The sequence below is a fragment of the Melozone crissalis genome, unplaced genomic scaffold (assembly GCF_028551555.1).
Source record: "Melozone crissalis strain CALT ecotype California unplaced genomic scaffold, PUWL_Pcris_2 ptg000033l_1, whole genome shotgun sequence".
Taxonomy (NCBI): Eukaryota; Metazoa; Chordata; class Aves; order Passeriformes; family Passerellidae; genus Melozone; species Melozone crissalis.
This window is the reverse complement of record NW_026535811.1, coordinates 86295-229106: the sequence shown is the minus strand read 5'-3', so window position 1 is coordinate 229106 and position 142812 is coordinate 86295. Positions and strand designations below refer to the sequence as shown.

Below are 142812 nucleotides of genomic sequence, written 5' to 3'. Positions count from 1 at the left end.
TGTGATCTCTGCATTCCTTGGCCTGGCACCCAGGCCATAGATGTGTTCCTGATACCTGTCTGAGCTCCCCAGTCAAAAGTTCTCTCTTTGGAAGCATCCAGTCATATATCTTGTCAGGTCTTGTTCTGAGCTGTATGGACAGCTCTGACCCACCTGGATCCATTATGGTGGATTAGGACTTGAAAGAATGTGAGGGCAGGGAGAGGATTCTGACCGTAGGATTCCTAGGCATCCATCTTTGCTGTTCTTGGAATCAATCATTCAGTTAGCATCTTCTTTCTCCAGGATTCTCTGAGCCTCATCAGCTCACCATCGGTCTCAGCTTGGTCATCTCCTTTTGCATTCTCTCAGTCCTTGCAGCCATTTTCCTTGCCAAGAGGTTTGTGTCTGTGTTGTGTCCTCATTGTCTGTCACGTCCTGTCCTGTGTCACAGGTGTCTGCACACATTTGTGCTGGAGCTGCTCTGCCCTGCTGCCATAGCCTGGTGCAATAGGAGAAGCCCCGGGGATTTGGAATTTGTAATGTGAGATGTAGTTGGACTCTAGATGGGATTTGTAGATGGACCCAGGATATCTGGAGCTCTTAACTTATCCTGCAACAGTGTGACTCTTGTCCTAACTTGATTCAGATGGATTAAATCTGTGCCTGAGGGCCCCATCCTTGGTGAGGGGATTGCCCCGGGCAGGTGAGGCCCCATTTGTGTCTGCAGCAGAAGTGTATATGGTGACTCTGTTACAGCTCTGTTCTTTGTCTTTCTTTTTAGGAAATAAATCTGGATACCAGCAGCCAAGGTGAGCAGTGGAGAGAAGTAGTTCTTATTACTCAGCTCTCAAGAAAAAAATTGTTCAGCAGATTGATCATGTCACAAGAGGCATGTGCCCAGTATGAAGGATGATGTTTGAGATTGAGGTTTCAGGTGAGTTGAGGATTGTGACTAGGAGAGGGAGGGTGAGCAGGTATCCAGTTAGGAGTTATTGTGGGCAGGGGGAGGTTTGCAGACAGCAGGGTGAAAGAGGGTGTTTATTTGTTTATTTGAGGGCCCCCCCACCACAAGGCTTCTCAGAAGCCTAGCAGAGGTTTTCACATGTCTTGCAGCACACAAGGTCATCCGCTGCGCTCACAGGAATGCCATTTAACTTTGCCTTTCTCTAACCCAGGTGCCACTCCTAATGAAGGCCACAGCCTTGGAATCAGGATGAAGCTGGAGCCTGAGGGAGCCAGGCACACTCAGGAGAGGGCAAGTAGCCGCCTTGGTGGGATTTGTCCCACATAACTCCGGACTCATACTTTGGTTTTGGTTTTCTTCATTGTAGCTGACTGAGAGGCTGACAGGCCATCACGAGGCCCTCCGAGGCAGACTCATTTCAGGTGCAACGTGGATTCCCATCACTGATCATGCAAAAGATAAGTCGGGGGCCATGGCCTGGAGATGGGATGATGGGGTAGGAGCAGGTTGGGAGTTTTTGGGGCAGATTAAAAAATTAGCAGAGGGAAAAGCGATCTTCTCCAAGGGCCTCTTAGGACGGCTAAAGGGAGAGGCTCTACTTTTGATGGCAGCTTTCAGGCGGGCAGTGCAGAACAGCTCTGGTCTGTGTCTTGTTGTCCGGTGTGCTGTGTTCCCTGGTGTGTCTTTGGGGTCCCTTTTGCCTTCTCCCCTCGAGGCCCTCACCACAAGCATGATGTGTCGTGTTTCGTGTCCCCCTGTTTGTCACGTTCTGTGTCACGGGTGTCTGCACTTTTTTGTGCCAGAGCTGTTTTGCCCTGCTGCAATAGGCCTGCTGCAATGGGACAGGCCTGGGGAGTTGAAATTTGTAATGTGGGGTGTACATGGGCTCTAGATGCTATTCCTAGATTGACATAAGGTGTTTGCAGCTTGTGAGTTATCCTGGTGGTGTTTGACATGTGTTCTTTCTTTCAGGTGCAGATGCATTCCATGTGTGGCAGAGGGTCAGGGTTAGGAGGTGTTGGGCCTTCCTAGGAGCGCGGTGAGTAGCAGAGTGGTGGGGTTTTGGCCGATGTGGTGCCAAGACCAGACACTGATGTTTGGTTTTCTTTAATACAGCTGTCTGGGAGACACCAGTGTGGTGCCAGCAGGACCTTCCCAGCTGACGAGGTGGCCTTTCTTTGCACCTGACAGGGAGCAGCATCCCCAGATGTCTGAGAGATAAGTAGAGGGCTACGAACCACAGAGGGGATGAAAGCGGGGTGCTGGTTTGGGAATTACTGGGAGGGGTTTTTGAATCCAATTTGGAGGTGGGGGGTGTTCATGAAGTGGCCCCTTAGGCCCCATAAAAGCAAAGTCTCACATTTGATCACAGTGCTGAGTTGCTCAGGGCAGAGCAGTCCCGGTGTGTCTCGTGTCACTTGTCTATTGTGTGTTGTCTGGATATCTCATGTCTCTTAGCTTAGCCCTTTGAGGGGCCTGTCAGAAACCTTGGCATCATTGTTAGCATCAGTGGTCTCTGCATTCCTTGGCCTGGCACCCAGGCCATAGAACTTTTGACTCAGGAGCGCAGACAGGAATCAGACTCTCTTCTCTCTTTGGAAGCATCCAGTCAGCTGTCTTGTCAGGTCTTGTTCTGAGCTGTATGGACAGCTATGACCCACCTGGATCCATTATGGTGGACTGGACTTGAAAGAATGTGAGGGCAGGGAGAGGATTCTGATGATTGGATTCCTGGGCATCCATCTTTGCTGTTCTTGGAATAAATCATCCAGTTGAGCATCTCCTTCCTCCAGGGTTCTCTGAGCCTCACAGCTCACCATCAGTCTCACCTCGGTCATCTTCTTTTGCCTTCTCTCAGTCCTTGCAGCCATTTTCCTTGCCAAGAGGTTTCTGTTCCTGTTGTGTCCCCGTTGTCTGTCACGTCCTGTCCTGTCTGTCCTGTGTCACGGGTGTCTGCACACATTTGTGCTGGAGCTGCTCTGCCCTGCTGCCATAGCCTGGTGCAATAGGAGAAGCCCCGGGGATTTGGAATTTGTAATGTGGGGCGTAGTTGGACTCTAGATGGGATTTGTAGATGGACACAGGATGTCTGGAGCTCTTAGCTTATCCTGCAACAGTGTGACTCTTGTCCTAACTTTTTTCAGATTCAGATGGATTAAATCTGTGCCTGAGGGCCCCATCCTTGGTGAGGGGATTGCCCCGAGCAGGTGAGGCCCCATTTGTGTCTGCAGCAGAAGTGTATATGGTGACTCTGTTACAGCTCTGTTCTTTGTCTTTCTTTTTAGGAAATAAATCTGGATACCAGCAGTCAAGGTGAGCAGTGGAGAGAAGTAGTTCTTATTACTCAGCTCTCAAGAAAAAAATTGTTCAGCAGATTGATCATGTCACAAGAGGCATGTGCCCAGTGTGAAGGATGATGTTTGAGATTGAGGTTTCAGGTGAGTTGAGGATTGTGACTAGGAGAGGGAGGGTGAGCAGGTATCCAGTTAGGAGTTATTGTGGGCAGGGGGAGGTTTGCAGACAGCAGGGTGAAAGAGGGTGTTTATTTGTTTATTTGAGGGCCCCCCTACACAAGGCTTCTCAGAAGCCTAGCAGAGGTTTTCACATGTCTTACAGCACACAAGGTCATCCACTGCACTCACAGGAGTGCCATTTAACTTTGCCTTTCTCTAACCCAGGTGCCACTCCTAATAAAGGCCACAGCCTTGGAATCAGGATGAAGCTGGAGCCTGAGGGAGCCAGGCACACTCAGGAGAGGGCAAGTAGCCGCCTTGGTGGGATTTGTCCCACATAACTCCGGACTCATACTTTGGTTTTGGTTTTCTTCATTGTAGCTGACTGAGAGGCTAACAGGCCATCACGGGGCCCTCCGAGGCAGACTCATTTCAGGTGCAACGTGGATTCCCATCACTGATCATGCAAAAGATAAGTCAGGGGCCATGGCCTGGAGATGGGATGATGGGAGAGTAGTGGATTGGGATTTCTTGGGGCAGATTTAAAGATTAGCAGAGGGAAAAGCGATCTTCTCCAAGGGCCTCTTAGGACAGCTAAATTGAGAGGCTCTACTTTTGATGGCAGCTTTCAGGCGGGCAGTGCAGAACAGCTCTGGTCTGTGTCTTGTTGTCCGGTGTGCCGTGTTCCCTGGTGTGTCTTTGGGGTCCCTTTTGCCTTCTCCCCTCGAGGCCCTCACCACAAGCATGATGTGTCGTGTTTCGTGTCCCCCTGTTTGTCACGTTCTGTGTCACGGGTGTCTGCACATATTTGTGCCAGAGCTGTTTTGCCCTGCTGCAATGGGACAGGCCTGGGGAGTTGAAATTTGTAATGTGGGGTGTACATGGGCTCTAGATGCTATTCCTAGATTGACATAAGGTGTTTGCAGCTTGTGAGTTATCCTGGTGGTGTTTGATGTACTTTGTAACTTTCTTTCAGGTGCAGATGCATTCCATGTGTGGCAGAGGGTCAGGTTTAGGAGGTGCTGGTCCTTCCTAGGAGCGCGGTGAGTAGCAGAGTGGTGAGGTTTTGGCTGATGTGGTGCCAAGACCAGACACTGATGTTTGGTTTTCTTTAATACAGCTGTCTGGGCGACACCAGCCCGGTGCAAGCAGGACTTTCCTAGGTGCCGATGTGGCCTTTCTTTGCACCTGAGACCAGCATCCCCTGATGTCTGAGAGATAAGTGGAGGGCTACGGCCCATAGAGGGGATGGAACCAGAGTGCTGTTTTGGGAATTACTGGGAGAGGTTCTGGTGTGTCGGGTTAATGAACTTCTATGGTTTAATATAGAGGTGAAAATAGAAATAAATATACATTTAAAAATAAATATGAAATTATAGTGGTAGACATAAATATAGATAACAGATACTTAGATAAAACGATAATATATGGTATATAATTGTAACATTTTCATGTAGAGAAATGATAGTCTCTTATATATATATACACAAAGATATATAAATATACATCGTAAATATAAAAATATTTAAATAGAGTTAAAATAAATTGGGGGGTTTTATTAGGTTATAGGCCGGGGTTTTTGAATAAATGATAGAAATAAAATATCAATTCAGATATACAAATATATATACAAATGCAAATCTCTGTAACAATTTATTTAAAGAAATATAAATAAATGAAATCTATAATACAGAAAATATATATCTATTATTATATTAGAAGGTATTCTCTCTAATATATATAATATCTATGAATAAAATAAATTAAAATATCCATATGAATATCATTTTAATTTTGAAAAATAAATTTACTTCCTGCATTTTTAAATCTGGTTCAAATCAAGGGGTGTCCTTGCTTTTCATTTGGTTAGAGGCAGGAGTTTTATTTGAAATAATATAAGTAATATAGAAATGTGGATCTTAAGATAGAAATATGTAATAAATATATAAGGAGAAATTGCTAAAATATGAATATAAATTTATATATAAATATATGTAAGTAATATGAAGAGTTGTAGTGTAGAATGTAAATAACATTATACGGCAATAAAAATTATAAATGGGAATATAAATATAAAAATATGTAAATATAGCTTAAAAGAAAGGGAATGTTTTGGCTTTTATTTAAGTAGAGGCAGGGGTTTTATTTTGAATATTATAAGTGTTCCAGAAGTAAAAATCTTGAGGCAGAAATATTTAATCAATATAAAAAATATGAATAAAAATATATAAAAATTCATAAATAACTACTCGCATCAGATGTAATATAGAATATAAATTTATTTTTAACTTGACATTGGTAAAGATAAATGTATAAGTAAGCAATAGACATTAATATACCTTATAAATACAAATATGAATATAAAAATTGAACATTAGGATAAAGTCTATTTAAATATTGTTTACAACAAAGGGTTGGGGTTTTTTTTATTCCTATTGTGTTAGAGGCAGGGTTTTTATTTTAAATAATATGAATGTAGATATTATTGTTATTTATTTCTAAATATGGAGATATACAATCGAGATATAAATATATATATAAAAACACAAAATATAAAGAAATACCAATAATAGGAAGAGATGTAATGAAGAATACAAATAACAGTATAGATAAGTGTACATTTTAAATGTAAATATGAATATGAACCTGAAAACTAGAATTTTAAAAAATATTTGAATACCGTTGAGAAGAAAGGGCTTCTTTTTGGCTTTAATGTGGATGGAGGCAAAGGTTTTATTTTAAATAATGCAAGTGTAACAGAAGTAAAAATCGTAACAGAAATATATACTTACTATGTAAAAATATGTATAAAAATATACAAATAAATTTAAGTTTTAGGGATATATGCAATATGGAATAGAAATGTATTTATAAAAAGAAATGTATAAATGGACAGTGTACATCAATATACATTGTAAATAGAAATGTGAATATTAATAGGAAAAAACTTTTTAAAAAATATTTAAATATTTTTTAAAAGACATTGTTGGGTTTTTGGGGTTTTTTTTTTGTGTGTTGTGTTTTGTTTTGTCTTTTATCCTATTAGATTAGAGGCAGAAGTTTATTTTTCCTCTTCCCCGTTGTTTTGGGGCATTTATTTCAGAGCAGTTTTCGGCGGGGGCCGCCCCTGTTCTTTTTCGCCGCCTTCCCTGCCCGCAGCCCCGAGGCGCGCTGCGCCCCCGGCTGGGGCGTGCGGCAGTGCTGCCGCCTTGTGGGCAGAGCGCGGTACTGCAGCCCTGCACCGAGAGGCCGCCACCTTGGGAGTGGCGCGTCACGGGTGTCGCGGACTTTTAATTGACCTTCTCAGCATGGCGGCGAAAAGGGCGGGGAAGTGGAGGACCGGGGTGGGTGTAAGTGGACTGCCTGCACAGAATACTGACGTCATGGCGGCTCCGACGGATTTTTCTGTGGCGTTTCATGTGTACCCGACACATGCTGTGGGGTCAGCGGCGCCGCGGGCGGGGTAGTTTGGCGGGTTTGTGCCAGGCATGTGGGTTAAACGCCTCGCTGTGCCGGGGTCCTCTGACGGCCGCTTTCGCGCCCTGAGGGAGCCGAGCCGGGCCGAATTGTTCCGAAGAGCCGAAGAGCCGAGTGTGGCCGGAAACAGCCGAGTTGACCCGAAGGGCCGAGGGAAGCCGGAAACAGCCGAGTTTACCCGAAGAGCCGAGGGTGGCCGGAAACAGCCGACTTGAACCGAAGAGCCCAGGGCGGCCCAAAATCGCCCAGTTTACACCAAGAGACCATGATAGCCGACTGGAACCGATAGCCGAGTGTAGCCGACACTGGCCGCATTTAGACAATGTGCCCAATATGACCGAGTTTAGTCGAACCGTGCCGAGTTCGGCCGAAGAGCCGTACTGAAACGAGTTTAGACCAAGAGCCGGACCAAGCCGAATTCAGCCGAGTTTCATTCAACAGAACCGAACAACGCCGCAGCGCTCTGCCTGCAGTGCGCCTGTGCAGACGGCAGGGATCGCTGTGCCTGCAGTGCTCCGAGGGAGACAGCAGGGGGCGCTGTGCCTGCCGTGCGCCTGTGCAGACGGCAGGGATCGCTGTGCCTGCAGTGCGCCTGTGCAGACGGCAGGGATCGCTGTGCCTGCAGTGCGCCTGTGCAGACGGCAGGGATCGCTGTGCCTGCAGTGCTCCGGGACAGACGGCAGGGGGCGCTGTATAAAGTAAGTAGAAAATATCAACTCTCTATAAGAAGGAATAAAAGCTCTATGTCACGTGCAGCAGTAGAAAATTTCAGGCTCCCAGGGAATAAATAGTTTTCTTTAAATCCTTTTCGTTTTGGAGTTTTTTTTTTTTTACTCCCAGGTAGCCTGATAGTTTCTACTGCTGTTTTTTTATTCTAAAGCTAGAAAGGTAAACCAAGATCAGAAATACAAGAAAGGGAAAGGGAAGGGAAAGGAAAGGCAAGGAAAGGAAGCGGGAGAGCAAGAGGGAAGGGAAGGGGTGAAAAACAGAGTGAAAAAAGAAAAAAGAGTTGGAGGGGGAAAGAGAAGGCATTCGGAAGGAGCGGTGCTGCCTCAGGTCCTTCCCCGCCTAGGGGTGAAGGTCCCGTTTGATGCCCGGGAGGTTCTGCAGCTCCCGGCGGCGGGGGACGGAGCCGTGGCTGTCAGCCCGAGACTACAACTCCCGGCAGGCCTTGCTGCCGGCGCGGCGCGTGACGCAACGGCTGACGCGGCACATGACTGGCTGGCGGGCCAGGCGGGCGCGCGGGGCTGTGCGCGGGCCGCTCCCGCCGCCTCTCCCGCGCGGGACGGCGACGCTGGACGGGCGAAGCCTCCGTCCGGCCGCCCGCACGGCGCCGAGCAGCGCGGAAGGAGCTTCCGCGGGGTTCCTCGGCCTCCCTCGGCGGTGCCGGGGGCGGGGGGCGGGGCGGTGCTTTGCTGCCGCGGGCCGGGAGCTGCAGGAGCCGCCCCGGGCGAGCACGGCGAGCACCTGTGAGTGTTTTTTTTTCCTCTAAATCGGGAGTAAATATAGCTGAGTAAAATTAGCTTGGTTTTCTTCCTCCTTTTTTAACTGAATTGTTTTTATTAAAAATCCTATTTGAATGTGTAGAAAAAGTGGGGATGTCCTGTAATATATTGTAGCTTTTCTTGTTTACAGGGTACTCAGAAAATACGTCTCCCTTAGAGTCCCACAGAAAGGTTCTCAGTGCGATCTCTGTCAAGGTATGTATTTCCAAAGAAGTGATCCCTTTAGATATTTGCCTGTGTACCTTTTCCTGTTATTCAGAGCTTGCCTTCTGTGGGTTTTATGATAAACCTGTAAAACCGGTTTTGCAAGTCTTAATCGTTGAAGGCAGCATAGAGCCTGTTCTTGACCAGACAAAGGGAAAAAGTGTGACTTTGAGGCTGAACTTGTCATTTTTCATTTGACTTGTCTTGAATTATTTAAGAATAGAGAGAACTAGAAAAAGAGAGAAATAGAATTGGTTATTGAGCACTCCCCAAATGCTCACCATGATTCAGTGTAGAGCCAAAGGGCAGGGTGATGGAACAGGGCTCTATGCTTTAGAAGGAAAGAAATTTAAACCTGACCTCCACAGAGTCTCACTAACTTCTGTTGTTTGAAAATACAAAATACGTTCAGGAAGTGTTGGAAGTTAGTATTTTGGGAAAGAAATGGCAGTTCCACAGAACATTGCATTTAACAGTAAATTGGAGGAGAGCCCAAGAGAAATTTTTCATCCCTTGATAGAAAAGGTAGGAAGTGACTTTTTTTGGTTTGGTTCTTTTTTCTTTATTATTTTCTGGAAATAAAAGTAATTAAGTATAGGTACTACTGGTCTCTTTCTTCCAGTAACAGGTGATAATAATAGTAGTAGTAATAATAAAAATAATAATAGAAATAATAATAACAGTAATGTAATACTAGTTAAACAGTCTTTATCCATTGAACTGGCCATTTCAAATCAAAACTTCTAAACACAAATCAAACCATCATCCTTGTAGAATCTTTCACAGCAGTGGGCTAAAGATCCTGGTTTTGTTGACAGGATTTCTTGGTTCTGGAAAAACAAGAGGGAAGTAGAAGCCTAACTACTTCTAGCTCACAGACCCGTCCAGTGAACAGAGCTTTGTATTTTGATGGGCTTGGGATGACTTTGAAATCAATTGGTCATTACAGTAGAAAAAATTAATGTTTTTTTGAACGTGACAGCAGAAATAACTTTAAGCACCAACTTAATAATAATAGATCACCAATTTAAGTTAAAAATTCATGCTATACTATCAAAATTTAAAGGTAAGTGATTATGTATTAGGTGATGGTATAAAGTGTATGTTCTAATGTGTAGGATGTATGCAAAGATACATACATACCTGAAAGTCCTTAGAGGAAACAAATTTTTATGTTTGCTGTCTGACTGTTTATCATACAATATTTGGTTTTATTTCGCAGGGATCGGTGAATTTTAACTTTGGAGTCCTCTATGCTAAGGATGCTCAGCCTGCAGATGATGAAATGTTCAGTAATGGTGAGTTTTTCACTTTCTCTTTAATTGCTATGCTGATCTGAATAAGAAAAAAAACAAAAGCAAGAGAAAAAAAAGGATGGTTTATTATTTTTTACACTGTTATGTTTGTTTCCTCAGTATTTGCTGCAGCTCTGCTTACCCAAGCTTTGGGTTCCTTCTGTCCCACAGGGAGTTGCCCAGTTTGGTTGCATCTGGTGAAATTCACCCCGAGACCTTACAGAAGTAGCTCAAACTACGTGAGAGCCATTTGCAGTTCTCTCCACACACCTGGAGAATGGGTGACGTTTCTGAGGATGTGGCAACTGTACTTCTATCAAAACTCAGTCTGTGAAATTTCTGGGGAAAACTCTTCGGTGACCTGAAGGGTTCAAACTCTGGTGAGAATCCAGTTATCAGGTGCTCACCTGGATGGTTCCAGCTCTTAAAGTGAACACTTGTACTCTTGCCCTGTAGTTTACATCCGTTGTATTTTTGTTATTTTGCAAGATTTTATGTCTTTGCAAAATATTGTGCATTTCGCTCTTTAGAACCTCTCAGATTGTTCTTTGGTGTAGCGCCACCTCATGGGACACTTGGCTGCTGTCCTAAAGGAGATGGTCGCTAGAATTGTAAATTCTGGAGAGTTTGTAAGTCTTCTGTCCCCAGGGAGCTGCCATGCTTTGTTTACTTTTGTTCTGTTGGTTAGGCGCTGCTTCTCATTGCAAGTATGAATTTCAAACTACCCTGTTCTCTTTTTAACTGTTTTCCTGGTTCTCTCCGTACGGCAGGGAAAGACTCTCGTATCCTTGTCTTCAGGCTCGGTGCTGTCCACGAAGATACGGAGACTAAAAAAATCATAAGAAGCAAAATATGACTGCAGGGAAAACAAGCTGGAGAGAACAAAAGGTGATATTGTTATCCTTACCCTGTGTTAGAAACATCCACTGTGCTTTGATGCTGGCAGCTGCCAGGGGCTTGTTAGCTCTTTTTAGGCAGGTGTAGGTGTTCGCTTGTAGGTTTTTTCTCTGGACAAGTCAATTCAAACTTTGCTAAGCTTATATTTGCAGATTACTCTCTAGCACAGTCCAGCATGACATTTTAGAATGCTGTAAAAAAAGCATGTTACTTGGAAATTGCTAATGATGAGAAGCTTTAGGGGAAAATAAGATTACAGGGTTGGGAGACGTGAGAAGAATTTTGTGGGGATGTTAGACTGAAGTAAAGCACACTTGAGGCTGGACTGGCACGCTGGCAGGTCCCCTATTAAACAGTAGTGCTGAGATTAGCCTGGGGGTTGCCCATTGTTTCTGTAGAAATCAGTGTTTCCTGGTCTTCAGAAGTAAGCTGCTTTGAAAAGCTGGAAGGTGCAGCATGGTGACAATCCGTGTGCTCTGGATTAAAAGTAGATTTCAGAAGGGTCCTAGGCTTTTGTCTTTTCCTAGAAGCCGATGTAATCCTATTGAGGAGTTTTTAATTCTGTGCTGCCACGTCATCGGTCAGGGCCCTGTCGTACTAATCGTCATACAGATACAAAACAAAAAATCGGACCCTGTCCCAACCACTTAGAGCCCAGAACACGATTTCCTCGGGCTGCCGTTTGTGTGCCATCGGCACTCACCACGGAAGCGAGCTGGGGATTGTTGCAGCTGCTGGGAACAAACCGCTCCTCGTCACACAGGAACGGAACTGGGACGACGCCTCGGCCAGCCCCTCTCTGCCATCGTCTCCTGAATCTGCAGCAGAGCAGTTCCGGTCCATCCGGGCACGTGTAATCCAGTTCCCGATGATCTGAGCGCACGGAGCAGCGCTCCGCTGCCGTGGGGGGCTCAGGGAAGGCAGAGTGTGCATTGTCATCTTCCTGAACCTGCAGACGAATCCAAGTGAGAAGCCACAGGGTGGAAATCAGTCGCATACATGCTAAACGAAACTTGCAGGTTTTTTTTAAGAATTGTTTCTGCTTGTTCTTTTTTGTGCTTCAGCGCTTAGAAAACCTCTCTTTAAAATCAGTTCAATTCATCAGTTGAACCTTTGTTTGCAGACCCTCAGTGAGCAGAATTTGTTGCAGACTCAGTGCACGCTGTGCCGGCCTCCCGGGAGTGTGAGGGGCTCACGTGTGCTACTTTTTGCTTTAGGACGCTCTGAGGTATTTATTCCTTTTGGGATACATGATGAGAATTGCCAAGAGAGGTAGTTACAAGGTATGACATGAGGAAAAAGCCTGTGTGGTTGGAACGTTGTTGCTGTCAAAAGTTAATTTTTCCTTCTTTCTTAGCCAGTAGTTAGCTTTTTGCTTAATTTTTGTGGTATCATTATTTTATTGTTTAAAAAATGGCTTCAAAATCACTTTGGTGGTTGGTGTTGGCCACCAGTACCTTGTTCAGATTTGCCTATTTGCTTGTAGCTAAAATGTTCGCATCCTGTTTATCATTCTATTTAAGAAACTGCTGCCCAGCCAACTAATAACTGAATATCCATCTGTCTGGGACTCGGGGACAGGATTAAGGTAGTGTCTTTGTTCCCAGGAAAAGGTTCCAGTGTAGTTTCTAAATAGAGGAGAAGGGGATGAAGACGCGGGGCTCTGATGCCATTGGGGCACCCCAAGGTCCCCAGGAGCGGGAGCCCCGCTGCAGTGCAGGAGCAGGTATGTTCTCATGTAATACTGAACAAATTATAAATATAAATATGACAATTTAAGCATGAAAATATTTTTTAATATAGTTAAACAAAGTGGGTTTTTTCATTTGTCAATAGGCAGTGTTTTGATTGTAAAAATTATAACTACAGATAATATAAAGGGAGAAATCTAAGTATAGAAATAGAAATATATACAGATATATATAAAATTTAAACCTATAAGAAAAAATTAGTTGTAGCAGTAGATGTGATACCTAATATAAATAATAACTTAGATACTTTCCTAGAATTTTGTATCTATTATATATAATTATGAATATAATGCATCAAAAGAAACTATAAATATAAATGTGAATATAATTATACAAAAGTATAAAAATATTTCAATATCGTTCAAAAGAAGGCTTTTTTTGTGTTTATTTGGTTAGAGACGGGGGTTTTATTTGGAATCATAGAAGTATAAATCTAAATATAGAAATATACAGTCAATAAAGAAAGGTATTTATAAGAACACGACTGAACGACGCCGCCTTGGGCCGAATGGAACGAGCTCAGCCGAACCAAGGCGAGACCGGCCGAACCTGACGGGCTCGAGCGAACCGAGGCCAGGCTTGCGAGGCTGCCTGAACGGAGCCGAGCTCGGCCGAACCGAGCCCGCCGCTCTCGTGCGCGCTAATTAGCGCGAGTGCTAATTAGCACAGCCCAATGAGCTCCTGTGCCACCCCGCGCTCCCGGTCGTGTCGGTACGAAGGCCGGGCCGCCCGCGGGACGCGGCAGCAGGAGCGCCCCGAGTCGGGCGAGTTTAACGTGAGGCGGCGCCGCTTGCCCGCCGTCGGGGGGGGGGGCGAGCCGAGCCGAGCTCAGCCGAACGCGCAGAGAGCGGCTCCGAGTTGGGCCGAAGCGCGCCGAAGGGACGAATGCAGCCGAATGCGGCCGACAATAGCCGAGTTTAGCCGACAGTAGCCGAGTTTAGCCGAAGAGCCGACTGGAGCCGAGTGACTCCGGAGCGAGCCCAGCTCCCCCGAGCGCAGCCTCCCGGGCAGGGCGAGGCGCCGGGCCGGGCTCGGGGTGCAGCCGGGGCTCTGTGAGGCTTCCCCGCCTGTCCCTCTCTCTCGCCCTCCTTCCTTCTCCCCGTATTCGCCTTCTCTCGCTCCCTTTCCCCCATTCCCTCTGCCCCCACAAGCCCGGCTCCTTCCTGTCCAGCCCCTTCCCCGCTACTCCCTTTCTCTTCCCCGTTTCTGCCTCCTCTGTCCACCCTCCCTCTACCCCCCCTCCCGGGCTTTCCCTTCCCGTGCCGCTTTCCTGCACAGCCCGCCCTCCCTCGCCGCCCTTTGTCATGCCCTGCTCTCGCTCCTCTCTTCCGGTGCCCGCTTTCCTTCTTTGCCGCGCAGCCGCGGGGCTCGGGGTGCCGGAGAATGAAGGCCCGAGGGTATGGGGATTCATCCGTGGTGCTGTTAACACAGTCAGAATGGCTCAGTGACTCTGTGCCAGGCTGGTGTGGCCTCAAAGGCTGCCCCTGCTGCTGGCAGAGTGTGTGAAGCGTCTGCTGAGCGGGCAGCGGCATCCCCCCGAACACCTTCTCGCAGCAGGGACGGAGACGGACCCAGCCCAGCGCGTGGAAATGGATCTCTCCAGCTGAACGCTCAGGTGAAGCGAGCAGGGAGCGTGCTCAGCATGAACCAGGTGAGCTGCACGTCTCCAGGGTAATGATTCTTGCACCTTCAGAGCCACAGTGTCGCTGAGCTTTTTTTTTCCCCAGGCTTTCCATCACCTCTCAAACAGACGAATGCTCCCCTTGGAAGCTGCTGTGCCCTGGGGAGCCTGGCAGGTGGCCCCGTTGGTGAGAGGAGGGCAGCTGCAGGCAGGCAGCCCCCAGGAAAACACGGGAGTTTCAGTGGTTTCTGATGCCTGAGGAACGGGGAGATGGCGTGAGCTGAGCAGGAGTTAAGCACGGTCGTACAGAGGCCTGGCTGTTATGATTTAAGATGGCTTATTGAATATCTGTAGTTTCTATAGATATTTGTATATCTGTCCAAGTAGGATATAGAGCCGTGTGCAGGAGAAAAAGAACTCTTGATGTAAGATATGACCTGGGGGGGCATCATGCCAGGCTATCCCTTCCAGATTTGGACGGCTTCAGTGTCTTGTGTGGCATGATGGGAAGTTCTGAAAATTAAGATTTCCTCTTTGGTGCGGGTCAGATGGGTGACGCCTGGCAGCTCGTGCACTGCCACTGTGCTAACGTGTGTGCCTCTCCTTCCCTCCCTGCTCCACAGGCAGCGCAACACGGGAGCAGCAGGGAGAGCTGGCTTTGTCCTGGAGGATCCAGGAGCTCGCGGTGGATATCTGAGCCTGCAGCTCCAGGCTGCCGCACGACGGAAGGGCTGCACACACCCAGAGCGTACAGGTACTGTCACAAACGTGGGCTGTGGTGGCTGAGCCCTCAGGAGCTGGCGGTGCCAGCTGGGAGAAGAACAGTAGCTTCCAGCCTTTTCTTTTGTCTGCGTTTCCCCGTGTTCAGTCAGTCTGATTACTTCTGGGCATTTGCCCAGCAGGGTGTGAAATGCTTCAAGGGCTAAAGGGGGAAAAAAAGGGAAACACAAACTATAATCCACACCTCAGGAGGGAGAAGACATCTGTCAGGACAAACTCTTAAGAGAAATGGGATGAAGAATACTTGTTTATTCAGTCTTTGGTATGTGTAGCTAGTTCAAAGAGGTCTCCCAGTCCTTCCCATTAGCAGAGCAAAGGAAGAGCAGCAAAGCCCTCAGGCTAAGCCATTAAAAGCAGCAGCAGCAGCAGCAGCTTCGTGTGCTGGAGTGTGGCAGGCATTCCTAGGTTTGCTTTTTGGTTTTGCATCTAGCACTGGTAGAGGAGAGTTCTTTGCAAGGTGATAGTTCCAGCCTTGTATTGAAATGTGAGCAAAGAGGAACTTTGTCAGTTGGATTGGGGTTTATTCACAGCACTTGTAAACAGAGTTAACGTTCAGATAACATGTGCAGGGAGTGTGTGCTGTGGGTTAGCACAAGTGACAAAGGAAGTGGGACAGGGACAGGGCACTTTTCCCTTCAAGGTACTGTCTTTCTCTGGAAGAATGATGTGAGAGCAGAAAAGTTGCAATGGCACTGCAGTTCCCTGCACAGAATATACCCAGGGAGGTGAAGCACAGCCCAGTGGTGCCATTCACCTGCGCCCCAACGGGGAGCATCGGTGAAGTGAGGAGGACTGAGGAGCTCTCCCCTTGAGCAATCACAACAGTCATGTCAACGAGTGTCACCCTTTTCCAGATCAGTGGCATGTGCTTGGGGACAATAACCTGTGTTTTTTACAGCCAGGTCTTCTGAGCCGCTGCTCACTGCTCGCAGTGAAAAGAAACTTGTGTACAGGCACTCTGCAAAATTGCCACCTCAGATGCCACTGAAGCACAGCTTTGGCTTTCAGGCATCTCCCCTGCAAGCTGTCCCTTGCGGCGTTTCCACACTGGATTCATTGTAAATTCATTCCTCCCATTTTTTATTTGTAATTTCCAAAGAATATCAGTCGACTTTGACAGCCTCTTCAGGGCTCCCCAAGCTTCATACCACACCTAAATGCTCGTTTTCACTGCCTGAAGGGCTTCTCTCACCCGAGTGATTCTATGAATTTGGCCTGTACTTCAGCTTAAGGGGAAAGCTGTACATTGATTGCATTTTGGAGAAAAAGATTTGACCGTCCAGCTGTAAATTTATCTTGTGTTTTGCCTTCCAGGTTCGCTCGTATTGTAATTTGCAAATGGCACGGCAAATGCCACGAGAGCAGCTGGTGAAGGTGGCTCAGAAGCAATGACAAGAATGTGCTGCAAAGTTGGGTCCAGCAGTCCAGCTTCCCGACACGGTAGGGCAGGCACACCTTTTGATAAAGCATCAAACGCTGTAGTTTTTATTCTTGGTGTTTGTCTGCGCTCCCATTCTGATCACCCCTTGAAGTATTATTTTTCAAAATGATATCTAGGAGAGAAATCATGTTTATTCAGGGGGAGCCATAATTTTCATCTGTTCCAAATGCACCAGGTGTGTTTTAAGGCCTGCACACACAGCAAGAGCTGCAGAGCTTGTTGTGCAGTTTCCTGCAGCACTGATTCATTCTGTATTCCAGTAACCATGCCCTGGGCTGCCAGCCAGGCTCAATGCCAGGAGCGGGAGGAGCAGACCCCGAGAGGTGCTTTGGGTGGAGCCCAGCCAGGTTTCAGGCAGCCCGCAGAGTCTGCCCTTGCAGTCCACGCCGGTCTGCTGTTGCCATCTGCTGGAAAAATCCCTAATGGATATTTCCAAAGGTGGGGAGGAGCATCCGCTCCTGTCACGGACCTGCTGGGGGCTCTTTGCCCTCTGGCTCCGTGCGCTCTGCCCAAGAACAGCGTGTGCAGCAGGCTGTCACCGCTCTCTGCAGGGTGAAGCACCTTCAGCCAAGGTCAGTGCAAGAGCAAAACAATCCTGCCAGCAAAGCCTGCTACTAGAGAGGCAAACAATGATCCTTCCCCAAAGGAATTCATCCTTCTTCTCCCTTACAACTCTCCTGTGTCATCACACGGCAGAATGGTTTGGGGTGGAAGAGATGTTGAAAACGACCTAGTTCCACCCCTGTCCTGGGCAGGCTCACCTTCCTCTGGGCCAGGGTGCTGTGCTGTCGCAGATCAGGTGGCAGATCTGTGGAAATTGTAATGATATTATTAAGGCGTGTCTCTTATTGCCTTGCCATTCGTGAATCCCGAGGCTGTCTTGTCCTAGTTTAGCTTTCTGATGTGGAGGAGCAGAACTGCCAACTGATATGGATTTTGGTGCTCTCTGTGGAGTGACGTCCTGTAAAATTTCTGTCCCAGGAATGCTGTCACGATGGCTCTGCTCCATAAAGAATGACACGGCCTGATTGTCAGCAATTTTTGCTGCTGCACTAGTGTAAAAATGCTAAAATTTGAACACCGCTTATTATTTCAAAAGAGAATATTTTAAAACTGGAAGAGATAGCTGAAATTACGCCTGAAAGGTAGCAAGAGCAAATACATAGAATATTTCTCCCTGTTTGTAGATATACTTTTCATTGAAAATTATGCTGATGGGGATATGCTTTTATGTATTTAGTGACTTTACAGATTTATTCCCCGAGTTTTTTGAGTTCACAGAGTCATGGAATAATTCAGGTTGGAAGGGGCTCTAAAGATCACCTCGTTCCGAGCCTGGTGCCGTGGGCAGGGACACGGTTCCATGGACCAGGTCGCTCTGAGCCTGATCCCAGAGCACCAATGGGCCTTGGAACACTTCCAGGGATGGGGCAGCCCCAGCATGTGTGAGCAACCTGTGCCAGCCAGTTGCCAGAGGAAGAAGAAAGCCCTTCCCAGCTGGAGCAGAGGCTGCTGCAGCTTGGCGCAGCCTCGTGTCACCGAGCGTGTGAGGCAGAAGGGCCCTTCCCGTGGAGGGAGAACGGCACTGAAAGATCTTTTTTGGGAGGAGCGGAGCAATGGAACGCCAAAGCAGCCTTCAGTTCTTGCAGCAGGGTTGGGAACAACTGGAAGCAGGAGCAGAGCTGGCCTGGTGCCTGGCAGCTCTGCAGGCAGTGGGGATGGAGAAGGTGCAGTTGTCTGTCTTCTTGGTTGAGTCTTGAAAAATGAGGCACTTTTCTGTAGGTCCTTTTCAAGCATTACGTGGCAGTTGCCCCTAGAAGTCCAAAGGCAGCTGTTTTCTTAGCAGGAGGAAGTCAGGAAGAGGCAAAGCAGGCAAAGACATCAGATAAGTCTGGATAAAAATCTTGGCTAAGCTGTTTTTTCCCCCTCCTCCAAACAGGCAATTGTGAAGCGCTGAGCAGAGATCTGCCCCCGGGAGGCAGAGCAGAGCCGATCTGTGAGAGCTGACACGGGAGCTGTGGTGAGGACAGCTGCTCCCCTGCCTCGGTGTGGGACCTGCTGAGCTGCCGTTCCTGTGCTGGGAGTGTTTCTCCTCTCATGCAGGCAAGCCAGAGAGCTCCTAGGGAAGGAGCAGGTAAGGTTGAAGTGCCGAGATCTCCCCGGTAAGAAGTGCCGTGACAAAAGGAAATGGCCTCAAGTTGCAGCAGGGAAGGCTCAGATTGGCTTTGAGGACCAATTTGTTCACTGAAAGGGTGGTCAGGCGTAGGAGCGGGCTGCCCAGGGCAGTCCCCATTGCTGGAGACATTTGAAGCATGGCAAGATGTGGTGTTTAGGGACCTGATTTGGGTGGGGGCTTGGCAGTGCTGGGGCAGCAGCTGGGCTCGATGGCCTTAGAAGGCTTTTGCAGCCTAAAGGACGCTATGGTTCTGGAAAGCCTCGACCCCTCTGGCTCCGACACAGCACCTGGATGCTGACGGAAGGAGGCTGGTCATGGAGCCTGGAGGTGCCTGTGCCACAGGGAGGGAGAGGGCAAGGCAGCGTCACCTGCAGGGAGGGTCTCGTCCCCAGAGAGCGGCCAGTGACTCCATCCGTGCCCGGGGCTCTGGGTGCACCCTCGGGGTGGACACCTGCCCTCAGGTTTCCCTCTGGGCACCCGGGGAGGGAACCGGGTCCATCCGTGCGGCAGCTCCAGGGCCTGCAGGCTCTGGGGCCCTGCAGCCGTGCGCCCTGTCACAGGGCGGCAGGGACGTGACACTGCCCGGCCGCGCCGCTGGCCTGGGATCCTTGCTGCTTTCCTCCCGATCCCACATGGCTGTAGCAGCAATCTTGTGTCTTTTCTTTAAAAGTGTCCTTGGGAGAGTTCAAAGAGAGGGTAATTAGTTATGTCAAAGCCTACAGATTTGACCTGTTGGCACTCAAGAGAAAAGACAAGAACCTGCTTGGCATCCTTGTGCCTGGAAGTCATTGTGACCCAGGGAAGCGAGGAAGGGGCTGGCCGAGGTCACTGAGGCTCTGAGATGGAGGTGAGTTTGCATTCCAGTTGATTGGAACGGAGGCTCATCAGAAGTTTCCTCGGCTATCCAAGGCACAGAGCCCTGGAGCCAGGTGAGCCTGAGCTGCTGCACGCTTGCTGTGAGCTTTGGGGTGAGGGTGCATCGTTGCAGGCCTGGGATGGATTGAAATGCGCTGAGGAAAGCAGAGGGAGGGAGGGAGGGAAATGCTCTGTTAACTTGTGCCAGTTCTTCTGTCAGACTCATCACGGCGGGACAGCGTGCAGACTGAAAGTGTGAGAAGATGCGGAGGGGAACAGAGAATCTGACGGGAGCAGCGAACGAGCACGAGTGCAGGAATTTTGCTTTTTGCTTGGATGTAAACTCAGGAGTTGAAAGGAATTTGGGAGTGAGAAGGGACATTTCAGAAGGAGAAGAAGAAAAAGAGGTTGTTGTTGTTGTTACAGTCCTGGCAAAATCTTTTGTTCTAGCTAATAAAAGAAGTTAGTTTAAGAAATAAAAAGAAAAAGGTGTAGTGTTTTGTTTTTTTACTTGACTGTTATATTCATTGGTGGTATATGGTGTGTTGTTTTATTTCTTGGTATTATTAACTCTGTGTAAATTGTTTTTTGAGTGAAGCTGACTTTCTGGATGGGTTGGTTTGTATTTGAGGCAGGATTAATTTCAATGGGATTCTTTGGGTTGGGTTTTACTGGGATTTTGGTTTTTGTTTGTGTTTGCTGTCTGTATAAACATAGAGCTTTGGTAGGGCCAGCTGGGCTGCTGGAGTTTTGGGTGTGAATTTATGAGATGGCTTTTGTTAAATGCAGTTTTTAATTTTGGAAAGGTTTTTCAATGTAGTGGTTTTAAGGTGGTTTTTAAGAATTCATTGTATTGTTTTCTGTTGTTTGTAGTTGGTGTATGATAAGGGATGTGGTGTGACTTCTTGAACGCTATGGTTTTAGTGTTCCTAAGTTCTGATTTCTTTCTGGTTTGATAGTTTTTTTTATTTTTTGGGACAGGGGCATTTATATGGTGGGTTTTTATAGGCAATACGTTTTTTAATTTAGGTAGTGATGTTTTTTAGTATTTTAATAGTTTAGGTTTTTGATTTTCATGGTTTTAATTATTTTTTTTTAATTTTTTCAAATAACTTTTCTAGATGATAGGTTATTATTTGTGCATTAGCATCAAGGTAGAGCTTTGGGGACTTTTTTTAGTAATGTTTAGGGTCAGTTGTACAGTTTTGAGTCTCGTCAGTTGGTTTGATTTAATTTTTACTGGGTGTTTGTTTTTATTAGCAGTTGTGTCATTTTCAAGGTGTATTTGAGTTTTTTGGGGTTTTTGAGATAGTGGTTTAGGAGGAAGTTTATGATGAGAATGTGCGGAGGTTTTGGGCTACTTTATAGTGGGATTTAAAATTTATTGACAGTTAGGTTTATTGGAGTTTTTATTAGGGTTCAATGACGTTGTGGGACGTTTGTTCCGTTAGTAATAGCAGTGGGTTTTGTTTTGATGCACTGGGATGGGACGAGCATGTGCTGCGTGCCGGTGCTGACAAAGGTATGGTATTGTTGTGGTTCTGGTGCGTGGCGTCAATGAACTTGTATGGTTTAATATAGAGATGAAAATAGAAATAAATATACATTTAAAAATAAATATAACATTAGAGTGGTAGACATGAATATAGATAACAGATACATACATAAAACTGTAATACATGGTATATAATTGTAACATCATATAGATAAATGATAGTCTATTATATATATATATATACACAAAGATACATAAATATAGATAGTTAATATGAAAATATTTAAATGGAGTTAAAATAAATGGGGGGGTGTTATTAGGTTATAGGCTGGGGTTTTTAAATAAGTGATAGAAATAAAATATCAATTCAGATATACAAATATATATACAAATACAAATCTCTATAAATATTTAATTTAAATAAATATAAGTAAAAGAAATCTATAATACAGAAAATACAGATCTATTATTATATTAGAAGGTATTCTCTCTAATATATATAATATCTATGAATAAAATAAATTAAAATATCCATATGAATATCATTTTAATTTTGAAAAATAAATTTACTTCCTACATTTTTAAATCGGGTTCAAATAAAGGGGCGTCCTTGCTTTTCATTTGGTTAGAGGCAGGAGTTTTATTTGAAATAATATAAGTAATATAGAAATGTGGATCTTAAGATAGAAATATGTAATAAATATATAAGGAGAAATTGCTAAAATATGAATATAAATTTATATATAAATATATGTAAGTAATATGAAGAGTTGTAGTGTAGAATGTAAATAACATTATACGGCAATATAAATTATAAATGGGAATATAAATATAAAAATATGTAAATATAGCTTAAAAGAAAGGGAATGTTTTGGCTTTTATTTAAGTAGAGGCAGGGGTTTTATTTTGAATATTATAAGTGTTCCAGAAGTAAAAATCTTGAGGCAGAAATATTTAATCAATATAAAAAATATGAATAAAAATATATAAAAATTCATAAATAACTACTCGCATCAGATGTAATATAGAATATAAATTTATTTTTAACTTGACATTGGTAAAGATAAATGTATAAGTAAGCAATAGACATTAATATACCTTATAAATACAAATACGAATATAAAAATTGAACATTAGGATAAAGTCTATTTAAATATTGTTTACAACAAAGGGTTGGGGTTTTTTTTATTCCTATTGTGTTAGAGGCAGGGTTTTTATTTTAAATAATATGAATGTAGATATTATTGTTATTTATTTCTAAATATGGAGATATACAATCGAGATATAAATATATATATAAAAACACAAAATATAAAGAAATACCAATAATAGGAAGAGATGTAATGAAGAATACAAATAACAGTATAGATAAGTGTACATTTTAAATGTAAATATGAATATGAACCTGAAAACTAGAATTTTAAAAAATATTTGAATACAGTTGAGAAGAAAGGGGTTCTTTTTGGCTTTAATGTGGATGGAGGCAAAGGTTTTATTTTAAATAATGCAAGTGTTACAGAAGTAAAAATCGTAACAGAAATATATACTATGTAAAAATATGTATAAAAATATACAAATAAATTTAAGTTTTAGGGATATATGCAATATGGAATAGAAATGTATTTATAAAAAGAAATGTATAAATGGACAGTGTACATCAATATACATTGTAAATAGAAATGTGAATATTAATAGGAAAAAACTTTTTAAAAAATATTTAAATATTTTTTAAAAGACATTGTTGGGTTTTTGGGGTTTTTTTTTGTGTGTTGTGTTTTGTTTTGTCTTTTATCCTATTAGATTAGAGGCAGAAGTTTATTTTTCCTCTTCCCCGTTGTTTTGGGGCATTTATTTCAGAGCAGTTTTCGGCGGGGGCCGCCCCTGTTCTTTTTCGCCGCCTTCCCTGCCCGCAGCCCCGAGGCGCGCTGCGCCCCCGGCTGGGGCGTGCGGCAGTGCTGCCGCCTTGTGGGCAGAGCGCGGTACTGCAGCCCTGCACCGAGAGGCCGCCACCTTGGGAGTGGCGCGTCACGGGTGTCGCGGACTTTTAATTGACCTTCTCAGCATGGCGGCGAAAAGGGCGGGGAAGTGGAGGACCGGGGTGGGTGTAAGTGGACTGCCTGCACAGAATACTGACGTCATGGCGGCTCCGACGGATTTTTCTGTGGCGTTTCATGTGTACCCGACACATGCTGTGGGGTCAGCGGCGCCGCGGGCGGGGTAGTTTGGCGGGTTTGTGCCAGGCATGTGGGTTAAACGCCTCGCTGTGCCGGGGTCCTCTGACGGCCGCTTTCGCGCCCTGAGGGAGCCGAGCCGGGCCGAATTGTTCCGAAGAGCCGAAGAGCCGAGGGTGGCCGAAAACAGCCGAGTTGACCCGAAGGGCCGAGGGAAGCCGGAAATAGCTGAGTTTACCCGAAGAGCCGAGGGTGGCCGAAAACAGCCGACTTGAACCGAAGAGCCCAGGGCGGCCCAAAATCGCCCAGTTTACACCAAGAGACCATGATAGCCGACTGGAACCGATAGCCGAGTGTAGCCGACACTGGCCGCATTTAGACAATGTGCCCAATATGACCGAGTTTAGTCGAACCGTGCCGAGTTCGGCCGAAGAGCCGAACTGAAACGACTTTAGACCAAGAGCCGAACCAAGCCGAATTCAGCCGAGTTTCATTCAACAGAACCGAACAACGCCGCAGCGCTGTGCCTGCAGTGCGCCTGTGCAGGCGGCAGGGATCGCTGTGCCTGCAGTGCTCCGAGGCAGACGGCAGGGGGCGCTGTGCCTGCAGTGCCCCTGTGCAGACGGCAGGGATCGCTGTGCCTGCAGTGCGCCTGTGCAGACGGCAGGGATCGCTGTGCCTGCAGTGCTCCGGGACAGACGGCAGGGGGCGCTGTATAAAGTAAGTAGAAAATATCAACTCTCTATAAGAAGGAATAAAAGCTCTATGTCACGTGCAGCAGTAGAAAATTTCAGGCTCCCAGGGAATAAATAGTTTTCTTTAAATCCTTTTCGTTTTGGAGTTTTTTTTTTTTTTTACTCCCAGGTAGCCTGATAGTTTCTACTGCTGTTTTTTTATTCTAAAGCTAGAAAGGTAAACCAAGATCAGAAATACAAGAAAGGGAAAGGGAAGGGAAAGGAAAGGAAAGGAAGCGGGAGAGCAAGAGGGAAGGGAAGGGGTGAAAAACAGAGTGAAAAAAGAAAAAAGGGTTGGAGGGAAAAAGAGAGGGCATTCGGGAGGAGCGGTGGTGCCTCAGGTCCTTCCCCGCCCAGGGGTGAAGGTCCCGTTTGATGCCCGGGAGGGACTGCAGGTCCCGGCGGCGGGGGACGGAGCCGTGGCTGTCAGCCCGAGACTACAACTCCCGGCAGGCCCTGCTGCCGGCGCGGCGCGTGACGCAACGGCTGACGCGGCACATGACTGGCTGGCGGGCCAGGCGGGCGCGCGGGGCTGTGCGGGAGCCGCCCCGGGCGTGCACGGCGAGCACCTGTGAGTTTTTTTTTTTTCCCTCTAAATCGGGAGTAAATATAGCTGAGTAAAATTAGCTTGGTTTTGTTCCTTCTTTTTTAACTGAATTGTTTTTATTAAAAATCCTATTTGAATGTGTAGAAAAAGTGGGGGTGTCCTGTAATATATTGTAGCTTTTCTTGTTTACAGGGTACTCAGAAAATACGTCTCCCTTAGAGTCCCACAGAAAGGTTCTCAGTGCGATCTCTATCAAGGTATGTATTTCCAAAGAATTGATCCCTTTAGATATTTGCCTGTGTACCTTTTCCTGTTATTCAGAGCTTGCCTTCTGTGGGTTTTATGATAAACCTGTAAAACCGGTTTTGCAAGTCTTAATCGTTGAAGGCAGCATAGAGCCTGTTCTTGACCAGACAAAGGGAAAAAGTGTGACTTTGAGGCTGAACTTTTTCATTTGACTTGTCTTGAATTATTTAAGAATAGAGAGAACTAGAAAAAGAGAGAAATAGAATTGGTTATTGAGCACTCCTCAAATGCTCACCATGATTCAGTGTAGAGCCAAAGGGCGGGGTGATGGAACAGAACTCTGTGCTTTAGAAGGAAAGAAATTTAAACCTGACCTCCACAGAGTCTCACTAACTTCTGTTGTTTTAAAATACAAAATACGTTCAGGAAGTGTTGGAAGTTAGTATTTTGGGAAAGAAATGGCAGTTCCACAGAACATTGCATTTAACAGTAAATTGGAGGAGAGCCCAAGAGAAATTTTTCATCCCTTGATAGAAAAGGTAGGAAGCGACTTTTTTTGGTTTGGTTCTTTTTTCTTTATTATTTTCTGGAAATAAAAGTAATTAAGTATAGGTACTACTGGTCTGTTTCTTCCAGTAACAGGTGATAATAATAGTAGTAGTAATAGTAAAAATAATAATAGAAATAATAATAACAGTAATGTAATACTACTTAAACTGTCTTTATCCATTGAACTGGCCATTTCAAATCAAAACTTCTAACAACAAATCAAACCATCATCCTTGTAGAATCTTTCACAGCAGTGGGCTAAAGATCCTGGTTTTGTTGACAGGATTTCTTGGCTCTGGAAGAACAAGAGGGAAGTAGAAGCCTAACTACTTCTAGCTCACAGACCCGTCCAGTGAACAGAGCTTTGTATTTTGATGGGCTTGTGATGACTTTGAAATCAATTGGTCATTACAGTAAAAAAAATTAATGTTTTTTTGAACGTGACAGCAGAAGTAACTTTAAGCACCAACTTAATAATAATAGATCACCAATTTAAGTTAAAAATTCATGCTATACTATCAAAATTTAAAGGTAAATGATTATGTATTAGGTGATGGTATAAAGTGTATGTTCTAATGTGTAGGATGTATGCAAAGATACATACATACCTGAAAGTCCTTAGAGGAAACAAATTTTTATGTTTGCTGTCTGACTGTTTATCATACAATATTTGGTTTTATTTCGCAGGGATCGGTGAATTTTAACTTTGGAGTCCTCTATGCTAAGGATGCTCAGCCTGCAGATGATGAAATGTTCAGTAATGGTGAGTTTTTCACTTTCTCTTTAATTGCTATGCTGATCTGAATAAGAAAAAAACAAAAGCAAGAGAAAAAAAAGGATGGTTTATTATTTTTTACACTGTTATGTTTGTTTCCTCAGTATTTGCTGCAGCTCTGCTTACCCAAGCTTTGGGTTCCTTCTGTCCCACAGGGAGTTGCCCTGTTTGGTTGCATCTGGTGAAATTCACCCTGAGACCTTACAGAAGTAGCTCAAACTACGTGAGAGCCATTTGCAGTTCTCTCCACACACCTGGAGAATGGGTGACGTTTCTGAGGATGTGGCAACTGTACTTCTATCAAAACTCAGTCTGTGAAATTTCTGGGGAAAACTCTTCGGTGACCTGAAGGGTTCAAACTCTGGTGAGAATCCAGTTATCAGGTGCTCACCTGGATGGTTCCAGCTCTTAAAGTGAACACTTGTACTCTTGCCCTGTAGTTTACATCCGTTGTATTTTTGTTATTTTGCAAGATTTTATGTCTTTGCAAAATATTGTGCATTTCGCTCTTTAGAACCTCTCAGATTGTTCTTTGGTGTAGCGCCACCTCATGGGACACTTGGCTGCTGTCCTAAAGGAGATGGTCGCTAGAATTGTAAATTCTGGAGAGTTTGTAAGTCTTCTGTCCCCAGGGAGCTGCCATGCTTTGTTTACTTTTGTTCTGTTGGTTAGGCGCTGCTTCTCATTGCAAGTATGAATTTCAAACTACCCTGTTCTCTTTTTAACTGTTTTCCTGGTTCTCTCCGTACGGCAGGGAAAGACTCTCGTATCCTTGTCTTCAGGCTCGGTGCTGTCCACGAAGATACGGAGACTAAAAAAATCATAAGAAGCGAAATATGACTGCAGGGAAAACAAGCTGGAGAGAACAAAAGGTGATATTGTTATCCTTACCCTGTGTTAGAAACATCCACTGTGCTTTGATGCTGGCAGCTGCCAGGGGCTTGTTAGCTCTTTTTAGGCAGGTGTAGGTGTTCGCTTGTAGGTTTTTTCTCTGGACAAGTCAATTCAAACTTTGCTAAGCTTATATTTGCAGATTACTCTCTAGCACAGTCCAGCATGACATTTTAGAATGCTGTAAAAAAAACATGTTACTTGGAAATTGCTAATGATGAGAAGCTTTAGGGGAAAATAAGATTTCAGGGTTGGGAGACGTGAGAAGAATTTTGTGGGGATGTTAGACTGAAGTAAAGCACACTTGAGGCTGGACTGGCACGCTGGCAGGTCCCCTATTAAACAGTAGTGCTGAGATTAGCCTGGGGGTTGCCCATTGTTTCTGTAGAAATCAGTGTTTCCTGGTCTTCAGAAGTAAGCTGCTTTGAAAAGCTGGAAGGTGCAGCATGGTGACAATCCGTGTGCTCGGGATTAAAAGTAGATTTCAGAATGGTCCTAGGCTTTTGTCTTTTCCTCGAAGCCGATGTAATCCTATTGAGGAGCTTTTAATTCTGTGCTGCCACGTCATCGGTCAGGGCCCTGTCGTACTAATCGTCATACAGATACAAAACAAAAAATCGGACCCTGTCCCAACCACTTAGAGCCCAGAACACGATTTCCTCGGGCTGCCGTTTGTGTGCCATCGGCACTCACCACGGAAGCGAGCTGGGGATTGTTGCAGCTGCTGGGAACAAACCGCTCCTCGTCACACAGGAACGGAACTGGGACGACGCCTCGGCCAGCCCCTCTCTGCCATCGTCTCCTGAATCTGCAGCAGAGCAGTTCCGGTCCATCCGGGCACGTGTAATCCAGTTCCCGATGATCTGAGCGCACGGAGCAGCGCTCCGCTGCCGTGGGGGGCTCAGGGAAGGCAGAGTGTGCATTGTCATCTTCCTGAACCTGCAGACGAATCCCAGTGAGAAGCCACAGGGTGGAAATCAGTCGCATACATGCTAAACGAAACTTGCAGGTTTTTTTTTAAGAATTGTTTCTGCTTGTTCTTTTTTGTGCTTCAGCGCTTAGAAAACCTCTCTTTAAAATCAGTTCAATTCATCAGTTGAACCTTTGTTTGCAGACCCTCAGTGAGCAGAATTTGTTGCAGACTCAGTGCACGCTGTGCCGGCCTCCCGGGAGTGTGAGGAGCTCACGTGTGCTGCTTTTTGCTTTAGGACGCTCTGAGGTATTTATTCCTTTTGGGATACATGATGAGAATTGCCAAGAGACGTAGTTACAAGGTATGACATGGGGAAAAAGCCTGTGTGGTTGGAACGTTGTTGCTGTCAAAAGTTAATTTTTCCTTCTTTCTTAGCCAGTAGTTAGCTTTTTGCTTAATTTTTGTGGTATCATTATTTTATTGTTTAAAAAATTCCTTCAAAATCACTTTGGTGGTTGGTGTTGGCCACCAGTACCTTGTTCAGATTTGCCTATTTGCTTGTAGCTAAAATGTTCACATCTTGTTTATCATTCTATTTAAGAAACTGCTGCCCAGCCAACTAATAACTGAATATGCATCTGTCTGGGACACGGAGAGAGGATTTAGGTAATGTCTTTGTTTCCAGAAAAAAGTTCCAGTGTAGTTTCTAAATAGAGGAGAAGGGGATGAAGACTCGGGGCTCTGATGCCATTGGGGCACCCCAAGGACCCCAGGAGAGGGAGCCCCGCTGCAGTGCAGGAGCAGGTATGTTCTCATGTAATACTGAACAAATTATAAATATAAATATGACAATTATAAGCATGAAAATATTTTTTAATATAGTTAAACAAAGTGGGTTTTTTCATTTGTCAATAGGCAGTGTTTTGATTGTAAAAATTATAGCTACAAATAATATAAAGGGAGAAATCTAAGTATAGAAATAGAAATATATACAGATATATATAAAATTTAAACCTATAAGAAAAAATTAGTAAATACTTTCCTAGAATTTTGTATCTATTATATATAATTATGAATATAATGCATCAAAAGAAACTATAAATATAAATGTGAATATAATTATACAAAAGTATAAAAATATTTCAATATCGTTCAAAAGAAGGCTTTTTTTGTGTTTATTTGGTTAGAGACGGGGGTTTTATTTGGAATAATCGAAGTATTATGGAAGTATAAATCTAAATATAGAAATATACAGTCGATAAAGAAAGGTATTTATAAGAACACGACTGAACGACGCCGCCTTGGGCCGAATGGAACGAGCTCAGCCGAACCAAGGCGAGACCGGCCGAACCTGACGGGCTCGAGCGAACCGAGGCCAGGCTTGCGAGGCTGCCTGAACGGAGCCGAGCTCGGCCGAACCGAGCCCGCCGCTCTCGTGCGCGCTAATTAGCGCGAGTGCGGTCACAGCCCAATGAGCTCCTGTGCCACCCCGCGCTCCCGGTCGTGTCGGTGCGATGGCCGGGCCGCCCGCGGGACGCGGCAGCAGGAGCGCCCCGAGTCGGGCGAGTTTAACGTGAGGCGGCGCCGCTTGCCCGCCGTCGGGGGGGGGGGCGAGCCGAGCCGAGCTCAGCCGAACGCGCAGAGAGCGGCTCCGAGTTGGGCCGAAGCGCGCCGAAGGGACGAATGCGGCCGACAATAGCCGAGTTTAGCCGACAATAGCCGAGTTTAGCCGAAGAGCCGACTGGAGCCGAGTGACTCCGGAGCGAGCCCAGCTCCCCCGAGCGCAGCCTCCCGGGCAGGGCGAGGCGCCGGGCCGGGCTCGGGGTGCAGCCGGGGCTCTGTGAGGCTTCCCCGCCTGTCCCTCTCTCTCGCCCTCCTTCCTTCTCCCCGTATTCGCCTTCTCTCGCTCCCTTTCCCCCATTCCCTCTGCCCCCACAAGCCCGGCTCCTTCCTGTCCAGCCCCTTCCCCGCTACTCCCTTTCTCTTCCCCGTTTCTGCCTCCTCTGTCCACCCTCCCTCTACCCCCCCTCCCGGGCTTTCCCTTCCCGTGCCGCTTTCCTGCACAGCCCGCCCTCCCTCGCCGCCCTTTGTCATGCCCTGCTCTCGCTCCTCTCTTCCGGTGCCCGCTTTCCTTCTTTGCCGCGCAGCCGCGGGGCTCGGGGTGCCGGAGAATGAAGGCCCGAGGGTATGGGGATTCATCCGTGGTGCTGTTAACACAGTCAGAATGGCTCAGTGACTCTGTGCCAGGCTGGTGTGGCCTCAAAGGCTGCCCCTGCTGCTGGCAGAGTGTGTGAAGCGTCTGCTGAGCGGGCAGCGGCACCCCCCCGAACACCTTCTCGCAGCAGGGACGGAGACGGACCCAGCCCAGCGCGTGGAAATGGATCTCTCCAGCTGAACGCTCAGGTGAAGCGAGCAGGGAGCGTGCCCAGCATGAACCAGGTGAGCTGCACGTCTCCAGGGTAATGATTCTTGCACCTTCAGAGCCACAGTGTCGCTGAGCTTTTTTTTTCCCCAGGCTTTCCATCACCTCTCAAACAGACGAATGCTCCCCTTGGAGGCTGCTGTGCCCTGGGGAGCCTGGCAGGTGGCCCCGTTGGTGAGAGGAGGGCAGCTGCAGGCAGGCAGCCCCCAGGAAAACACGGGAGTTTCAGTGGTTTCTGATGCCTGAGGAACGGGGAGATGGCGTGAGCTGAGCAGGAGTTAAGCACGGTCGTACAGAGGCCTGGCTGTTATGATTTAAGATGGCTTATTGAATATCTGTAGTTTCTATAGATATTTGTATATCTGTCCAAGTAGGATATAGAGCCTTGTGCAGGAGAAAAAGAACTCTTGATGTAAGATATGACCTGGGGGGGCATCATGCCAGGCTATCCCTTCCAGATTTGGACGGCTTCAGGGTCTTGTGTGGCATGATGGGAAGTTCTGAAAATTAAGATTTCCTCTTTGGTGCGGGTCAGATGGGTGACGCCTGGCAGCTCGTGCACTGCCACTGTGCTAACGTGTGTGCCTCTCCTTCCCTCCCTGCTCCACAGGCAGCGCAACACGGGAGCAGCAGGGAGAGCTGGCTTTGTCCTGGAGGATCCAGGAGCTCGCGGTGGATATCTGAGCCTGCAGCTCCAGGCTGCCGCACGACGGAAGGGCTGCACACACCCAGAGCGTACAGGTACTGTCACAAACGTGGGCTGTGGTGGCTGAGCCCTCAGGAGCTGGCGGTGCCAGCTGGGAGAAGAACAGTAGCTTCCAGCCTTTTCTTTTGTCTGCGTTTCCCCGTGTTCAGTCAGTCTGATTACTTCTGGGCATTTGCCCAGCAGGGTGTGAAATGCTTCAAGGGCTAAAGGGGGAAAAAAAGGGAAACACAAACTATAATCCACACCTCAGGAGGGAGAAGACATCTGTCAGGACAAACTCTTAAGAGAAATGGGATGAAGAATACTTGTTTATTCAGTCTTTGGTATGTGTAGCTAGTTCAAAGAGGTCTCCCAGTCCTTCCCATTAGCAGAGCAAAGGAAGAGCAGCAAAGCCCTCAGGCTAAGCCATTAAAAGCAGCAGCAGCAGCAGCAGCTTCGTGTGCTGGAGTGTGGCAGGCATTCCTAGGTTTGCTTTTTGGTTTTGCATCTAGCACTGGTAGAGGAGAGTTCTTTGCAAGGTGATAGTTCCAGCCTTGTATTGAAATGTGAGCAAAGAGGAACTTTGTCAGTTGGATTGGGGTTTATTCACAGCACTTGTAAACAGAGTTAACGTTCAGATAACATGTGCAGGGAGTGTGTGCTGTGGGTTAGCACAAGTGACAAAGGAAGTGGGACAGGGACAGGGCACTTTTCCCTTCAAGGTACTGTCTTTCTCTGGAAGAATGATGTGAGAGCAGAAAAGTTGCAATGGCACTGCAGTTCCCTGCACAGAATATACCCAGGGAGGTGAAGCACAGCCCAGTGGTGCCATTCACCTGCGCCCCAACGGGGAGCATCGGTGAAGTGAGGAGGACTGAGGAGCTCTCCCCTTGAGCAATCACAACAGTCATGTCAACGAGTGTCACCCTTTTCCAGATCAGTGGCATGTGCTTGGGGACAATAACCTGTGTTTTTTACAGCCAGGTCTTCTGAGCCGCTGCTCACTGCTCGCAGTGAAAAGAAACTTGTGTACAGGCACTCTGCAAAATTGCCACCTCAGATGCCACTGAAGCACAGCTTTGGCTTTCAGGCATCTCCCCTGCAAGCTGTCCCTTGCGGCGTTTCCGCACTGGATTCATTGTAAATTCATTCCTCCCATTTTTTATTTGTAATTTCCAAAGAATATCAGTCGACTTTGACAGCCTCTTCAGGGCTCCCCAAGCTTCATACCACACCTAAATGCTCGTTTTCACTGCCTGAAGGGCTTCTCTCACCCGAGTGATTCTATGAATTTGGCCTGTACTTCAGCTTAAGGGGAAAGCTGTACATTGATTGCATTTTGGAGAAAAAGATTTGACCGTCCAGCTGTAAATTTATCTTGTGTTTTGCCTTCCAGGTTCGCTCGTATTGTAATTTGCAAATGGCACGGCAAATGCCACGAGAGCAGCTGGTGAAGGTGGCTCAGAAGCAATGACAAGAATGTGCTGCAAAGTTGGGTCCAGCAGTCCAGCTTCCCGACACGGTAGGGCAGGCACACCTTTTGATAAAGCATCAAACGCTGTAGTTTTTATTCTTGGTGTTTGTCTGCGCTCCCATTCTGATCACCCCTTGAAGTATTATTTTTCAAAATGATATCTAGGAGAGAAATCATGTTTATTCAGGGGGAGCCATAATTTTCATCTGTTCCAAATGCACCAGGTGTGTTTTAAGGCCTGCACACACAGCAAGAGCCGCAGAGCTTGTTGTGCAGTTTCCTGCAGCACTGATTTATTCTGTACTCCAGTAACCATGCCCCGGGCTGCCAGCCAGGCTCAATGCCAGGAGCGGGAGGAGCAGACCCCGAGAGGTGCTTTGGGTGGAGCCCAGCCAGGTTTCAGGCAGCCCGCAGAGTCTGCCCTTGCAGTCCACGCCGGTCTGCTGTTGCCATCTGCTGGAAAAATCCCTAATGGATATTTCCAAAGGTGGGGAGGAGCATCCGCTCCTGTCACGGACCTGCTGGGGGCTCTTTGCCCTCTGGCTCCGTGCGCTCTGCCCAAGAACAGCGTGTGCAGCAGGCTGTCACCGCTCTCTGCAGGGTGAAGCACCTTCAGCCAAGGTCAGTGCAAGAGCAAAACAATCCTGCCAGCAAAGCCTGCTACTAGAGAGGCAAACAATGATCCTTCCCCAAAGGAATTCATCCTTCTTCTCCCTTACAACTCTCCTGTGTCATCACACGGCAGAATGGTTTGGGGTGGAAGAGATGTTGAAAACGACCTAGTTCCACCCCTGTCCTGGGCAGGCTCACCTTCCTCTGGGCCAGGGTGCTGTGCTGTCGCAGATCAGGTGGCAGATCTGTGGAAATTGTAATGATATTATTAAGGCGTGTCTCTTATTGCCTTGCCATTCGTGAATCCCGAGGCTGTCTTGTCCTAGTTTAGCTTTCTGATGTGGAGGAGCAGAACTGCCAACTGATATGGATTTTGGTGCTCTCTGTGGAGTGACGTCCTGTAAAATTTCTGTCCCAGGAATGCTGTCACGATGGCTCTGCTCCATAAAGAATGACACGGCCTGATTGTCAGCAATTTTTGCTGCTGCACTAGTGTAAAAATGCTAAAATTTGAACACCGCTTATTATTTCAAAAGAGAATATTTTAAAACTGGAAGAGATAGCTGAAATTACGCCTGAAAGGTAGCAAGAGCAAATACATAGAATATTTCTCCCTGTTTGTAGATATACTTTTCATTGAAAATTATGCTGATGGGGATATGCTTTTATGTATTTAGTGACTTTACAGATTTATTCCCCGAGTTTTTTGAGTTCACAGAGTCATGGAATAATTCAGGTTGGAAGGGGCTCTAAAGATCACCTCGTTCGGAGCCTGCTGCCGTGGGCAGGGACACGGTTCCATGGACCAGGTCGCTCTGAGCCTGATCCCAGAGCACCAATGGGCCTTGGAACACTTCCAGGGATGGGGCAGCCCCAGCATGTGTGAGCAACCTGTGCCAGCCAGTTGCCAGAGGAAGAAGAAAGCCCTTCCCAGCTGGAGCAGAGGCTGCTGCAGCTTGGCGCAGCCTCGTGTCACCGAGCGTGTGAGGCAGAAGGGCCCTTCCCGTGGAGGGAGAACGGCACTGAAAGATCTTTTTTGGGAGGAGCGGAGCAATGGAACGCCAAAGCAGCCTTCAGTTCTTGCAGCAGAGTTGGGAACAACTGGAAGCAGGAGCAGAGCTGGCCTGGTGCCTGGCAGCTCTGCAGGCAGTGGGGATGGAGAAGGTGCAGTTGTCTGTCTTCTTGGCTGAGTCTTGAAAAATGAGGCACTTTTCTGTAGTTCCTTTTCAAGCATTACGTGGCAGTTGCCCCTAGAAGTCCAAAGGCAGCTGTTTTCTTAGCAGGAGGAAGTCAGGAAGAGGCAAAGCAGGCAAAGACATCAGATAAGTCTGGATAAAAATCTTGGCTAAGCTGTTTTTTCCCCCTCCTCCAAACAGGCAATTGTGAAGCGCTGAGCAGAGATCTGCCCCCGGGAGGCAGAGCAGAGCCGATCTGTGAGAGCTGACACGGGAGCTGTGGTGAGGACAGCTGCTCCCCTGCCTCGGTGTGGGACCTGCTGAGCTGCCGTTCCTGTGCTGGGAGTGTTTCTCCTCTCATGCAGGCAAGCCAGAGAGCTCCTAGGGAAGGAGCAGGTAAGGTTGAAGTGCCGAGATCTCCCCGGTAAGAAGTGCCGTGACAAAAGGAAATGGCCTCAAGTTGCAGCAGGGAAGGCTCAGATTGGCTTTGAGGACCAATTTGTTCACTGAAAGGGTGGTCAGGCGTAGGAGCGGGCTGCCCAGGGCAGTCCCCATTGCTGGAGACATTTGAAGCATGGCAAGATGTGGTGTTTAGGGACCTGATTTGGGTGGGGGCTTGGCAGTGCTGGGGCAGCAGCTGGGCTCGATGGCCTTAGAAGGCTTTTGCAGCCTAAAGGACGCTATGGTTCTGGAAAGCCTCGACCCCTCTGGCTCCGACACAGCACCTGGATGCTGACGGAAGGAGGCTGGTCATGGAGCCTGGAGGTGCCTGTGCCACAGGGAGGGAGAGGGCAAGGCAGCGTCACCTGCAGGGAGGGTCTCGTCCCCAGAGAGCGGCCAGTGACTCCATCCGTGCCCGGGGCTCTGGGTGCACCCTCGGGGTGGACACCTGCCCTCAGGTTTCCCTCTGGGCACCCGGGGAGGGAACCGGGTCCATCCGTGCGGCAGCTCCAGGGCCTGCAGGCTCTGGGGCCCTGCAGCCGTGCGCCCTGTCACAGGGCGGCAGGGACGTGACACTGCCCGGCCGCGCCGCTGGCCTGGGATCCTTGCTGCTTTCCTCCCGATCCCACATGGCTGTAGCAGCAATCTTGTGTCTTTTCTTTAAAAGTGTCCTTGGGAGAGTTCAAAGAGAGGGTAATTAGTTATGTCAAAGCCTACAGATTTGACCTGTTGGCACTCAAGAGAAAAGACAAGAACCTGCTTGGCATCCTTGTGCCTGGAAGTCATTGTGACCCAGGGAAGCGAGGAAGGGGCTGGCCGAGGTCACTGAGGCTCTGAGATGGAGGTGAGTTTGCATTCCAGTTGATTGGAACGGAGGCTCATCAGAAGTTTCCTCGGCTATCCAAGGCACAGAGCCCTGGAGCCAGGTGAGCCTGAGCTGCTGCACGCTTGCTGTGAGCTTTGGGGTGAGGGTGCATCGTTGCAGGCCTGGGATGGATTGAAATGCGCTGAGGAAAGCAGAGGGAGGGAGGGAGGGAAATGCTCTGTTAACTTGTGCCAGTTCTTCTGTCAGACTCATCACGGCGGGACAGCATGGAGACTGAAAGTGTGAGAAGATGTGGAGGGGTACAGAGAATCTGACGGGAGCAGCGAACAAGCACGAGTGCAGGAATTTTGCTTTTTGCTTGGATGTAAACTCAGGAGTTGAAAGGAATTTGGGAGTGAGAAGGGACATTTCAGAAGGAGAAGAAGAAAAAGAGGTTGTTGTTGTTGTTACAGTCCTGGCAAAATCTTTTGTTCTAGCTAATAAAAGAAGTTAGTTTAAGAAATAAAAAGAAAAAGGTGTAGTGTTTTTTTTTTTTACTTGACTGTTATATTCATTGGTGGTATATGGTGTGTTGTTTTATTTCTTGGTATTATTAACTCTGTGTAAATTGTTTTTTGAGTGAAGCTGACTTTCTGGATGGGTTGGTTTGTATTTGAGGCAGGATTAATTTCAATGGGATTCTTTGGGTTGGGTTTTACTGGGATTTTGGTTTTTGTTTGTGTTTGCTGTCTGTATAAACATAGAGCTTTGGTAGGGCCAGCTGGGCTGCTGGAGTTTTGGGTGTGAATTTATGAGATGGCTTTTGTTAAATGCAGTTTTTAATTTTGGAAAGGTTTTTCAATGTAGTGGTTTTAAGGTGGTTTTTAAGAATTCATTGTATTGTTTTCTGTTGTTTGTAGTTGGTGTATGATAAGGGATGTGGTGTGAGGTCTTGAACGCTATGGTTTTAGTCTTCCTAAGTTCTGATTTCTTTCTGGTTCGATAGTTTTTTTTATTTTTTGGGACAGGGGCATTTATATGGTGGGTTTTTATAGGCAATACGTTTTTTAATTTAGGTAGTGATATTTTTTAGTATTTTAATAGTTCAGGTTTTTTATTTTCATGGTTTTATTTATTTTTTTTAATTTTTTTCAAATAACTTTTCTAGATGATAGGTTATTATTTGTGCATTAGCATCAAGGTAGAGCTTTGGGGACTTTTTTTAGTAATGTTTAGGGTCAGTTGTACAGTTTTGAGTCTCGTGAGTTGGTTTGATTTAATTTTTACTGGGTGTTTGTTTTTATTAGCAGTTGTGTCATTTTCAAGGTGTATTTGAGTTTTTTGGGGTTTTTGAGATAGTGGTTTAGGAGGAAGTTTATGATGAGAATGTGCGGAGGTTTTGGGCTACTTTATAGTGGGATTTAAAATTTATTGACAGTTAGGTTTATTGGAGTTTTTATTAGGGTTCAATGACGTTGTGGGACGTTTGTTCCGTTAGTAATAGCAGTGGGTTTTGTTTTGATGCGCTGCGATGGGACGAGCATGTGCTGCGTGCCGGTGCTGACAAAGGTACGGTATTGTTGTGGTTCTGGTGCGTGAGGTTAATGAACTTGTATGGTTTAATATAGAGATGAAAATAGAAATAAATATACATTTAAAAATAAATATAACATTAGAGTGGTAGACATGAATATAGATAAAAGATACATACATAAAACTGTAATACATGGTATATAATTGTAATATGTTATCAAATAGATTAATGATAGTCTGTTTTATATATATATACACAAAGATATATAAATATAGATTATAAATATAAAAACATTTAAATAGAGTTAAATAAATGGGGGGGGTGTTATTAGGTTATAGGCTGGGGTTTTTAAATAAATGATAGAAATAAAATATCAATTCAGATATGCAAATATATATACAAATACGAATCTCTATAAATATTTAATTTAAATAAATATAAGTAAAAAAATATAATACAGAAAATACATATCTATTATATTAGAAGGTATTCTCTCTAATATATATAATATCAATGAATATAATAAATAAAAATATCCATATAAATATGATTATAATTTTTTAAAATAAGTTTACCTCCTACATTTTAAATCTGGTTCACATAAAGGGGTGTCCTTGGTTTTCATTTGGTTAGAGGCAGGAGTTTTATTTGAAATAATGTAAGTAATATAGAAATGTGGATCTTAAGATAGAAACATATAATAAATATATAAAGAGAAATTGCTAAAGTATTAATACAAATTTATATATAACTATATGGAAGTAATATGAAGAGTTGTAGTATAGAATATAAATAATGTTATACAGCAATATAAATTATAAATGGGAATATAAATATAAAAATATGTAAATATAGCTTAAAAAAAAGGGAATGTTTTGGCTTTTATTTAAGTAGAGGCAGGGGGTTTTTTTTGAATATTGTAAGTGTTACAGAAGTAAAAATCTTGAGGCAGAAATATTTAATCAATGTATAAAAATATGTATAAAAATATATAAATAACTACTCGCATCAGATGTAATATAGAATATAAATTTGTTTATAACTTGACATTGATAAAGATAAATGTATAAGTAAGCAATAGACATTAATATACATTATAAATACAAATATGAATATAAAAATCATACATAAGGATAAAACCTATTTAAATATTGTTTAAAAGAAAGGGTTGGGGTCTTTTTTATTATTGGGTTAGAGGCAGGGTTTTTATTTTAAATAATATGAATGTAGATATTATTGTTATATATTTCTAAATATTGAGATATTCAATCAAGATCTAAATATATATATAAACACAAAATAGAAGTAAATAGAAATAATAGGAAGAGATGTAATGGAGAATACAAATAAGAGTATACATTAGTATACATTTTAAATGTAAATGTGAATATGAACCTGAAAAATGGAGTTTTAAAAAATATTTAAATACAGTTGAGAAGACTGGGGTTCTTTTTGGCTTTAATGTGGGTAGAGGCAGGGGTTTTATTTTAAATAATGTAAGTGTTGCAGATGTAAAAATCCTAATACAGAAAGATATAATAAATATATAAAGATATGAATAAAAGTATATAAAAAATATAAGTAATAGGAACACATGTAACATAGAATATAAATTTATAGCTAAATCGCTAAATATAAATGCAAAATCGATCATACATCAGTAAACATTTTTAATATAAATTCGGAAAATAATTTTTTTTAAATTTTAAATACAGTTGAAATGAAAGGGGGTTTTATTTGCCATGTTATGGGGTAGAGGCAGGGGTTTTGAGTACTGTAAGTGTTACAGAAGTAAAAATACTAACAGAAATATATACTTACTATGTAAAAATATGTGTAACAATATACAAATAAATTGAAGTTTTAGGGATATATGCAATATGGAATAGAAATTTATTCATAAAAACAAATGTATAAATGGACAGTATACATCAATATACATTATTGATAGAAATGTGAATATTAATATAAAAAAACCTTTTTTTAAATATTTAATTTTTTTTTTAAGAAATTGTTGGGGTTTTGTTTTGTTTTTTTTTATCCTATTAGATTAGAGGCAGAAGTTTATTTTTCCTTTTCCCCGTTGTTTTGGGGCATTTATTTCAGAGCAGTTTTCGGCGGGGGCCGCCCCTGTTCTTTTTCGCCGCCTTCCCTGCCCGCAGCCCCGAGGCGCGCTGCGCCCCCGGCTGGGGCGTGCGGCAGTGCTGCCGCCTTGTGGGCAGAGCGCGGTACTGCAGCCCTGCACCGAGAGGCCGCCACCTTGGGAGTGGCGCGTCGCGGGTGTCGCGGACTTTTAATTGACCTTCTCAGCATGGCGGCGAAAAGGGCGGGGAAGTGGAGGACCGGGGTGGGTGTAAGTGGACTGCCTGCACGAAATACCGACGTCATGGCGGCTCCGACGGATTTTCTGTGGCATTTCAAGTGTACCCGATACGGGCTGCGGGCTCAGGGGCGCCGCGGGCGGGCGTATTTTGGCGGGTTTGTGCCAGGCATGTGGGTTAAACGCCTCGCTGTGCCGGGGTCCTCTGACGGCCGCTTTCGCGCCCTGAGGGAGCCGAGCCGGGCCGAATTGTTCCGAAGAGCCGAAGAGCCGAGGGTGGCCGAAAACAGCCGAGTTTACCCGAAGAGCCGAGGGTGGCCGAAAACAGCCGACTTGAACCGAAGAGCCCAGGGCGGCCCAAAATCGCCCAGTTTACACCAAGAGACCATGATAGCCGACTGGAACCGATAGCCGAGTGTAGCCGACACTGGCCGCATTTAGACAATGTGCCCAATATGACCGAGTTTAGCCGAACCGTGCCGAGTTCGGCCGAAGAGCCGAACTGAAACGACTTTAGACCAAGAGCCGAACCAAGCCGAATTCAGCCGAGTTTCATTCAACAGAACCGAACAACGCCGCAGCGCTGTGCCTGCAGTGCGCCTGTGCAGACGGCAGGGATCGCTGTGCCTGCAGTGCTCCGAGGCAGACGGCAGGGATCGCTGTGCCTGCAGTGCGCCTGTGCAGACGGCAGGGATCGCTGTGCCAGCAGTGCGCCGGGGCAGACGGCAGGGATCGCTGTGCCTGCAGTGCGCCGGCGCAGACGGCAGGAGGCGCTGTGCCTGCAGTGCGCCCTTGCAGACGGCAGGGATCGCTGTGCCTGCAGTGCGCCGGGGCAGACGGCAGGGGGCGCTGTATAAAGTAAGTAGAAAATATCAACTCTCTATAAGAAGGAATAAAAGCTCTATGTCACGTGCAGCAGTAGAAAATTTCAGGCTCCCAGGGAATAAATAGTTTTCTTTAAATCCTTTTCGTTTTGGAGTGTTTTTTACTCCCAGGTAGCCTGAAAGCTACTACTGCTGCTTTTTTATTGTTAAGCTAGAAAGGAAAACCAAGATTAGACATACAGGGAAAGAAAGAAAGAAAAGAAAAAAAAGAAAATAAGGGAAGGAACTGAAAGGAAGAAAGAAAGGACAGGAAGGCAGGATGGAAGGAAGGCAGGCAGGCAAAAAAAAAAACAACCAAAGAGGGCAAGGAGAAACCCAGCGGAAAAAAAATTTAAAAACAACAGAAAAAAACCTGGAGTTGGGCAAGAAAAATTCAGAAACAAAACCCAGGATGGGCGAGAAAAATCCCAGGAAAAAAAAAAAAAAAACAGAAAAAAAAAGCCCAAGAAGGGCAAGGAAAAAAAAAAACCCAGAAAAAAACCATGATGGACAAGAAAAAGCCCAGGAAAAAAAAAAAAAAAAACAAAAAAAACAAAAAAACCAACCAAAAAAACCCCCACAAGATGGGAAAGAAAAATCCCTGAAAATAGACCAGACAAAAACCCTTAGATGGGTAGAAATAAAATAAGAAGAAGAAAAAAAAAAAAAAAGAAAAAAAGAAAAGGAAAAAAAAATGGGGAAGGAAAAAACGCCAAGATGGGCAAGAAAAAAAACAGAAAAAAAAAAAACCAAGATGGGCAAGAAGAAACAAAGAAAAAACCCAAGAAATGCCAGAAAAAAATCAAGGAAAGGGGGAGTAAAAGCCCCAAGAAACAAGGCAAGAAAGAGAGGCAATAAAGTCCACAAAAAATGCAAGAAAAAAACCCAAGAAATGCCAGAAAAAGGTACGAAAACGGTTCTGCCAGGTGCGATCAAGGTGAGCGGGTTCAGTTTCAGGTCCAGGAGATGAACAAGTGTCAGATTCGCTTGGGGCACTGCTGTGCAATGCAGCTGTGACAGGATTTATGTTTAAATATAGTTTAAGTAAATTGGGGATTGTTTGGGTTTTATTGGGGTATAGGCTGGAGATTTCATAAAAAGTATAAAAATAGAAATCCAATTCTATCCTATATATGTTGATATCCATAAACATTTTATATATGTAAATATAAGTAAAAGAAATATATTGTGTCAAAAGAATATATCTATTATTATATAAAAAGGTATTCTATCCAATCTAACATCTATAAATATAATACATGAAAAATTACAAATGTAAATGTGAATAGAATTATGACAAACAAAATTATTTTTAAAATTTTAAATGTGGTTTAAATAAAGGGGTGTCTGGTTTTTCTTTCGTTAGAGGCAGGCATTTTATTTTAAAAAATATAAGTACTATAGAAATGTAAATCGGCATACAGAAATATAACAAATATATAAGGATGTAATACTAAACTACAAATTTAAAAAGAAATAGGAATAGAAATCTATGTAAGTAACATGAAGAGATGTAATATACAATATAATTAATATTATACAGTAATATAAATTCTAAATATAAATGCAAATATAAATAGGAAAAATAGGGGGGCTCGGAGCAGCCCAGGTGTGAGCTGTGAGGATGATGGGGGCTCGGAGCAGCCCAGGTGTGAGTGTGAGGATGATGGGGGCTCGGAGCAGCCCAGGTGTGAGTGTGAGGATGGTGGGGGCTCGGAGCAGCCCAGGTGTGAGTGTGAGGATGGTGGGGGCTCGGAGCAGCCCAGGTGTGAGTGTGAGGATGGTGGGGGCTCGGAGCAGCCCAGGTGTGAGCTGTGAGGATGATGAGGGCCCGCTCCTGCCGGGGCGAGGCTGTTTTAGGGGGAGGCTTTGCCTCAGCTCCCTTTAGCGTGGAGCTGCTGAGTGGAGGGGTTTGTGGGGCGCTCATGGAAGGACTGCGGGAGCTTCTCACAGGGTCGGGGGGAACGCCTGGATCCGTGCTTGGATACGTGGAGCATCGCTTAAAGGAGGCGCCGAGGGACGAATCTTGGTGCCGGGGAGCAGCGGCTGAACAGGTGAGCCCGTGTGGGTTTGGAGCGGGGAATTTTCTCCTTCCCCTTTGCAATTTCATCTCGCCAGTCCCTCCCCGGATCCCCAGGAACAAAAATGGAGCTTATGAGCACAAAAGGGATTAAGGAGAAGGAAGCAGCTACTCTTCTTTTATTGTCTGCGTTTGAGCTGAGAGGATCCCTCTTCACTTGGGGTTTTAAGGGTGATGATTGCAGGAAAAGCTGCCTTTTCCAGGCTGTTAGGGGTGTCCCGGGGGTGACAGGGAATCCCTGCGTTCTATTTTAAGGGGAATGGGAAAAGTATTCCTGTGGTATTATGGGTTTGATTTGAAGGCAGCCACCCCATTTTCATCACCCTCGGGTTTAAATGGAGGGGGCAGCCCTGGTGTCCCTCCTTTTCAAGGGTTTCAATGGAGGTCGAAATCGCCCTTTCCCATCAGTCGAAGGCTTTCATTTGAGGAGCGCCCCTTCTTTTCTGCTCTCGTAGGGGACGAAACTGAAGGGGAGAAGGCATTTCTTTGCCCTTGTTGAAGTGAGGTGAGCCCCGCCGGCGGCGTCAGTTTCGGGGTTGGGCTGCGGGAAGCCGCAGCTCTGGCAGCGTTTGCAGGGCTGCAATGGGGCTGTGCCGCTGCATCGGAGGGCGCTGCTCGTGCCCGCGGCCCGGCCCGGAACGTTCCCGCTCGGGAGCGCCGCTGGCACGGCCCGGGCAGCTGCCGGGGCGCACGGGGGATTTGGCGCGGCCGGGCCGGCCGAGGGCGGCAGTGGCGGAGCCGCGCCGGTGCGAGCCGTGCGGAGCCGAGGGGAGCCGTGCCGGGCCGGCCGAGGGCGGCAGAGGCGGCGCGGGCGCTGCTGCGCCGGCCCGGGCGGTGCCGGCCGCTCCGTCCGCTCCGGGCGCGGGCTCGGGCGCCGCCGGTAGCCCCGGGCCCGGTGCCGGCCCCGGCGGGCAGAGGCAGCGGGCGGGGCTCCCCGGAACGGCGCCGGCGCCGCCGGAGGAGCCGCTTTCCTGCCGGGAGCCGCGCTCCGTCCGGGGCCCGCAGCGAGCGCGGCGTTCGGCCGCTCAAAGTTCGGCGGTGCCGTGGTTCGGAGGCCCTTTGAGGCATTGATTGCATCGTTGTGTTCGATTTGCAGCGGGTGTACGCTAAGGGATACGGTGTTCTTCCTGAGTGGTACGGTTCTCGGTGCCGGTAGGGATGATAAAGGTTTGGTTTGGATTCAGTTTTGTAGTCGGATTTTTTTTTTTTTTTTTTTTTTTTTTTTTTTTTTTTTTTTTTTTTTTTTTGCCGGGGTATTGTGTTTTTAAAGGCGCGCAATGGTTTTTACGGGTCGTAGCGTGAAGCAGCGGCTCGGATTTTAATTCTGTTGCGGCGGCTTTTATTAGCGTGAGTGTGTAGTGTTTGTTTTGTGGGGCTTGAGGTAGCGTCGTGTCGTTCATAGCGGCGGGTTTTTAATTTCGATAATTGCATGTGTGTTTATCGTCTTCCAGGGCTTTTATTTATTTGGTTTGTTTGATTGTAGTGTATGTTTTATGGTTACGGGTAATTTGGGAGACATTCTTTATGGTTACGTTTGTCTTTAGGCTTTGTGTTTGTTTCGAGGCGGTATTTTTATTTTGATAGCTTGAGGCACTATGGGTTTATTCAGTTGGGAATAATTTTTTTGTTGTAAATTTAAGTTTATTTGGTTTTGGGGCTTTTTTTTTTTTTCTGTCCTTTGATGTATTTGGTTGTTTGTCAGTTTTATTTTTGGGAATATGGGTATTTACATGGTGGATCTTTTTAAGTATTTATTTGGGTAGTTATTTTCTTAGTTTTTAGGGGTTGAGATTTTTTTTTTTCCCATTTCGTTAATTAGCTCGGTTTTTAAAGTTATTTTTACACAGGATTGGTTCTTCTTTGAGTTAGTGTAGAGGTAGAATTTTGTTTATTTTTTCAGTAACGTTCAGGATCAGTGGCACTGTTTGGAGTTTATTAGGCTGGTTTCATCTTTTTCAGTAGTTTTTGCAATTTGCTGTATGTGTTTCTATAGGGTTTCCTTTTATTTTGGTTCCATTTTTCTGACGTGATGAGAACTGTTATCGAAAAGAGTGTTGTGTGGCTTTTTCGCTGGCAGTTCTTTGGCTGTTGGAGGTATCTTGATGGTTTTGGAAGGTATTGGTGGGAATTCAATGCTGTTTGTTTTGTCATTTTATTTAGGAATCGCATTTTAAATATACAGTTATAACTGTAACTATATTTAAACAAAACAGATGTGTGGAAGTGGGAATAAACCACTTTTGTTTTTATATATTCAATCTCTTTTCAAAATGTAACATGTAACATAAGTCGTTATCTGTTACAATAAGATATTCTGTTTCTTAATAGAGTATTGTGTATGTTGATAGATATATAAATAGAGAATATAAATATAGACACAAGCAAAACTGAAATATAAAAATAGGAATGTGTTGCAAATATATGCATACCCATCAGGGGTATATTAACACAGCCTGGGCTGAGGGGCTTCATTCCTTCTCTGGGATGTGCTGGGGTGAGAGCTCCCCTCTCAATTCAGTGAAGAGGCTCTTTCAGCTTATTTCAGCTGGTTTTCAGCAGGTGTTTCTGGGCATCTAAAGCAACAGAGGCTTTGAAGAGACCGTGAAGAAAACAGCATGGAATACAGGGAGTATTGAAGTTGATGAATTTGCCTTTTGTGTTCAGGGGTGGTAAAGCACCTTTGTAAATTCTAGTTTTGTTCTTGTTTTAGTCCATTCATTTTAGGAGGAGTGCAGCTTCCAGAGGTTCCCGGTTGTGTCAATTACAACACTCTTTTCAGCAGATTCATCATGTCACAAGAGGCATGTGCCCAGTGTGAAGGATGATGTTTGAGATAGAGGCTTCAGGTGAGTTGAGGATTGTGACTAGGAGAGGGAGGGTGAGCAGGTATCCAGTTAGGAGTTATTGTGGGCAGGGGGAGGTTTGCAGACAGCAGGGTGAGAGAGGGTGTTTATTTGTTTATTTGAGGGCCCCCCTACACAAGGCTTCTCAGAAGCCTAGCAGAGGTTTTCACATGTCTTACAGCACACAAGGTCATCCACTGCACTCACAGGAATGCCATATAACTTTGCCTTTCCCTAACCCAGGTGCCACTCCTAATAAAGGCCACAGCCTTGGAATCAGGATGAAGCTGGAGGCTGAAGGAGCCCGGCACACTCAGGAGAGGGCAAGTAGCCGCCTTGGTGGGATTTGTCCCACATAACTCCGGACTCATACTTTGGTTTTGGTTTTCTTCATTGTAGCTGACCGAGAGGCTGACAGGCCATCACGAGGCCCTCGGAGGCAGACTCATTTCAGGTGCAACGTGGATTCCCATCACTGATCGTGCAAAAGATAAGTCAGGGGCCACGGCCTGGAGATGGGATGATGGGAGAGTAGTGGGTTGGGAGTTCTTGGGGCAGATTTAAAGATTAGCAGAGGGAAAAGCAATCTTCTCCAAGGGCCTCTTAGGACGGCTAAAGGGAGAGGCTCTACTTTTGATGGCAGCTTTCAGGCGGGCAGTGCAGAACAGCTCTGGTCTGTGTCTTGTTGTCCGGTGTGCTGTGTTCCCTGGTGTGTCTTTGGGGTCCCTTTTGCCTTCTCCCCTCGAGGCCCTCACCACAAGCATGATGTGTCGTGTTTCGTGTCCCCCTGTTTGTCACGTTCTGTGTCACGGGTGTCTGCACATATTTGTGCCAGAGCTGTTTTGCCCTGCTGCAATGGGACAGGCCTGGGGAGTTGAAATTTGTAATGTGGGGTGTACATGGGCTCTAGATGCTATTCCTAGATTGACATAAGGTGTTTGCAGCTTGTGAGTTATCCTGGTGGTGTTTGATGTACTTTGTAACTTTCTTTCAGGTGCAGATGCATTCCATGTGTGGCAGAGGGTCAGGGTTAGGAGGTGCTGGGCCTTCCTAGGAGCGCGGTGAGTAGCAGAGTGGTGAGGTTTTGGCTGATGTGGTGCCAAGACCAGACACTGATGTTTGGTTTTCTTTAATACAGCTGTCTGGGAGACACCAGCCCGGTGCAAGCAGGGCTTTCCTAGGTGCCGATGTGGCCTTTCTTTGCACCTGAGACCAGCATCCCCTGATGTCTGAGAGATAAGTGGAGGGCTACGGCCCACAGAGGGGATGGAAGCAGGGTGCTGGGTCAGGACTCCCTGGGGTGGGTGGGGGGTTTGAGTTGGCTCTGGAGACGAGGGTAGCCAAGACGTGGCACCTTAGGCCCCATAAAAGCCAAGTCTCGCTTTTGATCACTTTGCTGAGGTGTGCAGCAGGGCAGAGCAGTCCCGGTGTGTATTGTGTCACTTGTCTGTTGTGCATTATGTGTTGTTGGTGTATCTCATGTCTTTTACCTTAGCCCTTTGAGGGACCTGTCAGAAACCCTGGCATCATTCTTAGCATCTGTGATCTCTGCATTCCTTGGCCTGGCACCCAGGCCATAGATGTGTTCCTGATACCTGTCTGAGCTCCCCAGTCAAAAGTTCTCTCTTTGGAAGCATCCAGTCATATATCTTGTCAGGTCTTGTTCTGAGCTGTATGAACAGCTCTGACCCACCTGGATCCATTATGGTGGATTAGGACTTGAAAGAATGTGAGGGCAGGGAGAGGATTCTGACTGTAGGATTCCTAGGCATCCATCTTTGCTGTTCTTGGAATCAATCATTCAGTTAGCATCTTCTTTCTCCAGGATTCTCTGAGCCTCATCAGCTCACCATCGGTCTCAGCTTGCTCATCTCCTTTTGCATTCTCTCAGTCCTTGCAGCCATTTTCCTTGCCCTGAGATTTCTGTTCCTGTTGTGTCCCCGTTGTCTGTCCTGTCCTGTCCTGTGTCACAGGTGTCTGCACACATTTGTGCTGGAGCTGCTCTGCCCTGCTGCCATAGCCTGGTGCAATAGGAGAAGCCCCGGGGATTTGGAATTTGGCATGTGAGATGTAGTTGGACTCTAGATGGGATTTGTAGATGGACACAGGATGTCTGGAGCTCTTAGCTTATCCTGCAACAGTGTGACTCTTGTCCTAACTTTTTCCAGATTCAGATGGATTAAATCTGTGCCTGAGGGCCCCATCCTTGGTGAGGGGATTGCCCCGAGCAGGTGAGGCCCCATTTGTGTCTGCAGCAGAAGTGTATATGGTGACTCTGTTACAGCTCTGTTCTTTGTCTTTCTTTTTAGGAAATAAATCTGGATACCAGCAGTCAAGGTGAGCAGTGGAGAGAAGTAGTTCTTATTACTCAGCTCTCAAGAAAAAAATTGTTCAGCAGATTCATCATGTCACAAGAGGCATGTGCCCAGTATGAAGGATGATGTTTGAGATTGAGGTTTCAGGTGAGTTGAGGATTGTGACTAGGAGAGGGAGGGTGAGCAGGTATCCAGTTAGGAGTTATTGTGGGCAGGGGGAGGTTTGCAGGCAGCAGGGTGAGAGAGGGTGTTTATTTGTTTATTTGAGGGCCCCCCTACACAAGGCTTCTCAGAAGCCTAGCAGAGGTTTTCACATGTCTTACAGCACACAAGGTCATCCGCTGCACTCACAGGAATGCCATTTAACTGTGCCTTTCTCTAACCCAGGTGCCACTCCTAATGAAGGCCACAGCCTTGGAATCAGGATGAAGCTGGAGGCTGAAGGAGCCAGGCCCACTCAGGAGAGGGCAAGTAGCCGCCTTGGTGGGATTTGTCCCACATAACTCCGGACTCACACTTTGGTTTTGGTTTTCTTCATTGTAGCTGACTGAGAGGCTGACAGGCCATCACGAGGCCCTCCGAGGCAGACTCATTTCAGGTGCAACGTGGATTCCCATCACTGATCATGCAAAAGATAAGTCGGGGGCCACGGCCTGGAGATGGGATGATGGGGTAGGAGCAGGTTGGGAGTTTTTGGGGCAGATTAAAAAATTAGCAGAGGGAAAAGCAATCTTCTCCAAGGGCCTCTTAGGACGGCTAAAGGGAGAGGCTCTACTTTTGATGGCAGCTTTCAGGCGGGCAGTGCAGAACAGCTCTGGTCTGTGTCGTGTTGTCCGGTGTGCTGTGTTCCCTGGTGTGTCTTTGGGGTCCCTTTTGCCTTCTCCCCTCGAGGCCCTCACCACAAGCATGATGTGTCGTGTTTCGTGTCCCCCTGTTTGTCACGTTCTGTGTCACGGGTGTCTGCACTTTTTTGTGCCAGAGCTGTTTTGCCCTGCGGCAATAGGCCTGCTGCAATGGGACAGGCCTGGGGAGTTGAAATTTGTAATGTGGGGTGTACATGGGCTCTAGATGCTATTCCTAGATTGACATAAGGTGTTTGCAGCTTTTGAGTTATCCTGGTGGTGTTTGAAAAATGTTCTAACTTTCTTTCAGGTGCAGATGCATTCCATGTGTGGCAGAGGGTCAGGGTTAGGAGGTGTTGGGCCTTCCTAGGAGCGCGGTGAGTAGCAGAGTGGTGGGGTTTTGGCCGATGTGGTGCCAAGACCAGACACTGATGTTTGGTTTTCTTTAATACAGCTGTCTGGGAGACACCAGTGTGGTGCCAGCAGGACCTTCCCAGCTGACGAGGTGGCCTTTCTTTGCACCTGACAGGGAGCAGCATCCCCAGATGTCTGAGAGATAAGTAGAGGGCTACGAACCACAGAGGGGATGAAAGCGGGGTGCTGGTTTGGGAATTACTGGGAGGGGTTTTTGAATCCAATTTGGAGGTGGGGGGTGTTCATGAAGTGGCCCCTTAGGCCCCATAAAAGCAAAGTCTCACATTTGATCACAGTGCTGAGTTGCTCAGGGCAGAGCAGTCCCGGTGTGTCTCGTGTCACTTGTCTATTGCGTGTTGTCTGGATATCTCATGTCTCTTAGCTTAGCCCTTTGAGGGGCCTGTCAGAAACCTTGGCATCATTGTTAGCATCAGTGGTCTCTGCATTCCTTGGCCTGGCACCCAGGCCATAGAACTTTTGACTCAGGAGCGCAGACAGGAATCAGACTCTCTTCTCTCTTTGGAAGCATCCAGTCAGCTGTCTTGTCAGGTCTTGTTCTGAGCTGTATGGACAGCTATGACCCACCTGGATCCATTATGGTGGATTAGGACTTGAAAGAATGTGAGGGCACGGAGAGGATTCTGACTATTGGATTCCTGGGCATCCATCTTTGCTGTTCTTGGAATAAATCATCCAGTTGAGCATCTCCTTCCTCCAGGGTTCTCTGAGCCTCACAGCTCACCATCAGTCTCACCTCGGTCATCTTCTTTTGCCTTCTCTCAGTCCTTGCAGCCATTTTCCTTGCCAAGAGGTTTCTGTTCCTGTTGTGTCCCCGTTGTCTGTCCTGTCCTGTCTATCCTGTGTCACAGGTGTCTGCACACATTTGTGCTGGAGCTGCTCTGCCCTGCTGCCATAGCCTGGTGCAATAGGAGAAGCCCCGGGGATTTGGAATTTGTAATGTGGGGCGGTAGTTGGACTCTAGATGGGATTTGTAGATGGACACAGGATGTCTGGAGCTCTTAGCTTATCCTGCAACAGTGTGACTCTTGTCCTAACTTTTTCCAGATTCAGATGGATTAAATCTGTGCCTGAGGGCCCCATCCTTGGTGAGGAGATTGCCCCGGGCAGGTGAGGCCCCATTTATGTCTGCAGCAGAAGTGTATATGGTGGCAGTGTTACAGCTCTGTTCTTTGTCTTTCTTTTTAGGAAGTCAATCTGGATACCAGCAGCCAAGGTGAGCAGTGGAGAGAAGTGGTTGTTATTGCTCAGCTCTCAAGCACAACAATTTTTCAGCAGATTCATCATGTCACAAGATGCATGTGCCCAGTATGAAGGATGATGTTTGAGATTGAGGTTTCAGGTGAGTTGAGGATTGTGACTAGGAGAGGGAGGGTGAGCAGGTATCCAGTTAGGAGTTATTGTGGGCAGGGGGAGGTTTGCAGACAGCAGGGTGAGAGAGGGTGTTTATTTGTTTATTTGAGGGCCCCCCCACCACAAGGCTTCTCAGAAGCCTAGCAGAGGTTTTCACATGTCTTGCAGCACACAAGGTCATCCACTGCACTCACAGGAGTGCCATTTAACTTTGCCTTTCTCTAACCCAGGTGCCACTCCTAATAAAGGCCACAGCCTTGGAGTCAGGATGAAGCTGGAGGCTGAAGGAGCCAGGCCCACTCAGGAGAGGGCAAGTAGCCGCCTTGGTGGGATTTGTCCCACATAACTCCGGACTCATACTTTGGTTTTGGTTTTCTTCATTGTAGCTGACTGAGAGGCTGACAGGCCATCACGAGGCCCTCCGAGGCAGACTCATTTCAGGTGCAACGTGGATTCCCATCACTGATCATGCAAAAGATAAGTCGGGGGCCACGGCCTGGAGATGGGATGATGGGGTAGGAGCAGGTTGGGAGTTTTTGGGGCAGATTAAAAAATTAGCAGAGGGAAAAGCGATCATCTCCAAGGGCCTCTTAGGACGGCTGAAGGGAGAGGCTCTACTTTTGATGGCAGCTTTCAGGTGGGCAGTGCAGAACAGCTCTGGTCTGTGTCTTGTTGTCCGGTGTGCTGTGTTCCCTGGTGTGTCTTTGGGGTCCCTTTTGCCTTCTCCCCTCGAGGCCCTCACCACAAGCATGATGTGTCGTGTTTCGTGTCCCCCTGTTTGTCACGTTCTGTGTCACGGGTGTCTGCACTTTTTTGTGCCAGAGCTGTTTTGCCCTGCGGCAATAGGCCTGCTGCAATGGGACAGGCCTGGGGAGTTGAAATTTGTAATGTGGGGTGTACATGGGCTCTAGATGCTATTCCTAGATTGACATAAGGTGTTTGCAGCTTGTGAGTTATCCTGGTGGTGTTTGATGTACTTTGTAACTTTCTTTCAGGTGCAGATGCATTCCATGTGTGGCAGAGGGTCAGGGTTAGGAGGTGCTGGGCCTTCCTAGGAGCGCGGTGAGTAGCAGAGTGGTGAGGTTTTGGCTGATGTGGTGCCAAGACCAGACACTGATGTTTGGTTTTCTTTAATACAGCTGTCTGGGAGACACCAGCCCGGTGCAAGCAGGGCTTTCCTAGGTGCCGATGTGGCCTTTCTTTGCACCTGAGACCAGCATCCCCTGATGTCTGAGAGATAAGTGGAGGGCTACGGCCCACAGAGGGATGGAAGCAGGGTGCTGGGTCAGGACTCCCTGGGGTGGGTGGGGGGTTTGAGTTGGCTCTGGAGACGAGGGTAGCCAAGACGTGGCACCTTAGGCCCCATAAAAGCCAAGTCTCGCTTTTGATCACTTTGCTGAGGTGTGCAGCAGGGCAGAGCAGTCCCGGTGTGTATTGTGTCACTTGTCTGTTGTGCATTATGTGTTGTTGGTGTATCTCATGTCTTTTACCTTAGCCCTTTGAGGGACCTGTCAGAAACCCTGGCATCATTCTTAGCATCTGTGATCTCTGCATTCCTTGGCCTGGCACCCAGGCCATAGATGTGTTCCTGATACCTGTCTGAGCTCCCCAGTCAAAAGTTCTCTCTTTGGAAGCATCCAGTCATATATCTTGTCAGGTCTTGTTCTGAGCTGTATGGACAGCTCTGACCCACCTGGATCCATTATGGTGGATTAGGACTTGAAAGAATGTGAGGGCAGGGAGAGGATTCTGACCGTAGGATTCCTAGGCATCCATCTTTGCTGTTCTTGGAATCAATCATTCAGTTAGCATCTTCTTTCTCCAGGATTCTCTGAGCCTCATCAGCTCACCATCGGTCTCAGCTTGGTCATCTCCTTTTGCATTCTCTCAGTCCTTGCAGCCATTTTCCTTGCCAAGAGGTTTGTGTCTGTGTTGTGTCCTCATTGTCTGTCACGTCCTGTCCTGTGTCACGGGTGTCTGCACACATTTGTGCTGGAGCTGCTCTGCCCTGCTGCCATAGCCTGGTGCAATAGGAGAAGCCCCGGGGATTTGGAATTTGTAATGTGGGGTGTAGTTGGACTCTAGATGGGATTTGTAGATGGACACAGGATGTCTGGAGCTCTTAGCTTATCCTGCAACAGTGTGACTCTTGTCCTAACTTTTTTCAGATTCAGATGGATTAAATCTGTGCCTGAGGGCCCCATCCTTGGTGAGGGGATTGCCCCGAGCAGGTGAGGCCCCATTTGTCTCTGCAGCAGAAGTGTATATGGTGACTCTGTTACAGCTCTGTTCTTTGTCTTTCTTTTTAGGAAATAAATCTGGATATCAGCAGCCAAGGTGAGCAGTGGAGAGAAGTAGTTCTTATTACTCAGCTCTCAAGAAAAAAATTGTTCAGCAGATTGATCATGTCACAAGAGGCATGTGCCCAGTATGAAGGATGATGTTTGAGATTGAGGTTTCAGGTGAGTTGAGGATTGTGACTAGGAGAGGGAGGGTGAGCAGGTATCCAGTTAGGAGTTATTGTGGGCAGGGGGAGGTTTGCAGGCAACAGGGTGAGAGAGGGTGTTTATTTGTTTATTTGCGGGCCCCCCCACCACAAGGCTTCTCAGAAGCCTAGCAGAGGTTTTCACATGTCTTGCAGCACACAAGGTCATCCACTGCACTCACAGGAGTGCCATTTAACTTTGCCTTTCTCTAACCCAGGTGCCACTCCTAATAAAGGCCACAGCCTTGGAATCAGGATGAAGCTGGAGGCTGAAGGAGCCAGGCCCACTCAGGAGAGGGCAAGTAGCCGCCTTGGTGGGATTTGTCCCACATAACTCCGGACTCATACTTTGGTTTTGGTTTTCTTCATTGTAGCTGACTGAGAGGCTGACAGGCCATCACGAGGCCCTCCGAGGCAGACTCATTTCAGGTGCAACGTGGATTCCCATCACTGATCATGCAAAAGATAAGTCGGGGGCCACGGCCTGGAGATGGGATGATGGGGTAGGAGCAGGTTGGGAGTTTTTGGGGCAGATTAAAAAATTAGCAGAGGGAAAAGCAATCTTCTCCAAGGGCCTCTTAGGACGGCTAAAGGGAGAGGCTCTACTTTTGATGGCAGCTTTCAGGCGGGCAGTGCAGAACAGCTCTGGTCTGTGTCGTGTTGTCCGGTGTGCTGTGTTCCCTGGTGTGTCTTTGGGGTCCCTTTTGCCTTCTCCCCTCGAGGCCCTCACCACAAGCATGATGTGTCGTGTTTCGTGTCCCCCTGTTTGTCACGTTCTGTGTCACGGGTGTCTGCACACATTGGTGCCAGAGCTGTTTTGCCCTGCTGCATGGCCTGCTGCAATGGGACAGGCCTGGGGAGTTGAAATTTGTAATGTGGGGTGTACATGGGCTCTAGATGCTATTCCTAGATTGGCATAAGGTGTTTGCAGCTTTTGAGTTATCCTGGTGGTGTTTGAAAAATGTTCTAACTTTCTTTCAGGTGCAGATGCATTCCATGTGTGGCAGAGGGTCAGGGTTAGGAGGTGTTGGGCCTTCCTAGGAGCGCGGTGAGTAGCAGAGTGGTGGGGTTTTGGCCGATGTGGTGCCAAGACCAGACACTGATGTTTGGTTTTCTTTAATACAGCTGTCTGGGAGACACCAGTGTGGTGCCAGCAGGACCTTCCCAGCTGACGAGGTGGCCTTTCTTTGCACCTGACAGGGAGCAGCATCCCCAGATGTCTGAGAGATAAGTAGAGGGCTACGAACCACAGAGGGGATGAAAGCGGGGTGCTGGTTTGGGAATTACTGGGAGGGGTTTTTGAATCCAATTTGGAGGTGGGGGGTGTTCATGAAGTGGCCCCTTAGGCCCCATAAAAGCAAAGTCTCACATTTGATCACAGTGCTGAGTTGCTCAGGGCAGAGCAGTCCCGGTGTGTCTCGTGTCACTTGTCTATTGTGTGTTGTCTGGATATCTCATGTCTCTTAGCTTAGCCCTTTGAGGGGCCTGTCAGAAACCTTGGCATCATTGTTAGCATCAGTGGTCTCTGCATTCCTTGGCCTGGCACCCAGGCCATAGAACTTTTGACTCAGGAGCGCAGACAGGAATCAGACTCTCTTCTCTCTTTGGAAGCATCCAGTCAGCTGTCTTGTCAGGTCTTGTTCTGAGCTGTATGGACAGCTATGACCCACCTGGATCCATTATGGTGGACTGGACTTGAAAGAATGTGAGGGCAGGGAGAGGATTCTGATGATTGGATTCCTGGGCATCCATCTTTGCTGTTCTTGGAATAAATCATCCAGTTGAGCATCTCCTTCCTCCAGGGTTCTCTGAGCCTCACAGCTCACCATCAGTCTCATCTCGGTCATCTTCTTTTGCCTTCTCTCAGTTCTTGCAGCCATTTTCCTTGCCAAGAGGTTTCTGTTCCTGTTGTGTCCCCGTTGTCTGTCACGTCCTGTCCTGTCTGTCCTGTGTCACGGGTGTCTGCACACATTTGTGCTGGAGCTGCTCTGCCCTGCTGCCATAGCCTGGTGCAATAGGAGAAGCCCCGGGGATTTGGAATTTGTAATGTGGGGTGTAGTTGGACTCTAGATGGGATTTGTAGATGGACACAGGATGTCTGGAGCTCTTAGCTTATCCTGCAACAGTGTGACTCTTGTCCTAACTTTTTTCAGATTCAGATGGATTAAATCTGTGCCTGAGGGCCCCATCCTTGGTGAGGGGATTGCCCCGAGCAGGTGAGGCCCCATTTGTCTCTGCAGCAGAAGTGTGTATGGTGACTCTGTTACAGCTCTGTTCTTTGTCTTTCTTTTTAGGAAGTCAATCTGGATACCAGCAGCCAAGGTGAGCAGTGGAGAGAAGTAGTTCTTATTACTCAGCTCTCAAGAAAAAAAATTGTTCAGCAGATTCATCATGTCACAAGAGGCATGTGCCCAGTGTGAAGGATGATGTTTGAGATTGAGGCTTCAGGTGAGTTGAGGATTGTGACTAGGAGAGGGAGGGTGAGCAGGTATCCAGTTAGGAGTTATTGTGGGCAGGGGGAGGTTTGCAGGCAGCAGGGTGAGAGAGGGTGTTTATTTGTTTATTTGAGGGCCCCCCTACACAAGGCTTCTCAGAAGCCTAGCAGAGGTTTTCACATGTCTTGCAGCACACAAGGTCATCCGCTGCACTCACAGGAATGCCATTTAACTTTGCCTTTCTCTAACCCAGGTGCCACTCCTAATAAAGGCCACAGCCTTGGAATCAGGATGAAGCTGGAGGCTGAAGGAGCCCGGCCCACTCAGGAAAGGGCAAGTAGCTGCCTTGGTGGGATTTGTCCCACATAACTCCGGACTCATACTTTGGTTTTGGTTTTCTTCATTGTAGCTGACTGAGAGGCTAACAGGCCATCACGAGGCCCTCCGAGGCAGACTCATTTCAGGTGCAACGTGGATTCCCATCACTGATCATGCAAAAGATAAGTCAGGGGCCACGGCCTGGAGATGGGATGATGGGAGAGTAGTGGATTGGGAGTTCTTGGGGCAGATTTAAAGATTAGCAGAGGGAAAAGCAATCTTCTCCAAGGGCCTCTTAGGACGGCTAAAGGGAGAGGCTCTACTTTTGATGGCAGCTTTCAGGCGGGCAGTGCAGAACAGCTCTGGTCTGTGTCGTGTTGTCCGGTGTGCTGTGTTCCCTGGTGTGTCTTTGGGGTCCCTTTTGCCTTCTCCCCTCGAGGCCCTCACCACAAGCATGATGTGTCGTGTTTCGTGTCCCCCTGTTTGTCACGTTCTGTGTCACGGGTGTCTGCACTTTTTTGTGCCAGAGCTGTTTTGCCCTGCTGCAATGGGACAGGCCTGGGGAGTTGAAATTTGTAATGTGGGATGTACATGGGCTCTAGATGCTATTCCTAGATTGACATAAGGTGTTTGCAGCTTGTGAGTTATCCTGGTGGTGTTTGATGTACTTTGTAACTTTCTTTCAGGTGCAGATGCATTCCATGTGTGGCAGAGGGTCAGGTTTAGGAGGTGCTGGTCCTTCCTAGGAGCGCGGTGAGTAGCAGAGTGGTGGGGTTTTGGCTGATGTGGTGCCAAGACCAGACACTGATGTTTGGTTTTCTTTAATACAGCTGTCTGGGAGACACCAGCCCGGTGCAAGCAGGGCTTTCCTAGGTGCCGATGTGGCCTTTCTTTGCACCTGAGACCAGCATCCCCTGATGTCTGAGAGATAAGTGGAGGGCTACGGCCCACAGAGGGGATGGAACCAGAGTGCTGTTTTGGGAATTACTGGGAGAGGTTCTGGTGTGTCGGGTTAATGAACTTCTATGGTTTAATATAGAGGTGAAAATAGAAATAAATATACATTTAAAAATAAATATGAAATTATAGTGGTAGACATAAATATAGATAACAGATACTTAGATAAAACTATAATATATGGTATATAATTGTAACATTTTCATGTAGATATAATTGTAACATTTTCATGTAGAGAAATGATTGTCTCTTATATATATATACACAAAGATATATAAATATACATAGTAAATATAAAAATATTTAAATAGAGTTAAAATAAATTGGGGGGTTTTATTAGGTTATAGGCCGGGGTTTTTAAATAAATGATAGAAATAAAATATCAATTCAGATATACAAATATATATACAAATGCAAATCTCTGTAACAATTTATTTAAAGAAATATAAATAAATGAAATCTATAATACAGAAAATATATATCTATTATTATATTAGAAGGTATTCTCTCTAATATATATAATATCTATGAATAAAATAAATTAAAATATCCATATGAATATCATTTTAATTTTGAAAAATCAATTTACTTCCTACATTTTTAAATCTGGTTCAAATAAAGGGGCGTCCTTGCTTTTCATTTGGTTAGAGGCAGGAGTTTTATTTTAAATTATATAAGTAATATAGAAATGTGGATCTTAAGATAGAAATATGTAATACATATATAAGGAGAAATTGCTAAAATATGAATATAAATTTATATATAAATATATGTAAGTAATATGAAGAGTTGTAGTGTAGAATGTAAATAACATTATACGGCAATATAAATTATAAATGGGAATATAAATATAAAAATATGTAAATATAGCTTAAAAGAAAGGGAATGTTTTGGCTTTTATTTAAGTAGAGGCAGGGGTTTTATTTTGAATGTTCCAGAAGTAAAAATCTTGAGGCAGAAATATTTAATCAATATAAAAAATATGAATAAAAATATATAAAAATTCATAAATAACTACTCGCATCAGATGTCATATAGAATATAAATTTATTTTTAACTTGACATTGGTAAAGATAAATGTATAAGTAAGCAATAGACATTAATATACCTTATAAATACAAATATGAATATAAAAATTGAACTTTAGGATAAAGTCTATTTAAATATTGTTTACAACAAAGGGTTGGGGTTTTTTTTATTCCTATTGTGTTAGAGGCAGGGTTTTTATTTCAAATAATATGAATGTAGATATTATTGTTATTTATTTCTAAATATGGAGATATACAATCGAGATATAAATATATATATAAAAACACAAAATATAAAGAAATACCAATAATAGGAAGAGATGTAATGAAGAATACAAATAACAGTATACATAAGTGTACATTTTAAACGTAAATATGAATATGAACCTGAAAACTAGAATTTTAAAAAATATTTGAATACAGTTGAGAAGAAAGGGGTTCTTTTTGGCTTTAATGTGGATGGAGGCAAAGGTTTTATTTTAAATAATGCAAGTGTTACAGAAGTAAAAATCGTAACAGAAATATATACTTACTATGTAAAAATATGTATAAAAATATACAAATAAATTTAAGTTTTAGGGATATATGCAATATGGAATAGAAATGTATTTATAAAAAGAAATGTATAAATGGACAGTGTACATCAATATACATTGTAAATAGGAATGTGAATATTAATAGGAAAAAACTTTTTAAAAAACATTTAAATATTTTTTAAAAGAAATTGTTGGGTTTTTGGGGTTTTTTTTGTGTGTTGTATTTTGTTTTGTCTTTTATCCTATTAGATTAGAGGCAGAAGTTTATTTTTCCTCTTCCCCGTTGTTTTGGGGCATTTATTTCAGAGCAGTTTTCGGCGGGGGCCGCCCCTGTTCTTTTTCGCCGCCTTCCCTGCCCAGAGCCCCGAGGCGCGCTGCGCCCCCGGCTGGGGCGTGCGGCAGTGCTGCCGCCTTGTGGGCAGAGCGCGGTACTGCAGCCCTGCACCGAGAGGCCGCCACCTTGGGAGTGGCGCGTCACGGGTGTCGCGGACTTTTAATTGACCTTCTCAGCATGGCGGCGAAAAGGGCGGGGAAGTGGAGGACCGGGGTGGGTGTAAGTGGACTGCCTGCACAGAATACCGACGTCATGGCGGCTCCGACGGATTTTTCTGTGGCGTTTCATGTGTACCCGACACATGCTGTGGGCTCAGCGGCGCCGCGGGCGGGGTAGTTTGGCGGGTTTGTGCCAGGCATCTGGGTTAAACGCCTCGCTGTGCCGGGGTCCTCTGACGGCCGCTTTCGCGCCCTGAGGGAGCCGAGCCGGGCCGAATTGTTCCGAAGAGCCGAAGAGCCGAGGGTGGCCGAAAACAGCCGAGTTGACCCGAAGGGCCGAGGGAAGCCGGAAATAGCTGAGTTTACCCGAAGAGCCGAGGGTGGCCGAAAACAGCCGACTTGAACCGAAGAGCCCAGGGCGGCCCAAAATCGCCCAGTTTACACCAAGAGACCATGATAGCCGACTGGAACCGATAGCCGAGTGTAGCCGACACTGGCCGCATTTAGACAATGTGCCCAATATGACCGAGTTTAGTCGAACCGTGCCGAGTTCGGCCGAAGAGCCGAACTGAAACGACTTTAGACCAAGAGCCGAACCAAGCCGAATTCAGCCGAGTTTCATTCAACAGAACCGAACAACGCCGCAGCGCTGTGCCTGCAGTGCGCCTGTGCAGGGGGCAGGGATCGCTGTGCCTGCAGTGCTCCGAGGGAGACGGCAGGGATCGCTGTGCCTGCAGTGCGCCTGTGCAGACGGCAGGGATCGCTGTGCCTGCAGTGCGCCTGTGCAGACGGCAGGGATCGCTGTGCCTGCAGTGCTCCGGGACAGACGGCAGGGGGCGCTGTATAAAGTAAGTAGAAAATATCAACTCTCTATAAGAAGGAATAAAAGCTCTATGTCACGTGCAGCAGTAGAAAATTTCAGGCTCCCAGGGAATAAATAGTTTTCTTTAAATCCTTTTCGTTTTGGAGTTTTTTTTTTTTTACTCCCAGGTAGCCTGATAGTTTCTACTGCTGTTTTTTTATTCTAAAGCTAGAAAGGTAAACCAAGATCAGAAATACAAGAAAGGGAAAGGGAAGGGAAAGGAAAGGCAAGGAAAGGAAGCGGGAGAGCAAGAGGGAAGGGAAGGGGTGAAAAACAGAGTGAAAAAAGAAAAAAGAGTTGGAGGGGGAAAGAGAAGGCATTCGGAAGGAGCGGGGCTGCCTCAGGTCCTTCCCCGCCCAGGGGTGAAGGTCCCGTTTGATGCCGGGAGGTTCTGCAGCTCCCGGCGGCGGGGGACGGAGCCGTGGCTGTCAGCCCGAGACTACAACTCCCGGCAGGCCTTGCTGCCGGCGCGGCGCGTGACGCAACGGCTGACGCGGCACATGACTGGCTGGCGGGCCAGGCGGGCGCGCGGGGCTGTGCGCGGGCCGCTCCCGCCGCCTCTCCCGCGCGGGACGGCGACGCTGGACGGGCGAAGCCTCCGTCCGGCCGCCCGCACGGCGCCGAGCAGCGCGGAAGGAGCTTCCGCGGGGTTCCTCGGCCTCCCTCGGCGGTGCCGGGGGCGGGGGGCGGGGCGGTGCTTTGCTGCCGCGGGCCGGGAGCTGCAGGAGCCGCCCCGGGCGAGCACGGCGAGCACCTGTGAGTGTTTTTTTTCCTCTAAATCGGGAGTAAATATAGCTGAGTAAAATTAGCTTGGTTTTCTTCCTTCTTTTTTAACTGAATTGTTTTTATTAAAAATCCTATTTGAATGTGTAGAAAAAGTGGGGATGTCCTGTAATATATTGTAGCTTTTCTTGTTTACAGGGTACTCAGAAAATACGTCTCCCTTAGAGTCCCACAGAAAGGTTCTCAGTGCGATCTCTGTCAAGGTATGTATTTCCAAAGAAGTGATCCCTTTAGATATTTGCCTGTGTACCTTTTCCTGTTATTCAGAGCTTGCCTTCTGTGGGTTTTATGATAAACCTGTAAAACCGGTTTTGCAAGTCTTAATCGTTGAAGGCAGCATAGAGCCTGTTCTTGACCAGACAAAGGGAAAAAGTGTGACTTTGAGGCTGAACTTGTCATTTTTCATTTGACTTGTCTTGAATTATTTAAGAATAGAGAGAACTAGAAAAAGAGAGAAATAGAATTGGTTATTGAGCACTCCCCAAATGCTCACCATGATTCAGTGTAGAGCCAAAGGGCAGGGTGATGGAACAGGGCTCTATGCTTTAGAAGGAAAGAAATTTAAACCTGACCTCCACAGAGTCTCACTAACTTCTGTTGTTTGAAAATACAAAATACGTTCAGGAAGTGTTGGAAGTTAGTATTTTGGGAAAGAAATGGCAGTTCCACAGAACATTGCATTTAACAGTAAATTGGAGGAGAGCCCAAGAGAAATTTTTCATCCCTTGATAGAAAAGGTAGGGAGTGACTTTTTTTGGTTTGGTTCTTTTTTCTTTATTATTTTCTGGAAATAAAAGTAATTAAGTATAGGTACTACTGGTCTCTTTCTTCCAGTAACAGGTGATAATAATAGTAGTAGTAATAGTAAAAATAATAATAGAAATAATAATAACAGTAATGTAATACTAGTTAAACAGTCTTTATCCATTGAACTGGCCATTTCAAATCAAAACTTCTAAACACAAATCAAACCATCATCCTTGTAGAATCTTTCACAGCAGTGGGCTAAAGATCCTGGTTTTGTTGACAGGATTTCTTGGTTCTGGAAAAACAAGAGGGAAGTAGAAGCCTAACTACTTCTAGCTCACAGACCCGTCCAGTGAACAGAGCTTTGTATTTTGATGGGCTTGGGATGACTTTGAAATCAATTGGTCATTACAGTAGAAAAAATTAATGTTTTTTTGAACGTGACAGCAGAAATAACTTTAAGCACCAACTTAATAATAATAGATCACCAATTTAAGTTAAAAATTCATGCTATACTATCAAAATTTAAAGGTAAGTGATTATGTATTAGGTGATGGTATAAAGTGTATGTTCTAATGTGTAGGATGTATGCAAAGATACATACATACCTGAAAGTCCTTAGAGGAAACAAATTTTTATGTTTGCTGTCTGACTGTTTATCATACAATATTTGGTTTTATTTCGCAGGGATCGGTGAATTTTAACTTTGGAGTCCTCTATGCTAAGGATGCTCAGCCTGCAGATGATGAAATGTTCAGTAATGGTGAGTTTTTCACTTTCTCTTTAATTGCTATGCTGATCTGAATAAGAAAAAAACAAAAGCAAGAGAAAAAAAAAGGATGGTTTATTATTTTTTACACTGTTATGTTTGTTTCCTCAGTATTTGCTGCAGCTCTGCTTACCCAAGCTTTGGGTTCCTTCTGTCCCACTGGGAGTTGCCCAGTTTGGTTGCATCTGGTGAAATTCACCCCGAGACCTTACAGAACTAGCTCAAACTACGTGAGAGCCATTTGCAGTTCTCTCCACACACCTGGAGAATGGGTGACGTTTCTGAGGATGTGGCAACTGTACTTCTATCAAAACTCAGTCTGTGAAATTTCTGGGGAAAACCCTTCTGTGTCCTGAAGGGCTCAAACTCTGCTGAGGATCCAGTTATCAGGTGCTCACCTGGATGGTTCCAGCTCTTAAAGTGAACACTTGTACTCTTGCCCTGTAGTTTACATCCGTTGTATTTTTGTTGTTTTGCAAGATTTTATGTCTTTGCAAAATATTGTGCATTTCGCTCTTTAGAACCTCTCAGATTGTTCTTTGGTGTAGCGCCACCTCATGGGACACTTGGCTGCTGTCCTAAAGGGGATGGTCGCTAGAATTGTAAATTCTGGAGAGTTTGTAAGTCTTCTGTCCCCAGGGAGCTATCATGCTTTGTTTACTTTTGTTCTGTTGGTTAGGCGCTGCTTCTCATTGCAAGTATGAATTTCAAACTACCCTGTTCTCTTTTTAACTGTTTTCCTGGTTCTCTCCGTACGGCAGGGAAAGACTCTCGTATCCTTGTCTTCAGGCTCGGTGCTGTCCACGAAGATACGGAGACTAAAAAAATCATAAGAAGCAAAATATGACTGCAGGGAAAACAAGCTGGAGAGAACAAAAGGTGATATTGTTATCCTTACCCTGTGTTAGAAACATCCACTGTGCTTTGATGCTGGCAGCTGCCAGGGGCTTGTTAGCTCTTTGTAGGCAGGTGTAGGTGTTCGCTTGTAGGTTTTTTCTCTGGACAAGTCAATTCAAACTTTGCTAAGCTTATATTTGCAGATTACTCTCTAGCACAGTCCAGCATGACATTTTAGAATGCTGTAAAAAAAGCATGTTACTTGGAAATTGCTAATGATGAGAAGCTTTAGGGGAAAATAAGATTTCAGGGTTGGGAGACGTGAGAAGAATTTTGTGGGGATGTTAGACTGAAGTAAAGCACACTTGAGGCTGGACTGGCACGCTGGCAGGTCCCCTATTAAACAGTAGTGCTGAGATTAGCCTGGGGGTTGCCCATTGTTTCTGTAGAAATCAGTGTTTCCTGGTCTTCAGAAGTAAGCTGCTTTGAAAAGCTGGAAGGTGCAGCATGGTGACAATCCGTGTGCTCTGGATTAAAAGTAGATTTCAGAATGGTCCTAGGCTTTTGTCTTTTCCTCGAAGCCGATGTAATCCTATTGAGGAGCTTTTAATTCTGTGCTGCCACGTCATCGGTCAGGGCCCTGTCGTACTAATCGTCATACAGATACAAAACAAAAAATCGGACCCTGTCCCAACCACTTAGAGCCCAGAACACGATTTCCTCGGGCTGCCGTTTGTGTGCCATCGGCACTCACCACGGAAGCGAGCTGGGGATTGTTGCAGCTGCTGGGAACAAACCGCTCCTCGTCACACAGGAACGGAATTGGGACGACGCCTCGGCCAGCCCCTCTCTGCCATCGTCTCCTGAATCTGCAGCAGAGCAGTTCCGGTCCATCCGGGCACGTGTAATCCAGTTCCCGATGATCTGAGCGCACGGAGCAGCGCTCCGCTGCCGTGGGGGGCTCAGGGAAGGCAGAGTGTGCATTGTCATCTTCCTGAACCTGCAGACGAATCCAAGTGAGAAGCCACAGGGTGGAAATCAGTCGCATATATGCTAAACGAAACTTGCAGGTTTTTTTTAAGAATTGTTTCTGCTTGTTCTTTTTTGTGCTTCAGCGCTTAGAAAACCTCTCTTTAAAATCAGTTCAATTCATCAGTTGAACCTTTGTTTGCAGACCCTCAGTGAGCAGAATTTGTTGCAGACTCAGTGCACGCTGTGCCGGCCTCCCGGGAGTGTGAGGGGCTCACGTGTGCTACTTTTTGCTTTAGGACGCTCTGAGGTATTTATTCCTTTTGGGATACATGATGAGAATTGCCAAGAGAGGTAGTTACAAGGTATGACATGAGGAAAAAGCCTGTGTGGTTGGAACGTTGTTGCTGTCAAAAGTTAATTTTTCCTTCTTTCTTAGCCAGTAGTTAGCTTTTTGCTTAATTTTTGTGGTATCATTATTTTATTGTTTAAAAAATGGCTTCAAAATCACTTTGGTGGTTGGTGTTGGCCACCAGTACCTTGTTCAGATTTGCCTATTTGCTTGTAGCTAAAATGTTCGCATCCTGTTTATCATTCTATTTAAGAAACTGCTGCCCAGCCAACTAATAACTGAATATCCATCTGTCTGGGACTCGGGGACAGGATTAAGGTAGTGTCTTTGTTCCCAGGAAAAGGTTCCAGTGTAGTTTCTAAATAGAGGAGAAGGGGATGAAGACGCGGTGCTCTGATGCCATTGGGGCACCCCAAGGTCCCCAGGAGCGGGAGCCCCGCTGCAGTGCAGGAGCAGGTATGTTCTCATGTAATACTGAACAAATTATAAATATAAATATGACAATTTAAGCATGAAAATATTTTTTAATATAGTTAAACAAAGTGGGTTTTTTCATTTGTCAATAGGCAGTGTTTTGATTGTAAAAATTATAACTACAAATAATATAAAGGGAGAAATCTAAGTATAGAAATAGAAATATATACAGATATATATAAAATTTAAACCTATAAGAAAAAATTAGTTGTAGCAGTAGATGTGATACCTAATATAAATAATAACTTAGATACTTTCCTAGAATTTTGTATCTATTATATATAATTATGAATATAATGCATCAAAAGAAACTATAAATATAAATGTGAATATAATTATACAAAAGTATAAAAATATTTCAATATCGTTCAAAAGAAGGCTTTTTTTGTGTTTATTTGGTTAGAGACGGGGGTTTTATTTGGAATAATCGAAGTATTATGGAAGTATAAATCTAAATATAGAAATATACAGTCGATAAAGAAAGGTATTTATAAGAACACGACTGAACGACGCCGCCTTGGGCCGAATGGAACGAGCTCAGCCGAACCAAGGCGAGACCGGCCGAACCTGACGGGCTCGAGCGAACCGAGGCCAGGCTTGCGAGGCTGCCTGAACGGAGCCGAGCTCGGCCGAACCGAGCCCGCCGCTCTCGTGCGCGCTAATTAGCGCGAGTGCGGTCACAGCCCAATGAGCTCCTGTGCCACCCCGCGCTCCCGGTCGTGTCGGTGTGATGGCCGGGCCGCCCGCGGGACGCGGCAGCAGGAGCGCCCCGAGTCGGGCGAGTTTAACGTGAGGCGGCGCCGCTTGCCCGCCGTCGGGGGGGGGGCGAGCCGAGCCGAGCTCAGCCGAACGCGCAGAGAGCGGCTCCGAGTTGGGCCGAAGCGCGCCGAAGGGACGAATGCAGCCGAATGCGGCCGACAATAGCCGAGTTTAGCCGACAGTAGCCGAGTTTAGCCGAAGAGCCGACTGGAGCCGAGTGACTCCGGAGCGATCCCAGCTCCCCCGAGCGCAGCCTCCCGGGCAGGGCGAGGCGCCGGGCCGGGCTCGGGGTGCAGCCGGGGCTCTGTGAGGCTTCCCCGCCTGTCCCTCTCTCTCGCCCTCCTTCCTTCTCCCCGTATTCGCCTTCTCTCGCTCCCTTTCCCCCATTCCCTCTGCCCCCACAAGCCCGGCTCCTTCCTGTCCAGCCCCTTCCCCGCTACTCCCTTTCTCTTCCCCGTTTCTGCCTCCTCTGTCCACCCTCCCTCTACCCCCCCTCCCGGGCTTTCCCTTCCCGTGCCGCTTTCCTGCACAGCCCGCCCTCCCTCGCCGCCCTTTGTCATGCCCTGCTCTCGCTCCTCTCTTCCGGTGCCCGCTTTCCTTCTTTGCCGCGCAGCCGCGGGGCTCGGGGTGCCGGAGAATGAAGGCCCGAGGGTATGGGGATTCATCCGTGGTGCTGTTAACACAGTCAGAATGGCTCAGTGACTCTGTGCCAGGCTGGTGTGGCCTCAAAGGCTGCCCCTGCTGCTGGCAGAGTGTGTGAAGCGTCTGCTGAGCGGGCAGCGGCACCCCCCCGAACACCTTCTCGCAGCAGGTACGGAGACGGACCCAGCCCAGCGCGTGGAAATGGATCTCTCCAGCTGAACGCTCAGGTGAAGCGAGCAGAGAGCGTGCTCAGCATGAACCAGGTGAGCTGCACGTCTCCAGGGTAATGATTCTTGCACCTTCAGAGCCACAGTGTCGCTGAGCTTTTTTTTTCCCCAGGCTTTCCATCACCTCTCAAACAGACGAATGCTCCCCTTGGAGGCTGCTGTGCCCTGGGGAGCCTGGCAGGTGGCCCCGTTGGTGAGAGGAGGGCAGCTGCAGGCAGGCAGCCCCCAGGAAAACACGGGAGTTTCAGTGGTTTCTGATGCCTGAGGAACGGGGAGATGGCGTGAGCTGAGCAGGAGTTAAGCACGGTCGTACAGAGGCCTGGCTGTTATGATTTAAGATGGCTTATTGAATATCTGTAGTTTCTATAGATATTTGTATATCTGTCCAAGTAGGATATAGAGCCTTGTGCAGGAGAAAAAGAACTCTTGATGTAAGATATGACCTGGGGGGGCATCATGCCAGGCTATCCCTTCCAGATTTGGACGGCTTCAGGGTCTTGTGTGGCATGATGGGAAGTTCTGAAAATTAAGATTTCCTCTTTGGTGCGGGTCAGATGGGTGACGCCTGGCAGCTCGTGCACTGCCACTGTGCTAACGTGTGTGCCTCTCCTTCCCTCCCTGCTCCACAGGCAGCGCAACACGGGAGCAGCAGGGAGAGCTGGCTTTGTCCTGGAGGATCCAGGAGCTCGCGGTGGATATCTGAGCCTGCAGCTCCAGGCTGCCGCACGACGGAAGGGCTGCACACACCCAGAGCGTACAGGTACTGTCACAAACGTGGGCTGTGGTGGCTGAGCCCTCAGGAGCTGGCGGTGCCAGCTGGGAGAAGAACAGTAGCTTCCAGCCTTTTCTTTTGTCTGCGTTTCCCCGTGTTCAGTCAGTCTGATTACTTCTGGGCATTTGCCCAGCAGGGTGTGAAATGCTTCAAGGGCTAAAGGGGGAAAAAAAGGGAAACACAAACTATAATCCACACCTCAGGAGGGAGAAGACATCTGTCAGGACAAACTCTTAAGAGAAATGGGATGAAGAATACTTGTTTATTCAGTCTTTGGTATGTGTAGCTAGTTCAAAGAGGTCTCCCAGTCCTTCCCATTAGCAGAGCAAAGGAAGAGCAGCAAAGCCCTCAGGCTAAGCCATTAAAAGCAGCAGCAGCAGCAGCAGCAGCAGCTTCGTGTGCTGGAGTGTGGCAGGCATTCCTAGGTTTGCTTTTTGGTTTTGCATCTAGCACTGGTAGAGGAGAGTTCTTTGCAAGGTGATAGTTCCAGCCTTGTATTGAAATGTGAGCAAAGAGGAACTTTGTCAGTTGGATTGGGGTTTATTCACAGCACTTGTAAACAGAGTTAACGTTCAGATAACATGTGCAGGGAGTGTGTGCTGTGGGTTAGCACAAGTGACAAAGGAAGTGGGACAGGGACAGGGCACTTTTCCCTTCAAGGTACTGTCTTTCTCTGGAAGAATGATGTGAGAGCAGAAAAGTTGCAATGGCACTGCAGTTCCCTGCACAGAATATACCCAGGGAGGTGAAGCACAGCCCAGTGGTGCCATTCACCTGCGCCCCAACGGGGAGCATCGGTGAAGTGAGGAGGACTGAGGAGCTCTCCCCTTGAGCAATCACAACAGTCATGTCAACGAGTGTCACCCTTTTCCAGACCACTGGCATGTGCTTGGGGACAATAACCTGTGTTTTTTACAGCCAGGTCTTCTGAGCCGCTGCTCACTGCTCGCAGTGAAAAGAAACTTGTGTACAGGCACTCTGCAAAATTGTCACCTCAGATGCCACTGAAGCACAGCTTTGGCTTTCAGGCATCTCCCCTGCAAGCTGTCCCTTGCGGCGTTTCCGCACTGGATTCATTGTAAATTCATTCCTCCCATTTTTTATTTGTAATTTCCAATTGATATCGACTTTGACAGCCTCTTCAGGGCTCCCCAAGCTTCATACCACACCTAAATGCTCGTTTTCACTGCCTGAAGGGCTTCTCTCACCCGAGTGATTCTATGAATTTGGCCTGTACTTCAGCTTAAGGGGAAAGCTGTACATTGATTGCATTTTGGAGAAAAAGATTTGACCGTCCAGCTGTAAATTTATCTTGTGTTTTGCCTTCCAGGTTCGCTCGTATTGTAATTTGCAAATGGCACGGCAAATGCCACGAGAGCAGCTGGTGAAGGTGGCTCAGAAGCAATGACAAGAATGTGCTGCAAAGTTGGGTCCAGCAGTCCAGCTTCCCGACACGGTAGGGCAGGCACACCTTTTGATAAAGCATCAAACGCTGTAGTTTTTATTCTTGGTGTTTGTCTGCGCTCCCATTCTGATCACCCCTTGAAGTATTATTTTTCAAAATGATATCTAGGAGAGAAATCATGTTTATTCAGGGGGAGCCATAATTTTCATCTGTTCCAAATGCACCAGGTGTGTTTTAAGGCCTGCACACACAGCAAGAGCCGCAGAGCTTGTTGTGCAGTTTCCTGCAGCACTGATTTATTCTGTACTCCAGTAACCATGCCCCGGGCTGCCAGCCAGGCTCAATGCCAGGAGCGGGAGGAGCAGACCCCGAGAGGTGCTTTGGGTGGAGCCCAGCCAGGTTTCAGGCAGCCCGCAGAGTCTGCCCTTGCAGTCCACGCCGGTCTGCTGTTGCCATCTGCTGGAAAAATCCCTAATGGATATTTCCAAAGGTGGGGAGGAGCATCCGCTCCTGTCACGGACCTGCTGGGGGCTCTTTGCCCTCTGGCTCCGTGCGCTCTGCCCAAGAACAGCGTGTGCAGCAGGCTGTCACCGCTCTCTGCAGGGTGAAGCACCTTCAGCCAAGGTCAGTGCAAGAGCAAAACAATCCTGCCAGCAAAGCCTGCTACTAGAGAGGCAAACAATGATCCTTCCCCAAAGGAATTCATCCTTCTTCTCCCTTACAACTCTCCTGTGTCATCACACGGCAGAATGGTTTGGGGTGGAAGAGATGTTGAAAACGACCTAGTTCCACCCCTGTCCTGGGCAGGCTCACCTTCCTCTGGGCCAGGGTGCTGTGCTGTCGCAGATCAGGTGGCAGATCTGTGGAAATTGTAATGATATTATTAAGGCGTGTCTCTTATTGCCTTGCCATTCGTGAATCCCGAGGCTGTCTTGTCCTAGTTTAGCTTTCTGATGTGGAGGAGCAGAACTGCCAACTGATATGGATTTTGGTGCTCTCTGTGGAGTGACGTCCTGTAAAATTTCTGTCCCAGGAATGCTGTCACGATGGCTCTGCTCCATAAAGAATGACACGGCCTGATTGTCAGCAATTTTTGCTGCTGCACTAGTGTAAAAATGCTAAAATTTGAACACCGCTTATTATTTCAAAAGAGAATATTTTAAAACTGGAAGAGATAGCTGAAATTACGCCTGAAAGGTAGCAAGAGCAAATACATAGAATATTTCTCCCTGTTTGTAGATATACTTTTCATTGAAAATTATGCTGATGGGGATATGCTTTTATGTATTTAGTGACTTTACAGATTTATTCCCCGAGTTTTTTGAGTTCACAGAGTCATGGAATAATTCAGGTTGGAAGGGGCTCTAAAGATCACCTCGTTCCGAGCCTGCTGCTGTGGGCAGGGACACGGTTCCATGGACCAGGTCGCTCTGAGCCTGATCCCAGAGCACCAATGGGCCTTGGAACACTTCCAGGGATGGGGCAGCCCCAGCATGTGTGAGCAACCTGTGCCAGCCAGTTGCCAGAGGAGGAAGAAAGCCCTTCCCAGCTGGAGCAGAGGCTGCTGCAGCTTGGCGCAGCCTCGTGTCACCGAGCGTGTGAGACAGAAGGGCCCTTCCCGTGGAGGGAGAACGGCACTGAAAGATCTTTTTTGGGAGGAGCGGAGCAATGGAACGCCAAAGCAGCCTTCAGTTCTTGCAGCAGGGTTGGGAACAACTGGAAGCAGGAGCAGAGCTGGCCTGGTGCCTGGCAGCTCTGCAGGCAGTGGGGATGGAGAAGGTGCAGTTGTCTGTCTTCTTGGCTGAGTCTTGAAAAATGAGGCACTTTTCTGTAGTTCCTTTTCAAGCATTACGTGGCAGTTGCCCCTAGAAGTCCGAAGGCAGCTGTTTTCTTAGCAGGAGGAAGTCAGGAAGAGGCAAAGCAGGCAAAGACATCAGATAAGTCTGGATAAAAATCTTGGCTAAGCTGTTTTTTCCCCCTCCTCCAAACAGGCAATTCTGAAGCGCTGAGCAGAGATCTGCCCCCGGGAGGCAGAGCAGAGCCGATCTGTGAGAGCTGACACGGGAGCTGTGGTGAGGACAGCTGCTCCCCTGCCTCGGTGTGGGACCTGCTGAGCTGCCGTTCCTGTGCTGGGAGTGTTTCTCCTCTCATGCAGGCAAGCCAGAGAGCTCCTAGGGAAGGAGCAGGTAAGGTTGAAGTGCCGAGATCTCCCCGGTAAGAAGTGCCGTGACAAAAGGAAATGGCCTCAAGTTGCAGCAGGGAAGGCTCAGATTGGCTTTGAGGACCAATTTGTTCACTGAAAGGGTGGTCAGGCGTAGGAGCGGGCTGCCCAGGGCAGTCCCCATTGCTGGAGACATTTGAAGCATGGCAAGATGTGGTGTTTAGGGACCTGATTTGGGTGGGGGCTTGGCAGTGCTGGGGCAGCAGCTGGGCTCGATGGCCTTAGAAGGCTTTTGCAGCCTAAAGGACGCTATGGTTCTGGAAAGCCTCGACCCCTCTGGCTCCGACACAGCACCTGGATGCTGACGGAAGGAGGCTGGTCATGGAGCCTGGAGGTGCCTGTGCCACAGGGAGGGAGAGGGCAAGGCAGCGTCACCTGCAGGGAGGGTCTCGTCCCCAGAGAGCGGCCAGTGACTCCATCCGTGCCCGGGGCTCTGGGTGCACCCTCGGGGTGGACACCTGCCCTCAGGTTTCCCTCTGGGCACCCGGGGAGGGAACCGGGTCCATCCGTGCGGCAGCTCCAGGGCCTGCAGGCTCTGGGGCCCTGCAGCCGTGCGCCCTGTCACAGGGCGGCAGGGACGTGACACTGCCCGGCCGCGCCGCTGGCCTGGGATCCTTGCTGCTTTCCTCCCGATCCCACATGGCTGTAGCAGCAATCTTGTGTCTTTTCTTTAAAAGTGTCCTTGGGAGAGTTCAAAGAGAGGGTAATTAGTTATGTCAAAGCCTACAGATTTGACCTGTTGGCACTCAAGAGAAAAGACAAGAACCTGCTTGGCATCCTTGTGCCTGGAAGTCATTGTGACCCAGGGAAGCGAGGAAGGGGCTGGCCGAGGTCACTGAGGCTCTGAGATGGAGGTGAGTTTGCATTCCAGTTGATTGGAACGGAGGCTCATCAGAAGTTTCCTCGGCTATCCAAGGCACAGAGCCCTGGAGCCAGGTGAGCCTGAGCTGCTGCACGCTTGCTGTGAGCTTTGGGGTGAGGGTGCATCGTTGCAGGCCTGGGATGGATTGAAATGCGCTGAGGAAAGCAGAGGGAGGGAGGGAGGGAAATGCTCTGTTAACTTGTGCCAGTTCTTCTGTCAGACTCATCACGGCGGGACAGCGTGCAGACTGAAAGTGTGAGAAGATGCGGAGGGGAACAGAGAATCTGACGGGAGCAGCGAACGAGCACGAGTGCACGAATTTTGCTTTTTGCTTGGATGTAAACTCAGGAGTTGAAAGGAATTTGGGAGTGAGAAGGGACATTTCAGAAGGAGAAGAAGAAAAAGAGGTTGTTGTTGTTGTTACAGTCCTGGCAAAATCTTTTGTTCTAGCTAATAAAAGAAGTTAGTTTAAGAAATAAAAAGAAAAAGGTGTAGTGTTTTTTTTTTTTACTTGACTGTTATATTCATTGGTGGTATATGGTGTGTTGTTTTATTTCTTGGTATTATTAACTCTGTGTAAATTGTTTTTTGAGTGAAGCTGACTTTCTGGATGGGTTGGTTTGTATTTGAGGCAGGATTAATTTCAATGGGATTCTTTGGGTTGGGTTTTACTGGGATTTTTGTTTTTGTTTGTGTTTGCTGTCTGTATAAACATAGAGCTTTGGTAGGGCCAGCTGGGCTGCTGGAGTTTTGGGTGTGAATTTATGAGATGGCTTTTGTTAAATGCAGTTTTTAATTTTGGAAAGGTTTTTCAATGTAGTGGTTTTAAGGTGGTTTTTAAGAATTCATTGTATTGTTTTCTGTTGTTTGTAGTTGGTGTATGATAAGGGATGTGGTGTGACTTCTTGAACGCTATGGTTTTAGTGTTCCTAAGTTCTGATTTCTTTCTGGTTCGATAGTTTTTTTTATTTTTTGGGACAGGGGCATTTATATGGTGGGTTTTTATAGGCAATACGTTTTTTAATTTAGGTAGTGATGTTTTTTAGTATTTTAATAGTTTAGGTTTTTGATTTTCATGGTTTTAATTATTTTTTTTTAATTTTTTCAAATAACTTTTCTAGATGATAGGTTATTATTTGTGCATTAGCATCAAGGTAGAGCTTTGGGGACTTTTTTTAGTAATGTTTAGGGTCAGTTGTACAGTTTTGAGTCTCGTGAGTTGGTTTGATTTAATTTTTACTGGGTGTTTGTTTTTATTAGCAGTTGTGTCATTTTCAAGGTGTATTTGAGTTTTTTGGGGTTTTTGAGATAGTGGTTTAGGAGGAAGTTTATGATGAGAATGTGCGGAGGTTTTGGGCTACTTTATAGTGGGATTTAAAATTTATTGACAGTTAGGTTTATTGGAGTTTTTATTAGGGTTCAATGACGTTGTGGGACGTTTGTTCCGTTAGTAATAGCAGTGGGTTTTGTTTTGATGCACTGGGATGGGACGAGCGTGTGCTGCGTGCCGGTGCTGACAAAGGTACGGTACTGTTGTGGTTCTGGTGCGTGGGGTCAATGAACTTGTATGGTTTAATATAGAGATGAAAATAGAAATAAATATACATTTAAAAATAAATATAACATTAGAGTGGTAAACATAAATATAGATAACAGATACATACATAAAACTGTAATACATGGTATATAATTGTAACATCATATAGATAAATGATAGTCTATTATATATATATATACACAAAGATACATAAATATAGATAGTTAATATGAAAATATTTAAATGGAGTTAAAATAAATGGGGGGGTGTTATTAGGTTATAGGCTGGGGTTTTTAAATAAGTGATAGAAATAAAATATCAATTCAGATATACAAATATATATACAAATACAAATCTCTATAAATATTTAATTTAAATAAATATAAGTAAAAGAAATCTATAATACAGAAAATACAGATCTATTATTATATTAGAAGGTATTCTCTCTAATATATATAATATCTATGAATAAAATAAATTAAAATATCCATATGAATATCATTTTAATTTTGAAAAATAAATTTACTTCCTACATTTTTAAATCGGGTTCAAATAAAGGGGCGTCCTTGCTTTTCATTTGGTTAGAGGCAGGAGTTTTATTTGAAATAATATAAGTAATATAGAAATGTGGATCTTAAGATAGAAATATGTAATAAATATATAAGGAGCAATTGCTAAAATATGAATATAAATTTATATATAAATATATGTAAGTAATATGAAGAGTTCTAGTGTAGAATGTAAATAACATTATACGGCAATATAAATTATAAATGGGAATATAAATATAAAAATATGTAAATATAGCTTAAAAGACAGGGAATGTTTTGGCTTTTATTTAAGTAGAGGCAGGGGTTTTATTTTGAATATTATAAGTGTTCCAGAAGTAAAAATCTTGAGGCAGAAATATTTAATCAATATAAAAATATGAATAAAAATATATAAAAATTCATAAATAACTACTCGCATCAGATGTAATATAGAATATAAATTTATTTTTAACTTGACATTGGTAAAGATAAATGTATAAGTAAGCAATAGACATTAATATACCTTATAAATACAAATATGAATATAAAAATTGAACATTAGGATAAAGTCTATTTAAATATTGTTTACAACAAAGGGTTGGGGTTTTTTTTATTCCTATTGTGTTAGAGGCAGGGTTTTTATTTTAAATAATATGAATGTAGATATTATTGTTATTTATTTCTAAATATGGAGATATACAATCGAGATATAAATATATATATAAAACCACAAAATATAAAGAAATACCAATAATAGGAAGAGATGTAATGAAGAATACAAATAACAGTATAGATAAGTGTACATTTTAAATGTAAATATGAATATGAACCTGAAAACTAGAATTTTAAAAAATATTTGAATACCGTTGAGAAGAAAGGGCTTCTTTTTGGCTTTAATGTGGATGGAGGCAAAGGTTTTATTTTAAATAATGCAAGTGTTACAGAAGTAAAAATCGTAACAGAAATATATACTTACTATGTAAAAATATGTATAAAAATATACAAATAAATTTAAGTTTTAGGGATATATGCAATATGGAATAGAAATGTATTTATAAAAAGAAATGTATAAATGGACAGTGTACATCAATATACATTGTAAATAGAAATGTGAATATTAATAGGAAAAAACTTTTTAAAAAATATTTAAATATTTTTTAAAAGACATTGTTGGGTTTTTGGGGTTTTTTTTTGTGTGTTGTGTTTTGTTTTGTCTTTTATCCTATTAGATTAGAGGCAGAAGTTTATTTTTCCTCTTCCCCGTTGTTTTGGGGCATTTATTTCAGAGCAGTTTTCGGCGGGGGCCGCCCCTGTTCCTTTTCGCCGCCTTCCCTGCCCAGAGCCCCGAGGCGCGCTGCGCCCCCGGCTGGGGCGTGCGGCAGTGCTGCCGCCTTGTGGGCAGAGCGCGGTACTGCAGCCCTGCACCGAGAGGCCGCCACCTTGGGAGTGGCGCGTCGCGGATGTCGCGGACTTTTAATTGACCTTCTCAGCATGGCGGCGAAAAGGGCGGGGAAGTGGAGGACCGGGGTGGGTGTAAGTGGACTGCCTGCACAGAATACTGACGTCATGGCGGCTCCGACGGATTTTTCTGCGGCGTTTCATGGGTACCCGACACACGGTGTGGGCTCAGCGGCGCCGCGGGCGGGGTAGTTTGGCGGGTTTGTGCCAGGCATGTGGGTTAAACGCCTCGCTGTGCCGGGGTCCTCTGACGGCCGCTTTCGCGCCCTGAGGGAGCCGAGCCGGGCCGAATTGTTCCGAAGAGCCGAAGAGCCGAGGGTGGCCGAAAACACCCGAGTTGACCCGAAGAGCCGAGGGAAGCCGGAAACAGCCGAGTTTACCCGAAGAGCCGAGGGTGGCCGAAAACAGCCGACTTGAACCGAAGAGCCCAGGGCGGCCCAAAATCGCCCAGTTTACACCAAGAGACCATGATAGCCGACTGGAACCGATAGCCGAGTGTAGCCGACACTGGCCGCATTTAGACAATGTGCCCAATATGACCGAGTTTAGTCGAACCGTGCCGAGTTCGGCCGAAGAGCCGTACTGAAACGAGTTTAGACCAAGAGCCGGACCAAGCCGAATTCAGCCGAGTTTCATTAAACAGAACCGAACAACGCCGCAGCGCTCTGCCTGCAGTGCGCCTGTGCAGGCGGCAGGGATCGCTGTGCCTGCAGTGCTCCGAGGCAGACGGCAGGGGGCGCTGTGCCTGCAGTGCGCCTGTGCAGACGGCAGGGATCGCTGTGCCTGCAGTGCGCCTGTGCAGACGGCAGGGATCGCTGTGCCTGCAGTGCTCCGGGACAGACGGCAGGGGGCGCTGTATAAAGTAAGTAGAAAATATCAACTCTCTATAAGAAGGAATAAAAGCTCTATGTCACGTGCAGCAGTAGAAAATTTCACGCTCCCAGGGAATAAATAGTTTTCTTTAAATCCTTTTCGTTTTGGAGTTTTTTTTTTTTTTTACTCCCAGGTAGCCTGATAGTTTCTACTGCTGTTTTTTTATTCTAAAGCTAGAAAGGTAAACCAAGATCAGAAATACAAGAAAGGGAAAGGGAAGGGAAAGGAAAGGCAAGGAAAGGAAGCGGGAGAGCAAGAGGGAAGGGAAGGGGTGAAAAACAGAGTGAAAAAAGAAAAAAGAGTTGGAGGGGGAAAGAGAAGGCATTCGGAAGGAGCGGTGCTGCCTCAGGTCCTTCCCCGCCCAGGGGTGAAGGTCCCGTTTGATGCCCGGGAGGTTCTGCAGCTCCCGACGGCGGGGGACGGAGCCGTGGCTGTCATCCCGAGACTACAACTCCCGGCAGGCCTTGCTGCCGGCGCGGCGCGTGACGCAACGGCTGACGCGGCACATGACTGGCTGGCGGGCCAGGCGGGCGCGCGGGGCTGTGCGCGGGCCGCTCCCGCCGCCTCTCCCGCGCGGGACGGCGACGCTGGACGGGCGAAGCCTCCGTCCGGCCGCCCGCACGGCGCCGAGCAGCGCGGAAGGAGCGTCCGCGGGTTTCCTCGGCCTCCCTCGGCGGTGCCGGGGGCGGGGGGCGGGGCGGTGCTTTGCTGCCGCGGGCCGGGAGCTGCAGGAGCCGCCCCGGGCGAGCACGGCGAGCACCTGTGAGTGTTTTTTTTTCCTCTAAATCGGGAGTAAATATAGCTGAGTAAAATTAGCTTGGTTTTGTTCCTTCTTTTTTAACTGAATTGTTTTTATTAAAAATCCTATTTGAATGTGTAGAAAAAGTGCGGATGTCCTGTAATATATTGTAGCTTTTCTTGTTTACAGGGTACTCAGAAAATACGTCTCCCTTAGAGTCCCACAGAAAGGTTCTCAGTGCGATCTCTGTCAAGGTATGTATTTCCAAAGAAGTGATCCCTTTAGATATTTGCCTGTGTACCTTTTCCTGTTATTCAGAGCTTGCCTTCTGTGGGTTTTATGATAAACCTGTAAAACCGGTTTTGCAAGTCTTAATCGTTGAAGGCAGCATAGAGCCTGTTCTTGACCAGACAAAGGGAAAAAGTGTGACTTTGAGGCTGAACTTGTCATTTTTCATTTGACTTGTCTTGAATTATTTAAGAATAGAGAGAACTAGAAAAAGAGAGAAATAGAATTGGTTATTGAGCACTCCCCAAATGCTCACCATGATTCAGTGTAGAGCCAAAGGGCAGGGTGATGGAACAGGGCTCTATGCTTTAGAAGGAAAGAAATTTAAACCTGACCTCCACAGAGTCTCACTAACTTCTGTTGTTTGAAAATACAAAATACGTTCAGGAAGTGTTGGAAGTTAGTATTTTGGGAAAGAAATGGCAGTTCCACAGAACATTGCATTTAACAGTAAATTGGAGGAGAGCCCAAGAGAAATTTTTCATCCCTTGATAGAAAAGGTAGGAAGTGACTTTTTTTGGTTTGGTTCTTTTTTCTTTATTATTTTCTGGAAATAAAAGTAATTAAGTATAGGTACTACTGGTCTCTTTCTTCCAGTAACAGGTGATAATAATAGTAGTAGTAATAGTAAAAATAATAATAGAAATAATAATAACAGTAATGTAATACTACTTAAACTGTCTTTATCCATTGAACTGGCCATTTCAAATCAAAACTTCTAAACACAAATCAAACCATCATCCTTGTAGAATCTTTCACAGCAGTGGGCTAAAGATCCTGGTTTTGTTGACAGGATTTCTTGGCTCTGGAAGAACAAGAGGGAAGTAGAAGCCTAACTACTTCTAGCTCACAGACCCGTCCAGTGAACAGAGCTTTGTATTTTGATGGGCTTGGGATGACTTTGAAATCAATTGGTCATTACAGTAAAAAAAATTAATGTTTTTTTGAACGTGACAGCAGAAATAACTTTAAGCACCAACTTAATAATAATAGATCACCAATTTAAGTTAAAAATTCATGCTATACTATCAAAATTTAAAGGTAAGTGATTATGTATTAGGTGATGGTATAAAGTGTATGTTCTAATGTGTAGGATGTATGCAAAGATACATACATACCTGAAAGTCCTTAGAGGAAACAAATTTTTATGTTTGCTGTCTGACTGTTTATCATACAATATTTGGTTTTATTTCGCAGGGATCGGTGAATTTTAACTTTGGAGTCCTCTATGCTAAGGATGCTCAGCCTGCAGATGATGAAATGTTCAGTAATGGTGAGTTTTTCACTTTCTCTTTAATTGCTATGCTGATCTGAATAAGAAAAAAAACAAAAGCAAGAGAAAAAAGAGGATGGTTTATTATTTTTTACACTGTTATGTTTGTTTCCTCAGTATTTGCTGCAGCTCTGCTTACCCAAGCTTTGGGTTCCTTCTGTCCCACTGGGAGTTGCCCAGTTTGGTTGCATCTGGTGAAATTCACCCTGAGACCTTACAGAAGTAGCTCAAACTACATGAGAGCCATTTGCAGTTCTCTCCACACACCTGGAGAATGGGTGACGTTTCTGAGGATGTGGCAACTGTACTTCTATCAAAACTCAGTCTGTGAAATTTCTGGGGAAAACCCTTCTGTGTCCTGAAGGGCTCAAACTCTGCTGAGGATCCAGTTATCAGGTGCTCACCTGGATGGTTCCAGCTCTTAAAGTGAACACTTGTACTCTTGCCCTGTAGTTTACATCCGTTGTATTTTTGTTATTTTGCAAGATTTTATGTCTTTGCAAAATATTGTGCATTTCGCTCTTTAGAACCTCTCAGATTGTTCTTTGGTGTAGCGCCACCTCATGGGACACTTGGCTGCCGTCCTGAAGGGGATGGTCGCTAGAATTGTAAATTCTGGAGAGTTTGTAAGTCTTCTGTCCCCAGGGAGCTATCATGCTTTGTTTACTTTTGTTCTGTTGGTTAGGCGCTGCTTCTCATTGCAAGTATGAATTTCAAACTACCCTGTTCTCTTTTTAACTGTTTTCCTGGTTCTCTCCGTACGGCAGGGAAAGACTCTCGTATCCTTGTCTTCAGGCTCGGTGCTGTCCACGAAGATACGGAGACTAAAAAAATCATAAGAAGCAAAATATGACTGCAGGGAAAACAAGCTGGAGAGAACAAAAGGTGATATTGTTATCCTTACCCTGTATTAGAAACATCCACTGTGCTTTGATGCTGGCAGCTGCCAGGGGCTTGTTAGCTCTTTGTAGGCAGGTGTAGGTGTTCGCTTGTAGGTTTTTTCTCTGGACAAGTCAATTCAAACTTTGCTAAGCTTATATTTGCAGATTACTCTCTAGCACAGTCCAGCATGACATTTTTGAATGCTGTAAAAAAAAACATGTTACTTGGAAATTGCTAATGATGAGAAGCTTTAGGGGAAAATAAGATTTCAGGGTTGGGAGACGTGAGAAGAATTTTGTGGGGATGTTAGACTGAAGTAAAGCACACTTGAGGCTGGACTGGCACGCTGGCAGGTCCCCTATTAAACAGTAGTGCTGAGATTAGCCTGGGGGTTGCCCATTGTTTCTGTAGAAATCAGTGTTTCCTGGTCTTCAGAAGTAAGCTGCTTTGAAAAGCTGGAAGGTGCAGCATGGTGACAATCCGTGTGCTCTGGATTAAAAGTAGATTTCAGAAGGGTCCTAGGCTTTTGTCTTTTCCTAGAAGCCGATGTAATCCTATTGAGGAGTTTTTAATTCTGTGCTGCCACGTCATCGGTCAGGGCCCTGTCGTACTAATCATCATACAGATACAAAACAAAAAATCGGACCCTGTCCCAACCACTTAGAGCCCAGAACACGATTTCCTCGGGCTGCCGTTTGTGTGCCATCGGCACTCACCACGGAAGCGAGCTGGGGATTGTTGCAGCTGCTGGGAACAAACCGCTCCTCGTCACACAGGAACGGAATTGGGACGACGCCTCGGCCAGCCCCTCTCTGCCATCGTCTCCTGAATCTGCAGCAGAGCAGTTCCGGTCCATCCGGGCACGTGTAATCCAGTTCCCGATGATCTGAGCGCACGGAGCAGCGCTCCGCTGCCGTGGGGGGCTCAGGGAAGGCAGAGTGTGCATTGTCATCTTCCTGAACCTGCAGACGAATCCAAGTGAGAAGCCACAGGGTGGAAATCAGTCGCATATATGCTAAACGAAACTTGCAGGTTTTTTTTAAGAATTGTTTCTGCTTGTTCTTTTTTGTGCTTCAGCGCTTAGAAAACCTCTCTTTAAAATCAGTTCAATTCATCAGTTGAACCTTTGTTTGCAGACCCTCAGTGAGCAGAATTTGTTGCAGACTCAGTGCACGCTGTGCCGGCCTCCCGGGAGTGTGAGGGGCTCACGTGTGCTACTTTTTGCTTTAGGACGCTCTGAGGTATTTATTCCTTTTGGGATACATGATGAGAATTGCCAAGAGAGGTAGTTACAAGGTATGACATGAGGAAAAAGCCTGTGTGGTTGGAACGTTGTTGCTGTCAAAAGTTAATTTTTCCTTCTTTCTTAGCCAGTAGTTAGCTTTTTGCTTAATTTTTGTGGTATCATTATTTTATTGTTTAAAAAATGGCTTCAAAATCACTTTGGTGGTTGGTGTTGGCCACCAGTACCTTGTTCAGATTTGCCTATTTGCTTGTAGCTAAAATGTTCGCATCCTGTTTATCATTCTATTTAAGAAACTGCTGCCCAGCCAACTAATAACTGAATATCCATCTGTCTGGGACTCGGGGACAGGATTAAGGTAGTGTCTTTGTTCCCAGGAAAAGGTTCCAGTGTAGTTTCTAAATAGAGGAGAAGGGGATGAAGACGCGGTGCTCTGATGCCATTGGGGCACCCCAAGGTCCCCAGGAGCGGGAGCCCCGCTGCAGTGCAGGAGCAGGTATGTTCTCATGTAATACTGAACAAATTATAAATATAAATATGACAATTTAAGCATGAAAATATTTTTTAATATAGTTAAACAAAGTGGGTTTTTTCATTTGTCAATAGGCAGTGTTTTGATTGTAAAAATTATAACTACAAATAATATAAAGGGAGAAATCTAAGTATAGAAATAGAAATATATACAGATATATATAAAATTTAAACCTATAAGAAAAAATTAGTTGTAGCAGTAGATGTGATACCTAATATAAATAATAACTTAGATACTTTCCTAGAATTTTGTATCTATTATATATAATTATGAATATAATGCATCAAAAGAAACTATAAATATAAATGTGAATATAATTATACAAAAGTATAAAAATATTTCAATATCGTTCAAAAGAAGGCTTTTTTTGTGTTTAGTTGGTTAGAGACGGGGGTTTTATTTGGAATCATAGAAGTAGAAATCTAAATATAGAAATATACAGTCAATAAAGAAAGGTATTTATAAGAACACGACTGAACGACGCCGCCTTGGGCCGAATGGAACGAGCTCAGCCGAACCAAGGCGAGACCGGCCGAACCTGACGGGCTCGAGCGAACCGAGGCCAGGCTTGCGAGGCTGCCTGAACGGAGCCGAGCTCGGCCGAACCGAGCCCGCCGCTCTCGTGCGCGCTAATTAGCGCGAGTGCGGTCACAGCCCAATGAGCTCCTGTGCCACCCCGCGCTCCCGGTCGTGTCGGTGCGATGGCCGGGCCGCCCGCGGGACGCGGCAGCAGGAGCGCCCCGAGTCGGGCGAGTTTAACGTGAGGCGGCGCCGCTTGCCCGCCGTCGGGGGGGGGGCGAGCCGAGCCGAGCTCAGCCGAACGCGCAGAGAGCGGCTCCGAGTTGGGCCGAAGCGCGCCGAAGGGACGAATGCAGCCGAATGCGGCCGACAATAGCCGAGTTTAGCCGACAGTAGCCGAGTTTAACCGAAGAGCCGACTGGAGCCGAGTGACTCCGGAGCGATCCCAGCTCCCCCGAGCGCAGCCTCCCGGGCAGGGCGAGGCGCCGGGCCGGGCTCGGGGTGCAGCCGGGGCTCTGTGAGGCTTCCCCGCCTGTCCCTCTCTCTCGCCCTCCTTCCTTCTCCCCGTATTCGCCTTCTCTCGCTCCCTTTCCCCCATTCCCTCTGCCCCCACAAGCCCGGCTCCTTCCTGTCCAGCCCCTTCCCCGCTACTCCCTTTCTCTTCCCCGTTTCTGCCTCCTCTGTCCACCCTCCCTCTACCCCCCCTCCCGGGCTTTCCCTTCCCGTGCCGCTTTCCTGCACAGCCCGCCCTCCCTCGCCGCCCTTTGTCATGCCCTGCTCTCGCTCCTCTCTTCCGGTGCCCGCTTTCCTTCTTTGCCGCGCAGCCGCGGGGCTCGGGGTGCCGGAGAATGAAGGCCCGAGGGTATGGGGATTCATCCGTGGTGCTGTTAACACAGTCAGAATGGCTCAGTGACTCTGTGCCAGGCTGGTGTGGCCTCAAAGGCTGCCCCTGCTGCTGGCAGAGTGTGTGAAGCGTCTGCTGAGCGGGCAGCGGCACCCCCCCGAACACCTTCTCGCAGCAGGTACGGAGACGGACCCAGCCCAGCGCGTGGAAATGGATCTCTCCAGCTGAACGCTCAGGTGAAGCGAGCAGGGAGCGTGCTCAGCATGAACCAGGTGAGCTGCACGTCTCCAGGGTAATGATTCTTGCACCTTCAGAGCCACAGTGTCGCTGAGCTTTTTTTTTCCCCAGGCTTTCCATCACCTCTCAAACAGACGAATGCTCCCCTTGGAGGCTGCTGTGCCCTGGGGAGCCTGGCAGGTGGCCCCGTTGGTGAGAGGAGGGCAGCTGCAGGCAGGCAGCCCCCAGGAAAACACGGGAGTTTCAGTGGTTTCTGATGCCTGAGGAACGGGGAGATGGCGTGAGCTGAGCAGGAGTTAAGCACGGTCGTACAGAGGCCTGGCTGTTATGATTTAAGATGGCTTATTGAATATCTGTAGTTTCTATAGATATTTGTATATCTGTCCAAGTAGGATATAGAGCCTTGTGCAGGAGAAAAAGAACTCTTGATGTAAGATATGACCTGGGGGGGCATCATGCCAGGCTATCCCTTCCAGATTTGGACGGCTTCAGGGTCTTGTGTGGCATGATGGGAAGTTCTGAAAATTAAGATTTCCTCTTTGGTGCGGGTCAGATGGGTGACGCCTGGCAGCTCGTGCACTGCCACTGTGCTAACCTGTGTGCCTCTCCTTCCCTCCCTGCTCCACAGGCAGCGCAACACGGGAGCAGCAGGGAGAGCTGGCTTTGTCCTGGAGGATCCAGGAGCTCGCGGTGGATATCTGAGCCTGCAGCTCCAGGCTGCCGCACGACGGAAGGGCTGCACACACCCAGAGCGTACAGGTACTGTCACAAACGTGGGCTGTGGTGGCTGAGCCCTCAGGAGCTGGCGGTGCCAGCTGGGAGAAGAACAGTAGCTTCCAGCCTTTTCTTTTGTCTGCGTTTCCCCGTGTTCAGTCAGTCTGATTACTTCTGGGCATTTGCCCAGCAGGGTGTGAAATGCTTCAAGGGCTAAAGGGGGAAAAAAAGGGAAACACAAACTATAATCCACACCTCAGGAGGGAGAAGACATCTGTCAGGACAAACTCTTAAGAGAAATGGGATGAAGAATACTTGTTTATTCAGTCTTTGGTATGTGTAGCTAGTTCAAAGAGGTCTCCCAGTCCTTCCCATTAGCAGAGCAAAGGAAGAGCAGCAAAGCCCTCAGGCTAAGCCATTAAAAGCAGCAGCAGCAGCAGCAGCAGCAGCAGCTTCGTGTGCTGGAGTGTGGCAGGCATTCCTAGGTTTGCTTTTTGGTTTTGCATCTAGCACTGGTAGAGGAGAGTTCTTTGCAAGGTGATAGTTCCAGCCTTGTATTGAAATGTGAGCAAAGAGGAACTTTGTCAGTTGGATTGGGGTTTATTCACAGCACTTGTAAACAGAGTTAACATTCAGATAACATGTGCAGGGAGTGTGTGCTGTGGGTTAGCACAAGTGACAAAGGAAGTGGGACAGGGACAGGGCACTTTTCCCTTCAAGGTACTGTCTTTCTCTGGAAGAATGATGTGAGAGCAGAAAAGTTGCAATGGCACTGCAGTTCCCTGCACAGAATATACCCAGGGAGGTGAAGCACAGCCCAGTGGTGCCATTCACCTGCGCCCCAACGGGGAGCATCGGTGAAGTGAGGAGGACTGAGGAGCTCTCCCCTTGAGCAATCACAACAGTCATGTCAACGAGTGTCACCCTTTTCCAGACCACTGGCATGTGCTTGGGGACAATAACCTGTGTTTTTTACAGCCAGGTCTTCTGAGCCGCTGCTCACTGCTCGCAGCGAAAAGAAACTTGTGTAGAGGCACTCTGCAAAATTGCCACCTCAGATGCCACTGAAGCACAGCTTTGGCTTTCAGGCATCTCCCCTGCAAGCTGTCCCTTGCGGCGTTTCCGCACTGGATTCATTGTAAATTCATTCCTCCCATTTTTTATTTGTAATTTCCAAAGAATATCAGTCGACTTTGACAGCCTCTTCAGGGCTCCCCAAGCTTCATACCACACCTAAATGCTCGTTTTCACTGCCTGAAGGGCTTCTCTCACCCGAGTGATTCTATGAATTTGGCCTGCACTTCAGCTTAAGGGGAAAGCTGTACATTGATTGCATTTTGGAGAAAAAGATTTGACCGTCCAGCTGTAAATTTATCTTGTGTTTTGCCTTCCAGGTTCGCTCGTATTGTAATTTGCAAATGGCACGGCAAATGCCACGAGAGCAGCTGGTGAAGGTGGCTCAGAAGCAATGACAAGAATGTGCTGCAAAGTTGGGTCCAGCAGTCCAGCTTCCCGACACGGTAGGGCAGGCACACCTTTTGATAAAGCATCAAACGCTGTAGTTTTTATTCTTGGTGTTTGTCTGCGCTCCCATTCTGATCACCCCTTGAAGTATTATTTTTCAAAATGATATCTAGGAGAGAAATCATGTTTATTCAGGGGGAGCCATAATTTTCATCTGTTCCAAATGCACCAGGTGTGTTTTAAGGCCTGCACACACAGCAAGAGCCGCAGAGCTTGTTGTGCAGTTTCCTGCAGCACTGATTTATTCTGTACTCCAGTAACCATGCCCCGGGCTGCCAGCCAGGCTCAATGCCAGGAGCGGGAGGAGCAGACCCCGAGAGGTGCTTTGGGTGGAGCCCAGCCAGGTTTCAGGCAGCCCGCAGAGTCTGCCCTTGCAGTCCACGCCGGTCTGCTGTTGCCATCTGCTGGAAAAATCCCTAATGGATATTTCCAAAGGTGGGGAGGAGCATCCGCTCCTGTCACGGACCTGCTGGGGGCTCTTTGCCCTCTGGCTCCGTGCGCTCTGCCCAAGAACAGCGTGTGCAGCAGGCTGTCACCGCTCTCTGCAGGGTGAAGCACCTTCAGCCAAGGTCAGTGCAAGAGCAAAACAATCCTGCCAGCAAAGCCTGCTACTAGAGAGGCAAACAATGATCCTTCCCCAAAGGAATTCATCCTTCTTCTCCCTTACAACTCTCCTGTGTCATCACACGGCAGAATGGTTTGGGGTGGAAGAGATGTTGAAAACGACCTAGTTCCACCCCTGTCCTGGGCAGGCTCACCTTCCTCTGGGCCAGGGTGCTGTGCTGTCGCAGATCAGGTGGCAGATCTGTGGAAATTGTAATGATATTATTAAGGCGTGTCTCTTATTGCCTTGCCATTCATGAATCCCGAGGCTGTCTTGTCCTAGTTTAGCTTTCTGATGTGGAGGAGCAGAACTGCCAACTGATATGGATTTTGGTGCTCTCTGTGGAGTGACGTCCTGTAAAATTTCTGTCCCAGGAATGCTGTCACGATGGCTCTGCTCCATAAAGAATGACACGGCCTGATTGTCAGCAATTTTTGCTGCTGCACTAGTGTAAAAATGCTAAAATTTGAACACCGCTTATTATTTCAAAAGAGAATATTTTAAAACTGGAAGAGATAGCTGAAATTACGCCTGAAAGGTAGCAAGAGCAAATACATAGAATATTTCTCCCTGTTTGTAGATATACTTTTCATTGAAAATTATGCTGATGGGGATATGCTTTTATGTATTTAGTGACTTTACAGATTTATTCCCCGAGTTTTTTGAGTTCACAGAGTCATGGAATAATTCAGGTTGGAAGGGGCTCTAAAGATCACCTCGTTCGGAGCCTGCTGCCGTGGGCAGGGACACGGTTCCATGGACCAGGTCGCTCTGAGCCTGATCCCAGAGCACCAATGGGCCTTGGAACACTTCCAGGGATGGGGCAGCCCCAGCATGTGTGAGCAACCTGTGCCAGCCAGTTGCCAGAGGAAGAAGAAAGCCCTTCCCAGCTGGAGCAGAGGCTGCTGCAGCTTGGCGCAGCCTTGTGTCACCGAGCGTGTGAGGCAGAAGGGCCCTTCCCGTGGAGGGAGAACGGCACTGAAAGATCTTTTTTGGGAGGAGCGGAGCAATGGAACGCCAAAGCAGCCTTCAGTTCTTGCAGCAGAGTTGGGAACAACTGGAAGCAGGAGCAGAGCTGGCCTGGTGCCTGGCAGCTCTGCAGGCAGTGGGGATGGAGAAGGTGCAGTTGTCTGTCTTCTTGGTTGAGTCTTGAAAAATGAGGCACTTTTCTGTAGTTCCTTTTCAAGCATTACGTGGCAGTTGCCCCTAGAAGTCCAAAGGCAGCTGTTTTCTTAGCAGGAGGAAGTCAGGAAGAGGCAAAGCAGGCAAAGACATCAGATAAGTCTGGATAAAAATCTTGGCTAAGCTGTTTTTTCCCCCTCCTCCAAACAGGCAATTCTGAAGCGCTGAGCAGAGATCTGCCCCCGGGAGGCAGAGCAGAGCCGATCTGTGAGAGCTGACACGGGAGCTGTGGTGAGGACAGCTGCTCCCCTGCCTCGGTGTGGGACCTGCTGAGCTGCCGTTCCTGTGCTGGGAGTGTTTCTCCTCTCATGCAGGCAAGCCAGAGAGCTCCTAGGGAAGGAGCAGGTAAGGTTGAAGTGCCGAGATCTCCCCGGTAAGAAGTGCCGTGACAAAAGGAAATGGCCTCAAGTTGCAGCAGGGAAGGCTCAGATTGGCTTTGAGGACCAATTTGTTCACTGAAAGGGTGGTCAGGCGTAGGAGCGGGCTGCCCAGGGCAGTCCCCATTGCTGGAGACATTTGAAGCATGGCAAGATGTGGTGTTTAGGGACCTGATTTGGGTGGGGGCTTGGCAGTGCTGGGGCAGCAGCTGGGCTCGATGGCCTTAGAAGGCTTTTGCAGCCTAAAGGACGCTATGGTTCTGGAAAGCCTCGACCCCTCTGGCTCCGACACAGCACCTGGATGCTGACGGAAGGAGGCTGGTCATGGAGCCTGGAGGTGCCTGTGCCACAGGGAGGGAGAGGGCAAGGCAGCGTCACCTGCAGGGAGGGTCTCGTCCCCAGAGAGCGGCCAGTGACTCCATCCGTGCCCGGGGCTCTGGGTGCACCCTCGGGGTGGACACCTGCCCTCAGGTTTCCCTCTGGGCACCCGGGGAGGGAACCGGGTCCATCCGTGCGGCAGCTCCAGGGCCTGCAGGCTCTGGGGCCCTGCAGCCGTGCGCCCTGTCACAGGGCGGCAGGGACGTGACACTGCCCGGCCGCGCCGCTGGCCTGGGATCCTTGCTGCTTTCCTCCCGATCCCACATGGCTGTAGCAGCAATCTTGTGTCTTTTCTTTAAAAGTGTCCTTGGGAGAGTTCAAAGAGAGGGTAATTAGTTATGTCAAAGCCTACAGATTTGACCTGTTGGCACTCAAGAGAAAAGACAAGAACCTGCTTGGCATCCTTGTGCCTGGAAGTCATTGTGACCCAGGGAAGCGAGGAAGGGGCTGGCCGAGGTCACTGAGGCTCTGAGATGGAGGTGAGTTTGCATTCCAGTTGATTGGAACGGAGGCTCATCAGAAGTTTCCTCGGCTATCCAAGGCACAGAGCCCTGGAGCCAGGTGAGCCTGAGCTGCTGCACGCTTGCTGTGAGCTTTGGGGTGAGGGTGCATCGTTGCAGGCCTGGGATGGATTGAAATGCGCTGAGGAAAGCAGAGGGAGGGAGGGAGGGAAATGCTCTGTTAACTTGTGCCAGTTCTTCTGTCAGACTCATCACGGCGGGACAGCGTGGAGACTGAAAGTGTGAGAAGATGCGGAGGGGAACAGAGAATCTGACGGGAGCAGCGAACGAGCACGAGTGCACGAATTTTGCTTTTTGCTTGGCTGTAAACTCAGGAGTTGAAAGGAATTTGGGAGTGAGAAGGGACATTTCAGAAGGAGAAGAAGAAAAAGAGGTTGTTGTTGTTGTTACAGTCCTGGCAAAATCTTTTGTTCTAGCTAATAAAAGAAGTTAGTTTAAGAAATAAAAAGAAAAAAAATGTAGTGTTTTTTTTTTTACTTGACTATTATATTCATTGGTGGTATATGGTGTGTTGTTTTATTTCTTGGTATTATTAACTCTGTGTAAATTGTTTTTTGAGTGAAGCTGACTTTCTGGATGGGTTGGTTTGTATTTGAGGCAGGATTAATTTCAATGGGATTGTTTCATAGATTTCTGATGGGTATTACTGGGATTTTGGTTTTGTTTGCTGTATGTATAAAGATAGAGCTTTGGTAGGGCCAGCTGGGCTGCTGGAGTTTTGGGTGTGAATTTATGAGATGGCTTTTGTTAAATGCAGTTTTTAATTTTTGAGATGTTTTTCAATGTAGTGGTTTTAAGGTGGTTTTTAAGAATTCATTGTATTGTTTTCTGTTGTTTGTAGTTGGTGTATGATAAGGGATGTGGTGTGAGGTCTTGAACGCTATGGTTTTAGTGTTCCTAAGTTCTGATTTCTTTCTGGTTCGATAGTTTTTTTTATTTTTTGGGACAGGGGCATTTATATGGTGGGTTTTTATAGGCAATACGTTTTTTAATTTAGGTAGTGATATTTTTTAGTATTTTAATAGTTCAGGTTTTTTATTTTCATGGTTTTAATTATTTTTTTTAATTTTTTTCAAATAACTTTTCTAGATGATAGGTTATTATTTGTGCATTAGCATCAAGGTAGAGCTTTGGGGACTTTTTTTAGTAATGTTTAGGGTGAGTTGTACAGTTTTGAGTCTCGTGAGTTGGTTTGATTTAATTTTTACTGGGTGTTTGTTTTTATTAGCAGTTGTGTCATTTTCAAGGTGTATTTGAGTTTTTTGGGGTTTTTGAGATAGTGGTTTAGGAGGAAGTTTATGATGAGAATGTGCGGAGGTTTTGGGCTACTTTATAGTGGGATTTAAAATTTATTGACAGTTAGGTTTATTGGAGTTTTTATTAGGGTTCAATGACGTTGTGGGACGTTTGTTCCGTTAGTAATAGCAGTGGGTTTTGTTTTGATGCACTGGGATGGGACGAGCGTGTGCTGCGTGCCGGTGCTGACAAAGGTACGGTACTGTTGTGGTTCTGGTGCGTGGGGTCAATGAACTTGTATGGTTTAATATAGAGATGAAAATAGAAATAAATATACATTTAAAAATAAATATAACATTACAGTGGTAGACATGAATATAGATAACAGATACATACATAAAACTGTTATACCTGGTATATAATTGTAACATCATATAGATAAATGATAGTCTATTTTATATATATATATATATACACAAAGATATATAAATAGAGATAGTTAATATGAAAATATTTAAATGGAGTTAAAATAAATGGGGGGGGTGTTATTAGGTTATAGGCTGGGGTTTTTAAATAAATGATAGAAATAAAATATCAATTCGGATATACAAATATATATACAAATACAAATCTCTATAAATATTTAATTTAAATAAATATAAGGAAAAGAAATCTATAATACAGAAAATACAGATCTCTTATTATATTAGAAGGTATTCTCTCTAATATATATAATATCTATGAATAAAATAAATTAAAATATCCATATGAATATCATTATAATTTTTAAAAATAAATTTACTTCCTACATTTTAAATCTGGTTCAAATAAAGGGGTGTCCTTGGTTTTCATTTGGTTAGAGGCAGGAGTTTTATTTTAAATAATATAAGTAATATAGAAATGTGGATCTTAAGATAGAAATATGTAATAAATATATAAGGAGAAATTGCTAAAATATGAATATAAATTTACATATAAATATGTGTAAGTAATATGAAGAGTTGTAGTGTAGAATATAAATAACATTATATGGCAATATAAATTATAAATGGGAATATAAATATAAAAATATGTAAATATAGCTTAAAAGAAAGGGAATGTTTTGGCTTTTATTTAAGTAGAGGCAGGGGTTTTATTTTGAATATTGTAAGTGTTCCAGAAGTAAAAATCCTGACGCAGAAATGTTTAATCAATATAAAAAATATGAATAAAAATATATAAAAATTCATAAATAACTACTCGCATCAGATGTATTATAGAATATAAATTTATTTATAACTTGACATTGGTATAGATAAATGTATAAGTAAGCAATATACATTAATATACATTATAAATACAAATATGAATATAAAAATTGAATATAAGGATAAAATCTATTTAAATATTGTTTACAACAAAGGGTTGGGGGTTTTTTTATTCCTATTGTGTTAGAGGCAGGGTTTTTATTTTAAATAATATTAATGTAGATATTATTGTTATTTATTTCTAAATATGGAGATATACAATCGAGATATAAATATATATATAAAAACACAAAATATAAAGAAATACCAATAATAGGAAGAGATGTAATGAAGAATACAAATAACAGTATACATAAGTGTACATTTTAAATGTAAATATGAATATGAACCTGAAAACTAGAATTTTAAAAAATATTTAAATACAGTTGAGAAGAAAGGGGTTCTTTTTGGCTTTAATGTGGATGGAGGCAAAGGTTTTATTTTAAATAATGCAAGTGTTACAGAAGTAAAAATCGTAACAGAAATATATACTTACCATGTAAAAATATGTATAACAATATACAAATAAATTTAAGTTTTAGGGATATATGCAATATGGAATAGAAATGTATTTATAAAAAGAAATGTATAAATGGACAGTGTACATCAATATACATTGTAAATAGAAATGTGAATATTAATAGGAAAAAACTTTTTAAAAAATATTTAAATATTTTTTAAAAGAAATTGTTGTTTTTTTGGGTTTTTTTTGTGTGTTGTGTTTTGTTTTGTCTTTTATCCTTTTAGATTAGAGGCAGAAGTTTATTTTTCCTCTTCCCCGTTGTTTTGGGGCATTTATTTCAGAGCAGTTTTCGGCGGGGGCCGCCCCTGTTCTTTTTCGCCGCCTTCCCTGCCCGCAGCCCCGAGGCGCGTTGCGCCCCCGGCTGGGGCGTGCGGCAGTGCTGCCGCCTTGTGGGCAGAGCGCGGTACTGCAGCCCTGCACCGAGAGGCCGCCACCTTGGGAGTGGCGCGTCGCGGATGTCGCGGACTTTTAATTGACCTTCTCAGCATGGCGGCGAAAAGGGCGGGGAAGTGGAGGACCGGGGTGGGTGTAAGTGGACTGCCTGCACAGAATACTGACGTCATGGCGGCTCCGACGGATTTTTCTGCGGCGTTTCATGGGTACCCGACACACGGTGTGGGCTCAGCGGCGCCGCGGGCGGGGTAGTTTGGCGGGTTTGTGCCAGGCATGTGGGTTAAACGCCTCGCTGTGCCGGGGTCCTCTGACGGCCGCTTTCGCGCCCTGAGGGAGCCGAGCCGGGCCGAATTGTTCCGAAGAGCCGAAGAGCCGAGGGTGGCCGAAAAGAGCCGAGTTGACCCGAAGAGCCGAGGGAAGCCGGAAACAGCCGAGTTTACCCGAAGAGCCGAGGGTGGCCGAAAACAGCCGACTTGAACCGAAGAGCCCAGGGCGGCCCAAAATCGCCCAGTTTACACCAAGAGACCGTGATAGCCGACTGGAACCGATAGCCGAGTGTAGCCGACACTGGCCGCATTTAGACAATGTGCCCAATATGACCGAGTTTAGTCGAACCGTGCCGAGTTCGGCCGAAGAGCCGTACTGAAACGAGTTTAGACCAAGAGCCGGACCAAGCCGAATTCAGCCGAGTTTCATTCAACAGAACCGAACAACGCCGCAGCGCTCTGCCTGCAGTGCGCCTGTGCAGGCGGCAGGGATCGCTGTGCCTGCAGTGCGCCTGTGCAGACGGCAGGGATCGCTGTGCCTGCAGTGCGCCTGTGCAGACGGCAGGGATCGCTGTGCCTGCAGTGCTCCGGGACAGACGGCAGGGGGCGCTGTATAAAGTAAGTAGAAAATATCAACTCTCTATAAGAAGGAATAAAAGCTCTATGTCACGTGCAGCAGTAGAAAATTTCAGGCTCCCAGGGAATAAATAGTTTTCTTTAAATCCTTTTCGTTTTGGAGTTTTTTTTTTTTTACTCCCAGGTAGCCTGATAGTTTCTACTGCTGTTTTTTTATTCTAAAGCTAGAAAGGTAAACCAAGATCAGAAATACAAGAAAGGGAAAGGGAAGGGAAAGGAAAGGCAAGGAAAGGAAGCGGGAGAGCAAGAGGGAAGGGAAGGGGTGAAAAACAGAGTGAAAAAAGAAAAAAGAGTTGGAGGGGGAAAGAGAAGGCATTCGGAAGGAGCGGGGCTGCCTCAGGTCCTTCCCCGCCCAGGGGTGAAGGTCCCGTTTGATGCCCGGGAGGTTCTGCAGCTCCCGGCGGCGGGGGACGGAGCCGTGGCTGTCAGCCCGAGACTACAACTCCCGGCAGGCCTTGCTGCCGGCGCGGCGCGTGACGCAACGGCTGACGCGGCACATGACTGGCTGGCGGACCAGGCGGGCGCGCGGGGCTGTGCGCGGGCCGCTCCCGCCGCCTCTCCCGCGCGGGACGGCGACGCTGGACGGGCGAAGCCTCCGTCCGGCCGCCCGCACGGCGCCGAGCAGCGCGGAAGGAGCGTCCGCGGGGTTCCTCGGCCTCGGCGGTGCCGGGGGCGGGGGGCGGGGCGGTGCTTTGCTGCCGCGGGCCGGGAGCTGCAGGAGCCGCCCCGGGCGAGCACGGCGAGCACCTGTGAGTGTTTTTTTTTCCTCTAAATCGGGAGTAAATATAGCTGAGTAAAATTAGCTTGGTTTTCTTCCTTCTTTTTTAACTGAATTGTTTTTATTAAAAATCCTATTTGAATGTGTAGAAAAAGTGCGGATGTCCTGTAATATATTGTAGCTTTTCTTGTTTACAGGGTACTCAGAAAATACGTCTCCCTTAGAGTCCCACAGAAAGGTTCTCAGTGCGATCTCTATCAAGGTATGTATTTCCAAAGAAGTGATCCCTTTAGATATTTGCCTGTGTACCTTTTCCTGTTATTCAGAGCTTGCCTTCTGTGGGTTTTATGATAAACCTGTAAAACCGGTTTTGCAAGTCTTAATCGTTGAAGGCAGCATAGAGCCTGTTCTTGACCAGACAAAGGGAAAAAGTGTGACTTTGAGGCTGAACTTTTTCATTTGACTTGTCATTTTTCATTTGACTTGTCTTGAATTATTTAAGAATAGAGAGAACTAGAAAAAGAGAGAAATAGAATTGGTTATTGAGCACTCCTCAAATGCTCACCATGATTCAGTGTAGAGCCAAAGGGCGGGGTGATGGAACAGAACTCTGTGCTTTAGAAGGAAAGAAATTTAAACCTGACCTCCACAGAGTCTCACTAACTTCTGTTGTTTGAAAATACAAAATACGTTCAGGAAGTGTTGGAAGTTAGTATTTTGGGAAAGAAATGGCAGTTCGACAGAACATTGCATTTAACAGTAAATTGGAGGAGAGCCCAAGAGAAATTTTTCATCCCTTGATAGAAAAGGTAGGAAGTGACTTTTTTTGGTTTGGTTCTTTTTTCTTTATTATTTTCTGGAAATAAAAGTAATTAAGTATAGGTACTACTGGTCTGTTTCTTCCAGTAACAGGTGATAATAATAGTAGTAGTAATAGTAAAAATAATAATAGAAATAATAATAACAGTAATGTAATACTACTTAAACTGTCTTTATCCATTGAACTGGCCATTTCAAATCAAAACTTCTAAACACAAATCAAACCATCATCCTTGTAGAATCTTTCACAGCAGTGGGCTAAAGATCCTGGTTTTGTTGACAGGATTTCTTGGCTCTGGAAGAACAAGAGGGAAGTAGAAGCCTAACTACTTCTAGCTCACAGACCCGTCCAGTGAACAGAGCTTTGTATTTTGATGGGCTTGTGATGACTTTGAAATCAATTGGTCATTACAGTAAAAAAAATTAATGTTTTTTTGAACGTGACAGCAGAAATAACTTTAAGCACCAACTTAATAATAATAGATCACCAATTTAAGTTAAAAATTCATGCTATACTATCAAAATTTAAAGGTAAATGATTATGTATTAGGTGATGGTATAAAGTGTATGTTCTAATGTGTAGGATGTATGCAAAGATACATACATACCTGAAAGTCCTTAGAGGAAACAATTTTTTATGTTTGCTGTCTGACTGTTTATCATACAATATTTGGTTTTATTTTGCAGGGATCGGTGAATTTTAACTTTGGAGTCCTCTATGCTAAGGATGCTCAGCCTGCAGATGATGAAATGTTCAGTAATGGTGAGTTTTTCACTTTCTCTTTAATTGCTATGCTGATCTGAATAAGAAAAAAACAAAAGCAAGAGAAAAAAAAAGGATGGTTTATTATTTTTTACACTGTTATGTTTGTTTCCTCAGTATTTGCTGCAGCTCTGCTTACCCAAGCTTTGGGTTCCTTCTGTCCCACTGGGAGTTGCCCAGTTTGGTTGCATCTGGTGAAATTCACCCCGAGACCTTACAGAACTAGCTCAAACTACGTGAGAGCCATTTGCAGTTCTCTCCACACACCTGGAGAATGGGTGACGTTTCTGAGGATGTGGCAACTGTACTTCTATCAAAACTCAGTCTGTGAAATTTCTGGGGAAAACCCTTCTGTGTCCTGAAGGGCTCAAACTCTGCTGAGGATCCAGTTATCAGGTGCTCACCTGGATGGTTCCAGCTCTTAAAGTGAACACTTGTACTCTTGCCCTGTAGTTTACATCCATTGTATTTTTGTTGTTTTGCAAGATTTTATGTCTTTGCAAAATATTGTGCATTTCGCTCTTTGGAACCTCTCAGATTGTTCTTTGGTGTAGCGCCACCTCATGGGACACTTGGCTGCTGTCCTAAAGGAGATGGTCGCTAGAATTGTAAATTCTGGAGAGTTTGTAAGTCTTCTGTCCCCAGGGAGCTATCATGCTTTGTTTACTTTTGTTCTGTTGGTTAGGCGCTGCTTCTCATTGCAAGTATGAATTTCAAACTACCCTGTTCTCTTTTTAACTGTTTTCCTGGTTCTCTCCGTACGGCAGGGAAAGACTCTCGTATCCTTGTCTTCAGGCTCGGTGCTGTCCACGAAGATACGGAGACTAAAAAAATCATAAGAAGCGAAATATGACTGCAGGGAAAACAAGCTGGAGAGAACAAAAGGTGATATTGTTATCCTTACCCTGTGTTAGAAACATCCACTGTGCTTTGATGCTGGCAGCTGCCAGGGGCTTGTTAGCTCTTTTTAGGCAGGTGTAGGTGTTCGCTTGTAGGTTTTTTCTCTGGACAAGTCAATTCGAACTTTGCTAAGCTTATATTTGCAGATTACTCTCTAGCACAGTCCAGCATGACATTTTAGAATGCTGTAAAAAAAACATGTTACTTGGAAATTGCTAATGATGAGAAGCTTTAGGGGAAAATAAGATTTCAGGGTTGGGAGACGTGAGAAGAATTTTGTGGGGATGTTAGACTGAAGTAAAGCACACTTGAGGCTGGACTGGCACGCTGGCAGGTCCCCTATTAAACAGTAGTGCTGAGATTAGCCTGGGGGTTGCCCATTGTTTCTGTAGAAATCAGTGTTTCCTGGTCTTCAGAAGTAAGCTGCTTTGAAAAGCTGGAAGGTGCAGCATGGTGACAATCCGTGTGCTCGGGATTAAAAGTAGATTTCAGAATGGTCCTAGGCTTTTGTCTTTTCCTCGAAGCCGATGTAATCCTATTGAGGAGCTTTTAATTCTGTGCTGCCACGTCATCGATCAGGGCCCTGTCGTACTAATCGTCATACAGATACAAAACAAAAAATCGGACCCTGTCCCAACCACTTAGAGCCCAGAACACGATTTCCTCGGGCTGCCGTTTGTGTGCCATCGGCACTCACCACGGAAGCGAGCTGGGGATTGTTGCAGCTGCTGGGAACAAACCGCTCCTCGTCACACAGGAACGGAACTGGGACGACGCCTCGGCCAGCCCCTCTCTGCCATCGTCTCCTGAATCTGCAGCAGAGCAGTTCCGGTCCATCCGGGCACGTGTAATCCAGTTCCCGATGATCTGAGCGCACGGAGCAGCGCTCCGCTGCCGTGGGGGGCTCAGGGAAGGCAGAGTGTGCATTGTCATCTTCCTGAACCTGCAGACGAATCACAGTGAGAAGCCACAGGGTGGAAATCAGTCGCATATATGCTAAACGAAACTTGCAGGTTTTTTTTTAAGAATTGTTTTTGCTTGTTCTTTTTTGTGCTTCAGCGCTTAGAAAACCTCTCTTTAAAATCAGGTCAGTTCATCAGTTGAACCTTTGTTTGCAGACCCTCAGTGAGCAGAATTTGTTGCAGACTCAGTGCACGCTGTGCCGGCCTCCCGGGAGTGTGAGGGGCTCACGTGTGCTGCTTTTTGCTTTAGGACGCTCTGAGGTATTTATTCCTTTTGGGATACATGATGAGAATTGCCAAGAGAGGTAGTTACAAGGTATGACATGGGGAAAAAGCCTGTGTGGTTGGAACGTTGTTGCTGTCAAAAGTTAATTTTTCCTTCTTTCTTAGCCAGTAGTTAGCTTTTTGCTTAATTTTTGTGGTATCATTATTTTATTGTTTAAAAAATTCCTTCAAAATCACTTTGGTGGTTGGTGTTGGCCACCAGTACCTTGTTCAGATTTGCCTATTTGCTTGTAGCTAAAATGTTCACATCTTGTTTATCATTCTATTTAAGAAACTGCTGCCCAGCCAACTAATAACTGAATATGCATCTGTCTGGGACACGGAGAGAGGATTTAGGTAATGTCTTTGTTTCCAGAAAAAAGTTCCAGTGTAGTTTCTAAATAGAGGAGAAGGGGATGAAGACTCGGGGCTCTGATGCCATTGGGGCACCCCAAGGACCCCAGGAGAGGGAGCCCCGCTGCAGTGCAGGAGCAGGTATGTTCTCATGTAATACTGAACAAATTATAAATATAAATATGACAATTATAAGCATGAAAATATTTTTTAATATAGTTAAACAAAGTGGGTTTTTTCATTTGTCAATAGGCAGTGTTTTGATTGTAAAAATTATAGCTACAAATAATATAAAGGGAGAAATCTAAGTATAGAAATAGAAATATATACAGATATATCTAAAATTTAAACCTATAAGAAAAAATTAGTTGTAGCAGTAGATGTGATACCTAATATAAATAATAATTTAAATACTTTCCTAGAATTTTGTATCTATTATATATAATTATGAATATAATGCATCAAAAGAAACTATAAATATAAATGTGAATATAATTATACAAAAGTATAAAAATATTTCAATATCGTTCAAAAGAAGGCTTTTTTTGTGTTTATTTGGTTAGAGACGGGGGTTTTATTTGGAATAATCGAAGTATTATGGAAGTATAAATCTAAATATAGAAATATACAGTCAATAAAGAAAGGTATTTATAAGAACACGACTGAACGACGCCGCCTTGGGCCGAATGGAACGAGCTCAGCCGAACCAAGGCGAGACCGGCCGAACCTGACGGGCTCGAGCGAACCGAGGCCAGGCTTGCGAGGCTGCCTGAACGGAGCCGAGCTCGGCCGAACCGAGCCCGCCGCTCTCGTGCGCGCTAATTAGCGCGAGTGCTAATTAGCACAGCCCAATGAGCTCCTGTGCCACCCCGCGCTCCCGGTCGTGTCGGTACGAAGGCCGGGCCGCCCGCGGGACGCGGCAGCAGGAGCGCCCCGAGTCGGGCGAGTTTAACGTGAGGCGGCGCCGCTTGCCCGCCGTCGGGGGAGGCGAGCCGAGCCGAGCTCAGCCGAACGCGCAGAGAGCGGCTCCGAGTTGGGCCGAAGCGCGCCGAAGGGACGAATGCAGCCGAATGCGGCCGACAATAGCCGAGTTTAGCCGACAGTAGCCGAGTTTAGCCGAAGAGCCGACTGGAGCCGAGTGACTCCGGAGCGAGCCCAGCTCCCCCGAGCGCAGCCTCCCGGGCAGGGCGAGGCGCCGGGCCGGGCTCGGGGTGCAGCCGGGGCTCTGTGAGGCTTCCCCGCCTGTCCCTCTCTCTCGCCCTCCTTCCTTCTCCCCGTATTCGCCTTCTCTCGCTCCCTTTCCCCCATTCCCTCTGCCCCCACAAGCCCGGCTCCTTCCTGTCCAGCCCCTTCCCCGCTACTCCCTTTCTCTTCCCCGTTTCTGCCTCCTCTGTCCACCCTCCCTCTACCCCCCCTCCCGGGCTTTCCCTTCCCGTGCCGCTTTCCTGCACAGCCCGCCCTCCCTCGCCGCCCTTTGTCATGCCCTGCTCTCGCTCCTCTCTTCCGGTGCCCGCTTTCCTTCTTTGCCGCGCAGCCGCGGGGCTCGGGGTGCCGGAGAATGAAGGCCCGAGGGTATGGGGATTCATCCGTGGTGCTGTTAACACAGTCAGAATGGCTCAGTGACTCTGTGCCAGGCTGGTGTGGCCTCAAAGGCTGCCCCTGCTGCTGGCAGAGTGTGTGAAGCGTCTGCTGAGCGGGCAGCGGCACCCCCCCGAACACCTTCTCGCAGCAGGGACGGAGACGGACCCAGCCCAGCGCGTGGAAATGGATCTCTCCAGCTGAACGCTCAGGTGAAGCGAGCAGGGAGCGTGCTCAGCATGAACCAGGTGAGCTGCACGTCTCCAGGGTAATGATTCTTGCACCTTCAGAGCCACAGTGTCGCTGAGCTTTTTTTTTCCCCAGGCTTTCCATCACCTCTCAAACAGACGAATGCTCCCCTTGGAGGCTGCTGCGCCCTGGGGAGCCTGGCAGGTGGCCCCGTTGGTGAGAGGAGGGCAGCTGCAGGCAGGCAGCCCCCAGGAAAACACGGGAGTTTCAGTGGTTTCTGATGCCTGAGGAACGGGGAGATGGCGTGAGCTGAGCAGGAGTTAAGCACGGTCGTACAGAGGCCTGACTGTTATGATTTAAGATGGCTTATTGAATATCTGTAGTTTCTATAGATATTTGTATATCTGTCCAAGTAGGATATAGAGCCTTGTGCAGGAGAAAAAGAACTCTTGATGTAAGATATGACCTGGGGGGGCATCATGCCAGGCTATCCCTTCCAGATTTGGACGGCTTCAGTGTCTTGTGTGGCATGATGGGAAGTTCTGAAAATTAAGATTTCCTCTTTGGTGCGGGTCAGATGGGTGACGCCTGGCAGCTCGTGCACTGCCACTGTGCTAACCCGTGTGCCTCTCCTTCCCTCCCTGCTCCACAGGCAGCGCAACACGGGAGCAGCAGGGAGAGCTGGCTTTGTCCTGGAGGATCCAGGAGCTCGCGGTGGATATCTGAGCCTGCAGCTCCAGGCTGCCGCACGACGGAAGGGCTGCACACACCCAGAGCGTACAGGTACTGTCACAAACGTGGGCTGTGGTGGCTGAGCCCTCAGGAGCTGGCGGTGCCAGCTGGGAGAAGAACAGTAGCTTCCAGCCTTTTCTTTTGTCTGCGTTTCCCGTGTTCAGTCAGTCTGATTACTTCTGGGCATTTGCCCAGCAGGGTGTGAAATGCTTCAAGGGCTAAAGGGGGAAAAAAAGGGAAACACAAACTATAATCCACACCTCAGGAGGGAGAAGACATCTGTCAGGACAAACTCTTAAGAGAAATGGGATGAAGAATACTTGTTTATTCAGTCTTTGCTATGTGTAGCTAGTTCAAAGAGGTCTCCCAGTCCTTCCCATTAGCAGAGCAAAGGAAGAGCAGCAAAGCCCTCAGGCTAAGCCATTAAAAGCAGCAGCAGCAGCAGCAGCAGCAGCTTCGTGTGCTGGAGTGTGGCAGGCATTCCTAGGTTTGCTTTTTGGTTTTGCATCTAGCACTGGTAGAGGAGAGTTCTTTGCAAGGTGATAGTTCCAGCCTTGTATTGAAATGTGAGCAAAGAGGAACTTTGTCAGTTGGATTGGGGTTTATTCACAGCACTTGTAAACAGAGTTAACATTCAGATAACATGTGCAGGGAGTGTGTGCTGTGGGTTAGCACAAGTGACAAAGGAAGTGGGACAGGGACAGGGCACTTTTCCCTTCAAGGTACTGTCTTTCTCTGGAAGAATGATGTGAGAGCAGAAAAGTTGCAATGGCACTGCAGTTCCCTGCACAGAATATACCCAGGGAGGTGAAGCACAGCCCAGTGGTGCCATTCACCTGCGCCCCAACGGGGAGCATCGGTGAAGTGAGGAGGACTGAGGAGCTCTCCCCTTGAGCAATCACAACAGTCATGTCAACGAGTGTCACCCTTTTCCAGACCACTGGCATGTGCTTGGGGACAATAACCTGTGTTTTTTACAGCCAGGTCTTCTGAGCCGCTGCTCACTGCTCGCAGCGAAAAGAAACTTGTGTAGAGGCACTCTGCAAAATTGCCACCTCAGATGCCACTGAAGCACAGCTTTGGCTTTCAGGCATCTCCCCTGCAAGCTGTCCCTTGCGGCGTTTCCGCACTGGATTCATTGTAAATTCATTCCTCCCATTTTTTATTTGTAATTTCCAAAGAATATCAGTCGACTTTGACAGCCTCTTCAGGGCTCCCCAAGCTTCATACCACACCTAAATGCTCGTTTTCACTGCCTGAAGGGCTTCTCTCACCCGAGTGATTCTATGAATTTGGCCTGTACTTCAGCTTAAGGGGAAAGCTGTACATTGATTGCATTTTGGAGAAAAAGATTTGACCGTCCAGCTGTAAATTTATCTTGTGTTTTGCCTTCCAGGTTCGCTCGTATTGTAATTTGCAAATGGCACGGCAAATGCCACGAGTGCAGCTGGTGAAGGTGGCTCAGAAGCAATGACAAGAATGTGCTGCAAAGTTGGGTCCAGCAGTCCAGCTTCCCGACACGGTAGGGCAGGCACACCTTTTGATAAAGCATCAAACGCTGTAGTTTTTATTCTTGGTGTTTGTCTGCGCTCCCATTCTGATCACCCCTTGAAGTATTATTTTTCAAAATGATATCTAGGAGAGAAATCATGTTTATTCAGGGGGAGCCATTATTTTCATCTGTTCCAAATGCACCAGGTGTGTTTTAAGGCCTGCACACACAGCAAGAGCCGCAGAGCTTGTTGTGCAGTTTCCTGCAGCACTGATTTATTCTGTACTCCAGTAACCATGCCCCGGGCTGCCAGCCAGGCTCAATGCCAGGAGCGGGAGGAGCAGACCCCGAGAGGTGCTTTGGGTGGAGCCCAGCCAGGTTTCAGGCAGCCCGCAGAGTCTGCCCTTGCAGTCCACGCCGGTCTGCTGTTGCCATCTGCTGGAAAAATCCCTAATGGATATTTCCAAAGGTGGGGAGGAGCATCCGCTCCTGTCACGGACCTGCTGGGGGCTCTTTGCCCTCTGGCTCCGTGCGCTCTGCCCAAGAACAGCGTGTGCAGCAGGCTGTCACCGCTCTCTGCAGGGTGAAGCACCTTCAGCCAAGGTCAGTGCAAGAGCAAAACAATCCTGCCAGCAAAGCCTGCTACTAGAGAGGCAAACAATGATCCTTCCCCAAAGGAATTCATCCTTCTTCTCCCTTACAACTCTCCTGTGTCATCACACGGCAGAATGGTTTGGGGTGGAAGAGATGTTGAAAACGACCTAGTTCCACCCCTGTCCTGGGCAGGCTCACCTTCCTCTGGGCCAGGGTGCTGTGCTGTCGCAGATCAGGTGGCAGATCTGTGGAAATTGTAATGATATTATTAAGGCGTGTCTCTTATTGCCTTGCCATTCGTGAATCCCGAGGCTGTCTTGTCCTAGTTTAGCTTTCTGATGTGGAGGAGCAGAACTGCCAGCTGATATGGATTTTGGTGCTCTCTGTGGAGTGACGTCCTGTAAAATTTCTGTCCCAGGAATGCTGTCACGATGGCTCTGCTCCATAAAGAATGACACGGCCTGATTGTCAGCAATTTTTGCTGCTGCACTAGTGTAAAAATGCTAAAATTTGAACACCGCTTATTATTTCAAAAGAGAATATTTTAAAACTGGAAGAGATAGCTGAAATTACGCCTGAAAGGTAGCAAGAGCAAATACATAGAATATTTCTCCCTGTTTGTAGATATACTTTTCATTGAAAATTATGCTGATGGGGATATGCTTTTATGTATTTAGTGACTTTACAGATTTATTCCCCGAGTTTTTTGAGTTCACAGAGTCATGGAATAATTCAGGTTGGAAGGGGCTCTAAAGATCACCTCGTTCGGAGCCTGCTGCCGTGGGCAGGGACACGGTTCCATGGACCAGGTCGCTCTGAGCCTGATCCCAGAGCACCAATGGGCCTTGGAACACTTCCAGGGATGGGGCAGCCCCAGCATGTGTGAGCAACCTGTGCCAGCCAGGTGCCAGAGGAGGAAGAAAGCCCTTCCCAGCTGGAGCAGAGGCTGCTGCAGCTTGGCGCAGCCTCGTGTCACCGAGCGTGTGAGGCAGAAGGGCCCTTCCCGTGGAGGGAGAACGGCACTGAAAGATCTTTTTTGGGAGGAGCGGAGCAATGGAACGCCAAAGCAGCCTTCAGTTCTTGCAGCAGGGTTGGGAACAACTGGAAGCAGGAGCAGAGCTGGCCTGGTGCCTGGCAGCTCTGCAGGCAGTGGGGATGGAGAAGGTGCAGTTGTCTGTCTTCTTGGTTGAGTCTTGAAAAATGAGGCACTTTTCTGTAGGTCCTTTTCAAGCATTACGTGGCAGTTGCCCCTAGAAGTCCAAAGGCAGCTGTTTTCTTAGCAGGAGGAAGTCAGGAAGAGGCAAAGCAGGCAAAGACATCAGATAAGTCTGGATAAAAATCTTGGCTAAGCTGTTTTTTCCCCCTCCTCCAAACAGGCAATTCTGAAGCGCTGAGCAGAGATCTGCCCCCGGGAGGCAGAGCAGAGCCGATCTGTGAGAGCTGACACGGGAGCTGTGGTGAGGACAGCTGCTCCCCTGCCTCGGTGTGGGACCTGCTGAGCTGCCGTTCCTGTGCTGGGAGTGTTTCTCCTCTCATGCAGGCAAGCCAGAGAGCTCCTAGGGAAGGAGCAGGTAAGGTTGAAGTGCCGAGATCTCCCCGGTAAGAAGTGCCGTGACAAAAGGAAATGGCCTCAAGTTGCAGCAGGGAAGGCTCAGATTGGCTTTGAGGACCAATTTGTTCACTGAAAGGGTGGTCAGGCGTAGGAGCGGGCTGCCCAGGGCAGTCCCCATTGCTGGAGACATTTGAAGCATGGCAAGATGTGGTGTTTAGGGACCTGATTTGGGTGGGGGCTTGGCAGTGCTGGGGCAGCAGCTGGGCTCGATGGCCTTAGAAGGCTTTTGCAGCCTAAAGGACGCTATGGTTCTGGAAAGCCTCGACCCCTCTGGCTCCGACACAGCACCTGGATGCTGACGGAAGGAGGCTGGTCATGGAGCCTGGAGGTGCCTGTGCCACAGGGAGGGAGAGGGCAAGGCAGCGTCACCTGCAGGGAGGGTCTCGTCCCCAGAGAGCGGCCAGTGACTCCATCCGTGCCCGGGGCTCTGGGTGCACCCTCGGGGTGGACACCTGCCCTCAGGTTTCCCTCTGGGCACCCGGGGAGGGAACCGGGTCCATCCGTGCGGCAGCTCCAGGGCCTGCAGGCTCTGGGGCCCTGCAGCCGTGCGCCCTGTCACAGGGCGGCAGGGACGTGACACTGCCCGGCCGCGCCGCTGGCCTGGGATCCTTGCTGCTTTCCTCCCGATCCCACATGGCTGTAGCAGCAATCTTGTGTCTTTTCTTTAAAAGTGTCCTTGGGAGAGTTCAAAGAGAGGGTAATTAGTTATGTCAAAGCCTACAGATTTGACCTGTTGGCACTCAAGAGAAAAGACAAGAACCTGCTTGGCATCCTTGTGCCTGGAAGTCATTGTGACCCAGGGAAGCGAGGAAGGGGCTGGCCGAGGTCACTGAGGCTCTGAGATGGAGGTGAGTTTGCATTCCAGTTGATTGGAACGGAGGCTCATCAGAAGTTTCCTCGGCTATCCAAGGCACAGAGCCCTGGAGCCAGGTGAGCCTGAGCTGCTGCACGCTTGCTGTGAGCTTTGGGGTGAGGGTGCATCGTTGCAGGCCTGGGATGGATTGAAATGCGCTGAGGAAAGCAGAGGGAGGGAGGGAGGGAAATGCTCTGTTAACTTGTGCCAGTTCTTCTGTCAGACTCATCACGGCGGGACAGCATGGAGACTGAAAGTGTGAGAAGATGTGGAGGGGAACAGAGAATCTGACGGGAGCAGCGAACGAGCACGAGTGCACGAATTTTGCTTTTTGATTGGCTGTAAACTCAGGAGTTGAAAGGAATTTGGGAGTGAGAAGGGACATTTCAGAAGGAGAAGAAGAAAAAGAGGTTGTTGTTGTTGTTACAGTCCTGGCAAAATCTTTTGTTCTAGCTAATAAAAGAAGTTAGTTTAAGAAATAAAAAGAAAAAAAATGTAGTGTTTTTTTTTTTACTTGACTATTATATTCATTGGTGGTATATGGTGTGTTGTTTTATTTCTTGGTATTATTAACTCTGTGTAAATTGTTTTTTGAGTGAAGCTGACTTTCTGGATGGGTTGGTTTGTATTTGAGGCAGGATTAATTTCAATGGGATTGTTTCATAGATTTCTGATGGGTATTACTGGGATTTTGGTTTTGTTTGCTGTATGTATAAAGATAGAGCTTTGGTAGGGCCAGCTGGGCTGCTGGAGTTTTGGGTGTGAATTTATGAGATGGCTTTTGTTAAATGCAGTTTTTAATTTTTGAGATGTTTTTCAATGTAGTGGTTTTAAGGTGGTTTTTAAGAATTCATTGTATTGTTTTCTGTTGTTTGTAGTTGGTGTATGATAAGGGATGTGGTGTGAGGTCTTGAACGCTATGGTTTTAGTGTTCCTAAGTTCTGATTTCTTTCTGGTTCGATAGTTTTTTTTATTTTTTGGGACAGGGGCATTTATATGGTGGGTTTTTATAGGCAATACGTTTTTTAATTTAGGTAGTGATATTTTTTAGTATTTTAATAGTTCAGGTTTTTTATTTTCATGGTTTTATTTATTTTTTTTAATTTTTTTCAAATAACTTTTCTAGATGATAGGTTATTATTTGTGCATTAGCATCAAGGTAGAGCTTTGGGGACTTTTTTTAGTAATGTTTAGGGTGAGTTGTACAGTTTTGAGTCTCGTGAGTTGGTTTGATTTAATTTTTACTGGGTGTTTGTTTTTATTAGCAGTTGTGTCATTTTCAAGGTGTATTTGAGTTTTTTGGGGTTTTTGAGATAGTGGTTTAGGAGGAAGTTTATGATGAGAATGTGCGGAGGTTTTGGGCTACTTTATAGTGGGATTTAAAATTTATTGACAGTTAGGTTTATTGGAGTTTTTATTAGGGTTCAATGACGTTGTGGGACGTTTGTTCCGTTAGTAATAGCAGTGGGTTTTGTTTTGATGCACTGGGATGGGACGAGCGTGTGCTGCGTGCCGGTGCTGACAAAGGTACGGTACTGTTGTGGTTCTGGTGCGTGGGGTCAATGAACTTGTATGGTTTAATATAGAGATGAAAATAGAAATAAATATACATTTAAAAATAAATATAACATTAGAGTGGTAGACATGAATATAGATAACAGATACATACAAAAAACTGTAATACCTGGTATATAATTGTAACATCATATAGATAAATGATAGTCTATTATATATATATATATATATATACACAAAGATATATAAATATAGATAGTTAATATGAAAATATTTAAATGGAGTTAAAATAAATGGGGGGGGTGTTATTAGGTTATAGGCTGGGGTTTTTAAATAAATGATAGAAATAAAATATCAATTCGGATATACAAATATATATACAAATACAAATCTCTATAAATATTTAATTTAAATAAATATAAGGAAAAGAAATCTATAATACAGAAAATACAGATCTCTTATTATATTAGAAGGTATTCTCTCTAATATATATAATATCTATGAATAAAATAAATTAAAATATCCATATGAATATCATTATAATTTTTAAAAATAAATTTACTTCCTACATTTTCAATCTGGTTCAAATAAAGGGGTGTCCTTGGTTTTCATTTGGTTAGAGGCAGGAGTTTTATTTGAAATAATATAAGTAATATAGAAATGTGGATCTTAAGATAGAAATATGTAATAAATATATAAGGAGAAATTGCTAAAATATGAATATAAATTTACATATAAATATGTGTAAGTAATATGAAGAGTTGTAGTGTAGAATATAAATAACATTATATGGCAATATAAATTATAAATGGGAATATAAATATAAAAATATGTAAATATAGCTTAAAAGAAAGGGAATGTTTTGGCTTTTATTTAAGTAGAGGCAGGGGTTTTATTTTGAATATTGTAAGTGTTCCAGAAGTAAAAATCCTGACGCAGAAATGTTTAATCAATATAAAAAATATGAATAAAAATATATAAAAATTCATAAATAACTACTCGCATCAGATGTATTATAGAATATAAATTTATTTATAACTTGACATTGGTATAGATAAATGTATAAGTAAGCAATATACATTAATATACATTATAAATACAAATATGAATATAAAAATTGAATATAAGGATAAAATCTATTTAAATATTGTTTACAACAAAGGGTTGGGGGTTTTTTTATTCCTATTGTGTTAGAGGCAGGGTTTTTATTTTAAATAATATGAATGTAGATATTATTGTTATTTATTTCTAAATATGGAGATATACAATCGAGATATAAATATATATATAAAAACACAAAATATAAAGAAATACCAATAATAGGAAGAGATGTAATGAAGAATACAAATAACAGTATACATAAGTGTACATTTTAAATGTAAATATGAATATGAACCTGAAAACTAGAATTTTAAAAAATATTTGAATACCGTTGAGAAGAGAGGGCTTCTTTTTGGCTTTAATGTGGATGGAGGCAAAGGTTTTATTTTAAATAATGCAAGTGTTACAGAAGTAAAAATCGTAACAGAAATATATACTTACCATGTAAAAATATGTATAACAATATACAAATAAATTTAAGTTTTAGGGATATATGCAATATGGAATAGAAATGTATTTATAAAAAGAAATGTATAAATGGACAGTGTACATCAATATACATTGTAAATAGAAATGTGAATATTAATAGGAAAAAACTTTTTAAAAAATATTTAAATATTTTTTAAAAGAAATTGTTGTTTTTTTGGGTTTTTTTTGTGTGTTGTGTTTTGTTTTGTCTTTTATCCTTTTAGATTAGAGGCAGAAGTTTATTTTTCCTCTTCCCCGTTGTTTTGGGGCATTTATTTCAGAGCAGTTTTCGGCGGGGGCCGCCCCTGTTCTTTTTCGCCGCCTTCCCTGCCCGCAGCCCCGAGGCGCGCTGCGCCCCCGGCTGGGGCGTGCGGCAGTGCTGCCGCCTTGTGGGCAGAGCGCGGTACTGCAGCCCTGCACCGAGAGGCCGCCACCTTGGGAGTGGCGCGTCGCGGATGTCGCGGACTTTTAATTGACCTTCTCAGCATGGCGGCGAAAAGGGCGGGGAAGTGGAGGACCGGGGTGGGTGTAAGTGGACTGCCTGCATGGAATACCGACGCGGGCGCGGCCCCAGTGGTATTTTCTGTGGCATTTCAAGTGTACCCGATACGGGCCGCGGGCTCAGTGGCGCCGCGGGCGGGCGTATTTTGGCGGGTTTGTGCCAGGCATGTGGGTTAAACGCCTCGCTGTGCCGGGGTCCTCTGACGGCCGCTTTCGCGCCCTGAGGGAGCCGAGCCGGGCCGAATTGTTCCGAAGAGCCGAAGAGCCGAGGGTGGCCGGAAACAGCCGAGTTGACCCGAAGGGCCGAGGGAAGCCGGAAACAGCCGAGTTTACCCGAAGAGCCGAGGGTGGCCGAAAACAGCCGACTTGAACCGAATAGCCCAGGGCGGCCCAAAATCGCCCAGTTTACACCAAGAGACCATGATAGCCGACTGGAACCGATAGCCGAGTGTAGCCGACACTGGCCGCATTTAGACAATGTGCCCAATATGACCGAGTTTAGTCGAACCGTGCCGAGTTCGGCCGAAGAGCCGTACTGAAACGAGTTTAGACCAAGAGCCGGACCAAGCCGAATTCAGCCGAGTTTCATTAAACAGAACCGAACAACGCCGCAGCGCTCTGCCTGCAGTGCGCCTGTGCAGGCGGCAGGGATCGCTGTGCCTGCAGTGCTCCGAGGCAGACGGCAGGGGGCGCTGTGCCTGCCGTGCGCCTGTGCAGACGGCAGGGATCGCTGTGCCTGCAGTGCGCCTGTGCAGACGGCAGGGATCGCTGTATAAAGTAAGTAGAAAATATCAACTCTCTATAAGAAGGAATAAAAGCTCTATGTCACGTGCAGCAGTAGAAAATTTCAGGCTCCCAGGGAATAAATAGTTTTCTTTAAATCCTTTTCGTTTTGGAGTTTTTTTTTTTTACTCCCAGGTAGCCTGATAGTTTCTACTGCTGTTTTTTTATTCTAAAGCTAGAAAGGTAAACCAAGATCAGAAATACAAGAAAGGGAAAGGGAAGGGAAAGGAAAGGCAAGGAAAGGAAGCGGGAGAGCAAGAGGGAAGGGAAGGGGTGAAAAACAGAGTGAAAAAAGAAAAAAGAGTTGGAGGGGGAAAGAGAAGGCATTCGGAAGGAGCGGTGCTGCCTCAGGTCCTTCCCCGCCCAGGGGTGAAGGTCCCGTTTGATGCCCGGGAGGTTCTGCCGCTCCCGGCGGCGGGGGACGGAGCCGTGGCTGTCAGCCCGAGACTACAACTCCCGGCAGGCCTTGCTGCCGGCGCGGCGCGTGACGCAACGGCTGACGCGGCACATGACTGGCTGGCGGGCCAGGCGGGCGCGCGGGGCTGTGCGCGGGCCGCTCCCGCCGCCTCTCCCGCGCGGGACGGCGACGCTGGACGGGCGAAGCCTCCGTCCGGCCGCCCGCACGGCGCCGAGCAGCGCGGAAGGAGCGTCCGCGGGGTTCCTCGGCCTCCCTCGGCGGTGCCGGGGGCGGGGGGCGGGGCGGTGCTTTGCTGCCGCGGGCCGGGAGCTGCAGGAGCCGCCCCGGGCGAGCACGGCGAGCACCTGTGAGTGTTTTTTTTTCCTCTAAATCGGGAGTAAATATAGCTGAGTAAAATTAGCTTGGTTTTCTTCCTCCTTTTTTAACTGAATTGTTTTTATTAAAAATCCTATTTGAATGTGTAGAAAAAGTGGGGATGTCCTGTAATATATTGTAGCTTTTCTTGTTTACAGGGTACTCAGAAAATATGTCTCCCTTAGAGTCCCACAGAAAGGTTCTCAGTGCGATCTCTGTCAAGGTATGTATTTCCAAAGAAGTGATCCCTTTAGATATTTGCCTGTGTACCTTTTCCTGTTATTCAGAGCTTGCCTTCTGTGGGTTTTATGATAAACCTGTAAAACCGGTTTTGCAAGTCTTAATCGTTGAAGGCAGCATAGAGCCTGTTCTTGACCAGACAAAGGGAAAAAGTGTGACTTTGAGGCTGAACTTGTCATTTTTCATTTGACTTGTCTTGAATTATTTAAGAATAGAGAGAACTAGAAAAAGAGAGAAATAGAATTGGTTATTGAGCACTCCCCAAATGCTCACCATGATTCAGTGTAGAGCCAAAGGGCAGGGTGATGGAACAGGGCTCTATGCTTTAGAAGGAAAGAAATTTAAACCTGACCTCCACAGAGTCTCACTAACTTCTGTTGTTTTAAAATACAAAATACGTTCAGGAAGTGTTGGAAGTTAGTATTTTGGGAAAGAAATGGCAGTTCCACAGAACATTGCATTTAACAGTAAATTGGAGGAGAGCCCAAGAGAAATTTTTCATCCCTTGATAGAAAAGGTAGGAAGTGACTTTTTTTGGTTTGGTTCTTTTTTCTTTATTATTTTCTGGAAATAAAAGTAATTAAGTATAGGTACTACTGGTCTGTTTCTTCCAGTAACAGGTGATAATAATAGTAGTAGTAATAATAAAAATAATAATAGAAATAATAATAACAGTAATGTAATACTAGTTAAACAGTCTTTATCCATTGAACTGGCCATTTCAAATCAAAACTTCTAAACACAAATCAAACCATCATCCTTGTAGAATCTTTCACAGCAGTGGGCTAAAGATCCTGGTTTTGTTGACAGGATTTCTTGGTTCTGGAAAAACAAGAGGGAAGTAGAAGCCTAACTACTTCTAGCTCACAGACCCGTCCAGTGAACAGAGCTTTGTATTTTGATGGGCTTGTGATGACTTTGAAATCAATTGGTCATTACAGTAAAAAAAATTAATGTTTTTTTGAACGTGACAGCAGAAATAACTTTAAGCACCAACTTAATAATAATAGATCACCAATTTAAGTTAAAAATTCATGCTATACTATCAAAATTTAAAGGTAAGTGATTATGTATTAGGTGATGGTATAAAGTGTATGTTCTAATGTGTAGGATGTATGCAAAGATACATACATACCTGAAAGTCCTTAGAGGAAACAAATTTTTATGTTTGCTGTCTGACTGTTTATCATACAATATTTGGTTTTATTTTGCAGGGATCGGTGAATTTTAACTTTGGAGTCCTCTATGCTAAGGATGCTCAGCCTGCAGATGATGAAATGTTCAGTAATGGTGAGTTTTTCACTTTCTCTTTAATTGCTATGCTGATCTGAATAAGAAAAAAAACAAAAGCAAGAGAAAAAAAAGGATGGTTTATTATTTTTTACACTGTTATGTTTGTTTCCTCAGTATTTGCTGCAGCTCTGCTTACCCAAGCTTTGGGTTCCTTCTGTCCCACAGGGAGTTGCCCTGTTTGGTTGCATCTGGTGAAATTCACCCTGAGACCTTACAGAAGTAGCTCAAACTACGTGAGAGCCATTTGCAGTTCTCTCCACACACCTGGAGAATGGGTGACATTTCTGAGGATGTGGCAACTGTACTTCTATCAAAACTCAGTCTGTGAAATTTCTGGGGAAAACTCTTCAGTGACCTGAAGGGTTCAAACTCTGGTGAGAATCCAGTTATCAGGTGCTCACCTGGATGGTTCCAGCTCTTAAAGTGAACACTTGTACTCTTGCCCTGTAGTTTACATCCGTTGTATTTTTGTTATTTTGCAAGATTTTATGTCTTTGCAAAATATTGTGCATTTCGCTCTTTAGAACCTCTCAGATTGTTCTTTGGTGTAGCGCCACCTCATGGGACACTTGGCTGCTGTCCTAAAGGAGATGGTCGCTAGAATTGTAAATTCTGGAGAGTTTGTAAGTCTTCTGTCCCCAGGGAGCTGCCATGCTTTGTTTACTTTTGTTCTGTTGGTTAGGCGCTGCTTCTCATTGCAAGTATGAATTTCAAACTACCCTGTTCTCTTTTTAACTGTTTTCCTGGTTCTCTCCGTACGGCAGGGAAAGACTCTCGTATCCTTGTCTTCAGGCTCGGTGCTGTCCACGAAGATACGGAGACTAAAAAAATCATAAGAAGCGAAATATGACTGCAGGGAAAACAAGCTGGAGAGAACAAAAGGTGATATTGTTATCCTTACCCTGTATTAGAAACATCCACTGTGCTTTGATGCTGGCAGCTGCCAGGGGCTTGTTAGCTCTTTGTAGGCAGGTGTAGGTGTTCGCTTGTAGGTTTTTTCTCTGGACAAGTCAATTCAAACTTTGCTAAGCTTATATTTGCAGATTACTCTCTAGCACAGTCCAGCATGACATTTTTGAATGCTGTAAAAAAAAACATGTTACTTGGAAATTGCTAATGATGAGAAGCTTTAGGGGAAAATAAGATTACAGGGTTGGGAGACGTGAGAAGAATTTTGTGGGGATGTTAGACTGAAGTAAAGCACACTTGAGGCTGGACTGGCACGCTGGCAGGTCCCCTGTTAAACAGTAGTGCTGAGATTAGCCTGGGGGTTGCCCATTGTTTCTGTAGAAATCAGTGTTTCCTGGACTTCAGAAGTAAGCTGCTTTGAAAAGCTGGAAGGTGCAGCATGGTGACAATCCGTGTGCTCTGGATTAAAAGTAGATTTCAGAATGGTCCTAGGCTTTTGTCTTTTCCTCGAAGCCGATGTAATCCTATTGAGGAGCTTTTAATTCTGTGCTGCCACGTCATCGATCAGGGCCCTGTCGTACTAATCATCATACAGATACAAAACAAAAAATCGGACCCTGTCCCAACCACTTAGAGCCCAGAACACGATTTCCTCGGGCTGCCGTTTGTGTGCCATCGGCACTCACCACGGAAGCGAGCTGGGGATTGTTGCAGCTGCTGGGAACAAACCGCTCCTCGTCACACAGGAACGGAATTGGGACGACGCCTCGGCCAGCCCCTCTCTGCCATCGTCTCCTGAATCTGCAGCAGAGCAGTTCCGGTCCATCCGGGCACGTGTAATCCAGTTCCCGATGATCTGAGCGCACGGAGCAGCGCTCCGCTGCCGTGGGGGGCTCAGGGAAGGCAGAGTGTGCATTGTCATCTTCCTGAACCTGCAGACGAATCACAGTGAGAAGCCACAGGGTGGAAATCAGTCGCATACATGCTAAACGAAACTTGCAGGTTTTTTTTTAAGAATTGTTTCTGCTTGTTCTTTTTTGTGCTTCAGCGCTTAGAAAACCTCTCTTTAAAATCAGGTCAGTTCATCAGTTGAACCTTTGTTTGCAGACCCTCAGTGAGCAGAATTTGTTGCAGACTCAGTGTACGCTGTGCCGGCCTCCCGGGAGTGTGAGGAGCTCACGTGTGCTGCTTTTTGCTTTAGGACGCTCTGAGGTATTTATTCCTTTTGGGATACATGATGAGAATTGCCAAGAGAGGTAGTTACAAGGTATGACATGGGGAAAAAGCCTGTGTGGTTGGAACGTTGTTGCTGTCAAAAGTTAATTTTTCCTTCTTTCTTAGCCAGTAGTTAGCTTTTTGCTTAATTTTTGTGGTATCATTATTTTATTGTTTAAAAAATTCCTTCAAAATCACTTTGGTGGTTGGTGTTGGGCACCAGTACCTTGTTCAGATTTGCCTATTTGCTTGTAGCTAAAATGTTCACATCTTGTTTATCATTCTATTTAAGAAACTGCTGCCCAGCCAACTAATAACTGAATATGCATCTGTCTGGGACACGGAGAGAGGATTTAGGTAATGTCTTTGTTTCCAGAAAAAAGTTCCAGTGTAGTTTCTAAATAGAGGAGAAGGGGATGAAGACTCGGGGCTCTGATGCCATTGGGGCACCCCAAGGACCCCAGGAGAGGGAGCCCCGCTGCAGTGCAGGAGCAGGTATGTTCTCATGTAATACTGAACAAATTATAAATATAAATATGACAATTATAAGCATGAAAATATTTTTTAATATAGTTAAACAAAGTGGGTTTTTTCATTTGTCAATAGGCAGTGTTTTGATTGTAAAAATTATAGCTACAAATAATATAAAGGGAGAAATCTAAGTATAGAAATAGAAATATATACAGATATATATAAAATTTAAACCTATAAGAAAAAATTAGTAAATACTTTCTTAGAATTTTGTATCTATTATATATAATTCTGAATATAATGCATCAAAAGAAACTATAAATATAAATGTGAATATAATTATACAAAAGTATAAAAATATTTCAATATCGTTCAAAAGAAGGCTTTTTTTGTGTTTATTTGGTTAGAGACGGGGGTTTTATTTGGAATCATAGAAGTATTATGGAAGTATAAATCTAAATATAGAAATATACAGTCAATAAAGAAAGGTATTTATAAGAACACGACTGAACGACGCCGCCTTGGGCCGAATGGAACGAGCTCAGCCGAACCAAGGCGAGACCGGCCGAACCTGAGGGGCTCGAGCGAACCGAGGCCAGGCTTGCGAGGCTGCCTGAACGGAGCCGAGCTCGGCCGAACCGAGCCCGCCGCTCTCGTGCGCGCTAATTAGCGCGAGTGCGGTCACAGCCCAATGAGCTCCTGTGCCACCCCGCGCTCCCGGTCGTGTCGGTGCGATGGCCGGGCCGCCCGCGGGACGCGGCAGCAGGAGCGCCCCGAGTCGGGCGAGTTTAACGTGAGGCGGCGCCGCTTGCCCGCCGTCGGGGGAGGCGAGCCGAGCCGAGCTCAGCCGAACGCGCAGAGAGCGGCTCCGAGTTGGGCCGAAGCGCGCCGAAGGGACGAATGCAGCCGAATGCGGCCGACAATAGCCGAGTTTAGCCGACAGTAGCCGAGTTTAGCCGAAGAGCCGACTGGAGCCGAGTGACTCCGGAGCGAGCCCAGCTCCCCCGAGCGCAGCCTCCCGGGCAGGGCGAGGCGCCGGGCCGGGCTCGGGGTGCAGCCGGGGCTCTGTGAGGCTTCCCCGCCTGTCCCTCTCTCTCGCCCTCCTTCCTTCTCCCCGTATTCGCCTTCTCTCGCTCCCTTTCCCCCATTCCCTCTGCCCCCACAAGCCCGGCTCCTTCCTGTCCAGCCCCTTCCCCGCTACTCCCTTTCTCTTCCCCGTTTCTGCCTCCTCTGTCCCCCCTCCCTCTACCCCCCCTCCCGGGCTTTCCCTTCCCGTGCCGCTTTCCTGCACAGCCCGCCCTCCCTCGCCGCCCTTTGTCATGCCCTGCTCTCGCTCCTCTCTTCCGGTGCCCGCTTTCCTTCTTTGCCGCGCAGCCGCGGGGCTCGGGGTGCCGGAGAATGAAGGCCCGAGGGTATGGGGATTCATCCGTGGTGCTGTTAACACAGTCAGAATGGCTCAGTGACTCTGTGCCAGGCTGGTGTGGCCTCAAAGGCTGCCCCTGCTGCTGGCAGAGTGCGTGAAGCGTCTGCTGAGCGGGCAGCGGCACCCCCCCGAACACCTTCTCGCAGCAGGGACGGAGACGGACCCAGCCCAGCGCGTGGAAATGGATCTCTCCAGCTGAACGCTCAGGTGAAGCGAGCAGGGAGCGTGCTCAGCATGAACCAGGTGAGCTGCACGTCTCCAGGGTAATGATTCTTGCACCTTCAGAGCCACAGTGTCGCTGAGCTTTTTTTTTCCCCAGGCTTTCCATCACCTCTCAAACAGACGAATGCTCCCCTTGGAGGCTGCTGTGCCCTGGGGAGCCTGGCAGGTGGCCCCGTTGGTGAGAGGAGGGCAGCTGCAGGCAGGCAGCCCCCAGGAAAACACGGGAGTTTCAGTGGTTTCTGATGCCTGAGGAACGGGGAGATGGCGTGAGCTGAGCAGGAGTTAAGCACGGTCGTACAGAGGCCTGGCTGTTATGATTTAAGATGGCTTATTGAATATCTGTAGTTTCTATAGATATTTGTATATCTGTCCAAGTAGGATATAGAGCCTTGTGCAGGAGAAAAAGAACTCTTGATGTAAGATATGACCTGGGGGGGCATCATGCCAGGCTATCCCTTCCAGATTTGGACGGCTTCAGTGTCTTGTGTGGCATGATGGGAAGTTCTGAAAATTAAGATTTCCTCTTTGGTGCGGGTCAGATGGGTGACGCCTGGCAGCTCGTGCACTGCCACTGTGCTAACCCGTGTGCCTCTCCTTCCCTCCCTGCTCCACAGGCAGCGCAACACGGGAGCAGCAGGGAGAGCTGGCTTTGTCCTGGAGGATCCAGGAGCTCGCGGTGGATATCTGAGCCTGCAGCTCCAGGCTGCCGCACGACGGAAGGGCTGCACACACCCAGAGCGTACAGGTACTGTCACAAACGTGGGCTGTGGTGGCTGAGCCCTCAGGAGCTGGCGGTGCCAGCTGGGAGAAGAACAGTAGCTTCCAGCCTTTTCTTTTGTCTGCGTTTCCCGTGTTCAGTCAGTCTGATTACTTCTGGGCATTTGCCCAGCAGGGTGTGAAATGCTTCAAGGGCTAAAGGGGGAAAAAAAGGGAAACACAAACTATAATCCACACCTCAGGAGGGAGAAGACATCTGTCAGGACAAACTCTTAAGAGAAATGGGATGAAGAATACTTGTTTATTCAGTCTTTGCTATGTGTAGCTAGTTCAAAGAGGTCTCCCAGTCCTTCCCATTAGCAGAGCAAAGGAAGAGCAGCAAAGCCCTCAGGCTAAGCCATTAAAAGCAGCAGCAGCAGCAGCAGCAGCAGCTTCGTGTGCTGGAGTGTGGCAGGCATTCCTAGGTTTGCTTTTTGGTTTTGCATCTAGCACTGGTAGAGGAGAGTTCTTTGCAAGGTGATAGTTCCAGCCTTGTATTGAAATGTGAGCAAAGAGGAACTTTGTCAGTTGGATTGGGGTTTATTCACAGCACTTGTAAACAGAGTTAACATTCAGATAACATGTGCAGGGAGTGTGTGCTGTGGGTTAGCACAAGTGACAAAGGAAGTGGGACAGGGACAGGGCACTTTTCCCTTCAAGGTACTGTCTTTCTCTGGAAGAATGATGTGAGAGCAGAAAAGTTGCAATGGCACTGCAGTTCCCTGCACAGAATATACCCAGGGAGGTGAAGCACAGCCCAGTGGTGCCATTCACCTGCGCCCCAACGGGGAGCATCGGTGAAGTGAGGAGGACTGAGGAGCTCTCCCCTTGAGCAATCACAACAGTCATGTCAACGAGTGTCACCCTTTTCCAGACCACTGGCATGTGCTTGGGGACAATAACCTGTGTTTTTTACAGCCAGGTCTTCTGAGCCGCTGCTCACTGCTCGCAGCGAAAAGAAACTTGTGTAGAGGCACTCTGCAAAATTGCCACCTCAGATGCCACTGAAGCACAGCTTTGGCTTTCAGGCATCTCCCCTGCAAGCTGTCCCTTGCGGCGTTTCCGCACTGGATTCATTGTAAATTCATTCCTCCCATTTTTTATTTGTAATTTCCAAAGAATATCAGTCGACTTTGACAGCCTCTTCAGGGCTCCCCAAGCTTCATACCACACCTAAATGCTCGTTTTCACTGCCTGAAGGGCTTCTCTCACCCGAGTGATTCTATGAATTTGGCCTGCACTTCAGCTTAAGGGGAAAGCTGTACATTGATTGCATTTTGGAGAAAAAGATTTGACCGTCCAGCTGTAAATTTATCTTGTGTTTTGCCTTCCAGGTTCGCTCGTATTGTAATTTGCAAATGGCACGGCAAATGCCACGAGAGCAGCTGGTGAAGGTGGCTCAGAAGCAATGACAAGAATGTGCTGCAAAGTTGGGTCCAGCAGTCCAGCTTCCCGACACGGTAGGGCAGGCACACCTTTTGATAAAGCATCAAACGCTGTAGTTTTTATTCTTGGTGTTTGTCTGCGCTCCCATTCTGATCACCCCTTGAAGTATTATTTTTCAAAATGATATCTAGGAGAGAAATCATGTTTATTCAGGGGGAGCCATAATTTTCATCTGTTCCAAATGCACCAGGTGTGTTTTAAGGCCTGCACACACAGCAAGAGCCGCAGAGCTTGTTGTGCAGTTTCCTGCAGCACTGATTTATTCTGTACTCCAGTAACCATGCCCCGGGCTGCCAGCCAGGCTCAATGCCAGGAGCGGGAGGAGCAGACCCCGAGAGGTGCTTTGGGTGGAGCCCAGCCAGGTTTCAGGCAGCCCGCAGAGTCTGCCCTTGCAGTCCACGCCGGTCTGCTGTTGCCATCTGCTGGAAAAATCCCTAATGGATATTTCCAAAGGTGGGGAGGAGCATCCGCTCCTGTCACGGACCTGCTGGGGGCTCTTTGCCCTCTGGCTCCGTGCGCTCTGCCCAAGAACAGCGTGTGCAGCAGGCTGTCACCGCTCTCTGCAGGGTGAAGCACCTTCAGCCAAGGTCAGTGCAAGAGCAAAACAATCCTGCCAGCAAAGCCTGCTACTAGAGAGGCAAACAATGATCCTTCCCCAAAGGAATTCATCCTTCTTCTCCCTTACAACTCTCCTGTGTCATCACACGGCAGAATGGTTTGGGGTGGAAGAGATGTTGAAAACGACCTAGTTCCACCCCTGTCCTGGGCAGGCTCACCTTCCTCTGGGCCAGGGTGCTGTGCTGTCGCAGATCAGGTGGCAGATCTGTGGAAATTGTAATGATATTATTAAGGCGTGTCTCTTATTGCCTTGCCATTCGTGAATCCCGAGGCTGTCTTGTCCTAGTTTAGCTTTCTGATGTGGAGGAGCAGAACTGCCAGCTGATATGGATTTTGGTGCTCTCTGTGGAGTGACGTCCTGTAAAATTTCTGTCCCAGGAATGCTGTCACGATGGCTCTGCTCCATAAAGAATGACACGGCCTGATTGTCAGCAATTTTTGCTGCTGCACTAGTGTAAAAATGCTAAAATTTGAACACCGCTTATTATTTCAAAAGAGAATATTTTAAAACTGGAAGAGATAGCTGAAATTACGCCTGAAAGGTAGCAAGAGCAAATACATAGAATATTTCTCCCTGTTTGTAGATATACTTTTCATTGAAAATTATGCTGATGGGGATATGCTTTTATGTATTTAGTGACTTTACAGATTTATTCCCCGAGTTTTTTGAGTTCACAGAGTCATGGAATAATTCAGGTTGGAAGGGGCTCTAAAGATCACCTCGTTCGGAGCCTGCTGCCGTGGGCAGGGACACGGTTCCATGGACCAGGTCGCTCTGAGCCTGATCCCAGAGCACCAATGGGCCTTGGAACACTTCCAGGGATGGGGCAGCCCCAGCATGTGTGAGCAACCTGTGCCAGCCAGTTGCCAGAGGAGGAAGAAAGCCCTTCCCAGCTGGAGCAGAGGCTGCTGCAGCTTGGCGCAGCCTCGTGTCACCGAGCGTGTGAGGCAGAAGGGCCCTTCCCGTGGAGGGAGAACGGCACTGAAAGATCTTTTTTGGGAGCAGCGGAGCAATGGAACGCCAAAGCAGCCTTCAGTTCTTGCAGCAGGGTTGGGAACAACTGGAAGCAGGAGCAGAGCTGGCCTGGTGCCTGGCAGCTCTGCAGGCAGTGGGGATGGAGAAGGTGCAGTTGTCTGTCTTCTTGGCTGAGTCTTGAAAAATGAGGCACTTTTCTGTAGGTCCTTTTCAAGCATTACGTGGCAGTTGCCCCTAGAAGTCCAAAGGCAGCTGTTTTCTTAGCAGGAGGAAGTCAGGAAGAGGCAAAGCAGGCAAAGACATCAGATAAGTCTGGATAAAAATCTTGGCTAAGCTGTTTTTTCCCCCTCCTCCAAACAGGCAATTCTGAAGCGCTGAGCAGAGATCTGCCCCCGGGAGGCAGAGCAGAGCCGATCTGTGAGAGCTGACACGGGAGCTGTGGTGAGGACAGCTGCTCCCCTGCCTCGGTGTGCGACCTGCTGAGCTGCCGTTCCTGTGCTGGGAGTGTTTCTCCTCTCATGCAGGCAAGCCAGAGAGCTCCTAGGGAAGGAGCAGGTAAGGTTGAAGTGCCGAGATCTCCCCGGTAAGAAGTGCCGTGACAAAAGGAAATGGCCTCAAGTTGCAGCAGGGAAGGCTCAGATTGGCTTTGAGGACCAATTTGTTCACTGAAAGGGTGGTCAGGCGTAGGAGCGGGCTGCCCAGGGCAGTCCCCATTGCTGGAGACATTTGAAGCATGGCAAGATGTGGTGTTTAGGGACCTGATTTGGGTGGGGGCTTGGCAGTGCTGGGGCAGCAGCTGGGCTCGATGGCCTTAGAAGGCTTTTGCAGCCTAAAGGACGCTATGGTTCTGGAAAGCCTCGACCCCTCTGGCTCCGACACAGCACCTGGATGCTGACGGAAGGAGGCTGGTCATGGAGCCTGGAGGTGCCTGTGCCACAGGGAGGGAGAGGGCAAGGCAGCGTCACCTGCAGGGAGGGTCTCGTCCCCAGAGAGCGGCCAGTGACTCCATCCGTGCCCGGGGCTCTGGGTGCACCCTCGGGGTGGACACCTGCCCTCAGGTTTCCCTCTGGGCACCCGGGGAGGGAACCGGGTCCATCCGTGCGGCAGCTCCAGGGCCTGCAGGCTCTGGGGCCCTGCAGCCGTGCGCCCTGTCACAGGGCGGCAGGGACGTGACACTGCCCGGCCGCGCCGCTGGCCTGGGATCCTTGCTGCTTTCCTCCCGATCCCACATGGCTGTAGCAGCAATCTTGTGTCTTTTCTTTAAAAGTGTCCTTGGGAGAGTTCAAAGAGAGGGTAATTAGTTATGTCAAAGCCTACAGATTTGACCTGTTGGCACTCAAGAGAAAAGACAAGAACCTGCTTGGCATCCTTGTGCCTGGAAGTCATTGTGACCCAGGGAAGCGAGGAAGGGGCTGGCCGAGGTCACTGAGGCTCTGAGATGGAGGTGAGTTTGCATTCCAGTTGATTGGAACGGAGGCTCATCAGAAGTTTCCTCGGCTATCCAAGGCACAGAGCCCTGGAGCCAGGTGAGCCTGAGCTGCTGCACGCTTGCTGTGAGCTTTGGGGTGAGGGTGCATCGTTGCAGGCCTGGGATGGATTGAAATGCGCTGAGGAAAGCAGAGGGAGGGAGGAAGGGAAATGCTCTGTTAACTTGTGCCAGTTCTTCTGTCAGACTCATCACGGCGGGACAGCATGGAGACTGAAAGTGTGAGAAGATGTGGAGGGGAACAGAGAATCTGACGGGAGCAGCGAACGAGCACGAGTGCACGAATTTTGCTTTTTGATTGGCTGTAAACTCAGGAGTTGAAAGGAATTTGGGAGTGAGAAGGGACATTTCAGAAGGAGAAGAAGAAAAAGAGGTTGTTGTTGTTGTTACAGTCCTGGCAAAATCTTTTGTTCTAGCTAATAAAAGAAGTTAGTTTAAGAAATAAAAAGAAAAAGGTGTAGTGTTTTTTTTTTTTACTTGACTGTTATATTCATTGGTGGTATATGGTGTGTTGTTTTATTTCTTGGTATTATTAACTCTGTGTAAATTGTTTTTTGAGTGAAGCTGACTTTCTGGATGGGTTGGTTTGTATTTGAGGCAGGATTAATTTCAATGGGATTCTTTGGGTTGGGTTTTGCTGGGATTTTTGTTTTTGTTTGTGTTTGCTGTCTGTATAAAGATAGAGCTTTGGTAGGGCCAGCTGGGCTGCTGGAGTTTTGGGTGTGAATTTATGAGATGGCTTTTGTTAAATGCAGTTTTTAATTTTGGAAAGGTTTTTCAATGTAGTGGTTTTAAGGTGGTTTTTAAGAATTCATTGTATTGTTTTCTGTTGTTTGTAGTTGGTGTATGATAAGGGATGTGGTGTGAGGTCTTGAACGCTATGGTTTTAGTGTTCCTAAGTTCTGATTTCTTTCTGGTTCGATAGTTTTTTTTATTTTTTGGGACAGGGGCATTTATATGGTGGGTTTTTATAGGCAATACGTTTTTTAATTTAGGTAGTGATATTTTTTAGTATTTTAATAGTTCAGGTTTTTTATTTTCATGGTTTTATTTATTTTTTTTAATTTTTTTCAAATAACTTTTCTAGATGATAGGTTATTATTTGTGCATTAGCATCAAGGTAGAGCTTTGGGGACTTTTTTTAGTAATGTTTAGGGTCAGTTGTACAGTTTTGAGTCTCGTGAGTTGGTTTGATTTAATTTTTACTGGGTGTTTGTTTTTATTAGCAGTTGTGTCATTTTCAAGGTGTATTTGAGTTTTTTGGGGTTTTTGAGATAGTGGTTTAGGAGGAAGTTTATGATGAGAATGTGCGGAGGTTTTGGGCTACTTTATAGTGGGATTTAAAATTTATTGACAGTTAGGTTTATTGGAGTTTTTATTAGGGTTCAATGACGTTGTGGGACGTTTGTTCCGTTATTAATAGCAGTGGGTTTTGTTTTGATGCGCTGCGATGGGACGAGCGTGTGCTGCGTGCCGGTGCTGACAAAGGTACGGTATTGTTGTGGTTCTGGTGCGTGGGGTTAATGAACTTGTATGGTTTAATATAGAGATGAAAATAGAAATAAATATACATTTAAAAATAAATATAACATTAGAGTGGTAAACATAAATATAGATAACAGATACATACATAAAACTGTAATACATGGTATATAATTGTAACATCATATAGATAAATGATAGTCTATTATATATATATATATACACAAAGATACATAAATATAGATAGTTAATATGAAAATATTTAAATGGAGTTAAAATAAATGGGGGGGTTTTATTAGGTTATAGGCTGGGGTTTTTAAATAAGTGATAGAAATAAAATATCAATTCAGATATACAAATATATATACAAATACAAATCTCTATAAATATTTAATTTAAATAAATATAAGTAAAAGAAATCTATAATACAGAAAATACAGATCTATTATTATATTAGAAGGTATTCTCTCTAATATATATAATATCTATGAATAAAATAAATTAAAATATCCATATGAATATCATTTTAGTTTTGAAAAATAAATTTACTTCCTACATTTTTAAATCGGGTTCAAATAAAGGGGCGTCCTTGCTTTTCATTTGGTTAGAGGCAGGAGTTTTATTTGAAATAATATAAGTAATATAGAAATGTGGATCTTAAGATAGAAATATGTAATAAATATATAAGGAGAAATTGCTAAAATATGAATATAAATTTATATATAAATATATGTAAGTAATATGAAGAGTTGTAGTGTAGAATGTAAATAACATTATACGGCAATATAAATTATAAATGGGAATATAAATATAAAAATATGTAAATATAGCTTAAAAGAAAGGGAATGTTTTGGCTTTTATTTAAGTAGAGGCAGGGATTTTATTTTGAATATTATAAGTGTTCCAGAAGTAAAAATCTTGAGGCAGAAATATTTAATCAATATAAAAAATATGAATAAAAATATATAAAAATTCATAAATAACTACTCGCATCAGATGTAATATAGAATATAAATTTATTTTTAACTTGACATTGGTAAAGATAAATGTATAAGTAAGCAATAGACATTAATATACCTTATAAATACAAATATGAATATAAAAATTGAACATTAGGATAAAGTCTATTTAAATATTGTTTACAACAAAGGGTTGGGGTTTTTTTTATTCCTATTGTGTTAGAGGCAGGGTTTTTATTTTAAATAATATGAATGTAGATATTATTGTTATTTATTTCTAAATATGGAGATATACAATCGAGATATAAATATATATATAAAAACACAAAATATAAAGAAATACCAATAATAGGAAGAGATGTAATGAAGAATACAAATAACAGTATACATAAGTGTACATTTTAAATGTAAATATGAATATGAACCTGAAAACTAGAATTTTAAAAAATATTTGAATACCGTTGAGAAGAAAGGGCTTCTTTTTGGCTTTAATGTGGATGGAGGCAAAGGTTTTATTTTAAATAATGCAAGTGTTACAGAAGTAAAAATCGTAACAGAAATATATACTTACTATGTAAAAATATGTATAAAAATATACAAATAAATTTAAGTTTTAGGGATATATGCAATATGGAATAGAAATGTATTTATAAAAAGAAATGTATAAATGGACAGTGTACATCAATATACATTGTAAATAGAAATGTGAATATTAATAGGAAAAAACTTTTTAAAAAATATTTAAATATTTTTTAAAAGACATTGTTGGGTTTTTGGGGGTTTTTTTTGTGTGTTGTGTTTTGTTTTGTCTTTTATCCTATTAGATTAGAGGCAGAAGTTTATTTTTCCTCTTCCCCGTTGTTTTGGGGCATTTATTTCAGAGCAGTTTTCGGCGGGGGCCGCCCCTGTTCTTTTTCGCCGCCTTCCCTGCCCAGAGCCCCGAGGCGCGCTGCGCCCCCGGCTGGGGCGTGCGGCAGTGCTGCCGCCTTGTGGGCAGAGCGCGGTACTGCAGCCCTGCACCGAGAGGCCGCCACCTTGGGAGTGGCGCGTCGCGGATGTCGCGGACTTTTAATTGACCTTCTCAGCATGGCGGCGAAAAGGGCGGGGAAGTGGAGGACCGGGGTGGGTGTAAGTGGACTGCCTGCACGGAATACTGACGTCATGGCGGCTCCGACGGATTTTTCTGTGGCGTTTCATGTGTACCCGACACATGCTGTGGGCTCAGCGGCGCCGCGGGCGGGGTAGTTTGGCGGGTTTGTGCCAGGCATGTGGGTTAAACGCCTCGCTGTGCCGGGGTCCTCTGACGGCCGCTTTCGCGCCCTGAGGGAGCCGAGCCGGGCCGAATTGTTCCGAAGAGCCGAAGAGCCGAGGGTGGCCGAAAAGAGCCGAGTTGACCCGAAGGGCCGAGGGAAGCCGGAAATAGCCGTGTTTACCCGTAGAGCCGAGGGTGGCCGAAAACAGCCGACTTGAACCGAAGAGCCCAGGGCGGCCCAAAATCGCCCAGTTTACACCAAGAGACCATGATAGCCGACTGGAACCGATAGCCGAGTGTAGCCGACACTGGCCGCATTTAGACAATGTGCCCAATACGACCGAGTTTAGTCGAACCGTGCCGAGTTCGGCCGAAGAGCCGAACTGAAACGACTTTAGACCAAGAGCCGAACCAAGCCGAATTCAGCCGAGTTTCATTCAACAGAACCGAACAACGCCGCAGCGCTGTGCCTGCAGTGCGCCTGTGCAGACGGCAGGGATCGCTGTGCCTGCAGTGCGCCTGTGCAGACGGCAGGGATCGCTGTGCCTGCAGTGCGCCGGGGCAGACGGCATGGGGCGCTGTATAAAGTAAGGATAAAATATCAACTCTCTATAAGAAGGAATAAAAGCTCTATGTCACGTGCAGCAGTAGAAAATTTCAGGCTCCCAGGGAATAAATAGTTTTCTTTAAAACATTTTCGTTTTGGAGTTTTTTTTTTTACTCCCAGGTAGCCTGAAAGTTTCTACTGCTGCTTTTTTATTCTAAAGCTAGAAAGGTAAACCAAGATCAGAAATACAAGAAAGGGAAAGGAAAGGAAAGGAAAGGAAGCAGGAGAGCAAGAGGGAAGGGAAGGGGTGAAAAACAGAGTGAAAAAAGAAAAAAGAGTTGGAGGGGAAAAGAGAGGGCATTAGGGAGGAGCGGTGCTTCCCAGGGGTGAAGGTCCCGTTTGATGCCCGGGAGGTTCTGCAGCTCCCGGCGGCGGGGGACGGAGCCGTGGCTGTCAGCCCGAGACTACAACTCCCGACAGGCCCTGCTGCCGGCGCGGCGCGTGACGCAACGGCTGACGCGTCACATGAGCGGCTGGCGTGCCAGGCGGCCGCGCGGGGCTGTTCGCGGGCAGCTCCCGGCGCCGCTCCCGGCACCTCTCCCGCGCGGGACGGCGACGCTGGACGGGCGAAGCCTCCGTCCGGCCGCCCGCACGGCGCCGAGCAGCGCGGAAGGAGCGTCCGCGGGGTTCCTCGGCCTCACGGGGCGGGGGGCGGGGCGGTGCTTTGCTGCCGCGGGCCGGGAGCTGCAGGAGCCGCCCCGGGCGAGCACGGCGAGCACCTGTGAGTGTTTTTTTTTTCCTCTAAATCGGGAGTAAATATAGCTGAGTAAAATTAGCTTGGTTTTCTTCCTTCTTTTTTAACTGAATTGTTTTTATTAAAAATCCTATTTGAATGTGTAGAAAAAGTGGGGATGTCCTGTAATATATTGTAGCTTTTCTTGTTTACAGGGTACTCAGAAAATACGTCTCCCTTAGAGTCCCACAGAAAGGTTCTCAGTGCGATCTCTGTCAAGGTATGTATTTCCAAAGAAGTGATCCCTTTAGATATTTGCCTGTGTACCTTTTCCTGTTATTCAGAGCTTGCCTTCTGTGGGTTTTATGATAAACCTGTAAAACCGGTTTTGCAAGTCTTAATCGTTGAAGGCAGCATAGAGCCTGTTCTTGACCAGACAAAGGGAAAAAGTGTGACTTTGAGGCTGAACTTGTCATTTTTCATTTGACTTGTCTTGAATTATTTAAGAATAGAGAGAACTAGAAAAAGAGAGAAATAGAATTGGTTATTGAGCACTCCTCAAATGCTCACCATGATTCAGTGTAGAGCCAAAGGGCAGGGTGATGCTCTGTGCTTTAGAAGGAAATAAATTTAAACCTGACCTCCACAGAGTCTCACTAACTTCTGTTGTTTTAAAATACAAAATACGTTCAGGAAGTGTTGGAAGTTAGTATTTTGGGAAAGAAATGGCAGTTCCACAGAACATTGCATTTAACAGTAAATTGGAGGAGAGCCCAAGAGAAATTTTTCATCCCTTGATAGAAAAGGTAGGAAGGGACTTTTTTTGGTTTGGTTCTTTTTTCTTTATTATTTTCTGGAAATAAAAGTAATTAAGTATAGGTACTACTGGTCTGTTTCTTCCAGTAACAGGTGATAATAATAGTAGTAGTAATAATAAAAATAATAATAGAAATAATAATAACAGTAATGTAATACTAGTTAAACAGTCTTTATCCATTGAACTGGCCATTTCAAATCAAAACTTCTAAACACAAATCAAACCATCATCCTTGTAGAATCTTTCACAGCAGTGGGCTAAAGATCCTGGTTTTGTTGACAGGATTTCTTGGTTCTGGAAGAACAAGAGGGAAGTAGAAGCCTAACTACTTCTAGCTCACAGACCCGTCCAGTGAACAGAGCTTTGTATTTTGATGGGCTTGTGATGACTTTGAAATCAATTGGTCATTACAGTAAAAAAAAATTAATGTTTTTTTGAACGTGACAGCAGAAATAACTTTAAGCACCAACTTAATAATAATAGATCACCAATTTAAGTTAAAAATTCATGCTATACTATCAAAATTTAAAGGTAAGTGATTATGTATTAGGTGATGGTATAAAGTGTATGTTCTAATGTGTAGGATGTATGCAAAGATACATACATACCTGAAAGTCCTTAGAGGAAACAAATTTTTATGTTTGCTGTCTGACTGTTTATCATACAATATTTGGTTTTATTTTGCAGGGATCGGTGAATTTTAACTTTGGAGTCCTCTATGCTAAGGATGCTCAGCCTGCAGATGATGAAATGTTCAGTAATGGTGAGTTTTTCACTTTCTCTTTAATTGCTATGCTGATCTGAATAAGAAAAAAACAAAAGCAAGAGAAAAAAAAGGATGGTTTATTATTTTTTACACTGTTATGTTTGTTTCCTCAGTATTTGCTGCAGCTCTGCTTACCCAAGCTTTGGGTTCCTTCTGTCCCACAGGGAGTTGCCCTGTTTGGTTGCATCTGGTGAAATTCACCCTGAGACCTTACAGAAGTAGCTCAAACTACGTGAGAGCCATTTGCAGTTCTCTCCACACACCTGGAGAATGGGTGACGTTTCTGAGGATGTGGCAACTGTACTTCTATCAAAACTCAGTCTGTGAAATTTCTGGGGAAAACTCTTCGGTGACCTGAAGGGTTCAAACTCTGGTGAGAATCCAGTTATCAGGTGCTCACCTGGATGGTTCCAGCTCTTAAAGTGAACACTTGTACTCTTGCCCTGTAGTTTACATCCATTGTATTTTTGTTATTTTGCAAGATTTTATGTCTTTGCAAAATATTGTGCATTTCGCTCTTTGGAACCTCTCAGATTGTTCTTTGGTGTAGCGCCACCTCATGGGACACTTGGCTGCTGTCCTGAAGGGGATGGTCGCTAGAATTGTAAATTCTGGAGAGTTTGTAAGTCTTCTGTCCCCAGGGAGCTATCATGCTTTGTTTACTTTTGTTCTGTTGGTTAGGCGCTGCTTCTCATTGCAAGTATGAATTTCAAACTACCCTGTTCTTTTTTTAACTGTTTTCCTGGTTCTCTCCGTACGGCAGGGAAAGACTCTCGTATCCTTGTCTTCAGGCTCGGTGCTGTCCACGAAGATACGGAGACTAAAAAAATCATAAGAAGCAAAATATGACTGCAGGGAAAACAAGCTGGAGAGAACAAAAGGTGATATTGTTATCCTTACCCTGTATTAGAAACATCCACTGTGCTTTGATGCTGGCAGCTGCCAGGGGCTTGTTAGCTCTTTGTAGGCAGGTGTAGGTGTTCGCTTGTAGGTTTTTTCTCTGGACAAGTCAATTCAAACTTTGCTAAGCTTATATTTGCTGATTACTCTCTAGCACAGTCCAGCATGACATTTTTGAATGCTGTAAAAAAACCATGTTACTTGGCAATTGCTAATGATGAGAAGCTTTAGGGGAAAATAAGATTTCAGGGTTGGGAGACGTGAGAAGAATTTTGTGGGGATGTTAGACTGAAGTAAAGCACACTTTAGGCTGGACTGGCACGCTGGCAGGTCCCCTATTAAACAGTAGTGCTGAGATTAGCCTGGGGGTTGCCCATTGTTTCTGTAGAAATCAGTGTTTCCTGGTCTTCAGAAGTAAGCTGCTTTGAAAAGCTGGAAGGTGCAGCATGGTGACAGTCCGTGTGCTCTGGATTAAAAGTAGATTTCAGAAGGGTCCTAGGCTTTTGTCTTTTCCTAGAAGCCGATGTAATCCTATTGAGGAGTTTTTAATTCTGTGCTGCCACGTCATCAGTCAGGGCCCTGTTGTACTAATCATCATACAGATGCAAACCAAAAAATCGGACCCTGTCCCAACCACTTAGAGCCCAGAACACGATTTCCTCGGGCTGCCATTTGTGTGCCATCGGCACTCACCACGGAAGCGAGCTGGGGATTGTTGCAGCTGCTGGGAACAAACCGCTCCTCGTCACACAGGAACGGAACTGGGACGACGCCTCGGCCAGCCCCTCTCTGCCATCGTCTCCTGAATCTGCAGCAGAGCAGTTCCGGTCCATCCGGGCACGTGTAATCCAGTTCCTGATGATCTGAGCGCACGGAGCAGCGCTCCGCTGCCGTGGGGGGCTCAGGGAAGGCAGAGTGTGCATTGTCATCTTCCTGAACCTGCAGACGAATCCAAGTGAGAAGCCACAGGGTGGAAATCAGTCGCATATATGCTAAACAAAACTTGCAGGTTTTTTTTAAGAATTGTTTCTGCTTGTTCTTTTTTGTGCTTCAGTGCTTAGAAAACCTCTCTTTAAAATCAGTTCAGTTCATCAGTTGAGCCTTTGTTTGCAGACCCTCAGTGAGCAGAATTTGTTGCAGACTCAGTGCACGCTGTGCCGGCCTCCCGGGAGTGTGAGGGGCTCACGTGTGCTACTTTTTGCTTTAGGACGCTCTGAGGTATTTATTCCTTTTGGGATACATGATGAGAATTGCCAAGAGAGGTAGTTACAAGGTATGACATGAGGAAAAAGCCTGTGTGCTTGGAACGTTGTTGCTGTCAAAAGTTAATTTTTCCTTCTTTCTTAGCCAGTAGTTAGCTTTTTGCTTAATTTTTGTGGTATCATTATTTTATTGTTTAAAAAATGGCTTCAAAATCACTTTGGTGGTTGGTGTTGGCCACCAGTACCTTGTTCAGATTTGCCTATTTGCTTGTAGCTAAAATGTTCGCATCTTGTTTATCATTCTATTTAAGAAACTGCTGCCCAGCCAACTAATAACTGAATATCCATCTGTCTGGGACACGGGGAGAGGATTTAGGTAATGTCTTTCCTGTTCCCAGGAAAAGGTTCCAGTGTAGTTTCTAAATAGAGGAGAAGGGGACTAAGACGCGGGGCTCTGATGCCATTGGGGCACCCCAAGGTCCCCAGGAGCGGGAGCCCCGCTGCAGTGCAGGAGCAGGTATGTTCTCATGTAATACTGAACAAATTATAAATATAAATATGACAATTTAAGCATGAAAATATTTTTTAAAATAGTTAAACAAAGTGGGTTTTTTCATTTGTCAATAGGCAGTGTTTTGATTGTAAAAATTATAACTACAAATAATATAAAGGGAGAAATCTAAGTATAGAAATATAAATATATACAGATATATATAAAATTTAAACCTATAAGAAAAAATTGGTTTTAGCAGTAGATGTGATACCTAATATAAATAATAATTTAAATACTTTCCTAGAATTTTATATATATTATATATAATTATGAATATAATGCATCAAAAGAAACTATAAATATAAATGTGAATATAATTATGCAAAAGTATAAAAATATTTCAATATCGTTCAAAAGAAGGCTTTTTTTGTGTTTATTTGGTTAGAGACGGGGGTTTTATTTGGAATAATAGAAGTAGAAATCTAAATATAGAAATATACAGTCAATAAAGAAAGGTATTTATAAGAACACGACTGAACGACGCCGCCTTGGGCCGAATGGAACGAGCTCAGCCGAACCAAGGCGAGACCGGCCGAACCTGACGGGCTCGAGCGAACCGAGGCCAGGCTTGCGAGGCTGCCTGAACGGAGCCGAGCTCGGCCGAACCGAGCCCGCCGCTCTCGTGCGCGCTAATTAGCGCGAGTGCGGTCACAGCCCAATGAGCTCCTGTGCCACCCCGCGCTCCCGGTCGTGTCGGTACGAAGGCCGGGCCGCCCGCGGGACGCGGCAGCAGGAGAGCCCCGAGCCGGGCGAGTTTAACGTGAGGCGGCGCCGCTTGCCCGCCCTCGGGGAGGCGAGCCGAGCCGAGCTCAGCCGAACGCGCAGAGAGCGGCTCCGAGTTGGGCCGAAGCGAGCCGGAGGGACGAATGGAGCCGAATGCGGCCGACAATAGCCGAGTTTAGCCGACAATAGCCGAGTTTAACCGACAATAGCCGAGTTTAACCGACAATAGCCGAGTTTAGCCGAAGAGCCGACTGGAGCCGAGTGACTCCGGAGCGAGCCCAGCTCCCCCGAGCGCAGCCTCCCGGGCAGGGCGAGGCGCCGGGCCGGGCTCGGGGTGCAGCCGGGGCTCTGTGAGGCTTCCCCGCCTGTCCCTCTCTCTAGCCCTCCTTCCTTCTCCCCGTATTCGCCTTCTCTCGCTCCCTTTCCCCCATTCCCTCTCCCCCCACAAGCCCGGCTCCTTCCTGTCCAGCCCCTTCCCCGCTACTCCCTTTCTCTTCCCCGTTTCTGCCTCCTCTGTCCACCCTCCCTCTACCCCCCTCCCGGGCTTTCCCTTCCTGTCCCGCTTTCCTGCACAGCCCGCCCTCCCTCGCCGCCCTTTGTCATGCCCTGCTCTCGCTCCTCTCTTCCGGTGCCCGCTTTCCTTCTTTGCCGCGCAGCCGCGGGGCTCGGGGTGCCGGAGAATGAAGGCCCGAGGGTATGGGGATTCATCCGTGGTGCTGTTAACACAGTCAGAATGGCTCAGTGACTCTGTGCCAGGCTGGTGTGGCCTCAAAGGCTGCCCCTGCTGCTGGCAGAGTGCGTGAAGCGTCTGCTGAGCGGGCAGCGGCACCCCCCCGAACACCTTCTCGCAGCAGGGACGGAGATGGACCCAGCCCAGCGCATGGAAATGGATCTCTCCAGCTGAACGCTCAGGTGAAGCGAGTAGAGAACTTGCCCAGCATGAACCAGGTGAGCTGCACGTCTCCAGGGTAATGATTCTTGCACCTTCAGAGCCACAGTGTCGCTGAGCTTTTTTTTTCCCCAGGCTTTCAATCACCTCTCAAACAGACGAATGCTCCCCTTGGAGGCTGCTGCGCCCTGGGGAGCCTGGCTGGTGGCCCCGTTGGTGAGAGGAGGGCAGCTGCAGGCAGGCAGCCCCCAGGAAAACACGGGAGTTTCAGTGGTTTCTGATGCCTGAGGAACGGGGAGATGGCGTGAGCTGAGCAGGAGTTAAGCACGGTCGTACAGAGGCCTGGCTGTTATGATTTAAGATGGCTTATTGAATATCTGTAGTTTCTATAGATATTTGTATATCTGTCCAAGTAGGATATAGAGCCTTGTGCAGGAGAAAAAGAACTCTTGATGTAAGATATGACCTGGGGGGGCATCATGCCAGGCTATCCCTTCCAGATTTGGACGGCTTCAGTGTCTTGTGTGGCATGATGGAAAGTTTTGAAAATTAAGATTTCCTCTTTGGTGCGGGTCAGATGGGTGACGCCTGGCAGCTCGTGCACTGCCACTGTGCTAACCCGTGTGCCTCTCCTTCCCTCCCTGCTCCACAGGCAGAACAACACGGGAGCAGCAGGGAGAGGTGGCTTTGTCCTAGAGGATCCAGGAGCTCGGGGTGGATATCTGAGCCTGCAGCCTCAGCACTTATTTCTTTCTCAAACTGTCAGACACATAAAAGCATTTCTGCGGCCCGCTCCTATGGGATTTTCAGGGGCATTGGATATCATTTCCTTTTCCCTCAGATATCTTTTCTTCCTTGCAGGAGTCTTCCAAATCCTTTCCTCCTCTTCAAGACTCTGCGTCTCTTCATTCTGTAGCAGGTAGGAGCACACAGCATGGTGGGACAGGGCGATCCCTTGTGCCTTGCAAGCAGCCTGGAGCCACAGAGGCTGCTGTTGGCCACGGGCATTCTCAGCTGCGTGTCACGGGGCCCCGGTCTAATCTGCGAGGTGCAATTGCCGTGGCGTGAAATCCTTGGCTGGTGGCCGATCGCCCCCAGCCCGTTGGATGGCACGGCCAGGAGCTGGTGCTCACCAGGGCAGGAAGGGTTTAGGAATCCTGGCTGCTGCTGCTGACAGGGCTTTAAAGCGTCCTGCTCAAAGGAGGAGTGCGTGGGGTGTGACCCCTCCCCGAGAAGGGCAGGCCCTGTGACTGTGCTGTCCCTGAGCTGCACTCACACTGCCTAAAAGCTGTCGTGCAGTGTGCCTTGGGATTCCAGAAGAAGGGATGCTGAGGGCATAAAGCCTGGCCAGGGGTGCCAGGGACTGTTGCAGGCAGGCCAGGGAACTGGTGCCGCTTTGCCTGGTGGAGAAAGTGTGACAAGGAGCCAGCCCAGAGCCCAGGCACCATTGGCTGTGGCCATTGGCCTGCAGCTGGCTCAGCGTGGGGACAGAGACTGCCTGCACCTGTACAGACCTGTTTATTATTTAAAGAGCCTCCATTAGCCTTCACTAGCAGAATTAAGCATCTTTGGTTTCAAAGCTCCCATGCACAGACCCCGAGCACCTACTGCAGGGCTTCTAGCATGGGAGAGGAAGGGATCTGCACCCTGCGCCGCCCATGCCCTTACCTGATGTGGTATTAAGGTGTGTCTCTCAGTGCCTTGCCATTCGTGAATCCCGAGGCTTCACTTGTCCTAGTTTAGCTTTCTGATGTGGAGGAGCTGAACTGCCAACTGATATGGATTTTGGTGCTCTCTGTGGAGTGACATCCTGTAAAATTTCTGTCCCAGAAATGCTGTCACGATGGCTCTGCTCCATAAAGAATGACACGGCCTGATTGTCTGCAATTTTTGCTTCTGCAATAGTGTAAAAATGCTAAAATTTGAACACTGCTTATTATTTCAAAAGAGAATATTTTAAAACTGGAAGTGATAGCTAAGATTACGCCTGAAAGGTAGCAAGAGCAAATACATAGACTATTTCTCCCTGTTTGTAGCTGTACTTTTCATTCAAAAATTTGTTGATGGGGGATATGCTTTTATGTATTGAGTGACTTTTACAGATTTATTCCCCGAGTTTTTTGAGTTCATAGAGTCATGGAATAATTCAGGTTGGAAGGGGCTCTAAAGATCACCTCGTTCCAAGCCTGCTGCCGTGGGCAGGGACACGGTTCCATGGACCAGGTTGCTCTGAGCCTGATCCCAGAGCACCAATGGGCCTGGAACACTTCCAGGGATGGGGCAGCCCCAGCATGTGTGAGCGACATGTGCCAGCCAGGTGCCAGAGGAGGAAGAAAGCCCTTCCCAGCTGGAGCAGAGGCTGCTGCAGCTTGGCGCAGCCTCGTGTCACTGAGCGTGTGAGACAGAAGGGCCCTTCCCGTGGAGGGAGAACGGCACTGAAAGATCTTTTTTGGGAGAAGCGGAGCAATGGAACGCCAAAGCGGCCTTCAGTTCTTGCAGCAGAGTTGGGAACAACCGGAAGCAGGAGCAGAGCTGGCCTGGTGCCTGGCAGCTCTGCAGGCAGTGGGGATGGAGAAGGTGCAGTTGTCTGTCTTCTTGGCTGAGTCTTGAAAAATGAGGCACTTTTCTGTAGTTCCTTTTCAAGCATTACGTGGCAGTTGCCCCTAGAAGTCCAAAGGCAGCTGTTTTCTTAGCAGGAGGAAGTCAGGAAGAGGCAAAGCAGGCAAAGACATCAGATAAGTCTGGATAAAAATCTTGGCTAAGCTGTTTTTTCCCCCTCCTCCAAACAGGCAATTCTGAAGCGCTGAGCAGAGATCTGCCCCCGGGAGGCAGGGCAGAGCCGATCTGTGAGAGCTGACACGGGAGCTGTGGTGAGGACAGTTGCTCCCCTGCCTCGGTGTGGGACCTGCTGAGCTGCCGTTCCTGTGCTGGGAGTGTTTCTCCTCTCATGCAGGCAAGCCATAGAGCTCCTAGGGAAGGAGCAGGTAAGGTTGAAGTGCCGAGATCTCCCCGGTAAGAAGTGCCGTGACAAAAGGAAATGGCCTCAAGTTGCAGCAGGGAAGGCTCAGATTGGCTTTGAGGACCAATTTGTTCACTGAAAGGGTGGTCAGGCGTAGGAGCGGGCTGCCCAGGGCAGTCCCCATTGCTGGAGACATTTGAAGCATGGCAAGATGTGGTGTTTAGGGACCTGATTTGGGTGGGGGCTTGGCAGTGCTGGGGCAGCAGCTGGGCTCGATGGCCTTAGAAGGCTTTTGCAGCCTAAAGGATGCTATGGTTCTGGAAAGCCTCGACCCCTCTGGCTCCGACACCGCACCTGGATGCTGACGGAAGGAGGCTGGTCATGGAGCCTGGAGGTGCCTGTGCCACAGGGAGGGAGAGGGCAAGGCAGCGTCACCTGCAGGGAGGGTCTCGTCCCCAGAGAGCGGCCAGTGACTCCATCCGTGCCCGGGGCTCTGGGTGCACCCTCGGGGTGGACACCTGCCCTCAGGTTTCCCTCTGGGCACCCGGGGAGGGAACCGGGTCCATCCGTGCGGCAGCTCCAGGGCCTGCAGGCTCTGGGGCCCTGCAGCCGTGCGCCCTGTCACAGGGCGGCAGGGACGTGACACTGCCCGGCCACGCCGCTGGCCTGGGATCCTTGCTGCTTTCCTCCCGATCCCACATGGCTGTAGCAGCAATCTTGTGTCTTTTCTTTAAAAGTGTCCTTGGGAGAGTTCAAAGAGAGGGTAATTAGTTATGTCAAAGCCTACAGATTTGACCTGTTGGCACTCAAGAGAAAAGACAAGAACCTGCTTGGCATCCTTGTGCCTGGAAGTCATTGTGACCCAGGGAAGCGAGGAAGGGGCTGGCCGAGGTCACTGAGGCTCTGAGATGGAGGTGAGTTTGCATTCCAGTTGATTGGAACGGAGGCTCATCAGAAGTTTCCTCGGCTATCCAAGGCACAGAGCCCTGGAGCCAGGTGAGCCTGAGCTGCTGCACGCTTGCTGTGAGCTTTGGGGTGAGGGTGCATCGTTGCAGGCCTGGGATGGATTGAAATGCGCTGAGGAAAGCAGAGGGAGGGAGGGAGGGAGGGAAATGCTCTGTTAACTTGTGCCAATTCTTCTGTCAGACTCATCACGGCGGGACAGCGTGCAGACTGAAAGAGTGAGAAGATGTGGAGGGGAACAGAGAATCTGACGGGAGCAGCGAACGCACGAGTGCAGGAATTTTGCTTTTTGCTTGGATGTAAACTCAGGAGTTGAAAGGAATTTGGGAGTGAGAAGGGACATTTCAGAAGGAGAAGAAGAAAAAGAGGTTGTTGTTGTTGTTACAGTCCTGGCAAAATCTTTTGTTCTAGCTAATAAAAGAAGTTAGTTTAAGAAATAAAAAGAAAAAAATGTAGTGTTTTTTTTTACTTGACTATTTCATTCATTGGTGGTATATGGTGTGTTGTTTTATTTCTTGGTATTATTAACTCTGTGTAAATTGTTTTTTGAGTGAAGCTGACTTTCTGGATGGGTTGGTTTGTATTTGAGGCAGGATTAATTTCAATGGGATTCTTTCATAGATTTCTGATCGGTTTTACTGGGATTTTTTGTTTTTGTTTTTGTTTGTGTTTGCTGTATATATAAAGATAGAGCTTTGGTAGGGCCAGCTGGGCTGCTGGAGTTTTGGGTGTGAATTTATGAGATAGCTTTTGTTAAATGCAGTTTTTAATTTTTGAGATGTTTTTCAATGTAGTGGTTTTAAGGTGGTTTTTAAGAATTCATTGTATTGTTTTCTGTTGTTTGTAGTTGGTGTATGATAAGGGATGTGGTGTGAGGTCTTGAACGCTATGGTTTTAGTGTTCCAAAGTTCTGATTTCTTTCTGGTTCGATAGTTTTTTTTATTTTTTGGGACAGGGGCATTTATATGGTGGGTTTTTATAGGCAATACGTTTTTTAATTTAGGTAGTGATATTTTTTAGTATTTTAATAGTTTAGGTTTTTTATTTTCATGGTTTTAATTATTTTTTTTAATTTTTTCAAATAACTTTTCTAGATGATCGGTTATTATTTGTGCATTAGCATAAAGGTAGAGCTTTGGGGACTTTTTTTAGTAATGTTTAGGGTCAGTTGTACAGTTTTGAGTCTCGTGAGTTGGTTTGATTTAATTTTTACTGGGTGTTTGTTTTTATTAGCAGTTGTGTCATTTTCAAGGTGTATTTGAGTTTTTTGGGGTTTTTGAGATACTGGTTTAGGAGGAAGTTTATGATGAGAATGTGCGGAGGTCTTGGGCTACTTTATAGTGGGATTTAAAATTTATTGACAGTTAGGTTTATTTGAGTTTTTATTAGGGTTCAATGACGTTGTGGGACATTTGTTCCGTTAGTAATAGCAGTGGGTTTTGTTTTGATGCGCTGGGATGGGACGAGCATGTGCTGCGTGCCGGTGCTGACAAAGGTACGGTATTGTTGTGGTTCTGGTGCATGGGGTTAATGAACTTGTATGGTTTAATATAGAGATGAAAATAGAAATAAATATACATTTAAAAATAAATATAATATTAGAGTGGTAGACATAAATATAGATAACAGATACATACATAAAACTATAATACGTGGTATATAATTGTAATATATTATCATATAGATTAATGATAGTCTGTTATATATATATACACAAAGATATTTAAATATAGATTATAAATATAAAAACATTTAAATAGAGTTAAAATAAATGGGGGGTTTTTATTAGGTTATAGGCTGGGGTTTTTAAATAAATGATAGAAATAAAATATCAATTCAGATATACAAATATATATACAAATACAAATCTCTATAAATATTTAATTTAAATAAATATAAGTAAAAAAAATAATACAGAAAATACATATCTATTATATTAGAAGGTATTCTCTCTAATATATATAATATCTATGAATATAATAAATAAAAATATCCATATAAATATCATTATAATTTTGAAAAATAAATTTACCTGCTACATTTTAAATCTGGTTCACATAAAGGGGTGTCCTTGGTTTTTATTTGGCTAGAGGCAGGAGTTTTATTTGAAATAATGTAAGTAATATAGAAATATGGATCTTAAGATAGAAATATTTAATAAATATATAAAGAGAAATTGCTAAAGTATTAATACAAATTTATATATAAATATATGGAAGTAATATGAAGAGTTGTAGTATAGAATATAAATAATATTATACAGCAATATAAATTATAAATGGGAATATAAATATAAAAATATGTAAATATAGCTTAAAAAAAAGGGAGTGTTCTGGCTTTTATTTAAGTAGAGGCAGGGTTTTTTTTTTTAATATTGTAAGTGTTACAGAAGTAAAAATCTTGATGCAGAAATATATAATCAATGTACAAAAATATGTATAAAAATTCATAAATAACTACTCGCATCAGATGTAATATAGAATATAAATTTGTTTATAACTTGACATTGATAAAGATAAATGTATAAGTAAGCAATAGACATTAATATACATTATAAATACAAATATGAATATAAAAATCAGACCTAAGGATAAAACCTATTTAAATATTGTTTAAAAGAAAGGGTTGGGGTCTTTTTTATTATTAGGTTAGAGGCAGGGTTTTTATTTTAAATAATATGAATGTAGATATTATTGTTATATATTTCTAAATATTGAGATATACAATCAAGATCTAAATATATATATAAAGACAAAATATAAGTAAATATAAATAATAGGAAGAGATGTAATGGAGAATACAAATAAGAGTATACGTTAGTATACATTTTAAATGTAAATGTGAATATGAACCTGAAAAATGGAGTTTTAAAAAATATTTAAATACAGTTGAGAAGACTGGGGTTCTTTTTGGCTTTAATGTGGGTAGAGGCAGGGGTTTTATTTTAAATAATGTAAGTGTTGCAGATGTAAAAATCCTAACACAGAAAGATATAATAAATATATAAAGATATGAATAAAAGTATATAAAAAATATAAGTAATAGGAACACAAGTAACATAGAATATAAATTTATAACTAAATCGCTAAATATAAACGCAAAATCGATCATACATCAGTGAACATTTTAAATATAAATTTGAAAAATATTTTTTTAAGATTTTAAATACAGTTGAAATGAAAGGGGGTTTTATTTGCCATGTATGGGGTAGAGGCAGGGGTTTTGAGTACTGTAAGTGTTACAGAAGTAAAAACCCTAACAGAAATATATACTTACTATGTAAAAATATGTATAAAAATATACAAATAAATTTAAGTTTTAGGGATATATGAAATATGGAATAGAAAGTTATTCATAAAAAGAAATGTATAAATGGACAGTATACATCAATATACATTATTGATAGAAATGTGAATATTAATATGAAAAAAACCTTTTTTTAAATATTTAATTTTCTTTTTTTAAGAAATTGTTGGGGTTTTGTTTTGTTTTTTTTTTATCCTATTAGATTAGAGGCAGAAGTTTATTTTTCCTCTTCGCGGCTGTTTTGGGGCATTTATTTCCGAGCAGTTTTCGGCGCGGGCCGCCCCTGTTCTTTTTCGCCGCCTTCCCTGCCCGCAGCCCCGAGGCGCGCTGCGCCCCCGGCTGGGGCGTGCGGCAGTGCTGCCGCCTTGTGGGCAGAGCGCGGTACTGCAGCCCTGCACTGAGAAGCCGCCACCTTGGGAGTGGCGCGTCGCGGGTGTCGCGGACTTTTAATTGACCTTCTCAGCATGGCGGCGAAAAGGGCGGGGAAGTGGAGGAACGGTGTGAGTGTAAGTGGACTGTCTGCATGGAATACCAACGCAGGCGTGGCCCCGGTGGTATTTTCTGTGGCATTTCAAGTGTACCCGATACGGGCCGCGGGCTCAGCGGCGCCGCGGGCGGGCGTATTTTGTGCCAGGCATGTGGGTTAAACGCCTCGCTGTGCCGGGGTCCTCTGACGGCCTCCTTCCCGCCCCGAGGAAGCCGAGGGTGGCCGAATTGTGCCGAAGAGCCGAGGGTGGCCGGAAACAGCCGAGTTGATCCGAAGAGACGAGGGTGGCCGAAAACAGCCGAGTTTACCCGAAGAGACGAGGGTGGCCGAAAACAGCCGACTTGAACCGAAGAGCCAAGTGCGGCCGAAAATAGACGAGTGTGGCCGAAAACAGCCGAGTTTACACCAAGAGACCATGATAGCCGAATGTAGGCGATACTGGCCGAATTTAGACAATGTGCCCAATATGACCGAGTTTAGCCGAACCGTGCCGAGTTCGGCCGAAGAGCCGAACTGAAACGACTTTAGACCAAGAGCCAAACCAAGCCGAATTCAGCCGAGTTTCATTAAACAGAACCGAACAACGCCGCACCGCTCTGCCTGCAGTGCGCCTGTGCAGACGGCAGGGATCGCTGTGCCTGCAGTGCTCCGGGGCAGACGGCAGGGGGCGCTGTATAAAGTAAGTATATAATATCAACTATCTATAAGAAGGAATAAAAGCTCTATGTCATGGGCAGCACTAGAAAATTTCGGGCTCCCAGGGAATAAATAGTTTTCTTTAAATCATTTTCGTTTTGGAGGTTTTTTTACTCCCAGGTAACCTGAAAGCTATTACTGCTGCTTTTTTTATTCTAAAGCTAGAAAGGAAAACCAAGATTAGACATACAGGGAAAGAAAGAAAGAAAAGAAAAAAAAGAAAATAAGGAAAGGAACTGAAAGGTAGAAAGAAAGGACAGAGGGGCCAGCTGTGTGTCATCTGAAATTCTGCATTGCACAGGATGCCTCCCAGACCCCAGCTGCCAGCACTGCAAAGTCAGGCTGCTTTGAAGGTTCAAAATGTCCCCAGCAATGTGCCATCAGGAACCTGAGCTGGTGAGTTACACTTACCTGGGGCAATGAAGGGCATTTGCGTCCAGTGCCCGGGGGCCCTTAGTGGCCGGCTGGCTCCTCATATTGTGCATTGCACAGGATGCCTCCCGGAACCCAGCTGCCACCACCGCAGTGTCTGGCTGGTTTGAGGGTGCCAAGTGGCCCCAGCAATGTTCCATCAAGAACCTGAGCTGGTGAGTTACACTTCCCTGTGTAAAGGGCGGCGTTGGTTTCCAGGAATCAGGGGCCCTTAGTGGCAGGCTGCCTGCTGAAATTGTTCATTGTGCAGGAGGCCTCCCAGACGCAAGCTGCCAGCACTGCAGGGTCAGCCTACTTTGAGGGCCCCCAATGTGTCCAGCAATCTGCTATCAGGAACCTGAGCTGGTGAGTTACACTTACCTGGGGTAATGGGCGGCACTTGTGTCCAGGGCACAGGGGCCCTTAGTGGCCGGCTGGCTCCTCATATTCTGCATTGCACAGGATGCCTCCCGGAACCCAGCTGCCACCACCGCAGTGTCTGGCTGGTTTGAGGGTGCCAAGTGGCCCCAGCAATGTTCCATCAAGAACCTGAGCTGGTGAGTTACACTTCCCTGTGTAAACGGCGGTCTTGGTGTCCAGGAATCAGGGGCCCTTAGTGGCAGGCTGCCTGCTGAAACTCTGCATTGCGCAGGATGCCTCCCAGACCGAAGCTGCCACCACTGCAGGATCTGTCTGGTTTCTGGATCCCAAATGGCCCCAGCAATCTTCCATCACGCACCTGAGCTGGTGAGTTACCCTTACCTGTGTAAAGGGCAGCACTTCTGTTCAGAGGTCAGGGGTCCTTAGTGGCCGGCTGCCTGCTGAAATTCTGCATTGCGTAGGATGCCCCCCGGACCTAAGCTGCCACCACCGCAGAGTCAGGCTCGATTTAGGTCCCAAATGGCCCTGTCAATCTGCCATCAGGAACCTGAGCTGGTGAGTTACACTTCCCTGTGTAATGAGCGGCATTGGTGTCCAGGGTCCTGGGGCCCTTAGTGAACGCCTGGCTCATGAAATTCTTCACTGTGCAGGATGACTCCCAGCCCCAAGCTGCTTCCTGTGCAGAGTTGAGCTTGTTTGAGAGTCCCAAGCCCCTCAAGCAATATGCCACCAGGAACCTGGGCTGCTGAGTTTTGCTTAACTGGAGAAAGGGTCAGCCTTAGTTTTCAGGAGCCTCTGGCCAAGAGGGGCTGGCCGTCTGCCTGCTGAAATTCTGCATTGTTCAGGATACCTCTGAGACCCAAGTTTCCACCTCTGTAAAGTCAGGCAGGTTTGAGAGTCCCAAGTGACTCCAGCCACCTGCCATCAGGAACCTGAGCTGCTGGGTTACGCTTACCTGTGTAAAGGGCAGCATTTCTGTTGAGAGCCCAGGGGCCCTTTGTGGCCGGCTGCCTCCTCAAATTGTGCATTGCGCAGGATGCCTCCCGGACCCAATCTGTCACCGCCACAGATTCAGGCTGCTTTGAGGGTCCCAAATGGCCCCATTAATCTGCCATCAGGAACTGGAGCTGGTGAGTTACACTTACGTGTGCAAAGGACAGCATTAGTGTCCAGGGCGCAGGGGCCCTTAGTGGCCGGCTGTCTGCTCAAATTCTGCATTGCTCAGGATCCCTCCCAGCACCAAGCTGCCACCTGTGCCTAGTTGATCTTGTTTGAGACTCCAAAGCACCTCCAGCCATCTGAAACTAGGAACCTTGGCTGCTGAGTTTTGCTTACCTGGGAAGAGGGACGGCACTAGTGTTGAGGAGCCTCTGGTCCAGAGGGGCCAGCTGCCTGTCATCTGAAATTCTGCATTGCGCAGGATGCCTCCCGGACCCACGCTGCCACCACCGCAAAGTCAGGCTGGTCTGGGGGTCTGAAAGGTCCCCAGCAATGTGCCATCAGGAACCTGAGCTGGTGAGTTACACTTACCTGGGGCAATGGGGGGCATTTGCGTCCAGTGCCCGGGGGCCGTTAGTGGCCGGCTGGCTCCTCATATTGTGCATTGCACAGGATGCCTCCCGGAACCCTGCTGCCACCACCGCAGTGTCTGGCTGGTTTGAGGGTGCCAAGTGGCCCCAGCAATGTTCCATCAAGAACCTGAGCTGGTGAGTTACACTTCCCTGTGTAAAGGGCGGCGTTTGTGTCCAGGAATCAGGGGCCCTTAGTGGCAGGCTGCCTGCTGAAACTCTGCATTGCGCAGGAGGCCTTCCGGACCCAAGCTGCCACCACGGCAAAGTCAGGCTGGTTTGAGGGTCCCGTATGGATCCAGCAATCTTCTATCAGGAGCCTGGGCTGCTGAGATTTCTTTTTCTGGGCAAGGGCTGGCCTTGTTGTTCAGGAGCCCTTGCCTGGAGTGGCCGGCTGCCTGCTGAAATTCTGTCTTGCGCAGGGTGCCTCCCAGGCCCAAGGTGGCACCAGTTCAAACTCCCGCCGCTTTGTCCTCGGCACGTGTCCCCTGCTACCTGCCATCAGGGACCTGGGCGTCTGAGTTACACTTACCTTTTTAAAGGACTAGCATTGGTCTTCAGGCCCAAGGGCCCTTAGTGGCTGGCTGCCTGCTGAAATTCCACATTTTGCAGGATACCTCTGAGACCCAAGCTGCCACCCCCGTAAAGTCAGGCAGGTTTGAGAGTCCCAAGTGACTCCAGCCACCTGCCATCAGGAACCTGAGCTGGTGGGTTACGCTTACCTGTGTAAAGGGCAGCATTTCTGTTGAGAGCCCAGGGGCCCTTTGTGGCCGGCTGCCTCCTCAAATTCTGCATTGCACAGGATGCCTCCCGGACCCAAGCTGTCACCGCCGCAGAGTCTGGCTGGTATGAGGGTCCGAACTGTCCCCAGCAATCTGCCATCAGGAACTGGAGCTGGTGAGTTAGACTTCCCTGTGTAAAGGGAAGCATTGGCATTGAGGACTCATGGGCCCTTAGTGACCGGCTGTCTGCTGAAATTCTGCATTGCGCAGGATGCCTCCCGGACCCACGCTGCCACCACCGCAAAGTCAGGCTGGTCTGAGGGTCTGAAATGTCCCCAGCAATGTGCCATCAGGAACCGGAGCTGGTGAGTTACACTTACCTGGGGTAATGGGCGGCATTAGTGTCCAGGGCGCAGGGGCCCTTAGTGGCCGGCTGTCTGCTCAAATTCTGCATTGCTCAGGATCCCTCCCAGCACCAAGCTGCCACCTGTGCCTAGTTGATCTTGTTTGAGACTCCAAAGCACCTCCAGCCATCTGAAACTAGGAACCTTGGCTGCTGAGTTTTGCTTACCTGGGAAGAGGGACGGCACTAGTGTTCAGGAGCCTCTGGTCCAGAGGGGCCAGCTGTCTGTCATCTGAAATTCTGCATTGCACAGGATGCCTCCCAGACCCCAGCTGCCAGCACTGCAAAGTCAGGCTGCTTTGAAGGTTCAAAATGTCCCCAGCAATGTGCCATCAGGAACCTGAGCTGGTGAGTTACACTTACCTGGGGCAATGGGGGGCATTTGCGTCCAGTGCCCGGGGGCCGTTAGTGGCCGGCTGGCTCCTCATATTTTGCATTGCACAGGATGCCTCCCGGAACCCTGCTGCCACCACCGCAGTGTCTGGCTGGTTTGAGGGTGCCAAGTGGCCCCAGCAATGTTCCATCAAGAACCTGAGCTGGTGAGTTACACTTCCCTGTGTAAAGGGCGGCGTTTGTGTCCAGGAATCAGGGGCCCTTAGTGGCAGGCTGCCTGCTGAAACTCT

General features: G+C 46.3%; 2 long non-coding RNA genes across 2 annotated transcripts; both read left to right on the top strand.

Annotated features, from left to right (window-relative positions):
• The first annotated feature begins 43212 nt into the window (after positions 1-43212).
• On the top strand, positions 43213-118374 carry LOC128940513 (uncharacterized). The gene is made up of 3 exons (XR_008483296.1): positions 43213-43300; positions 108574-108638; positions 118345-118374. It is a non-coding gene; the product is annotated as an uncharacterized LOC128940513 (long non-coding RNA).
• Positions 78138-87324, top strand: LOC128940514 (uncharacterized). The gene is made up of 2 exons (XR_008483297.1): positions 78138-78433; positions 87292-87324. It is a non-coding gene; the product is annotated as an uncharacterized LOC128940514 (long non-coding RNA).
• Positions 118375-142812: the final 24438 nt, after the last annotated feature.